Below are 144,179 nucleotides of genomic sequence, written 5' to 3'. Positions count from 1 at the left end.
AACAGTGGAAAGAGCTACCGGTGGGTTCTGCAATGAAATTCTGGGTCTCTTCTAGATGACTTTCTGCTTCTTGCTTTGCAGCCTGGCTTGGACAGGTTGACAGTTTAAAATCTTCTCCCCTTGCAGACGATCTTCCAGACAATGGAATGTTTGATTTGCAGTTATTTAGAGATTTTTTAAATCTCCTTTGCAGACTTGTAATCATCTATAACCTTCTTCTTGAAGGCCTTACTGTGCTCTTTTGATATCTGCATGGTGATAACATACACTCCAAAAACAAACTAAATGTCAAATGTTTAAATCCGGCAGGCTCACACAAAAATCAATGTTCTAATAATCTGTACAAGATTTTAATTTTGGGATTTATTAATGTAGTGGTGCACTTACTCTTTCCACAAGTGAAATTTGCGTTAATAGTTTTTTTAATGTACAGTGCCATGAAACAGGATTTGCGCCTTCCTGATTTCCACTGTTTTTTGCTTATTCATAACACTTCATTATTTCTCCAAACACATTTAATTTAATACAAAAGACAACCTAAACAAACACAATACACCGTTTTTAAATGACCTCCTGGTTTTTGAAGGAAACACGTTCACCAACACCTACATCAGTCATGTGAAGACGTAACTGACCAAACTAATCTTAAAACTTGGTTATGTCACATTTAGCACCAACAGCTACAATCAAACACTTCCAGTAACAGGAGGCCACTCTTTGGCATTGCTGAGGAGACATTTTGTCCCTGACCTCTTGATAGAATTGTTTGAATTCAGCCACATTGTAGGGTTTTTGTCTTTGAACTGCCCATTTACAGTCACACCACAGCATCTCAATGGGGTTCAAGTCAGGACTTTGACCAGGCCACTGCATGTTTTTTTCCTCATCCTTTCAGAGGTTGTCTTGCTCTTTTGGTTAGGATTGTTGTCCTGCTGCATAACACAATTGCACTTGAGCTTCAGATTGCGGACCGATGACCAGACATTCTCCTTCAGTACTTCCTGGTAGATGGCTGAATCTGTACTCCCTTCAATTACAAAAAGTCACTCAGATCCTTAAGCGGCAAAATATCACCACAGCATCCTTCTACCACCACCATGTTTGACAGTGACCATGAAGTTCTTATTGTAGAAAACTGTGTCAGCTTTATGGCACATGTAAGTGGAGCCTATCCAAGATAGCATAGGGAACAAGGAAGGAACAAGACACTGGACTGGGCACCAATCCAACATAGGGGAAAACATACACACAGACTAGTTTAGCACTGCCAGTCCACCTGACCTGCATGTCTTTGGATTGTGTGAGGAAAACCCATGTAGACTCCACAACGCAAAATCTGATCTCCTTACTGTGTGGCAGCACCACAACTACTGTGCCACCATGTCACCTCCTTATTAAGACATACCCAGTAAAATTGTCATCCATATATTTGAATTCCGGCACTTTTTTTTTAATTAAAATCACACAACAAAATCCATACAAATAAATAAATTTTTACAAACATAAGATCGAAAGCAAATCAACCCCCACTCCTGAGAAAGAGAGCTAAGCCAGCAGAGTAAAACTTAAAGCTAATAAAAATAAGTAGATGAATTAATAAGTGAATAAAGATAAATGGAGAAGAAAATCCTCAGTGCTTTAAAAGCTTATTCTAAAATGTTGTTATTAATCAGATCCTTTCATGTTTTGAAAAAGTTCTGCACAGATCCTCTAAGTGTGAATTTGATTTGTTCCAGTTTCTAATAATATAAAACATCAGTTACTCACTGACTTAACAGAGGAGAGTTAGGATTCTTCCAGTTGAGCGAGATAAGTCTACGTGCCAATAGTGTAGTAAAGGCAGACTACAGTTTGTTTGTTCTTCTCCACTTTAAACCCCTCTGTGAGCCCACCAAGCACAGCCGTTAGTGGATTAGGAGGGATTGTGACACCAAGGCTGTCTGAGAGGCACTTAAAGATTTTGGTCCAGAATGATGTTAATTTGGTGCAGGCCCAGAACATGTGACCCAGTGAGGCTGGGACTTGATTGCAGCATTCACAGTGTGGATCCTGCCCTGGAAACATTTTGGACAGTTTCAGACGAGACAGATGTGCTCGATATATAATTTTGAGTTGAATAATTGTATGCTTTGTGCATACGGAGCTCGAGTGAATTCTTTGCATTGCCACCTTCCACTCCTTTTCTGAAATTGATTGAGAGATTCTTTTTCCATTGTCCTCTTGGATCTTTGAAAGGGAGGGACTGTAAAATGATTTTATGTATTGCAGAAATGCAGTCTGAGTCCTCAAGACTGATCAATATTTTTTTCGGCATAGAGGAAGGTGGGAGATGAGGACAATTTGGCAGGTTCTGTTTAACAAAGTTTCTAATTTGAAGGTAGTGAAAGAAATGTGTTGCTGGAAAGTTACATTTGAAATGTACTTGTTCGTAGGATGTGAAGTTGTCTATATAAAGATCTCTAAGTGATTTAATCCCAAATGTTTTTCAGATGTTAAAAACTGCATATGTTTGAGAGGGTGGAAAAAGGTGGTTCTCATGCAGAGGTGCCACAGCTTAAAGCTTCTCCATCTTAAAATACTTACTACATTGGTTCCATATTCTGAGTGAGTGAAGGTGACGATGTGGGTTCAGCTCCATGCTCCCATCCTTTGTTCGGGAGCCCTTGAACCCAACACCATCGATAATGTCACCGAGATGAGCTAGACAGTGGAGGCAACAACATAGCAAGGGGATGGTTCAAAAAGTGCAAAGTGCTTTTATTTAAAATATCGAAACAAAAACAGTGTTCCAAGTAAAGTGCAGTGCATCAAAACTGTTCAATAAATAATCCATAAAAGAAACGTGGAGATAAAAACAATAGAAACAAAAACAATCCTTAAAACCAGAGGTTAAAACGCTCCTTAGGAAGCAGTCTTTAAAAATCAGCAACAAGCCCGGTGCTGCTTCTCTGTTTGCGTCAGCGTCTCACCTCTTCTCCCATATGGGCCCTACAACAGGCGAGACGCTCTTTGCAGCTGCCCTTTTCCATTCACTAACACAGGTCTGGAGAGCTCCCGATCCAGGCTTCGGTCTGGCACTCATCCCAGACCTGAGACTTGGACTCCTTGGTCTCCAGGACGACCACACCAAGGACTGCAACTCCAAGCCTCGCAACTCCCGCTGCCTTTCCGGTCTTCTACAGCCAGTCGCCCTTCACTGGTCACTCCCACTACCTGATTGCTCAGCGGGAGCGACTTCAACTCCAACTCCTGGGCGTCGGCCTAACACCCAGGCATCCTCTCAGCTGCCCACGAGCGCTCCTTCGCTCGCTCGCCCACTCGCTCCGTGTGTCTCTCTCTCTCTCTCTCTTGCACCGACTTGCTCCCTCGCTCTCTGTAACCTCCATCCTTTACTTTTCTTTTTTTTCTATCTGATCTTCTCCCAACCGACTCACGCTTCTTTTATATTGCGAGGGGCCATAGCAGCTGCAGCACATTAGCCACAGGAACAATCATGGATGTGGGCAGTCCCTCACCTGTGCACTAGGTGAGAAACGCCCACACCGCAGATTGCCCCGTGGCTTGCTATGGCCACCATGCCCCTCACTAAGCTGCCGCGAGTGCGGTGATTATTTATTTAAAAAAACGGCCTTTGCTCAGCGAGCTGTGGACCCATAACACCACAGAAGCACAATTGGATTGTTAGTATATTCCTGATAACTTGCATTTATTGAGGGATTCCATCACTTTTTTATATAGTTGCTGGAGATTTTGTGTGTGAAAAGTGCAATGCATGTGATGCTGTAGCAAGAAAAGAGGAAAAACAGGTTTAGGAGAAAAGCGATTCACACCGGGCTGATGGTGTTTGTCAAATCTCAACAGAATGGACAAAGGATAAAAGAAAGGGGGTTACATTAAAGCTCACCATTTTTAGTAGACATTTGTACAGGTACCGGTGCTGTCAAACCGTACGTTGCTTGGCTCTTGAAATGTGGTAAGCTTGTGATACTTTTGGAAATGTGAAATTGTGCTAAACATTTGACATTAAATTATGCAATTCACTATTTTTTGTAATTCCTAGTTTTTTTTTTGGTTTTAGTCGCTATCACTGCAGAAAATCCCACTTCACAAAGATAGGTTGTTGGAAAAGGAAGGAAGGCATTCAGTGCTTTTTTGGCGATCTCTGGAAATTCTGCCTTGATCTTAATCCAGAACGCCGGCAGAGTTGTTGTTTGAAACATACTTTTAAGGCCACTGTCGTTTGCAATCTCTAGCAGTTGATTTTCTTCTTGCACGGACAGGCTCAATTCATCTGGTTTGTTCACAAATGGGTCACGTACCCATTCTTTCGAAGTTCGGGGGTCTTTTGTGGTTGGAAAGGACCACTCGAACTCTTTTAAAAGCAGAGACAGGTGGTCGTGCATGAGCAGTGATAATTTTGAATCGGGCTCAGTTTCTTCCAAAACCCCTGCTAATGTTTGAAACGTGTCAAATATCTCTGTTCACTCGGCGTCCTCACAATTCAAGTTTGGCTTTGAATGCTGCTATTTTGCCTGCCAACTTGAAGACAGTTGTCATTTTCCCCGGAAGTGACAGATTGAGTTCATTAAGCAGATTGAATATGTTGCACAAGTAAGCGAGTTTTGTGAACCAGTTCATGTCACCGAAATGTTCTGCCAGCAGTGGCTTTTTTTCTGAAAGAAATCTCCGCAGTGGCTCTTGTAACTCAAAAACCTCATCCATTCAGAGGTTGTCTTGCTCTTTTGGTTAGGATTGTTGTCCTGCTGCATAACACAATTGCACTTGAGCTTCAGATTGCGGAGCGATGACCAGACATTCTCCTTCCGTACTTCCTGGTAGATGGTTGAATGTGTGCTCCCTCCAATTACAAAAAGTCACTCAGATCCTTAAGCGGCAAAATATCACCACAGCATCCTTCTACCACTACCATGTTTGACTGTGACCATGAAGTTCCTATTGTAGAAAACTGTGTTAGCTTTATGGCACATGTAAGTGGAGCCTTTCCAAGATAGCATAGGGCACAAGGAAGGAACAAGACACTGGACTGGGCACCAATCAAACGTAGGGAAAAACATACACACAGACTAGTTTAGCACTGCCAGTCCACCTGACCTGCAAGTGTTTGGATTGTGAGAGGAAAACCCATGTAGACTCCACAACGCAAAATCTGATCTCCTTACTGTGTGGCAGCACCACAACTACTGTGCCACCATGTCACCCCTTATTAAGACATACCCAGTAAAATCGTCATCCATATATTTGAATTCCGTCACTTTTTTTTTATTAAAATCACACAACAAAATCCATACAAATAAATAAATTTTTACAAACATAAGATCAAAAAGCAAATCAAACCCCACTCCTGAGAAAGAGAGCTAAGCCAGCAGAGTAAAACTTAAAGGTAATAAAAATAAGTAGATGAATTAATAAGTGAATAAAGATAAATGGAGAAGAAGATCCTCAACTGGCCAACGATTTCCCTTTAGATAGCCATCTTACTTCTGTTTGTAAGAGAAGGTGTTTGTGCTCTGTATCCATCTCATCACAAAGCTGCTCGAACAGACGCAAGTTTAGGGCATTTGCTTTGATGTAGTTAATGACTTTAATGGCATTGTTCAGTGCACTGTTAAGTTCAGGTAACATTTTTCGGTAAGCCAACATTTCCCTGTGAATGACACAGTGCGTAGACTCACATTCAGGTGCAACCTCCTTAACCCGAGCAATTAAACCAGAAATCCGTCCAGTCATGGCAGCAGCTCCGTCCGTGCATATGCTGACACAAAAGGACCAATCCAGCTTTCCTGATATTCCTTTGAATAGTTCTGCACCAGCGGTGGTGCTTGGCAGTGGCAGTGCACATAACATGTCCTCATGTACATCCTCCTGATATATATATATATATATATATATATATATATATATATCTCACACATAAACAAGTAGTATTGCCTTGTTGTCAATATCAGTAGACTCATCAACCTGAATTGCATACCAAGGTGACTTATTAATCCTCTCCAACAACTGTGTCTCAATGTCCTCTGCTATATCCTCAATTCGCCTAGTGACAGTGCTTGCCGAAAGAGGAACCTGTGCTATCTTTTTAACAGCAGCCTCTCCTAGCAGTTCACGGCAAATGTCCTTAGCAGCGGGCAGGATCAATTCCTCACCTATAGTAAAAGGTTTCTTCAACTTAGCAATGCAGTTAGCCACTAGGTATGAAGCTCTCAGTGCACTCGCATTTGTTGAGGTGGTGGCCATTAGCAGTTGCCTCTGTCCATCTTGTTCATGTTTTCTCCTTTCAAAAAATTGCAAAGGCTTGTCTTTTAATGCAGGGTGCTTGGCCTCTAGGTGGCGAAGCAGTTTTGAAGGCTTCATAGCCTCATTTGCTAGCATGTCGCCACATATTATGCAGAGTGGGCTTGGTGCGTTAGAATCACCTGTAGCGATAAACCCGTATTTTAAGTAGGAATCCTGATATTGTCTATTAAATGCAGCTTTCTTTTTCTTGGAAGTCGAAGGCTCTTCTTCTATCTCCTCATTGGGCCTTTTTCCTTTTCCAAAGAAGCTCTCCAAAGACATTTGTTTTTTATGCATTTTTGCTAGCTTGTCAGTTAAAATTACCCCAACCTTTTTGTGACCTAGGACCCTTTTAATTTGGGTAATTTTTTCCGCGGAGCGGGTTGGGGGATGGTGCCAAGGCGTGTAACAAAAAATAATGAAGTGCACTATATATAAATTATTCACCAAGTGCGTTGCCTTATCTGCATCTATGAGCCACAGATGGAAGTTTTACCCAAAATAAAACAGCCTCCTTATCCATTTGGCACGGACCAGTCTGTGGCCCGGTGGTTGGGGACCCCTGCTTTAAACCAATGAGATCAGCAATTGCAGTCATTATATTTGAAATTCCCTACAGCTAGAAATCTTGTAACTTGTCCCTGACCTCATGGTCATAGCCTGCGATTTCTAGTCATGTAATTGAACATCATCAAGGCCGTATGATCAGTAATTGCAGTGACTACTTTTATTTAGTGTTTAGCTTTGTACCTCTTCATGCCAACATTGCTTCGACTTCTACCCCATGAAGTTGACTTTTCTCGATATTTAGCCTTCAACTCCTTGATGTCGATTCTTCTTGATGTTTATTTTTCTACCCATTAAAGATGACTTTTTTTGACACCCATCTTGAAAAATGTTACTGCTTTCCAACTTTTGTTTTCTTTGCCAGTTACAAAACCAAGCATATCAACGCATTAGGGTGAGATAAGGTAATGTGTTATGTATAACATGAAAGTATTGTTGTTAGTTGGTTGTGTTATAATTTGGACAAGCTGATCCACAGTAAATGGCTACACTTGTCAGTTCTTTCTGTCACTTATGCTTGTCCTTTTCTGTGCCTTTCTGCAGATACACAGGAGAGTCCCAGCTTTTCCCCAGCTTCACCGGTTCAGACTTTACTTAATGACAAACAAGAACAGACACTGCATCATGAAAATATGAAGAAATCGACCTCTGAGCCACAAACTTTGTCACTAGCCTATTTGCAGTTTATTTCTCAGCCTGTTGTGAAGCTAACAAAAATAGACGCAATTGATACCCAAAAACGGGAACAAAATTCAAATTCAGGATCCTTGTATGTATGCAAAGAGCAAAGAAAAAGTCTTCAAAGGAAATCCAAATACGTAGGAAGTCAGTTGAATCTTGCAGGGCGACAGCCATATTGCTGTTCTGAATGCGGAAAACAGTTTTCTAAAAAGAAACACCTTGAGACCCACCAAAGAATTCATGCTGCGAAGAAGCCATTTAGCTGTTCAGATTGTGGAAAACCATTCATTTACAGGAGCAGCCTCCACATCCACATGAGAACTCACACTGAAGAGAAGCCATATTGGTGTTCTGAATGTGGTAAGAGATTTCTGAAAAGCAGCCATCTTCAGACGCACACCAGAATTCACACTGGTGAGAAGCCATATTGCTGTCCTGAATGTGGGGAAAGATTTCGTGTCAAGAGCAGTCTTAACAGCCACGTGAATTCTCACAATGGAAGAAAGCCGTATTGCTGTTCTGACTGTGGAATACAATTTGCGCAAAGCAGCCATTTGGAAAACCACAAGAGAGTTCACTCAGGAGAGAAACCCTATTGCTGTTCTGAGTGTGGAAAACAATTTGCTCAAAAGGGTACTCTCCAGACTCACACAAGAATTCATACTGGAGAAAAGCCATTTTGCTGCTCTGAATGTGGCAAACGATTCTCCGACAAGAGCGGTCTTAACTTTCATATGAGAAATCACACAGGAGAAAAGCCATATTGCTGTTCTGAATGTGGAAAGCGATGTTCACAAGCGAGCAATCTTCAGACCCACAAAAAAATTCATACTTCAGAGAAGCTGTTTAGCTGTTGTGAATGTGGCAAACAGTTCTCTTACAGGGGCAGTCTTACCACTCATATGAGAATTCATACAGGAGAGAAGCCATATTGCTGTTCTGAATGTGGGAAACGATTTTCGCAAGTGAGCAATCTACATAGACACAAGAAACTTCACACCGGAGAGAAGCCCTTTTGCTGTTTGGAATGTGGCAGACAGTTCTCACGACTGAGCCATCTTCAGAAGCACACGAGAATTCACAACACAAAGAAGCCACATTCTGACTGTACTGAACGAAAACAAGCAATTCTGAGAAACACAAAAGAGTCTGTCAAAGAGAGAAGCAAAAATATCAAAAGAAAATAAAAACTAAGCAGCAAGTTATGTTCACATTTTGAAAATTAACAAATGCTGCGAGCTGCAAATGAAATTACCTGAGGTCAATTCAGTTTTATAGCTAGTTTCCGGGATAACCCTGGCTGGCTGTTTTACTTCAAATCCCTGTTCTTCATCAACTGCTCTCATGCAAGTCGGCACCTGTAAGTTTCATTTTCTTCATATCGCTTCTTACCTCATCAATCCATTTTTCTAGCCTACTTACAATCCATCAATAGATCAAGAGTTTTACTTCACCCAGTCATCATCATCCTTTGACATCATGTCATCTTACCACCTAAAGTAGCGCCTTCACCAGTTGACACTTATATTTTCAGCATTTGCTTTGCTGTGTAGATTTACATTTTTCAGGCTGTCTTTCAGGGGCACATCACATGTCCATCTTATCATACACATCTCAGTTATCTCTAACTTCGTCTGGTTTTCAAATTTTAATGCTCGTGTCTCATTACCATACCCTTTTGTTTTAATGAAGTTTCCCTTGGACTTTAGTGATGGTAATATTTCTCAAAACTTTTGCCAACTGCACATCAATCTGTCGGGCACTGCTAAATCTGCCCCAACTATAGATGGTATGATATCACCAAAATACAAAATTAGAGTGGGTAGCTAAGTTTTGTTATCACCTTCAGTCACTAAGTCTGACATCTTGCTGACTGTCTGTGTGATTTCATGCCACATCTTCTGCACAGGAAGGAGATGCTGATCTTTGTCGTACTATTGCACCCATTTCTCACATTCCACACACTTGGTAGAAGTCGACTCCACACCTCTACCACATGCATTGAATGGCCACCTTCCAGATTATTCTGTAGTTCCCTATTTTGCACCTACCTTCATCTCCTAGGTTAATGGCCAATCTCCTCTCACCCAATATGTTTCTCCATTTAAGAAACTTTTCTGTTAATTCATCCTCCCTGCCATCAATTATAACCAAATCATCTGCATAAAGAAGTTACATTGGTGGTCCTTCTCTTATTTCTCTATATGCTGCTTCAATTACTATGGTCTGAACCTTGATGTACTTCCACTTTCATGCTAAGACTCTTGCTGTCTCCATACACTTTTATAAGCTATTCCTCCACTCCCATAGGCCAATCTCGTGTCTTTTCTTGGAAAACAGTTAAGTGTTTTTTCTAAATCTACAAAAGTGAAAAATGTCAGTTTACACTTGTCTACATACATTTCCTGAACCTGTTTCACAATAAAAATTGCATGGAAGGTCCTCACATGAAACCAAACTGCATTTCATGTTTATCATTCCTCTGATTCTTTGCTCGGCAGCCCATTTGACAAACTTCATTCCATATTCTAAGAGCTTTATCACACTATATGAGGCTCAGCTCATTGGATCCCTCCTTTTCTTGTACAGTAGTAGTAATATACTCATCCAGTCCTCTGGCACGTTACCTTCTTTTATGATAACATTACAGAGATCAGTCAGACATGCCCTTCCTACTCCATCAGTATCATTCATCAATTCAGCAACCATGACCGTCGGACCACTAGACAGGTCTGCTTACACTAAAATTTTTAGTGATGCCAAGATCAACAGGGCTGATCAAACAAAACCTTTATAACCATGTAGATGATCTACCAATTACTAGCACTTCTTGTGAACTACAAAAGGAGTCATTACCTCATGGTAATACAACATGTCTTGACTAACAAGTGAGGATCACATCTGGCTTAAAAGTACACAAGGAGACCTTTATGGAAAAATAAACTCCTGAGAGATGCTATATTGCAGTTGTGAATGTGGAAGAATTCTTTGTCAGAAGCCATCTTCAAAGATACTCTACACTTCACATAGTAGAGGAAGTGTATTACTGTTCTGAATGTGACACAAGACTTTCATAAACGGCTTGACTTCAGATCAACACAAGGGACAGACATTTTATTGTTCTGAAACTGGCAAACAATTTACTAGATGGATCTGTTTTTGGCAGCAATAGGATTTTCACTGATGATGATGATAAAACCTAGAAGGAGGCTGGAATGGAATTTTTGGTATCACAATAGAATATGTACTGGTCAGGGTGATGAAACTCAGGAGGAGGCTGGGATTGATGGAGACAAAGAAGTAACAATTTTTGTCAGATTCAACCTCAGTAATCCTTCTAACCTTCCCTACCAGATCTTATCTGAATATATTCACAGTGCTAAAGAGGACCAAAAAAAAAACTTTCATAATAAAAAGGTTCTGCTGCAGTTTGAGGCTCTTCTTTGGAAATGCTTTTTCATTACACACCTGGTCATAGTTTTGTCTAAGAACGGGAAAGCAACAGGAAATACCGGTGGAAGTCAGAAAGAGTTTAGGGAAAGGTGAGGTTGTGGGATCTAATACTGAAGATATGGACAAAATGCCAGGGAAATGGAGGAACAGTGTGATTGTATTAATTGTTATATGAGGAAGAGGAGATATTTAGGATTGTGAAAACCTATAAATTTTGGGAAAGGGTTCTAACTGAGCAGGCTTAAGGAAGAGACCATAACATGAGCAGTTTGGTTTTGCACCAAGGAGAGGAATAGTTGATACAGTCCTTGCATTGAGAGTGAAAAAGAAATAGAAAGGTTTGCCTGTGGTGATTATTGATTTGGAGAAGTCTTGGAGTAAGTTTTCATGTGAAGAAGTCTGGAGGTGCATGAGGAAGAAATGAGTAGCATAGAAGTATACAAAGATTGTCCAGGAATATGTTTGAGGGAGGGAGAACCATGTATCTATGTTAAGTACTCACCTCTTTAATCTGTCTAAGGATGTGTTGATGCCTGCGATAAAAGATCAATTTCTATGGTGCAGACTTTGGATGAAAACATTGTGTTGTGTGGCACCAGAAAAGAGAAAGTTGGATGAGTGAAGAGGGTCTTTGGAGGAGAGAGGATTGAAGATAAATAGGAAAAAAGACCCAATATTTTAGGTTTAATGGTGATCAGGTTTTGGGAATTAGCCTTCAAGGAGAGAGCTATTGAAAGGAGTGAATAAGTTTAAATATCTAAGATCAATCGTAGCCCAAGATGGATAACTGCATGCAGAGATAACACACCTAGTGGATGGGACAATTGGAAGAATTTGTCAGGAGTAAATTGTAATCGAAAAATTAAGGTGAAGGTTACAGGTAAGGTATTTGATTCCATGTTAGATGTCTATAATGTGTGAAGCTGAGACATGGGCAGTAAAGGGAGCTGTGGAGAAGAAGATATGTGTTGGGAATGAGAAAGTTGAGATGAGATGTTACCAAAAAGGACAGAATAAAAAATGAGATGATCAGAAGGACAAAAAAAATCTGAGAAATATCTAAGAAAGTACAAGAATGAAGGTTGAAATGGTATGGACATGTGATTAGGAGAGATAATGAATATGTGGGAAAAGGAATGATGGGAATGGAAATACATGGGAAGATAATAAAGCAAGGGAGGCAAAAAAGTGAAGGTGGATGGGTCATGTAAAAGGAAAAAGGGTCTGTCTGGGGAGGAGGTGCAGGACCAAGTTGTATGGAGAAAACTGATCAGTTATATGGACCACAAACAGAATTGGGGAAAGATGAAGAGGGCAATAGGTTTGTGTATCTTTGGGAAGGCATACACAATTTTAGCCTAACTTGGGATCTCCAGACTAACTTCAAATCAGTTCAAAAATCATGTCAAAGCTGTTGGAGCTCATAAAGTCACTATGCACAACTTTTGAAATTTTCTAGCCTAATATGAGTGACTAATTGGCTCTTGATTGTTCTTTTCTTAATTGGGGATAGGGAAAAGTGTTAAAACAAGCCATACAGCTGTTACCTGTTACAGAAAGAGAAAGAAAAGGGGTAGGAGCTGCTGCAGAACCTGGCAGAACTAGTTTGGATGCTGCAGTATCTTCTGGCAGGTGGAAGTTGGACAGTGCTATTGGCTTTGTGAATGCAATGTTTTTAAAGCCGTCTTTAATGGAGGGTGGAGAGGTCCCAATGATATTTTCTGCTGTGTACACTGTCTATTGTAGGGAATCATGGTTAGTGACACTGCAGTTACAAAACCGGACAATGATGCAGCTAATCAGAATACTCTCTATGGTGCCCCCTGTAGAATATGGTGAGAATGGGGGGAGGTCTTGTTTTCTTCAGCCAACAAAGGAAGTGAAGATGCTGCTGCGCCTCTTTGGCTATGGAGATGGTGTTGTTTGACCGAGTAAAGTTAGAAAGGCAACTAATTTGCTGCTCTTGACCAATTCCACCATAGAGCCCTCAATATGCAGTGGACAGCATGAGTATTCCTGAATTCAATACTTGTCTCTTTTGTCTTGTTCACGTTACAAGATGGATTATTGCACTTGCACCGGTCCGCGAATCATCCCCAGTACTGATGTGACTCACTACCATTGTGTCATCCACAAACTTAAACTTATGTGTCCAAATGGGTCAGGCCCAGGTGCTGAGTAGATGATGTGAAATCTTCAGTGGAACAGTATAAGTGATTGGCAAATGGGAAAGTGTAGTTTGATATGGGAAGTCTGGATTTCAAGTGGCCTAAGACAAGCCTCTGATTCACTTCATGACAACAGGTGTGAGTGCTATAGGGCAACAGTCATTGAGGCAAGAGACAGAAGTCATCTTTGAAATGGATAAGATGGTGGTGATTTTGAAGCACTTGAGGATGACTGCCTTCTTCAGAGAAATAGTGAAGATCTCTGTGAAGGTATCCGTCACCTGGCTTGTACATTTCCTAAGCTTTTGGCCAGGTATCTTTTCTGGTCCAGCAGCATTCATGGGTTTACATTCAACAAAGTTGTTCTTACACCAGCACTGGATAAAAAACAGTACCTGTTCCTCCCAAGGAGAGATGGACTTCCTTGCAAGTGTGTCATTCAGGGAATCAAACTACACATAGAAGTTAGCTAGAACATCTGGAAAGGAGACATCACCTCTGCAGAAAGGTGGTGTGGTCTTACAGTTTGTGTTGGCTTGGATTCCCTACAACATGTGTCTCTATGGCCTGAAAGTGGTTTTGGACCTTCCTACCAATACTCTCATTTAGCTGCTTTGATGCCCCATGATAGGTTTACCCTTGCTGTCCTAAGGGCTACCTTATCACCTGATCTAAAGACAGCATTACAGGCTTTTAGCAGTTCACTTATCCTCAGTGTCACCCACAGTTTATGATTTGCACAAGTTCTGAAGGTCTTTGACACAGTCACGTTATCTTTGCACTTGTTAATGTAGCCAGAGACTGATGATGATAACTAGAAAATATATACTGTATATATGTATATATATATATATATATATATATATATATATATATATATGCCCCCTGCTCACTTTGCTTGCCAAATCCCCAAGACCAATGGCCTGCACTATGTGTCATCAACTTTTCATCTCTGCCGCTCGTGTATGTGGATTTCACTTTCACCAAACAACAAATATTTTAATTCACGCAGATAGGCCTCTTCATTGGGAAGAAACACTACTCTTCCCGGCAACACGAATTAGACGATCTACAGGTCTCTGACTTAAAGTTTTGAGCCAAATAATATCTACATACTTCTGCTATATCGCCTATGTCCATATATTCGATCTCTTTTCGCTGTTCCGTTATTTCACCAAATAATAATTTATGTTTGTTAGCGCTAATGCAAACTTTACTATCATTTTTTTGAGACTTTCGAATTTTAGTACTTTCATAATCTCTAACCTGATCTGCATGCGTATCGTGCTAACGTTTTTGAACCTCTTTACAACGTTACACTTTGTCTTCTACTCTTTGTCTTTTATTTCCGACCCGGCTTGGCACTAAGAGAGCAGGAACTGTGTCTGACAATAGCATTCAAATGAATGAGAGGCGATTATTATCTCTCGTGGGAGTTGAAATTATCTCCAAGAAAGTCTCATCCTAGGATTTCCTTTTATAATAGAGCGATATATAATTGACAGCTAAAAATGTGTTTTGTGAAAAATGTTACAGGATGTGAAAAATTGGCTTCAATTTTTAATTCAGCTCCCAAAATCAAGAATCATATGAACAAGCGCAGCTGAGGTTATTTATTAACTGAGCTTACCAGCTCAACTCCTGAATGACAGAACAACAAAGTGCAATTAAACAGGCAGGCTGTTGTCAAGTTGATCCTGCAGGTCGCAAAAAAAGAAAAGAAAGGACGAGTTACAACACATCATTAAAACTTGCTACTTCCTTATTTGTATGTTCAGAATAACATGATTAAAAGTTAACAAACAGGTAAGGAAATATGAATACTTTCAAAATAGTTTAAGAGAAATCTACATTTTACTGTATGTACCTCTGCTCTGTGAACTGAGGAGAAGCAGGGCTGGCAGCTGCCAGGCACGAGGCGGGATATTTGAGGGCCAGGATGGCACTGGTCCAGCCAGACAAAGTGGAGCAGATTTTACATACCAATGAACAAGAGATGAATTTTGAAGAGTGCCTTTCAGCAGCGTGTGTCGTTGAACTGATGTGTAATACTCTGATATGATTTGTTAGGCTACTGGCACAGCCCACCACATTGTTTCTCCTTCCCAGTGGCATATTTTGGTATGGGCAACATAGGCAGCTGACCAGGGTTGGCAAGAGGCGTCGCACCAAAATCTTTGGAGCAGGCAACCCAGGCAGCATGGGGTCCTGGCGTGAAGTGCGAAAGGAAGCCCAGTCGACTCAGGGTTGGAAGTGTGATTACTTGTAGCGACTGTCATTCTGATAAAAATTGACAAACATTCATAACTTTGTAATTGTTCAGATGGTCATTGAAATGTTAAGATCACAGCATTTACAGAGTGTGGGCAGCATGGCATTACGCCACCTCATTCACTATACATGGTTTAAAATTCTGGCTCTTTAATGGCATTTAATAGTTCTTTATTGGGTTAAATGGTTCATGGTGGAACTTTTGCGTGACAAAGCAACATTTATTTCTGGGAAGTTTTTTTTTTTTGTATTAAGTTGAGTCTTTGTGCTTTGAAAAACATCCTAATATCTGGGAAAAAATAAACTTTTTAATGTATGGCAGGCTACCTAGCAAAACACTAACAGAATAAAACATACCTGAACTAGGCCTGTGTTACTGTAAGTATGCAGCGAGAGTCTTTTAAAGATTAAAATCAAGGACCCATTGGTGTTTCACAAATCGTCTACCTTCTATTGCCTGGTTATTTACAGTAGCCTGTTGCAGATCTAAAGAAATGAAGGCTCTTTCTGGAACTCTCCTGTGGATGGATCTTTTGAGACCCTAACATGGGTTCCCCTATGGCATCACTCTGAAGAACAACTCTGGCCCTTTTTATTTTTCAAGCACACTGCCTAGCTATGTCAATGCCGTATTCTGTTATAAGTGCTGAGATGAACACATCACTGCTTCTGGTCTGCTTCAGGGTCTCAGAAGTACGAGATAAGGAGAAGGGCGGCTCGGGGGTAGGCTGATCTCGGGTTCTCCCCAGCCAGAGGTTGTAGGAGCGGAAGAATCCATCAAATACCGCAGCTCCATCGTTGAATATCACAAAGGCAACTAGTAAATCAGCCGTAGTACAAAATTGACACCTGCGGGAGCAGCACGGTGGCGCAGTGGTAGCGCTGCCGCCTCGCAGTAAAGCAGCGGTTCTCAAACTTTCGTATTTCGCATCACCCCCTCCCCCTATCTGGAATAATTCTGCGCCTCCTGCATAATATAAGATAGACGAGAATAACACACGAAACAACTAACAAAGGTACAATACTCGTGCTATCCTATCATTTTTACTTCCACAAGATTTGCATGTGTTCGGCTAACATCGATGAAATATTTGCAATTTATTTTTTTAAGTGCAGCTTTAATAACTGTTAAAATGCCTTGTGTGGTTTTTGGTAGTAATTCTAATCCCAAAAACAAAGAATAAGTTATTTATTCTTAATTTATTATGTTTTATGTAAAGAAACGATTACATATGTTTTAATTTTTAAAAATCTCGTGAACGAGGACACCGATGAAGTCAATCTGCGCGAGACGAACGAATTTTTGTTCGACAAAAATTATACCGCTGTTAGTTGTATCATGAAAATAACTCAATAAGCAGTAAAGTATTTAAGTCAATTTGGCAATATTGGCTACGCTGCCAGTGTGGTGCAGACGCGCCGCATTATCACCTGATCTACTGTTACCCGAATGTTGGCGACGTCTCGAACTTTCTGGATTGAAAATACGCGACTATAAAAGCAGCAGCAGCAGCGGCGCCGCTCGTCATAGAAACGAACTTCAAATAGAAAAGGAGCTCAGAGTGTCCGTCTGGAAAATCAAACCAATCCTGGACAGGCTGCGTACTTTAATGCAGGCACATATTAGATCTATGCCTTAGAAATGTTTTATTTTAATTTTAGTTATAATGCATTCATGGTGATTATGTGCTTGCAAATTTAAATTTGAAATAAAAATGTAAAAAAAATAATTTAGATGTCTTGTTCATTTATTCGACGTCCCTTTCTTTTTGTCTCTTTCTGATTTCGAAGCACGTATTCGCTCTATATACCTAACAGATAATTGATCCCCTCCACTACTCTAACATGCTTGACTCGCACCCATAACATTTTTAACTTTATTAAACAGGTCGCGAGACTGACATGTCTAAGATGCTGCAAACACCATTTCTGTGTGCCAAGTGATTTGTGTTTAGGTGTTTGATAGAAAATTGATTGGGCTGTGGTGAAGTATTCTAGTAGATGGCTGCAAAAGTCTAGACGTTTCCCCATCATATTTTCGTACGAATAAATTGTAAGTAATGCCGTTTTTATAAAAATATAATTATTTTGCTTTATAATTTGCTATATACTTTCTTTAAAATCATTTTTAATGCGGAAAACTCATTTTTTCTTACAAAAACTAATGACGGATTTAGATTTTAAAGAACACGAGACGGCGTTATCATTTTCGGAGACTTATGTGTTTTTTTTTTCTTAAAATACTATTATTTTAAATATTTTTTAAACATTTCTTTCCATTTGCCATTGTATTTTGGCAAACAGGAGGGGGCGCGAAATCTTCAGCTGTCCCCGGGCGCTGAAAACCCTAACTACGCCTCTGTCCACGTTTCTCTATCGCCGCCCGCGTCTCCAGTTCCTTCCGCTCCCTCGGTCCTCCCCTCCTTTCCTCCCCTCGCGGGTCTTTTTTCTTCATTCCGGTGGTCTCCTCCCCGTTCTACGCGCCCCACTCCTAATCCGCAAATCCCAGCGCACCTCCAACCTAACTGCTTCGGTTTGATCGGAGGCGCCACGCAGCTCAGGCTCTGCGGTGTCTTCAACACGCCGCACCAGTCCAGCCCATACAATCGCTGATTTTAAGCTGAGAGGCTGCTAGATCTGCCATTCTGTCTCTCGTTTTAAAGCTGCTATTCACTTTCATTTCTCTGTCCCGTACTCTTGTAAACTGTGCTGTACTGTAAGTCTGCTCTGTTAAGCGCTGTGTTATTGTAACGACCCGGAGAGACAGAGGAATGGAGTCAGCCTCTTAACGCCGTTTGCTGCTGAGTAGCCCTAAAGAGAGCCGTTGGTATCTTCAGTCATCTCCCTTCACTGCTGTTTCTACCAGCCTGTCAGATCGTCAGCGGCACCATTGACGCGCTCCTAAGTGCTTGTCGCCTTGTCCCTTCATAATAATGAATCCCAAGTGGCTTTGTTTTGTTCGTGATTTTCTTGATCTTCCAAATAAAGCAGAACAGCATTTAAAAACATAAAACGAGGATCTGGAAGGAATAGTTAGTTTTTTTTTTTTCTCTCCAAATTAAGCAGATAAATATTTTTTGCAGTGATTGTGAAAATATGATTCCATTTTAAACCAGGGTTTTGAGTTTTAAATTAATTTATTTTCCACGGTTTCTTCTACTATGTCAAAAAGAACCATTAAAATTGTGAAAAAAGTGTAAGGGGACATCGTATTGTGGCCCAATGCAGCACTGTGTGGAGTCCTCCTAACCTAATGAATTGTTACTCCTTTAATTGCTCTGTTAGTGTAAACTCCACTGGGCCGGTCAGGTCATTCTGTTTTTGTCATGAAAATAACGAGAGCGACGTTAGCTCCTTATTTGCACAGCTTATGCAAAACTGTAATTTCTTCTAAATGAAAAAGAGGACATTTCCTACAACAACACATATACATTAATTTGTGACATTAAAACCAATTCATGATTTAAGAAAAAAGCATATATTGTCAATGAGTGGACGCTAGATGGCACTGTTGCCCACCTTTTCCAATCAGACAGACGCAGGGCAGGTTAAAAGACCAAGAAGTTGTTAAATATCTTCTTTTAAAAGAAGCCCTTCACACACTACAGCCACCAATAAACAGGCAAGAAGTACCAATAATAATAAATCCATCCATCCATCTATTATCCAACCCGCTATATCCCAACATAGGGTCACGGGGGTCCGCTGGAGCCAATCCCAGTCAACACAGGGAGCAAGGCAGGAACAAATGCCAGGCAGGGCACACACACACACACCCACACACCAAGCACAATTTAGGCTCGCCAATGCACCTAACCTGCATGTCTTTGGTCTGTGGGAGGGAACCGGAGCACTAACAATAAATCAATAATTATAAACAGCAATCTCTCCTCCACATCAACCAGCGAGCTCTGTCACACTCCGCCCGACTCCGGCTCGCTTGCTGGGTCTCCAGCAGTCCTTAAAATAGTCCATGACCTGTAAGTGCTTCATCCCACGTAACTTGCCAGTACTTCCAGGAGAATCCCAATTCTTTAATCAGCCCGAAATACTTTGGGGCTTCCATCCTCATGACTTCCTACTGCTGCAAGGAAAGTGTGAGTCCCCAGGTCCTTTCACAGCTCCTCATGACGGCACCCAACAGGGCTGAGAAACCAAACTCCAAGTCTCGGGATGCCTGGCAGAAATCTGGGGCACTGCCATCTAGCATTTTGGGGGAGGTAGTGTCCTGGAAAGACTGCCTTCCCCCATCCTCCATTTCATGGGCATCTTAGCCGTCTGCCACAATATATATTCATATTTTGGACCTGCATGGATAATAATAAGTTACCTCAAGTGCAATTTTTTAAGTTTTGTGACAAGACAGATTCCTTTATTAAATGACAGTTGAGTTTTGCCCTGTACAACATGGGTACCTGGTTTAAATTCACTGGCAAACTTGGCCCACTCCTGTAACACCCAGAGCACATGTAGAATTTCCAAGGTCGTTCAGGTCTTGATTTACTTTCCTCATTTTCAGTGGATAGTAAAGCTGCTTATTGATTCAGGACAAATCAGCATTTTGTGTGGTCTTATTTCTTCTTGCCAAACTAATAATAAATAACACATATAAGACTAACAACTCCTTAGTGAATCGTAGAGCGTATGAGAACATGAGGGCCACCATTAAGAAGGATATCAGGGAGGCTAAAAGGCAGTTGGAGAGAATTATAGCAGATAAGGCGAAAGACGACCCTAAGAGATTCTTTCAGTGTTTCAGTCAAGGAGGAGGTGAAGTGCATCAGGAATAGTAAAGGGGGATTAAAAAATACAGGCAGTGAAGGAGCAGATGCCCTAAACTCGTATCAGTCCTTCACATGTCAGGAAGTCGATAGACTCCCAGTGATAAAAGAGAATACTAAGGAGATACTGAGAGATTTATGATTAGAAGATCAAGAGTCCACCTTATGAGAAGATCTTAGCAATTGTAGTGGACTTGACACTATCAACTGCCAGACAGTGTTCAGAAGCCATTCAGAAGGCTAACAGCATGTCAGGTTATATAGCGCCTTTATTTGTGGAGTACAAGTCCCAGGAGGTTCTGCTCAACCTTCACTGGTGAGGCTTCATCTGGAGTCCTGTGTGCAGTTTTGTTCTCCGGGCTACAAAAAAGGACATAGCAGCGCTAGAGAAGGTCCAGAGAAGAGCGACTAGGCTGATTCAAGGCTACAGGGGATGAGCTATGAGGAAAGATTAAAAGAGCTGAGCCTTTACAGAGATGAAGAGGAGACCTGACTGAAGTGTGATGAAGCAAATTAGTCCAGTGGATCGAGACGGTGACTTGAAAATTAGTTCATTAAGAACACGGGGACACCGTTGGAAACTTGTGAAGGGTAAATGTCACAGAAACATTTTTCTTCACACAGACAAACACAGAAACATGGAGTAAGTGACCAAGTAGAGTGGTAGACAGAAGGAGTTTAGAGACTTTCAAACTCGACGTCATGTTTTTTCTTTAGAAGAATTAAGTGGATAGGAGTGGTAAGCTCTGTTGGGCTGAATGGCCTCCTCTTTTCTAGATTTTTCTAATGTTCTAATGTTAATATCCTGGACAGTCATGTTACCATGGATCTGTACTTTTAGGAAAAAAATTACTTTACTTACACCCCAAGGTTGTTCCTCTCATTAACTTTAAAACTCTTTTATCCATCCATTTTCCAACCCGTTTTTTTCATCAATAATGCCATTTACATGCTTGTTCCATATTTGAAGATATTAATTTATCATCAAACTATGTTACATATCACTTTCCTTATTACCTCTGGTAGGCAATACGGGGGCACCTGTATAGTAACAACGGGTGGAGTGACAGTCTTGTGTTCTTCAAATGTTGTCCGGCCAGGCGTTGCCGAGAAGATGTCCGAGTTCCTCTCGATCAGCGATAGCAATTCTGCTTTCTGGGTGTCAGTCAAATCAACCCCAATGGTGACTTCAGTCTGAGGAACCACTGTGGCCGTGACCAGGACTTTGTGACAGTCGTCCCACTCCTTTAAAAGATAAACATGTAAAATTTATAGGGACTTCTTCTGCCCAGGAATTCTGACTTCATAATTCACTGGGGACATATGTTTTTCTATCACTGCTGGCCCTTGCCTTTTCGGCCCAAAATTTATGTAGATCGGATGAGATCAGCACGCGATCCCCCTCTTAAACTTGTGGAGTTTACTTGTTTTGTCATAATGACATTTACTTGCGCTGCTGATGCTACACCACAATAGAGGACAATCTGGCAATCTGATCTTACAGCGAAACGACTCAGTCAACAAACCTCCTTCAGGGGGCATCTCGTGATTCCCCGTCCATTCATCCCGAAAAATATCCAACACCCCGCGTGGTCACCGGCCCAATAGTAGTTTGGAAGGACTAATTAAGATTGAAGCTTGCAGGGCCTTCTGGACAGCAAAGAGGAGGAAAGGTGCAACTGTATCCCAGGAAGACAGATTGTCATGGGCTACCTGCCGAATCATCTGTTTTAGGGTGAAATTAAATCGATGGAGTGTAACTGCTTAATTCTGAAACTTTCGCACAGCTGCTTCATGATGCGAGACATAAAGGGTGTGCCCTGATCAGTGAGAATCTCGCAAGGGATATCAATACGTGAGAACATATCTGAGAATGCTTTAACAATAGTTCAGGCATCCACCCATTGCAACACTGCTACTTCTGGGTATCTTGTGGCGTAATCGATTAACATGAACATATACTGAAAGCCACTTTTACTCTTGGGAAGTGGGTCAACAATATCTAATCCTGCCCTCTCAAAGGGGACATCTAAAATAGGCATCGGTACAAGGGGTGCCCTGGCGGGTCTGTGAGCAGAAACTATTTGATAGTCTGGACCGGCCTTTCAGAATTGCTCCACATCCCGACCCATATTCACCTAATAAAAGTGTTGAAATGCGTTCCTTCATCTTTTTCCGCTGAGGTGGCCCCCAAAACATGACTGTGAGTAATTTTTAAAACCTTCTCCTTATACTCACTTGGCACTACCAACTACTCGATACGTCCATCACCCATGCAAACAGAAATCACCTGATACAGAAAGCCATCCTTAAGTAAAAAATAAGGTGCTTTAAAATTCAAGTCCTTCCTCTTCAGATAATAAGAGTCATTTGTGATGTGGGCTCATCTGCATGCAAAATCCAAGTTGTTATCGGCTCATTGCAGGACAGCAAACTCTGCCTGGATGGCAGTATCTGCTTCCTCTGTGTTTAATGCAGCATTGCACTCACTTCCCACTGCTATTTAGTTTTCATCTGGGTCCATATTGAGTGTCCAGTCTGTGGAGGCTGTTGATGCAGAAAAGCTTGCCAGCTGTCCCAGGTTTTCACTTGAGGATTCGTCCCCCAGCTCGCTGAACAACACTGGTTCAAATTCAAACCCGTTTCCTTGACTGGCATTGTCTGTGGTGAGCCCCTCTCTATCCACTATGGGGGTAGTTCTGCAGTTGGCCAAGACTTGTGGGAAGAGGGCATTCCTTTTTCCTATTAGGAGTGGCCAAGGTGAGGTGTCAGATATGGTAGTCCAAACCTTAAAGTTATTCCCTTTTAATTTCAGAGGGAGTAATATTGTCTCTTTTGTTTTAATGTCCCCATGGACACAGCAGATGTTCACTTGGATGTCTGTGGTCTTATAAGAGGTCTGCAAGTCACGCCAGAACTATGCACAGGTTGCTACCAGAGTCCAACAGTGCTGAGCATTCCTGTCTGACCAACATAATAGAGAACTTAAAATTATCCTCTTTAACATCTCGGGGGAAACTTGGAGGTGCATACCAATGTTTGATCAGGTGGGAGGTGACACTCCTGAGTCAGATGTCCCAGATGATCTCAGCGAAAGCAGCTGCATTTAGTCTGCACTTTGGTGTTCACACTCTTGCATCTTCTACCCGTGGCGCTGACGACCCTGAAGGTCTGTGCTGGCTCAGTCAACATCAGGGTGAAGCCTGGGTAGCCCCGTTGTTTCCAGGTGGCTTGTTCCTCCTCTAGTCAGTGGATCAGATCCAGCTGCGAGTGAACGTCATTCCGTAGCATTTCATCACAAAAGCTCTCGTCAGGACTGCATCGATAGCGAGTTTCTCCACAATGTGAATAAGGTCCACTAATTCCTAGATCTGTTCTCATACAGAGGCGATCCTGATCAATATGCCACAGCTGAAACTGGAGCCCCTTGACCACCGGACTTGAAGCCGAGCAGAGTTTAATCTGTTGCTTTGTGTAGTCATAATCATCAAGACTTTCCGGAGGGAGATTCCATACAGCTTGGAGGGCCTCTCCGGTTAAAAACTGGTCCAAAAGAGCTGCCCAGGCTCCCCTGTCCCAGCACATCAATGTTGCCATATGTTCAAAGCAGAAGAGGAAACACACATGGTCATCTGAGGGAGCCATCTTCAGGTGCACATCTTGTGGCCGTGCCAAGGCAGGGGCAGCCATTGGAGCCTCACCTTGCTCTGGGTTTTGTTGTACTACTTTGGGATCCATTGTGTTAATGCGCACTTTAATATTCAAAGTCCTCGGGCTCCCCTTTATGTTTTATCCTAACTCTCAGCTCACCTGAATCAGCTGTTCAATATTATTACTGATTGCTTGGCTCTGTTGTAGAGGGGATTTTGAACAGAGCAAAAAGTTAGAGTGTTTGGGGGGGACTCGGGGCTGGGATGAAAATCCTTATTCAAAGAGATACAGTACTTGGAGTACAGTACACTGAGTATACATGCATTTACTGTAAACATGTTAAACACTTTAATTGCTTTTTGTTAAAAAAATTCCAACACATCACTGAAAAAGTATAACACTGATGATGTTCATTCAATGTAAAATTTCTCTTTCAAGCAACTTAAGATTAGTCATTTAGTGTTATAGCTTGAAATATTTGATTTCAGATCTCAATCAAAGTAAAAAAAAAATGTTTTTACCAAAGTAAGTTATGGTGGAGGGAATAAACATAAAAATCCTGTTTCAGTTAACCTAATATTTTAGGTTGTTCGTGTGCTGTGTTTGAGTTACCATTTGTATTTTCTTCCAGCGTGCTGGCTTTCCAAGCAAAAAAAAAGAACACTTTCCCGAGTGGAGTGGACGTGGCTATACAGGTCTGGTCAATTTCAGCAGCTGACTTTTATAACGGAGGATTTCTGGTAAGTAACCGTGTTTCTCAACTGTTAATTTTAAGTATAAGAACTCGCAATAAAACATACTTTCAAGATAGCTGTAGAAACATTTAATAATTTTTTATTGTATACTTAAGATTTACACTGCAAAATGCTTGTGTATTTTCACTAGATTTTTAAATAAATGTAAAAAGTACAGCATTGGAATGTGTTATGTTCATAATAGACAGACCTATAAATACCTGGGAGTGCAGCTGGATGATAAATTGGACCAATACTGATTCTCTGTGTAAGAAAGGTTATAGCCGACTATACTTCCTTAGAAGGTTGGCGTCCTTCAACATCTGAAATAAGATGCTGCAGATGTTCTATCAGATGGTTGTGGCGAGCGCCCTCTTCTACGGGGTGGTGTGCTGGGGAGACAGCATAAAGAAGACGCCTCATGCCTAGACAAACTGGTGAGGAAGGCAGGTTCTATTGTAGAAATGAAGCTGGACAGTTTGACATCCGTGGCAGAGCGACGGGCGCTGAGCAGACTCCTGTCAATCATGGAGAATCCACTGCATCCACTGAACAGGATCATCTCCAGACAGAGGAGCAGCTTCAGTAACAGACTGCTGTCACCGTCCTGCTCCACTGACAGACTGAGGAGATCGTTCCTCACCCACACTATGCGACTCTTCAATTCCACCCAGGGCAGTAAATGCTAACATTATTCAAAGTTATTGTCTGTTTTTACCTGCATTTTTATTACTCTTTAATTTAATATTGTTTTTTTTTTGTATCAGTATACTGCTGCTGGATTATGTGAATTTCCCCTTGGGATTAATAAAGTATCTATCTATCTATCTATCTATCTATCTATCTATCTATCTATCTATCTATCTATCTATCTATCTATCTATCTATCTATCTATCTATCTATCTACTATTTCAAATAGCATTAAAACAGGTTACAACCAATAAACCATTTTAAATTGTAACAACTTAAAAAATAGATTTACTTCAGTATAAAACAAGTGAATTGCACCCAATCACTCTAAATGATTTGCTTCAACTTAAAAATTGTGGGTTCAATAAGATAAAATGAATTAAATTGTTTCAGATTGAAAATATTAAGTGTGAATCATTACCTTAATTATTTTAAGTTGAATGGAGGTTATACTTTTTTCAGTGTAAAATCAATGTATGTCTTAGATCCATTTTCTAAAAACAAAAAGGTAAGTTTATATATACTATTTTACAAAAGATGCATCAGGTTAGAACGGCATCGACTATGCTAACTAACCGTGGCAGCAGCTCCCCTACTTGGTGTGTAACGATACGTGACAAGATGCTGGATTTGGGTCACATTGCAATCGAGTGAATAAAAATAAACTTTAACCAAGTGTAACATTTCTGAAGTATTCCAGCTTCAAAGTAATACATTCAGGGAGAAACTATTGATCATACAATCAAGATGTATTTGATATATTTGTTATTTTATTTCTTTTGAAGTTGATAGCTGTTCTGCACTACACACACGCGTTTCCATCCTTGTCCTGAATTCCTCCTCCTCACCCCCAATGTTGGCCGCACATACCCTGACTGAACTGAATAGCGTAATTTAGCAAGTGATTCTTGTGAAATGCTGAAGTTCATCAAGTGACTTACCTTTATCTTGCTGTTTTATCCCATCTTCTATATATTTTCTTCTTGTTTCTTTTCTCTTCTCCAGAAGGATATGTCCTTTTCTGTGACATATCTTTATTTGCAGCTTTTTGATGCAGAGAAGACCGTAACCTGATGTTAGTCATCTTTTACAATGCGTGTTCACGCACACGATTCGTGACACCAGCTTAACATAACATTGTGTTTTGTGTGATTACTGTAGACATAATATATCTCAAAATATTAAGATGTTCCCTTAAGGTTATAAAGTTCAATTATGGAAAATAAAAAGTCATGCATTAGCACAAGTAGATGTAAAGTTAATATGAACGTTTATGAGAATTAAACTTGTAAACTTTTACACAAATCAGGTATGCTAAGCAATTAAAGCATAAGCCATATTTCTTTTTTAGTGAGATCAGAAAGGAGCTACCAATATCTCAAAGCCCATGGATAAGGGGGAGAAAGATGAATGGAGTTAGCCAAAGGTCAGTAAAGAGGGAAAGCATACCGGTTGGGAGCTGGCCAAGAAATAAGGGTGGCAAGGAATGGCACTGAATGACAAGATACAAGAAATATTGGTGGCTACAAGGTCGGCCTGAAAGAGGCCATGCTAGAGAAGAGAATCGGGGTAAGCAGCGAATGAGATGCCGCTAGCGAAGTCAGGGTGATAAGAAATGGTTGTATATGATGTAAGTTTTGGCTCGATCGAGGCTCAGCTTGACTGGGTTGAGTCCATCTTATTGTTTATTGCAATAAAACTAGTTATTCTGTTTGCCTATCCTTCGACAACTTAGAGCCTTCTTTCAAGTTGAGAATCTCCGCTACCTTTTACGCTCCAACAGTACCAACACATGCAAGCAGCTGTTTAATGGATCTTGAAAGGACCCCGAGAAACGCCGCTCATCCCCTTTGTCTTTAAGGGGGAACGATGTCCTCATGAGTCTTCACACCGCCATCTTTCCTTTATTGATGCGCTCATCGCACCTCTTTTTAAACTTGAGGCGTTTGATGGCCAAGATGTGGTTTCCTTTGCGAACATATACGAAACGGACACAGGAGACACGAGTGAACAAGAATTGACCTAAGGCACTGGTTCCTGATATGCTGAGACTGTTCTTTTTCCTTAGTAAATAGAGAAAGTACGCATTTACATGTAATAATAAAGAATACATTGATATCTGTAACTTAACTGTTTCTCTTAGCTTTTAGATACATATTAGATATGTACAGTACCCTCGGCTGGTAGAGCAATTGGTTTTGTTTAGAATACATGTGGTGGGTTAGGGCAGAAAAAAAGAAGACACTAGTTATGGACATAACGATCGGACGCTGTTAGATAAGACGTTGGTTACCTGTACGTTACTGCCATCGGATATATAATAGTGATTACTACGCAAGTAGCTCAGGTCCACGTGGCTAATTTGCATATGAAATTAGAAATGTGCTGCAACCACAATACACAACAAGCGTTTGTTGGAGCGATAACACCCATCAGGAACACAGCACAAGCTACGAAATAATAAAAGTGAAAGATGTATCACTACAATTATAAGGCTTTCCTTTCTTCTTGGTGAAAAAAGAAAGCGCGAAGCATCCGCACAGATACCAGCAAAACAAAAAAGACCTGCCCGCTGAGCCGGAGCCATCACTTCAAACTTTGGAATGGGCCAGCCCAACGCCGCTGCTTCAGCCAATGTGTGCACCAACAGTGGAGCTCAGTGAGCGCAATGATCTGTATTTTATTCGCTTATTGTCACATTTATATTGCGCTATTCTAACTACTCAAAGTGCTTTACACATACGGGTTGGACTTCAACTACTGCTAATGATGTGACAGTGGTCATTCTTGCACCAGCATTCTCACCACCCATTAGCTATTAAGGTGGTGAAGGGGTGAGAGAAATTGTTAGCCAGTTAGAGACAGGGGATTATTAGGGGGCCAGAACGAACATGGTCATGGTGGAAAATGTAGCCAGAACAGTGAGGCACACTCTATTCTTTTCTAAATATTCCCAATGACTTTTATGATCACAGAGGGTCAGAATGTCAGTTTTACATCTCATCCAAAGGATGGTGCCAATGTTTACAACACAGTGTCACCATTACTACACAGGCAATTGGGAGCCACACACAGAGCACAGGGTAAGCACCCCTTGCTGGACTCATCAGCATATCTTCTAGTACCACCACAAGCTTCTTCCTAGTTAGTCTCCCGTCCAAGTACTGGCAGGGCCCAAACAAGCCTAACTTTATGTGGATTACGCAGTCTGAAGTTCAGGTGGGATGGTGGCACCAAACTTTTTCAATATAAAATGTGTGGGGTACAGCCCGCACACAGACAGGTAGACGTGACTTTATATCACCACACACGTTTATTTGCAAGTCCTATTTAGAATAAACACACACAACCCAGTGCCGCAGCACCAATCACCCACAAGTCCAGGCCCTCAACACAATGCCTTTCTCTCTCTTCAAGCCGCCTCCACTCCTCTCCACCAAGACTTCGTCTTCTTCCACCCGACTCCAGCTATCGCATGGAGGGAGGCGGCCCCTTTCATACACACCCAGATGTGCTCCAAGTGTCTTCCGATGAGCTTCCACCGGCACTCCCCAGTGTGGCGGAAGTACCAGCTCCGCACCTGGAAGCACTCCGGGTGTCCCAGCTCCTCTTCCCCCCAGCACTTCCGGGTGTGGTGGAAGTGCTGAGGTCCAGGGCTCCAAAGGCATTGGGGCGACCCCTAGTGGTGACCACGGGCCCCTATAGGGCTGAGCTTCAAAGCTCTGTACCCGTGGTCCCCAAAGCCACCAGGGCGGTCGCCCCTTCATGGTCTGGAGGAGGCGCAAGCCCTCCTCCGGTCCTCCTGGGCATCCCGGCTGGGTACCACCCCCAGCTGCGTGCCACAAATGTGACAAGTGCTCAACACCAATCAGTAATAAGCACCCTTTTGTGAACCTGTAGTATACCTGATGTTCCACTGTCTATGCTGCACCGGAACTATGAGTTTGAAAGGCAGCAGCCACCTGGGCAAGCAGACTGTGGATGAAATCCTTTTGACTGTAAAATGAATAGGATGGCCATTTTAGCAGTATACTCTGAAAGAGATGAACATGTTGACTGTAGGCTGTGGGTGGATGTCTGAAACCTTGGACGCAAACCATGAAAGAAGAGAGGTAGTCGCCTATGGGCAGAACAGGTACCCCAGTTGTAGGTGACCACAGGGAATACATAGACAGGACAGAGCAGACCCCAAGAGACAATGGACAAGAAGTCCTAGGAGAGAATCTGTTGCACTCCTCAAGGAGCCAAGCAGTTCAATAGTGGCGTGGCTCACAACCACACACCTGCATCTTTTACTCCACATATCCAAATCCAGCTGAGTCCATGCATTAATTATTATTAATAATAATAATAATAATAATAATAATAACTTGAGTAGGATTGATTTTTATTATTATTATTATTATTATTATTATTATTATTATTATTATTCATAAAGAAGGAAATAAAGTCCAGTATGCTTAAAAAAAAAACTCCTGCAAACACAAAGCTTCCATCACTTACTCCATGCACAAAAAAACATGCACACACATTAAAATCACCTGAAAATTTCAGTACGGCTAAAAAACCATAACTTCATTGAGAACAGCATTTATTGGCGTTGTCTTCATTTTCAGAGTGCCATACTTCAGTCTGTCCTCAGTGTTAAACAGTGTGTGCATCGAACTGGTGTGTATGTGGTACCAAATCCTAATCTGGTGTAAGACGGATGAAGCAGACCAGAGTTTCAGTAAAATTACTTAATTAACTGCTGAACGTTTCAAATAAGGATTCGTTGCAATGGCCTTGTAAAGCGGAATATCAATTTATTTGCAGACGTGTGTGTGGTTTCTGAAGCAGAAAAAATACTTCCATCCATCCATTATCCAACCCGCAATCTCCTAACAGAGGGTCACGGGGGTCTGCAATATTACATTAAATAGTTATCACAAAAATAAATGCCTTCAGTTTACTACAGACAGGCAACATCAAAAAAGGCCAGTAGATGGCGGTAGAAATGAACAGAGCGTGCCGTCGTTGGCAAAGACACTGAAAAGAAATGGCTAAACACGTTAAAGCTGTTCAGACATGGGGGACTTCACATAAACAGCGATTACCTGGTCTGTTTTCTAGAAGCACATATAAATGAATAAAGAAACAACATTTCTTGATGTACTGTATACAGTTTTAAACATTAAACTAAACACACTTCGACATAAAAGGTTCCCTGGTTACGTTAGTAAACGATCGTTAACGAACGATTACTGACAGAATCAAATGTGTTATATTTCTAATGGAACTAACAACAAAACATGTAACCTGCATAAAAAAATAGACGCACACAATATTAACGACTAATCAAATGCATGCTGCAATGTGAAGACTCGTATCGGGCACAAAGCTAACACCAGCAAATACCCACGCAAAACCAAAGTGCGTGATGACGCAACCAGGTAGCCGCCCCTAATTTTTAGGTCACGTAACTCACAGAGAGCTGAGACTTTTGCACACTCAGCATTAAACGACTTCACCGGAAGATAAAAACATTTCATTTCTGTTTGCATGCCATTTAAGGAAAGAAAAGAAGCAATTCAGATGAATGACGAAGAAATTCAGGGAAACAAATCTTTAAAAACCCATGTCTATTAAAAAGAAAGTAAAAGGAGTTAATTAGCAGCAAAAACAGGTCACTGATTAAGAAAAAAGGGTTAGATATAAAACCTGCAGCCACTGTGGCCCTCCAGGACCGGAGTTTAAGAACCCTGCCCTGTGGCATATAGGACGACTCTGGCATCTCTATACATATTATCCCCAACCCCATAGCACCAACCCTGCACTCTTAAAAGCCTGGTTCTTTAATGTCATGCTCGTTACTGGGTTGTGTAGTTCTTCGTAGTACTATAGCTGGAAAAAGCACCATTCCATTCTGGGAAGTGTTCTTTGCCTATGACGTTGGTTCTTTGTGCTTTGAAAAACTTCCTAATACGCGTAAAAAATTAAATTTTTAGTGTATGGTAGACTATAACAAAAACAGAGTAAAAACACCAGGATGTATAGTGTAAAGACAGCAGCAGTTAGTGACAGGAAAGTATGGCACCTGTCACAGTTCTTCATAACGCAGCCTGAGGTAAGGCACATTGTTAATGCCCGGTCAGCAACAAAATTAAGCTTATCAGCTCAGTCATAACAAACGCTTAATTCTCTCTCCCCAACTCTCTCTCTCTCACACATACACACACACAAACACACATACATATAGAAAACGTAAAAAAAACCAAAAAAACTTTAAAATACACAAACTATTTTTTTAAACATGTATAATACGAAATTAATTTTAAAAAAAGAATCTCAGCCCTATCATGCCTCCTGCGCTCTGGTCTTGGCGGTTTCAAACTAAATTACAAACCAAAAGACGCCTGCCATTTGAACTAAACGCGCGAGATTTGAAGGTAAGAGACTTTCAACAGACTTTGTGACCGACACCTTCAACAGATTCCAGAAATTAACAGTTTTACAGATTGACCACATCAGTACTGTACCGCGTCCCTCCTGGTCGTTACAATGCAACGCGATGTATATGAGAACCGAGCAGTCATATAAATAAAGCGAGCAAAAGGACGTCAAAAACAACAATCATGTCTCCTTATAGACACGGGTGTGCAAAGTAAAATTAAATGATAAATGCACGATCAGAATTTGAAATGTATCTTTGAGTAAAATTCTAAAGATTTTGTTGTAAGTACAGTATATGAGCATCTCTCAACTGGGCTTACATTTGAACATTTGGTAAAACATTCGCATATTTCTGTTGTCCAACATCACATTCGTTGCATTTTTACCATCACGACTTTTCTCTAGCAGAGATCACGTAGTTATCACGGTTTTCAAAGGCGGTATAAGCATAAAGCATTGGATGTGCGTGTAACTCTCAGGTTCACACTTTACTTTATTGGTTTAAAATGTCCTAAAGGTGAAGAAAAGTTACGTGATAATGTCGCCTTTACCAAAGTGCTGCCTACAATCTACATGCACGAGACGAATCACTGTTTGCTTAATTAAAATTAATTCCTCGATAAACTTATTTCAATTCCTCATAGGGTAATATTAATACCGCCTTTAAACTTGTATTGGCCATTTGGTATTTCAAGTTATTTTTAATTGCTAATTATTGAATACGACTCTATTGAGTATACTTTCAAAACTGGTATATTTAAGAAAACTGAACACCGATTAGTCACAGACCTTCCAGCACTAACACACATCGCTCGATGCCGGTTTTACATCCCTTCAATTTCAGTCTGCTGTGCATGAAAGCAGCAAGTTCATTACAAAGCCACCACCAGCTTCTTGTAAAGTGTTGTTAAAAAGCTCGGGTTTCATGGAATCTACTAACACGTGGAACTAAATTATGTCAAAGTTATTACTTTGAATCAAAACTGTGGTAAGTGGCTCTTGGATGAAGTAAATAAATTTTGAAATACTCCAGTTGTCAAATTAACCGAATCCTGAAAGTTTCGACATTATCTAAAGACAACCTGGCTGTTCTTGTTTGCTGTTTTTTGTCTTGTTATTTCACATTCTTGTTTGTTGCATCAGTTAATAAAGGAAACTCAGCGGCACTCCGTTGTGATCTTTCATTCAGCACACTGCGCTGAGCCGTGGCCACGCCCCCTTGGGCTCCACCTGCTCTTACGTCACTCAGAATTCTTAACTGAGTCACTGCCGGTGCCAAGCGAGATTAACTATCTAAATTAACACATTCAACTTTGATTTATTACTCAATCCCCGATGTCGATCGATCGCTGTCCATGCATCAGAGAAGAGCTACGAACGTATCTTGGGCTATCTTCGTGAACTCCAGCTGACAGGTGTTATCATTTTCAACTTACGACTTCATTCCATTTTTCAGGGCGACCACTTCCTATCAAAACTGAAAGGATCGTTTTGAAGTTCGGGGAAAACCATTTACCCTCATTTCAACCTAGTTCTCTAACTATTTTTTGTGAGATCTGCTCTCGACTCTTTACGTTTTCAGAATAATCGACAGCTCAAGGTAAAAACACTTTTTATTCTCTTTGTCGATGTGGTGTAATGCAGTCCCGCCTAAAATCGAATCGAATTCAAACAGGACCGTCCGTTATATTCCGCGCATTCTGACACACCGCGCCCTCCTCAGTCTGGTTTTCGTTCTTCTATGAGTATCAGGAGCTCAACGAGACCTATAGGAGTATGCAACGTATTAAAAGGTGTATTGTGTGTACCGAGTTATGTCAGTGAAAGTATTGTTTAATTCGAAACTGCAATATGTTGCGCTTTTTATTGAAGGTGAGATTCGAGCCACCGCGGACACACTCGTCAGACTTGCACTACCAGCACATATTCACTATGGCCGTTGGTTTGTCCTGATCAGAATCGCTGATGGCACAATACAACTGGAAATACACTTCAGGGTCATTTAAAACCGACTTGCCTAATGATATGAAATGGTTTGTGGTATACAATCATCGGAGACATGCAGTCAATCCATTAGGCAACATAAGCGACGGCCTCGGGTGCTGTCATCTGTGGGTCGCCATCTAAAATAATTTATTGAACCCGCGCTCCCGACACCGGGGCACCCGACCACCCGGGCTGTAGAAGTGTGATGATAAGGTGTGTGGTCAAGAGCAGATCTGCTATGAAACGTATAAAAGGTTTAAGCTTCAGGGCTCCTCATCCTGGAGGAGCCTCAGAAGCAACTTTAGTACACATTGCTTACAACTTTTGCGTGTCTACTGTATGAAATGGGGCTCATAAAAATAATCATGATAGTATAATACAGCAATTTTAATCAAAATCTTAAACGTAGTGGTTTAGAAATATGGTGATCTGTCATGGAAAAACCCCATTGAAGAAGATAACAGTAGTCACCCACACCTCGTTATTAGTTGTGAAATTGGCTCTCATAACAGTTCAAGCTTCAGGGCCCAAAGATGTAGGTCTGCACTGTCCGCGGCCTGTACTGAAAGGGACATATAGTTTGCATTTCTGAAGTGTCTTTCACCCCGGACAGCGCAGTGGCGTAGCTAGGGGAGGGTGGAGTGGGGGAGAGTCCGCCCCGGGCGGCACATTTTTGAGGGCGGCATTATTGGCCAGAAGGCTCAGTACAATTCGTGTGTAAGCAGCAGGATTCGGAAAAATATCACTCGTGAAAGATAAAAGTAAAACTCTCTGATTTATTTTCCACAAATACTTCAAGAATAATTTTCAGACTGTCCTTCTGTGACGGCATCAGACACAGCAGTTGAAATTTATGAAGCAATAACAAAAATAAACATAAACATTACACTGATAATAATAGGAAGATAAACAACTACTTTACAATTTATAATTTCGTTTCGTTATCAATCCGAATGCGTTCTTGCTCTGCGCAGAAAACATCCACACCTATCACTTGTACACTACACTGGTTCTGGTTTTCGCAGCTTACACTAATAATCAGAACACGGCTTATCAGTGCGTCTATACAATATGCTTATAGATAATTATATGTGAAAAATGATTGCTGCTTCTCTATAGATGAATAACAAAATTTATCTTAATTTTTAAGTCAATTTAATTTTCTATTTAAAAGGTTAACATATTCAGATATGCTGGAGGGGCAAATTGAAGCCCCGCCCAGCCCCGCGCAAAGCGAAGGGAATTCCAGGAGCAGGTCCCCACCGCTGCCGATGATACTGAGTGGGCACAGTTCCCAAAAAGTACAGGTTATGAAAGCAATACTGTGCACGAGCTGTACTGTCTGTATTATATACACAAAGGGAGCCACTTGTGCTATTTAAGGGTCACATGCTTCACCAGTGCCGGACTGACGTTTACAATCAGCGGGAGCTTTCCCGGTGGCCTGCTGCCTGCCTGGCATTCAGAACAACCAGTGAAATCAACTAATGATGAATTTATACACTAATGTTATTATAATGGAAAACGAGCAGGCGTTATTACTCTGTAGTGGGCACACATCCTTTCGGTTTAACGTTGGAAGGTTTCTTGTTCATGTTTTGACATCGTGTGAGTCTCGCGCTCTGACAGTTAAGTAGGAGCGCTGTTTTGAGATGTGCGTACGTCTGGTGCTTGTGGTTAAAGTTATGAATATTGTTGAAAAGTTTATAACAGCATTTCTCAACCTTTAAATATTTGCGACCCAAGTTTTCATGACAGTTTTAATCTCGCCCCCCCCCCAACATTTTTTGAAATGTAGATGCATATTTTATTATACCTAACTTTTACCGACATTTATCTAACTCTATATTTATTGTTCTAGTATCAGAATGTAGTTTAAGTTAATTTGTTTTGGTTTCAATAGATGTATTTTTCATATTTTCGATTCTTGTTTTCTTTTTTTACATCTTCGCGCCCCCCTTTTTGTTACTTCGTGCTCCGCTAGGGGGGCCTGCCCCACAGGTTGAGAACCGCTGGTTTATAATATATTTTGAATTATATTTGGATATTGTATAGGTTTTGGTATTTGTTACTGTGCGTTTAGGTTGTTTTATTTTTGTTTCACATTTTAATGGTCACTTTTTTAATGGGTTACTTTCCACGTTTCCCTCAGAGTGACTGAATAGGCTACACGAAATGTTTTATTTTGTTATTAATGAAACATGTATGCGAGTGGAATGATTTGTGTTTTAAATATAGTTGTTGTTCTTTATTTCATGATAAGTTTTTAATGAACGTGTGTTATTTTTTACTTTATTTTAATATTTTTAAAGTGCGTGAGTGAACTGGCTACACGAAATATTTCATAGTTTTTTGTTTACTAAGTGCATTCTTTAATAAATGCTTGACAAAATTCTGCGGCACTGCGACATTTTTGAGCCTTTTGTCTAAATGTAATGAATTATTATTATTGAAGAAATTCAAAGTGCTCTTTTTTGACCAACCCTTCGAACTTTGTGGACGAGTATTCAGCGTTACCATCCAGACACGTGCTGCGGCTCGGCGGTGGAGATTCCAGACTCGCAGCTGAAACTGCAAACATAATCGATGCATTGCGGATTCCACTGACAACTACTTTTTGTTCAGTGCTTTTTGCACATTTGCTTTGATATAAATATTATAGTACTACATGGTTTATTAAGTGTTTACATTTATGAAGTGTTGTCACTTTATCAGAAGTTGTCTTGAGATTAATATTTAAGAGTGAAATGTGTGTGTAAAAGCTGAGTCTACTGTCCCCTCATTTATAAAAAAATTGTGTGGCCTGGCCTGACTTAGACTTGGGATTCCCAGCCTGAATAAGCTTCCCAGTTCAGCCCTGCTTCAGACACTGAGGTAGACCTCTCCACAGTAAAGGTCATCAGACTCAAATTATACTAACTGACCACTATGGACAGTGCAGGATTTACGTATAAGCTACACAAGCTATAGCTTAGGGCCCCCACCTTCTTGGGGGCCTCCAAAACAAATTGTCCGAGTGAGCAATTGTCATATATACTTAAATATACTACAACATTATTTGTCCCAATGCCGCACGTCCGGGACGTCCAATATTCTTCACCCAATTTTTTTTGCGCGTCTTTTTGAAGAACAGAGCGCTATTGTGCCTAGGGTTTGCATTACTGATAACCGGTTAACCAATATTACCGGTAATTATGACTACCGAAATTACTGATTTCAACAGTAAATGCCGGTAATTTCGGTAATTTGTGACAAACTACGCAGTTTATCATTTGATGATATCATCAGTGACTTTGCTCTGGCAAGGGCAAGAAAGAAAATATTTTAGTTTAATATAATTCCTTAATCCTTATACCATGTTTCAAGATATTAGATAATAAACCTTTGTACATTGTGCCTTTTAAAAGAACTTTTGTTTCTTTTTACCAGAGTTTGCATTTTTAAGTTTATTATGAATAAAAATTATTTTAAATTAAGCATTTATTATTTCACTATCTATATACTTCTTAATTGTATTTCAGTTTAAACCTCTAGGTATCGGAAAATCATATTTGGCACTTACATAGAATATCTGGACTTATAAAGGGCCCCATGTCTCAAATAGCTTAGGGCTTTATCAAGTCTAAATCCGGCCCTGACTATGGACATTGATGGATGACATCAGTCAGCATAGCCTAAGGTTCCAAAATGGATTTGACCAGCACTGACGGTCACTGTCTAATAATGAGCCTGAGCAGAATGGCAATGAACATGCCAGACTTGTTTGTGGGAGCTCCTTCTGCAAGCATATTAGACCGTAAAATATTTACAGTTGTGGAAAATTTGAATGGGTGTCGACTCACCATAAGCATAGGGTTTAGAGTACAAATGATTATAGGTTACAACACAGGTGTCAAACTCCAGGGGCCTCATGTATAAACGGTGCGTACGCACAGAAATGTTACATAAGAACTTTTCCACGTTCAAATCGCGATGTATAAAACCTTCACTTGGCGTAAAGCCACACACTTTTCCACGGTACCTCATACCTTGTCATACACAAGTTCTCTGCTTGGTTTTGCAGACTGGCGGCACCCAGTGTCAAAGCAATGGTACTGTTCTTGTGTGATTACTCATTATTTTCATGACGCGGCTTTATAAATATACAGCAACTAACCGCATATTGTTTATTAGTGTAATGCATCTGATTGTATTTAACTCGTAACAAATTTAATGGTCCAGGGAACAGCCATAGTATTCCAAGTACCATAACTGCTTTAGCGTTGTTACTCTCACTTCTTCTCCTTCTTCTTCTTCTTCTTCTTCTTTCAGCTGCTCCCGTTAGGAGTTGCCACAGCAGATCAATTTTTTCCATATTACTCTCACTGCACGACTCAGAGTATTTATATCACTGTATCTGAGTGTGAATCACAGCAGCAGCTGATCGGAAAGAGAATTATCGGTATACGGCATTAAGCACACGCTGTCTCAGCCACTGCAAAACGTTTCAAAGCCTTTCCTGTACAGACCTTGCGGTTCAAAACAGTTTCATCCCAAGAACTTTAAATGCAGCCAATCAATTGCTCCTTGTAGAACTGTTTGTACTTATAAGTACAATCACCACACTGTAAACTTGCACTACAGTTATAATATCGCACAACCTGAGCCACTTTATAAAGCGTATTTACATATGATGACAATATCATTTTTAAGGTGAAATGCAGCAAAATATGTTTGTTAAATTATACACATTAAACTTTAACTTCATTTAAATAATCTATATTCTCACTGGGAGTGTCGTGAAGGATAGAATAATTAAACATGTACTACGAAGATATTTCAATGTTCCTTAAACGTTTTGAAGAATCGGCTAAGCTTACAGATGGCTTAACGTCTATTACAGAGCTGATTGTGTGGCGATCGGTTACTTGGGGAAAGAAAAGCACTGACTGCAGTGACGGCTACGCCAATATATATTGAATATAAAACAGAAAGAGAAAATAACAACACGGCTAAAAACACAGCGACAAATTTCGGCAAAAGTTAAATGCTTGTCATGAGCACGAGGCGGCTATGCAGTGTCTGCAACAGACGTAGCCATCCACCGTGCATAAGCTACCTTACTGACGGGCGGAAGGAGCCACCGATTCTTCCTCTGCCCAGTGCCACCACAAGTCTAGAGCCGCCCCTGAGTACTGCTGCAATAAATTATTTCATCGAAGTGAAACACATGTTTAATAACGTGCTTTAACTCCTATCATCATGAAAATGACATCACGTATACATCTCAGTATTTTAGTTATTCAGAGAGCTATAATATCACGAATGTAATGGACTCTGTGTCCAGTTGGAGGAAGAGAGCCGGTTTAAGAAGCAAGTAGTGATTCACACACATAGAGCACATAGAAGATCAAATACAAAACAAAGCATTTAACGTGCTACTTTAATTACGATGTGATTTGAGAAACTGGTTAATTGAACGATTTTAAGATGAAGTTTATGATGTTCTACTTTAATGACAAAATAAACTACGTGATTAAAGTGGAAATGTCAAGATTGAAGTTGACATTTCGTGCTTTTTCCCCACCGTGTGCCTTTTTTCTCTGTACCCTAATAAGCTTTCATATGACACTCAGACAGTGGGCTACAACTCGGCTTCTCATGGAGACTTTGATATGTGACTTCTTTTTTATTTCCGGCACTGTGCGATTTTGTGAACGTGAGCTTTCAAGTTTCTCCAACACGCTATGCCACTCGATCAACTTCCTTTTGTTGATTATACCACGGTTTATTTGAACAAATAGTATGTTTTTCCTTTGCCTCCACTTGGTATTCGCTGAAATTCTTATATTTTCCCCCATGCTTTTCCCATTGTCTTTTCACAGAAGGCTAAGTTTAAGGGCGATTTTTTTTTTTTTTTTATTTATTTATTAATTTTATTACAATCAATACATAGCAATCAAGTTTTACAAAAAAAAAAGAATTATGCTAAGAACAGATCGATCCCCACCCTTGAGAGAGAGTGCAAGCCAAACGGTGTAAAATTTAAGGCTTTTAAAAATACCTAAATCAACAAATTCTCTGTGCTTTATAAAATCATTTCAAAATATTACTGATTAGATCCTGCCATGTTTTGAAAAAGTCTGCACAGATCCTCTAACTGAGTATTTGATTTTTCCAATTTTAAATAATATAACACATCAGTTTCCCACTGACTTAAAGAGGAGAGTTTGGGTTCTTCCAGTTTATCAGAATAAGTCTGCGTGCCAACAGTGTAGTGAATGCAATCACAATTTGTTTGTCTTTCTCCACTTTAAGACCCTCTGGAAGAACCCCAAACACAGCTGTTAATGGGTTAGGAGGGATTGTGAGTCCAAGACTGTCTGAGAGGTAATTAAAATTTTTGTCCAGAATAATGTTAATTTGGAGCAGGCCCAGAACATGTGACCTAGTGAGGCTGGGGCTTTTGCAGCGTTCACAGGTTGGATCATGCCCTGGAAACATTTTGGAGAGTTTTAGTGAGACAGATGTGCTCGATATATAATTTTGAGTTGTATAATTGTATGCTTTGCATATGGAGCTTGAGTGAATTCTCTGCATTGCTACTTTCCACTCCTTTTCTGATATATTAATTGAGAGGTCATTTTCCCAGTGTCCTCTTGGATCTTTGAAAGGAAGGGATTGTAAAAGGATTTTATATATTGTAGAGATGGAGTCTAACTCCTTGAAATTGAGCAATAATTTTTCCAGCGTGGATGAGGGTGCAAGATGAGGAAAATCTGGAAGGTTCTGTTTAACAAAGTTCCTGATTTGAAGATAGTGAAAGAAATTTGTAGCTGGAATGTTAAATTTGGAATGTAATTGTTCATAGGATGCAAAGGCGTTGTCTATATAAAGATCTCTAAGCAAGTTAATTCCAAATTTTTCCAGATATTAAAACTGCATATGTTTGTGAGGGTTGAAAGAGGTGGTTCTTTTGCAGGGTGCCACAGAAAGAAGCTTCTCCGTCTTAAAATGCTTTCTACATTGGTTCCAGATTCTAAGTGAGTGGAGCACAATTGGGTTATTAGTGTATTGCCGATAGCGTGTGTTTATTGGAGCACAAAGCAAGGAATACAAAGAAGTACTGCAGGATTTTACTTCTATTGCGGTCCATGCCTGTGTATGTTCTTCTATTTGTGTCCAGGTTCTTATCGACTGTATATTTGCGCCCAGTAATAAAACTGGAAGTTAGGTAGAGCCATGCCACCTTCTGCCTTTTGTCTTTGTAGGGTCGCTCTTTTGATGCGTGGATGTTTAGAATTCCAAATAAATGAGGTTATTGTTGAATCTAATTGCTTAAAGAACGATTTATTAATGTATATTGGTATGTTTTGAAATAAAAAGGAGCTTAGGAAGAATATTCATCTTAACAGTGTTAATTCTTCCAGCTAGTGTGAGATGAAGGGTTGACCATCTATGCAAGTCTTGTTTAATTTTTTCCATACAGACGACGAAATTTTGTTGATAAAGAGCTTTATGTTTACTTGTGATGTTTACCCCGAGGTATTTAAACTGTTCTGCAATGATAAAAGGAAGGGTGTCTAATCTAATATTATATGCTTGAGAATTCACGGAAAGAGTACACTTTTATTCAGATTAATTCTGAGACCAGAGAGCTTTTGAAATTCTGTGAGTGCTGCTAAGACTGCAGGCACAGAATTTTCTGGGTCCGATATATACAGTACCATGTCATCTGCATATAATGAGATTTTCTGTTCCAGTCCTTCTCTGCTAATCCCCTTTATCTGATCAGTATTTCGACAATGTATTGCCAGTGGTTCAATGGCAATTGCAAACAGCAGTGGTGACAAAGGGCATCCTTGTCTTGTGCCACGTTCTAGTTTAAAGTAGTCTGAGCAAATGTTATTGATGCAAACTGAAGCTTCTGGGTTAGTATACAGTAATTTAATCCATGCACAAATGTTGGGCCAAACCCAAACTTCTCCAAAATAGTAAAAGGTATTTCCATTCAATCATGTCGAATGCTTTTCTGCATCCAATGATAATAATATTTCTGGGGTGTTTGATTTAGTTGGTGAGTATATTACATTAAACAGGCGTCGAAGATTTGAAGATAAGTGTCGGCCCCTAATAAATCCAGTTTGGTCTTGTGATATTACTGAGGGAGCACTTTCTCCATCCTTCTAGCTATGATTTTAGAGAGTATTTTAACGTCGTTATTCAGAAGTGAAATTGGTCTGTATGATGCACATTGTAATAAGTCCTTATTTTGTTTTGGAAAGACAGTGATTAGTGCTTGGCGAAAGGTTTGTGGAAGAGATTGGTTATCTCTGGCTTCTGTAAATGTTGCTAATAGGAGGGGAGCTAGCTGAGCGGAGAATTTCTTGTAAAACTCTGCAGGGTAGCCGTCAGGGCCTGCTGCTTTTCCACCTTGGGTGACTTTATAGCATCCAGTAATTCTGATAATGACAGAGGTTTATCGAGCTCCTCCACACTAATAGCGTCAATTTGTGGTATCTGTAATTTATCCAGAAATGCATTAGATTGTATATTGTCTTCTTTAAACTCAGTAGTATATAGGGATTTATAGTAGTCTCTAAAAGTGTACATTATATTTTTGTGTTCGATGATTTTATCTCCGTTAGTGTTAGTAATTACGAGATTGCGTTGCGTACATCTTGCTTGTGAATTTGTTGCTAAAAGCTTATTAGCTTTCTCTCCATGTTCATAATAATGATGTCTGGATTTGTAAATTAGTTGTTCGGTTTCTTTAGTTGTCAAGAGGTTTAATTCTGAATGTAGAGCCTGCCTCCTCTTATGTAGAGTCTCGCTTGGTAGTCTGGCATGTTCTTCATCTATTTTAGTAATTTCGCTTTTATCTCTGCTACTTTCTTCGCTTCGGATTTATTTCTGTGGGAAAGATATGAGATAATCTGTCCTCTTAAGAAGGCCTTAAGAGTTTCCCAGAGTATTCCTGCAGAGATCTCAGGGGATGTATTTGTCTCTAGAAAGAATTCGATTTGTTTGGATATAAATTCAGTACAATTCTCGTCAGCTAATAGAAGCGGATTGAGGCGCCATCTGCGGGGTGAGTGTATGGGGCTTAGTAATTTCAGCTCCAAGATCATCGGAGCATGGTCTGAAATAACAATAGCATCGTATTTACAAGATTTAATCTTAGGCAAGAAGTTATTATCTATAAAGAAGTAATCAATCCTTGAGTAGCAATGATGTACTGGTGAGTAGAAAGAATATGTTCTTGAATTTGGGTTTAAAACCTCCAGGGATCTGATAAGTTGTGATCAGTTATAAACTTTGTAATTATCTTTGCGGTGTTAGTTGCGTTCCCCTGTGGAGGAAGTCTTATCTAAAAGTGGATTTAGAACACAATTAAAGTCCCCAGCCATTATAAGTTTATGAGTGTTCAGATTGGGAATGGATGCAAATAAATTTTGTATAAATTCCTTATCATCAACATTAGGTGCATAAACATTTATCAAAATCATTTTACAGTTAGATAAGTCTCCCATGACCATCACATATCTCCCTTCAGGATCCAATACTACATCTGATGCTACAAATGGTACTGTTCTATGTATGAGAATTCCCACCCCTCTAGTTTTCTTTGTAAAACTAGAATGGAACATTTGGCCAGTCCAGTCTTTTGCAGCGGAACTGATCCTTACTTAGTAAGTGGGTTTCCTGTAAAAATACTATTTTAGCATTTAGACCTGTTAGGTGAGAAAGTACTTTCTTTCTCTTTAATTCGTGATTCAGGCCTTTAACATTCCAGCTTACGAAGTTAACTGTCCCATCATGGAGACACTGATTCTGAGTTTTTGGTGTCATATTATAGTCTTAACTGGAAGTGAAATAGTTTAGGTCTTAATTTCCTATTCCCCCAAGAGTTGTTGCCATGCAGCTTATTATTACGTTGATAGTTATAATTATAAAGATTGAGATGATAGATTAGATATAGATCAAGCCTGCTCTCTTTCTCTTCCCCTTAACCCCCACCCTCCCTTTTTGCCTCCCCAGGTGAGGCTAAAACCCACTTCATGCAGTCCCAGTCCTCTGACATACCCAGAGACAGAGCACGTCCAAAGCACATCAAGCCCCCATGCAGTGGCGCTTTAAGGTTAAAAGATAGAGATATCTGTTACCAATATAGTCTTTAAAAGAGGAAAAAAAAAAGAAAGAATTTTGCACTTAATATATATATATATATATATATATATATATATATATACACATATATATATATATATATATATATATATATATATATATATATACATATAATCTTCATCAATTTTAGTGCATTAAGATGATATCCCCAGATAATAAACCCAGGTGATGGTGTTAAAGATGTGTCCAAAACAACCATAACAAGTCTTAATGCAGTAATTAAGGGCGATTTATATTGATTTGCATATTCAAAGAGGCATAATTCTGGGAGGAGTTGGGGCGTTACATAATGCGCGTGCATGAGCGTTAGTTTTCACGCTGATCTGGATTTATGTAGCAGAAGAACGTGGAAGTTGGAGTACGCACAGATTCCTGCATCTGGATTTTTCTGTGCGTAAGCACATTTTGGCTTTTTGCTTACGCCATGTTATAGTGCGAGTTCTACGCACGGCGTTATACATGAGGCCCCAGGCCTGGGGGGCCGTAGTGAGTGCAGGTTTTCTATCTAACCATTTTCCTAATCAGTGTCCAGTTTTCACTGCTAATAAACTTCTTTTTCCTCTATTTTAATAGCCCTATTTTTAAGGATTAAGTCTTCTGAATTGATTCTTTTCTTCATTAAATGACAGCCAAACAGAAATGAAGCATGAAACGAGCCAACAGATGACCAGCTAAATTGGGGCTTCAAACTCCAACCAGTTCCTTAATGAGAAGCTGATTCTTGCTGTTAATTAAACCCGTTATTCAATTCCATGGCTTGTTGCTGCTCTCTTTTTGCCACAGCAGACATTTCCAAAACTGTTGATATTCTGTTTTTTTCTAAGAACTCCTAAAATGTTTTGGTAATCTGAGGGATCAACCTTACTGAGCCCTTCATCTTTATTTTCAGATTTTGTTTGATGGGTACAGGTGAGCTGGTCATGTCCTACTTGTTTTATGTCTCATTACTGTCCGGCTACTAATTAAGGAAAAAACTAAGGGGCCTGAGTCAGGCTAATTAAAGCTAAGGCTAAAGAAGTTAATTAGCATCAAAAACTGGTTACTAATTAAGAAGATGGTTAGAATGAAAACCTGCAGCCACTGTGGCCCTCCAGGACTGGAGTTTGACACCCCTGGGTTACAATGTAGAAAATAATCTAGCAACAACAGTAATGATAGTTAATGATCACAACTGAGTCATTGAGAATTGTATTCTGAGTATAGCCTCAGTAGGCTGTAGCAGCACAAAGACTCTGGCGGGGCTGTTACTGACTTCCAGCTCAGTTTTACCATCACCACTTTCATAGATATAGCATTTGGGACACAATTGCAGCACCCACAAGTATGGACATTCTTGGAGTCCCTAGACAACACATTTTCTGCATTCTCCCTTTTTGCACCCCTTGGCCTGGCAGTAAAGATTTCCACACTGATATGGCCAGATTTATGAACTGACCACCCTGGGCTGCAGCCCACTGCCCTGTCTGCCACAGGGACCCAAAATTACCAAGTAAATATCTCTGCAGCCTTGAACCTCCACCCTGGACCTCCAAATAGGTGGAATGGACCCCAATAGGTGGCAATATAGTCTAGCTGTAGATATCCAGAGTTCTGCCTGGCTACACAATGATTAAGATTAAGGTTGGGGAGGGTTATCTGACTCAAATAAGGACAACTCTCCATTAAGTCAACTACACATACATGGAGCTTGTTTGCATTTCAAATAAATATTCCTGTTTTTTAATCAAGTCCTCTGTAACTCCTTCCTTGGTGTCTGTGAAATAATCCAATGCCAGCGACACACACCCTGTGGTATATCAAACTGTAATTGAAGCCTGACGCTGAAATGTATAGTTCAGTAAAACGGTTACTCGAAATGCCTTATGGGAAGCAGATCAGCAGGTGTAAACATGTCAAGTTACTTCTCAGGGGTTTGCATTTTATTATTATTGCCTGACGGGAAACCTCTAAGGCTGAAGACTCTTCATTAGATAAACAGGTTTTTCCTAGCAGATGGCTTTCGTCATCTACAATTTTACATCCAAGAGTTACATTATATTGCTTTATTGCTTTACAACATGTCCCAGCTCGTCCATGATTCATTCTGCGTAGAAATATTTATTTTTTATATCACACACTCCAATTTACAAACTCACAAATGTCACAAAATCACACTTATATTTAAAAAATGTAAATCAGATGTCATGCATTTTTATAAAGAAACCTCTTCAAACTTGAGATACTGTAAACGCTGGACCTGTTGGGACAGATGCAGTGGTGTAGCTAGGGGTGGGTGGAGGAGGTGGTCCGCCCCGGGCGGCATATTTTTGGGGACGGCATTATTGGCCAAAAGGCTCAGTACAACTCATGTGTAAGCAGCAGGGTTTGGAAAAATATCACACATGAATGAAAAAAGTACAATTCTCTGATTTTTATTCACAAATGCTTCCAAAATAATTTTCAGACTGTCCTTCTGTGACGGCATCAGACACAGCAGTTGAAATTTATGAGGCAATAATAAAAATAAACAAAAACATTACACTGATAATAATTTCTAGGAAGGTAAACAATTTATAATTTCATTTCGTTATCAACCCGAATGCGTTCTTGCTCTGCATTTATGCAAAAATTATCTTATTTTTTCTCTATTCATCATTTTAATTTTCTATTTAAATAGTTTAACATATTCAGATATGTTGGAAGGGCTGCAAGTTGAAGCACCGGGGCACCCTGAACGACACAAACTTGAGCTACGCTACTGGACAGATGGATCACTTCAGGGTCTGAGGGACTACAGTTGACCACTCGCAGTAATAGAAATAGAGTTTGATTTACCTGAGGTATTTGAAGATGACCACACTATGTGATCACACTGTGGAATGCAAGCGTGGTCCGTCTCAAACCACCTACACCAGAACACCAGCAAAACCAAGGAGCTGGTGGTGGATTTTTGGAGGCCTAGGCCCCTCATGGACCCCGTGGTCATCAGAGGTGACTGTGCAGAGGGTGCAGACCTATAAATACCTGGGAGTGCAGCTGGAGGATAAATTGGACTGGACTGCCAATACTGATGCTCTGTGTAAGAAAGGACAGAGCCGACTATACTTCCTTAGATGGCTGGTGTCCTTCAACATCTGCAATAAGATGCTGCAGATGTTCTACCAGACGGTTGTGGTGAGCACCCTCTTCTACGTGATGGTGTGCTGGGGAGGCAGCATAAAGAAGAGGGGCGCCTCACACCTGGACAAACTGGTGAGGAAGGCAGGCTCTATTGTAGGCACAGAGCTGGACAGTTTGACATCTGTGGCAGAGTGATGGGCGCTGAGCAGACTCCTGTCAATCATGGAGAATCCACTGCATCCACTGAACAGGATCATCTCCAGACAGAGGAGCAGCTTCAGCGAAAGACTGCTGTCACCATCCTGCTCCGCTGACAGACTGAGGAGACCCCACACTATGCGACTCTTCAGTTCCACCTGGGGAGTTAACATTATACAAAGTTATTGTCTTTATGCACTGCTTTTTTATTGCTCTTTAATTAATATTGTTTTTATGAGTATACTGCTGCTGGAGTATGTGAATTTCCCCTTGGGGAGCACTAAAGTATCTATCTATCTATCTATCTATCTATCTATCTATCTATCTATCTATCTATCTATCTATCTATCTATCTATCTATCTATCTATCTATCTATCTATCATTAATTAGCTTTGTAAAATAAAGCTTCATGTGCCGAAAGCAAAAATTTTATAAAATAAATAAGTGCACACCAGTGTTGTGATTTCAGCAATGCAGTTTTTTTGTCTTTATTATTTGTTCTGGTACTCATTCTTGCTGCTTGTGTTGAATTGCCTATAAGCAAACAATTTGACCAACATGTTCTGCAGATGTTGAGATCAGAATGTGGATTGACAGAATAAATATGAATCAAGAATCAAAATGAGCCAAAAAGATTAAAGGAGCAGATCAGCAAAGCCAAGACGAATTTGTCAAGAAGTCATGCAACAGTCTTAATACCCTAAAAGTGCTCAGAAAGCCCATTCATGTGAGACTTTGTATTGAACGTGTCCAGAAACTTGGACCCTCAACATGAAGCATTGCAGTTTTAAATAGTATCAACAGGTTGGTGCCACCCAATTGAACCTTATGGGAATGTAGTGTGGCAACAGTGCCATTGATGATATTAAACAGTTGTGGACGATGGCCGGCAGCTTATCCTGGCCAATACCCCCAAGCCGCCAGGCGGAGTCCTCCTTGCAACGTGGAGATGCCCCGGGTTCCAGCAGAGCATCATGGAACTTGGAGTTTCCCTTCACAGCCCTGCTGGATACCATGGGGACCGCCAGGGGACGCTGCAGGGAGGCACAAGGACTTCTATTTGCCTTATAACCTGGAATTACTTCCCAGTCGAGGGGACAGAAGCAATGTTGTACTTCCAGGTTGAAGAAAAGGAGTTTTCACCTGACCCTGAAGTGTTAAGAGTCACATGGACTGAGGGACAGAAACACTTCTGGGTCTAGAAGTATAAAGGGACTATGGGTAACCCCAGCAGCCCAAGCCGGAGTTGGGAGGAAGTGCGACAGAGCTGCTGGGAGGAGTGGAGGATTGATTGTTTATTGTGTTATTGTATTGTAGTGTTTATTGGAGTAGTGTGGAATAGTGGTGCTTGTGCACAGTATTATAATAAAAGTTAAAATATTGGACTTATACCATGTGTCTGACATGTCATCAGAGGGTTTAAGAGGCACCTATATAGCGCCTTTATTACACAGTTCACAAAGTCTCATCATGTAAACACAACAAAATAAAATTAAAGAAATTACACACAATAGCAAACATCAAGTCTAATGCAGTAAACAGTTCAGAATAATAAGGACAGTATTCCAAAAGCAATAAAAAGAATAACATGTCTGCACTCGGCTAATTTCTTATTGCTGTCAGGAACCTTTTTTCAGACTTGCATATCACAATTGATTTCTCACTGAGTCTCCGGATTTAAAAAAAAATGTGTTTTATCAATGCGTTATTATTCATTCCAGTCCCTTGGTATCGACGTTTCTTTAGCATCAGAACATCTTGTCACACATTTTTATAAAGGGGTCACCATGTCAGCCTCCAGTGCCTGGGCACTTGACTGTACTCTTTTTTCATGCCTTCTTCATTTGTTAACCAGTGCAGCTTCTCCAAGTCCAATGTTGTCATCTTTTCCAAACTGATCTCATCCACTACTTTGCCTTATTAAACCATCAAAATGGGGCCTGTGAGGAGATCATATCCACTGGGATGAGGAGTTCTTCAAAGTGCTTGTTCACATCTTAAAGATCTGCCCAGTGCTTTAACACAACCTCCTGTATTCTTGTTTACATCTTTGTCTGACAGTATGGAGTGTTTATAACGTTTCCAACTGGATGTCCTCCATCAGTTCAGACTTCCCTTTGTGACCCCAGTCCCACCAGAGGCTTCTGTCAAAGTCTCATCTGCAGTGTTGGTTTTTCAGTTACTTGTTGTGTCGAGCAGCAGAATTCACCAAAGTGTTTTTTTCTGTGAATACTCTGTGCTTGTCTGTGATCCTGTTTGGTGAATATTTTCCTGGAAATTCACTGTGCATCCATCTTAGACAGACATTTTTGTCCTACTGATATGTTCTTTTGAGGGGGACCATAATGACAATAATATGAAATACTGTACTCTGTTCTTCTGAGCAGAGTCACTGTCGCTTGTGTCTTCACTCCTGCATTCAGCATCTTATGCTCCTTGCTATGTAGTGCAGATCAGGTACTGACAGAGACAGTCCTGAGTATATAATGCCTAATCCCCCAAACCACAGCCTCTGCTGGTAAGCTGAAACTCAAATGTAGAAGTGCTAGTATGAAGTAGTGCAGCATTGAAAAGTGATCTTCAATCCCCGACCCAACCCCACCCGCCCTCCCCATAAACTGTATCTATATAAGGGAAGCAGTCTCATGCCAAATACATAAGCAATTAGCCACAGGGCATGTCAAAACAATCCTAAAAAGAGTCTGAAAACTCATAAGACTTTTAAAATAATAATTAGAATAATGAAAGTTTGATTACTATTTATGAGGTGTTCTGTATTCTTGAATAGGAGAAAAGTGTAACACATCTGCTTAGATAGATTGGAAACGACAAAGAAGTGCCATTTCAAGCCCCTGCTTTGAGGTATGACCAGTCTGTGCCTCTAAGTTTACAGCTCTGTGAGTACAATGATGTAGATGGTTTTTTTTTTTTCATTATTTTTAGTTTGTGGATATTTTTTGCATTTTGTTTGTGGCTATCATTTCATCTGTGTCTTTTGTTGTTTGAGATAAGATGAAGCAGTTGTTAGCACTTCTGCCTCAAGGCTCAGACCACATTTGTGGCCAAAATAATCAGTCCAGCATTGTTGGCAGATGCATCCCCAGCCCTTTGAGATAATTAAAAGACAACTGAACCATTATAACCACATCAAAACTGTCTTCCTATTGACTTCAATGGATTTCACTGAGTTTGGAGAAGTTCCCAAACATTTCTACAATTTCACAAAACCTGTGGCAAAGTGAATTGCGCTGTGTTGGCTCATCACTACCTCCTTGACATTTTCCTTATACTTTTATCAAGAAATATCTCTAGTATAGACTTTTGTTTCCCAACTCTTACTGAGACCACCCTGGTTGATCACTACAATTATTTCACTTCGTGTCTCAGCGGTCTTCTTATATAACATACCAACATCTAACAATTAGACTTCAATGCTGCTAGCAGATTTAAGACACCAAAGGTAATGAACACATCATCCTTCACCTGACTGGCCTACATTGGCTCCATGTTCCAAGTGTCCTATCGATGTTCCAGACACCTCAGATCCTCCAACATCAACCATAAAAGTACTCCAAAGTGGCTGTCCTATGAAATATGGTCATGCCAATGATGACAACCTCCTATTACTTTGCCCTTACAGGTTACCATACCCACAGTATAAGACTTGTAAACAGAGGACACAGACATTGAAGTCACACATCCCAAAGGAGACACATCTCTAGACCTCACTCTGGGGCCTTGATCAAATTTCAAATAGCTCACTCAGAGGTTCACCTTGACTACTGGAGGCTGTAAAAGCATGGACATTTATGAATTTGTATGTGATTATCATGCCCTTTCAGCATGTCCTGTACAAATGAATGACAGACCTGAGTGTGTTGTCCGTTGCTGCTCAACTCTTGTAATTTTATTTTTTAGTGTAATGTATTTTGTGTCTTGGTTTTACAGTCCCAGCCTGTTTAAAGATCACAAACTTTGGTGAAAGGAGAACTTGAAGGAGACCAACTGCCCATCTAATCACAAAATCTAAAGATGAGTGAAGACGGCTTGTGTAAGAAGTTTGTGTCAATGATCTCCAGGAAAAGAAGATCTGATGAAGACATTGATGCTCTCTCTGGTGAGAAAATTCTTTATTAATTAAAATAAAAACATCTTCATTTAAATCTGTTTTAAAACCACAAACATTTTGCATAATACAGAAGGTAATGGTAGTGACAGTGACAATTGAAAGTAATCATTTATAAGTCTCAAATTAATATCATTATTTATAATTCTTGAATATTTGAAGGAATAATTTAAAAAGGAACACTTTTTGGTTAAAGTGAATTTGTGCTCAGAATATGGAGAAAGGGAGAGGGCTTGTGGCTTCATCACAATGATAAACGAATCGACAGTGTAAAGGAGTCGCAAGTTCATTGTTAATTCTGAGCAGGTGCCATCTGTGTAAAGTAGCAAAGGACTTTTGAGATGAGTGAATGTGTCTGTTTGAACAAGAAAAGTCCAAGAAGGATAAAATCTGTACAAGGTTAAAGGTGACATAAACTCAACTGATAATTAAAATAAATGCTTGGCCAGAGGGTCATTTAGTTTAGTCAGATTAGTTGAGTTGGTCTATCCTCTGCAAGGGCATGTAAGAGAACAATTGGCCACTGAGTGCCAGCATCATTTAAATGCTTTAAAAGTAAATGTTTAGTTTATGAGTGGTTCTCTGCAGGTCTTGGAGGCAACTGAGGAAGCCACAGAAAAAGCACCTAAGGGGGCGGAAACAGGCAAAGTCTAGTAGAGGGCTGAGGGTTGTTGATAAATTAAATCAGCAGTAGATAAACAGTTGTGGAAGGTAATGTTTCACTACAACTGTACACTTGATAATCCATAACAGTACATGGTGTGGCCTTTGGGGGGCACCACTAAGCCCCAAAACTCCACACACACAAGTCTGGATTCAAAACAGGTATTTATTTTGCAGTGCACATTCTAACAGGCTTCACCATATGGGATGTTGCCACCCAGTGTATGGGGGAACAATCTGCATATGAGAGGCAGTCTGTCATTGTCCTGTACATGTGTTCTTCCAAACGGGATAAAATCAATTCGTTATCTTGTTCGAGATACTCCATCCATTTTGTGCTTTGGCATCCCAGCAGGGGTGTATATTGTATATACTAGCAGAATACCAGCGCTTCGCAGCGGAGAAGTAGTGTGTTAAAGAAGTTATGAAAAAGAAAAGCAAACATTTTAAAAATAACGTAAGATGATTGTTAATGTAATTGTTTTGTCATTGATATGAGTGTTGTTGTCATATCTATCTATTTATATTATATATATATATATAGCAAAATACCTGCGATTGGCAGCGGAGAAGTAAAAAGAAAAGGAAACATTTTAATAATAGCGTAACATGATTGACAATGTAATTGTTTTGTCATTGTCATGAGTGTTGCTGGCATATATATATATATATATATATATATATATATATATACATATAAACATATATATAAATATATATATATATACACATATATATATATATATATATATACACATCTATACACATATATATATACAGTTATATATATACATATACACACATACATATATATACATATACATATATATACACATACTGTATATATACACACACATATATACAAACTGTATATACAACATATACATATCTACGTATATACTGTATATACACATATATATACAAATCTACATATATATATCTACATATATATATATTAGGGGTGGGACTCGATTAAAAAATTAATCCAATTAATTAGAGGCTGTGTAAGAATTAATCTTGATTAATCGTATGTAATCGCACGTAAATTTGCCCCAAATCGCAAATGTTTTTTTTTTTATTTAAAACGGTTTTAGTGAGCGACAGAATCAAATAATGGACATGGACATGAATATTGTAAACTGAAGCTGTTTTAATTTCTGCAAAAAAAGCTTTTAAACTGCATTTGAATTCAAAACAGAAACAAAAATATCATCCCTGGCTAAAATTGGGCAGACTTAAAAATAAAGTGGTAGTTTAAGTACTTTAAGTACATTTGCAGAATAGTATTGTCTTTAAATAATAATAACCAAAATTTCAACATAAAGTACAGTTTTTCTTCTTAAAAAAATAAGTCAGAAACATAAAAGGTAATTTGACCAACTTAATCTTTAAACTCTGAGTAACCTTAGCCAAAATTATTTTGTACATTAGACTAAAACAGTGTGATCATTGAACATTTTGTAATTAGATGTATTTAGAATTACTAACGGTCACGGAAGTCCAATCATCCTCAGTAAGAGCCACAAAGTCCGCTTTCTGTAATGCATCTAATTTTGCTTGCTTTTCAGTGTGCACAAAACCACACTTTTATCAAGGCTTACGGGAAGTCGAAATGATCAGTCGTAGGAGCGCTTTATTCCGACTCTAACATTTTTGTAGCTGTGATGTGTGCATCAGTGTAATGGATGTACCAGGAAATCATGCATTGACAAAAGTTCCCGTTTGCTTGGAATTGAAAGTGTGATTAAATGCGTTATTTTTTAACGCGTTATGGAGTACATGCATCGAAGCTTCTCAGCTGTGCTTGTGCTAAGAAAGGGAAAATTTTAAAAATAACGTAACATGATTCTGCGTTAACCTAATATTTTTTCATACGTCCCAAACAAAGGAGATGCGAAGGTAAAATGAATCGGGTAGCGTGCGTACATAGTCAGTACACCCCCTCTCGGGAATCGAACCTCAAATGTCGGCGTTAGAGACGAAGATTCTACAATTGCGCCACAGCTTGTGGCTTGTCTATGCTAAAGTATGTATTGTAGATCGGGGTATATATATACATTTATATATATACCCGCGTATCGCAGTGGAGAAGTAGAAGTTATGAAAAAGAAAAGGGAACATTTTAAAAATAACGTAACATGATTGTCAATATACAGTATTTGTTTTGTGAGTGTTATTGAATGTTGCTGTCATCAAGGATTTGATTATCATTATTTCTTTCAATCAGGCTCGTATTTGTAGGATGTGTTCAAGTTACATTCCGTGTTTGTCAATCGTTGTAAAGATAAGAGGTTTCATTCATCGATTAGTTCCTTACTGCATCAATAAACAGCTCGTCTTCCTTTTTATCTGTGATGTGACAAACTGCATGCACGGGTTTTTTACACTGTCTTCCTTTAGCAGGACATTCACTTTTTCCACCATGTGCTTTGTTTCCGCAGTAGCTGCATTTATGAATATGATTGTATGTATAAGACGCTTCATATTTTTTTGCTGCCTTCTCAATTGTGTAATTCGGTTTATGTTCAGCACTCTTTGGAACTGTTGCTTTTTGTCTGCGCATTGCGTCAGTTCACGTGAGCCGAAGGTTCCCAGCTGTACTGGTGCCATCTCGTGTAATGTCAGCTAAGACCCGGCACTTAAAAGTTTCTCTCGCAGTTTCAATGAGTTTGTGCCAAACACCACCCTGACCATCTCATCTTCCTCTGCATAAGCACAGTCCTTCACACGTGAATATTTACCGGCAGTGTTTGTATTGGATTGCCGCTGATGGACGGCCTTATATGGGCAGGCACTAAATTACAAACGCTAGTGGCAGCCTGTCTATGAACTTAATCTATACTAATAAAAGGCAAAGCCCTCACTCACTCACTCACTCACTCACTCACTCACTCACTCACTCACTCACTCACTGACTCATCACTAATTCTCCAACTTCCCGTGTGGGTGGAAGGCTGAAATTTGGCAGGTTCATTCCTTATAGCTTCCTTACAAAAGCTGGGCAGGTTTTATATCGAAATTCTACGCGTAATGGTCATAACTGGAAGCAGTTTTTCTCCATTTACTGTAATGGAGATGAGCTTCAACGCCTTGGGGGCGGAGTTTCGTGTAACATCATCACGCCTCCCACGTAATCACGCAGTACATAGAAAACCAGGAAGACCTCAAAAAAGCGCTCAAGAAAACATGCATTATATAATTGAGAAGGCAGCGAAACAATAGGAAGCGAGCGAGTGACATATACGGAAACAAAGCACGATGTAAACCTACACTTTAAATTAAGTTCATAGACAGGCTGCCACTGGCGTTTGTAATTTAGTGCCTGCCCATATAAGGCCGTCCGTCAGCGGCAATCCAATAGCAAACTGCCACGGGTAAATATTCACGGGTGAAGGACTGTGCTTATGGAGAGGAAGATGAGATGGTCAGGGTGGTGTTTGACACAAACTCAGCCAAACTGCGAGAGAAAGTTTTAAGTGCCAGGACTAAGGTAACATTAAATACAGCCATGGACATAGCAGGAGATGGCACCAGCACAGCTGGGAACCTTCGATGCATGTACACCGAGTGGCTCACGTGAACTGATGCAGTGCACAGATAAAAAGCAACAGTTCCAAAGAGCGCTGAACAAAAACCGAATCACACAATTGAAAAGGCAGCAAAAAATATGAAGCGTCTGATAAGCATATTCATAAATGCAGCTACTGTGGAAACAAAGCACACGGTGGAAAAAGTCAATGTCCCGCTAAAGGAAGACAGTGTAAAAACCCGTGCATGCAGTGTGTCAGGTCTCAGATAAAGAAGAAGACGAGCTGTTTATTGATGCAGTAAGAAACGAATCGATGAATGAAACCTGTCATCTTTACACGATTGACAAACACGGAATGTAACTTGAACACAACACATCCTACAAATACGAACCTGATTGAAAGAAATAATGATAATCAAATCCTTGATGACAGCAACACTCAGTAACACTCACAAAACAAATACTGTATATTGACAGTCATGTTACATTATTTTTAAAATGTTCCCTTTTCTTTTCTACCTTTTTAACACACTACTTCTCGCTGCGATACGGGTATATATATATGTATATATATATATATCCCGCTCTACATACTCGAATAATGGATACTTTATTCGCCATCAATGATTGTTTTGGTAAAGCCATACTCAGTGTATTCATTAGATGAACGGTAAAAAAGTAAGGGCGAGGGGAGGATGACTAATTGAGGCATGCAGGCTGTAGTGCGCGTCAACTCTATCTGAATTGCGCGATCACATTTGAAAAATATATCTTTTCAAGTTCTATTTAGTCCATATGTGTCAAACTCAAGGGCGGGCCACATCCGCCCGCGTGTAATTATATCCGCCCCGAGATCATTTTATATACTGTATTATTGTTATTAAAGCCCGGGTATATGAAGAGCTGGTAACACAATAAACTACAGATCCCATAATGCAGCGCTTCAGCTGCCTTGCCGAACACTTACCACGTTAATCAAGTCTACCTTATGATGCTGCAAGTTATTGCGAAGCTAGAGTTATTGCGCACTGAGTTTGCACGGCGCTTTGGTGACTTTGAAGAACAAAAAAAGTCCGTCTACATGCGGCTCGAACCTTGTGCATGTTTGGTAGCACATATCTGTGTGAGAAGCTCTTCTCAGTGATAAAGACTAACAAAACAGCACACAGGAGTCGCCTCACTGATGAGCACCTGCAATCCATCCTGAGAATCTCCACAACACAGAACCTCACAGCAAACAGAAACGAACTTGTGGCCAAAAAGATGCCAGGTGTCCAGCTCTAAAATGACATATGAGCAAAGACAACTGAATGATTTGATTTGTTATTGCACGTAAGAGCGGGAGTCAACCGTTTTAACAAACAGCGTATTGCACTGATCTGAAATAGCTGTGTGTGTATATATGTAGATATGTATGTATATGTATATATATGTTTATATATGTGTGTGTGTATGTATGTATATATATATATGTATTTGTGTGTATATATGTGTGTGTATATATGTAGATATATATGTATGTATATATGTGTATATGTATAGATATGTATATATATATATGTTTATGTGTGTGTGTGTAAATATATATATATATATATATGACAACAACACTCATCACTCACAACAGTGACAAAACAATTACATTGACAATCAGGTTACGTTATTTTCAAAATGTTTCCTTTTCTTTTCATTGCTTCTTTAACACACTACTTCTCCGCTGCGAAGCGCGGGTATTTTGCTAGTTTAATATAAACTTACGGTTCACGCCGTGCTTTGTTTCCGCATACGCATCATTTGCTTCATAATGTTTTTCTGCCTTCTCAATTGTGAAATGGCGTTTTGTGCTTGGAGTTCTTCCTTGTTCTCTACGTACTTACGTAGGAGGCGTGATGATGTCACACGAAACTCCGCCCCCCACGGCCATCTCCAACTCAAGACTCCATTACATTATATGGGGAAAAATAGCTTCCAGTTATGACCCTTATGCGTAGAATTTCGAAATGAAACCTGCCCAACTTTTGTAAGTAAGCTGTAAGGAATAAGCCTGCCAAATTTCAGCCTTCTACCTACACGGCAAGTTGGAGAATTAGTGATGAGTGAGTGAGTGAGTGAGTCAGTGAGTGAGTGAGGGCTTTGCCTTTTATTAGTATAGATTTAACAACTCTGACACATGTGGAGTGGTGGCTCTAAGGATAGCGATTTGTAATTGGAAGGTTGCTGGTTCGAATTCCATAAATGCCAAAAGTGACTCTACTTCTTTGGGCACTTGAGCAAGTCCCTTAACCTGCACTTGCTCTGTCATGGGTATGATGTTAATCTGCACCCAGCCCTACATGTAGGCCCTGCAGGGGAAAAACCTGGAGTTTGGTGGCAGAACTGGCACTCCAGACACCATAAAAAACCTCCCACGGGTCCATTCCATCTGAACTAGTGTGGTGCTGAGGTGTCACCTGTCGCATGGCTGTACTCGGGTCCTAATCTGGGATCACTGTGTAGTCCAGGGTGTTGTTGGTGAAGATATGGAGAATAACTTTCAAACATCTACTGTATAAAGAGGTTCTGGCACACCACTTGATAACTCATTGTGTGTATCTGGGACACCTAAAAGGGTGGAACCACTGAACAAAAACCATTTGAGAAGCTGGGTTGGTCCAGGTCTGTTTCTACGGTCAGAGTGGTGATCAAAAGCACAGCAGTGGCAAGACTGGAAATACTGGAAGCACTAGATTTTGTGATGGTGTTTAAGTAAATATGCCTTACTAATAAACCATGGAAATTTGGGATAATGACTCAAGACTGGTAGACTGGCATGTTTAGAAACAGAAGATTTTGTAACACTACAGAAGAGCGGTGTTACAGACAGAAGTGATAAATTATTCTGCCATAGGGATTTATGAGAATGAAATGAAAGACTAGAATGTGTACATCAAACAAATGGTTTATCTAAATAAACTTTAATTGCTGCTATTCCATCATATTTACTGTAAGCACAGCCGGCAGTTAAGATTGAGACCAGCAGTCATGTCAGACTGACCTGGGATCACCGAGTCTCCTTTGTTACTGCAACTCTTCAATTTTGTCTGTTTTTATTTTTAATTCAGGTTTAACACAGAGGTTTCCTAAAGTAATAAAAACATTCTCTCATGAGGATCTCCTCAAGATCACTGAGTTCTACAAGCCCAACCTGGCTTATGTGATTGAATACGACATCACGAGTATCCTGCAGAACCTGGCCACCAAGAACATCCTCACCAACGATGAGGCCAAGGTAGGCAGGTCTCCCTTTTAGTACCAGGCGCAGCAGAGATGGTGAGCTCAGGGGAATCAACTGAGACCACCTGACCCTCCATAACTGGTCTTTTTGTTATTGTGAGGTCATCAGACCAGATTGACCGCTCTGCTCTGCTCCCCGAGTGGTCATTTCTAAACTAGGCCACTGGTCATTTGCTTGTCTTTCAGAGATTCAAAAATAAAGAAAAGTTTGAGGGTCTAGCAGGTGTGGAGTCCTTCATCAGTGATATAATGAAGATGGACAGACTGGTGAGCCTGTGGGAGGCGCTGGCTGAAGAACTTGAGAGATTTCCGTCACCAAACCTGACATTAATACTGGAGGAGGTGACAGAGTGGGGTGAGTTAATGGAGTCTTACATGGAGGAGAACTCACTGAATGTATGACACGAGGAAGGGAAATGTAGGGAGAGACATGTGGAAAACAAAACAAGATGTTATTGTCGGTAGGCTGTTCAACATACTTTTCCCAGCTGTGTTATCATGATATTTCCCTCTACTTACCCTTTTACCTGTTTTCTTCAAGCATAAGTATACTCATCAGATTTGTTACCAGGTTGGTCTACTGTCACACCTAAAGAATAACACACACACACACACACACACACACACACAGAGACCCTGACCACAACAATGCCCCATCAATGACACACACACAGTTGACTAACCTTTTGCACTTTAAACCACACAAGTGCCATAGGAATAACACAACTTGTCACTCTCTCAGCACTTCAAGAGACTTACTTGTTATTGGCACGAACAACATATGATGTTTTAAAAATATTTTGGACTTAAATATTACTTTGGTCTCTAGGGATATATTCAAAAATACATGCTCAACATCCTTGGCTATAGGCCATTTATCATCCAAGAATGTCTGTTCCCAACTATTGGGTGGAGCTCACACCCTCAGCCCTTAATAAACCTTAAAGTATGCAGCGTATGGCAAACTTTCAGCTGCACCAGGTGCTCATAAAAATATCTACTTTATTACTTCAATTACTTCAGAGATTAAAACAAAATATAAAACTTTCAAAAGAACTATGGTATTTATTACATGAATAATAATAATACCAAATAGTACAAGGAATAATAGGAAAATAAGATCGATATTAAAGTCTGGATGTATAATCTTAAAGAAAGCACTCGAAGTTTTTCATGAGATGCTTTGCTGACGATCAGATGAAAATGGCAGAACGTTGCCGGTACCCACTCCTGACGCCACTCTCACCCTCTTCTGACATCATTCTGTTCTTTTCTTCTGTTACTCTCTGACAAGGCAAATTTATTATAAAATTCAATGGGAGTTGAAAATACTCTGATTGGCTGGCTGTCAATATGATAAATGAATTCACTCAGAATCTTTACTCTATTTGAATGCATCCATTTTCCCAAGCAATAAAACTTTTGATGTTTTAAGAATCTCCTGTCTTAATCTGTAAACTGGTTTGGTTATTTCTAATCCCACAACATCTCCTTCTCTTCACAGGTTGTTAAGTAATCGGGTACAGCTTGAACCATTGCATTCCTTCTTTTCCCAAGCTGTAAACCAATTTAGTCCTCATGCCTTATCCTTCATAGGTGATAAAATCATCAATACAGCCTGGAGTGTCCCAGGAATTAATGCTCAGATCAAACAAATAGTACTGTTATTTAGGACAATGGACTGCCTTTGAGGTTAACTGTTGTGACAAATAGGGGGCGCTGTCGTCCCCTTGAACCCTCAGATCAGATGCCAGACACCAGGTAAAAGTCCAATAATTGACTTTATTTAAACTACACAGTGCACAAAACACTCTCCTCTCCACAATACTCATTAAACAATACAATTCTCAATAATACAATTCCTCCTACTCCCAGACGCATTGCCACCCTGCCACCCAGCTCAGCTCACTCGTCTGGGATCTCCCATAGTCTTTTATATTCCCTGACCCGGAAGGGTCCGTACCCTCAGTCCATGTGATGTCCTATCACTTCTGGGTCAGATCAAAAGTCTTCTTCTTCATCCCGGAAGTACATCAATCCTCCTGTCGCTGTGACTAAGACGTACTTCCAGGTTATAGGGGACGTACGAGTCTCTGGGCCTCCCTGCAGCGTCCTCTGTTGGCCCCCAAGGTGTCCAGCAGGGCTGTAAAGAAAAACTCCACTGTACATGATTCCCTACTGGTATTCAGGGCACCTCCATACTGCAGGGAGAACTCCGCCTGGGGGTTTTGGCCAGGATGATTGGCAGGCCATATTCCACACTGTCCATGCATGTGTCCTGTATTTAAGTTCATCTGTTGTTTTGTCTTGAGCAAAATATAATGGAAATTTAGACAAAAATTTACAGATTTTGCACACCACAACACCAGCTTACACTGAGATAGCCTCTTCATTTCTCTGAACACCAACAATTTCCCAATTGATCCAATTTTCTCTTTAAAGATTTCATAAATACACAAAAGGGGTCAGCCATCATACAATATTAATTCAGGAGTTGATGTGCTACTGTCACTCAAATGTCACCCATCATGACTGCATGTTTGACTTTCATGTCTCCCCTTCTGCCCTTTAAAACCAACAGCCCACCTGGGAGTTCAATAATATTTTTTCCCTCCTTTAACAGGGAGTCACAGGTTTTATTGTTTTTCACCAATCCTGATATTAAAGCCCCCTTCCGGTTTGTGTATGTACACATTTGCTTTGTTCATTTTATTTTCACCATTCTAAATCATTCAATAATTGAATTAACAACCCCCACCTAGGTGCACAGTCATCATGTTTTTACAAAAGTTTCATCATCAAATACATGTTAAGATCGTAGTGTAGAGTTTCCATTTCCTCAAGTTACATACCTTCTGCTATTTTCAGCACAATACGCTGCTGTCCAGTGGATCCTTTCTTAATGGTTAATCAAAGGCCTCACAACATGGACACACATTATTGGTCTGCTTGCTGTCTTCAGGCTTTAACCATTTATTGTGGCCAAACAAAGTTCTCATTAGCAGCATTCTGTTTTTGGCGTTGTCTATCTGATGGTCCACCTTGCTGTATAATTCTACGTACTTATGTTAATATTCCCCCTCACTTCTCTGATTTTCACCTCTTTCTCTATTTTTGTCACTCCAGGACAAAAACTTTTGGTGGATATTCAGGCCAGTCTCCAGCCCCCAACCATTAAGGCTCATATTAAAGGTAACCCCCTGATATTCTGTCTCTAGTTAGCTGCTTGTCCATTCTTTTGCTCCTCAGTTTCCTTACTTGTTTTCTTTGTGACATTCAGGCCTCTATGAAACCCACAAAGGTGGTGTGTCTGAATCCACAAGAAGTCTGGAGGATCAGGCTTCTCTTGATGACCCAAACATGAGAGCTGTGGACTTTGAGACTCGATACACAGAGCTTATGGTCATCAAACACTACAAAAGAACATACAGTGAGAGGCACCATGAACTGGTGAAGATGGGGAAGACTCATGCAAAGCTGGTAGAGGAGCAGACAAAAAGCAAATGTGAGCGAATCTGGACTGAACATCTTTTCAGAAGGAGTCCAGGAAATGAGACTGCACCCCGTATTGTATTTGTCAGTGGAGTGGCTGGAATGGGGAAGACCACCATAGTCCAGAAGATCATGTTTGACTGGGCCAGAGGCACTCAGTATCAGAGGTTTGCTTTTGTGTTCCTGTTTAAATTCAAGGAGCTCAACCTACTAGACACAGAGGAAGAACCACAGATGCCTCTGACCAGGCTGATTGTAAGACACTATAAATATCTCAATGACCCGAGACTGAAAGAAATCCTTCAGGAACCCGAATCTCTCCTCTTTATATTTGATGGACTGGATGAGTACAAACACACACTGGACTTCACAGAGCAGCGACTCTGCTCAAACCCAGATGACTACATTCCTGTTCACACCCTGGTCACCAGCCTGGTTAGAAGGACATTACTGAAGGGCTGTACAGTTTTGATCACAAGCAGACCAACAGCCCTGGAGGCCCTAGACATGAAGAATGTTGATCGATTTACAGAAATCCTGGGGTTCTTCCCTAAACAAAGACTGATGTACTTTCAGAAGTTCTTTGGTGATGCTGATCGAGGCTCAGAGGCATTTCAGTATGTGGAGGAGAACGCCATCCTGTACACCATGTGCTTCAACCCCTCATACTGCTGGACTATCTGCTCTGTGCTGAAGAGTCACTTCATGACACCTGAAGCAGAGCGAGGAGCTGCACCCAGAACTGTCACTGAGCTCTTTGTGATGTTCCTTCACAACATCCTCACTAATCACAAGCGACAAGCCAAGGATCAGCGGGGGATTCTGATCAAACTAGGAAAAATGGCTTATTATGGAGTGGTCAACAGAATTCTTGTGTTTTATGACAAGTTTGAGATGTTCACCTTTGGTCTCCAGCCAGTCTTGTCCTCTCCATTCCTTTCAGGGTTCCTCAAAGAAATCCTTCAGAGAGAAAGCACTCTGGAGCACACGACATACACATTCTACCACCTCACCCTGCAGGAGTTCATGGCAGCCTTATCATATTATCTTGGTCCATCAGGGGGTATCAAAGAGCTGCTTGAGAAGTTGGAGTCAAGTCAAGATGGCCAGTTTGAGATTCTCACTCGATTTTTGGCAGGACTGGCCACTCCTTCTGTGTTTAAAACACTGGGGGGAGTCATGGGGGACTTTGAGAGGAAGACAGCAAAGCAGGTACTGGACTGGGTGAAGCAGAAAGCTGAACAGGCACTATGGGGCCAAGATAAACATGAAGCTCTGCGAGTGTGTCAGTGGCTCTATGAGACTCAGAATAAGAGGTTAATCAGAGATGCCATTGGGCAGGATTTAAAAATGGACTTTAGTGGGATGACTTTATCTCCTCTGGACTGTGCTGTGCTGGGCTCTGTCATCAGCTGCTGTGGAGAATTTGAGGAGCTCAACCTGAAAGAGACAAACCTCACTCCAGAGTGCATCAGGAGATTGGAGCCGGGGCTCATCTGCTGCAGACATGTCAAGTGAGTAATAAAACCTTCATGAGTTTAGTTTGACTGTCTGTGGACATAGAGGTGTGACATTAGTGTGTCCATCAGGGGGTGTCTGGCCTAAAAATACTGAAGGTCCATGTCAGAACATACACTGCTGTGTGTCACAGTGGCACCTAAAAGCCAAAACAGCAGCTCAAATCTACTGAGAATGAAACTCTTATATAATGAAGTCATCATAAAACACAGTGTGGTTTCTCAAATAGTTTGAGCACCAGTATGCCAAAGTGCTGCCATTGTGCAAGTGTTCTCCATAGAACAGTCGTCTTTTGTCATTAACGTGTTGAGTGTGGTAGAATGCAGAGTTATTATTCATGAGTGTACAGTGATTTAATGTGTACTGTAGTTATGTGTATATTTTTAAAGTAATAAATACTATAATCCCAATATGTCATGAAAACATAAAGCAATTTCTTTGTAAACTGAAATGCAGATTAAAAACAGGGTAGAGTCAGGGTGACACCATGTAGCAACATAATTGGGGTTAACAGTTGGGAATGAAAGGGTGTGTGCAGAGCATGGAGGAGACATCACAGATAGAGAGCATGGACTGGCAAGTACATCAGGATGCTAAAGTTCATTAGTCTATGTGCATGGCCGCCAGTGGGTACACTGAAAAATGCAGGGATGGATTCTCTCACAGACTTGAGAAAAGTGAGGCAGATGGTGTCAGCTCCAGAGGTAGGTAGAGTAGCCAAAAATTGTACTCAAGTAAGAGTAGCGTTACTTCAAAATAATATTACTCAAGTAGAAGTAAAAAGTAGTCATCCAAAAAATGACTGCAGTAAGAGTAAAAAAGTACTTGGTGATAAGACTACTCAAGTACTGAGTAACTGCTTGATCATAATAAATGATTTATTTTTTAGAAATGTTGTAATAAGACAGACAAAAATATAAAATGATGTGCAAATTCTGCTATTTCCAAATAATAAAATAAAAAAGAGTTAAAATAAATAACATCTTTACAAAATAAAGATGCACAAATAACACAAAGTTCCAAATCTCAGTTTTTCATAACAAAGCTTTTGAAGCCGATACCTACAGTAGGTAACGTATGTTTGAACAGTGCAAACTACTTACAGTTACAAGATATACTGTACATCAGGGGTGCCCAATACGTCGATTGCGATCGACCGGTAGATCAGAAATGTAGTGCAGGTAGATCGCGTTGCATTCAAAAAAATTTTTTTGTAAATTTTAGTCTATCATATGTCCTCCCTATGGCATTTGCCACTTGATTGACATACAGGGTGGCCAGTCTGAGATCTCTTTTCTTCTAACACACTGGTCATCCCGCACGCACGATCAAACGCGCGAGCTACTGCAAAACTCCAACTATCTAAGTGATCTAGTTAGCCTTCCAATTTATATCGACTAAAGAAGGAATTAAAAAAAAAATGTGTTGGTTATGGGCTGGATGTGGAATTGGAAGAGGATTTTTGTCAATCTGTCATTGCTATTCCAAAGAAGGAAAATGTGGAAAGGGACTTTCAAACTGTTCATAAAAACTACGAAACTGACTTCCTTCCGAAAAGTGATCTGAGAAAGAGAAAGGAAAGGGAACTAAAATCACAGTTAATCGGACAGCCGTCATTTTTCACTCAGCTGAATTCAAAAGCAAAGGCAGACACACAGATTCTCTCTGGCAGAAATATAGCATACTATATACTAATATGCGGACAATATAGATGATCTGCTGTGGAAACCCCTAATGGGAGCAGCCGAAAGAAGAAGAAGAAGACTATATCTAATGGAAAAAAAGTAATGATTCGAGTGTTGCCCAATGTAGCGGACTAAGAGTAGCATTTCTTCTTCACAAATGTACTCAAGTGAAAGTATGGTGCAGTAAAACAACTCATAGAAGTACAATTCTTTTTAAAAGTTACTCAAGTAAATGTAACAGAGTAAATATAACTTGTTACTACCCACCTCTGGTCACCTTCGAGTCCCAGTGATGTATCATATACAGCCAACAGAGTGAATGAGGCAGAGGAGAACACATGTAGTTGTGTGGAAAGAGCTGTTGGTGGCCAGGCACATCGATAACAGAGTTCAGCAAAGGAAAGAGACAGTGATGGGAATGATCCCAATGACCACCTGGGTCATTATAATACATATTCACTTGCCTTTTGTGTTAAATCTAACTCTCAAAGTAAAAATTTTTATAATGAAGTAAAATCCTGGAATACATCTACTTTGTTACCTGAGGTATTGACTGTATTAAATGACATGACAGTGGCACACTTTATAAATATAGATGTGAGATATTGCTGTGGGCTGCACCCTCAGTTCTGAGACTGTGAAATTGACCATCAGCTGACATACACATAAGGAGCAGATGTAGAAACTGACCCAATAATCACAAAAGATGTCATCAATCCACATAAGAAAACACAGCTTGTCTGTTGTGCAATCTGGAAGTCTTCATTTTACAACTTCACCCATCTAATTCTTCTGGCTCTGCTCTCCACCACTGTCTTCATGCTGTTCATTTAGTAAAGAGCTGGATGGGGTGGATGCTTCATGAGGCAGTTTCTCCTGTACAACTTTTCTCTCTTATTTCTTTTTCTATTATTGTGTATCTGTTTAATTAGACATCTCAGTTGGTGGGGTGATAGGTGTTGGTGTTTTGTTTTTGTTCTTATGTAGGCAAAATTCAGTTATTTTTGATCATTTCAATTTACTGTATTCCTTTTTTATTTAACCAACAAATATTTGATCATTCCGAAAGAAAAAAAAATACAGTGGAGACCCACTGCAGTGAATGGCAGCTTCACTGGAAAAGATGTGTAATGGTGCACATGCCATGTGTAGAAATGTGGACAGCAGAGACAACTTCAGGGGCTTCAGTTCTGTAAATGAAAATACACTGCTAAGAGAGCTGCTGTGTCCGTATGTCTGTATCTCTCAGTGTCTTAATTTTCCTTGTCTTTATTTCCACAGTCTGGCTTCATGCCGAAATTTCACTGAACTTTGCTCAGCTTTCTCCTCGGCTCTCACTGCTGAGCACTCACGACTGACTGAGTTGGACCTGAGCTGGGGTTTTCTGGGAGATGCAGGAGTGTCTGAGCTGTGTAAGGACCTGAGGGACCCAAACTGTAAATTAGAGAAACTGAGGTGAGAACACAAGGAGTGTGCGTGTTGATTTTCAGTCTTTTTCAGATCTCAATATTAAGGAGATATGGAGTGAAAGGCCAAATTTAAATGTTCACTACAGTGCCACCTAACTTATCAGATCTGCTGAATTGTTTTTATTTCCTCCTTTATTATATAAAAATGAGAACTGTTAATTATCACTAACAGTAACCTTGTCTTCTGTTCTACTCTTTTTACCTCTACAGACTGTTCTCATGTCGTCTCACTTCCAGATGTTGCTCAGCGCTCTCCTCAGCAGTCTCATTTCCACAGTCCCAACTGACTAAACTGGAACTGAATGACAATAATCTGTGTGATTCAGGAGTCAAGAGGCTCTGTAAGGGGCTGAGGAGTGAAAACTGTAAATTAAAGACACTGAGGTGAGGAAATGAGAAGGATTTGTGTGTGCAATTTTTGAAATTCTTCAAATCAGCAACTTCACTGATTCTAAATAATAAACTGAAACAAAGAAAAGAAAATAAGGACAATGTCTAAACTTTACAGTGGGTATAGAAAAGAATCCCCCTCTTTGAAATATTCCCATTTTTTTGCTTTACAGCCTTAAATAAAAATACACAAACTAATATTTTTTCCAGCTTTACTTACTCAATGCAATCTATAACATCCAAGTGAAAGAAATCACAGCTGCAGTTCAGAAGATTTAAAAAAAAAATCAAAAACAAGAAATGCTGAGATTAATAAAGGATGACCCCCTCCTAAACTCAATCAGGTGTAAGTGCCCACCATTCCCATCGCAGACCATAGTTACTGGCTTCCATCCACCTGTGATCAGTTGTAATCCATATGATTAGTGAAGCTGTTCCTGGAGCTTTCATTCCCTTGCTTGGTAGAGCAACTGACAGCAAACAATTGACTATGGGTGGCCAGCCACTTTGAAAAGATCTCAGGGACAGAGTTGTGGACGGACATAAGGCAGGAGATGGAGACAAAACAATCTCAAAGGTTTAATCAATCCCAAGTAGCCCAGTAAAGTCCATCATAAAGAAGTGGCAAGTGTTTGGTACTACTAGGACCCTCCCTGGATCTGGCCATCTCTCCAAACTGGATGGAAGAGCAAGGAGGAAACTGGTAAGAGAGGCTACCAAGAGGCCAATGGCCACTTTGAAGGAGTTATAGGATTTGATGACAAAGAGTGGTCATTGTGTGCATATGACAACAATTTCACAAGCGCTCCACCATTGTGGCTTGTTCGGGAGGGTCACACTTCTCAAGAAAGGCCACATTAAGGCTTGGTTGAGCTTTGCCAGAGCGCACATTGAAGATTCTGATGCCAAGCAGAAAAAGGTATTATGGTCAGATGAGACCAAAATCAAACTACTTAGCCTCAACACCAAACGGTCCACCAATGCGGCTCACCATCCACAACACACCATACCTACAGTAAAGCATGGAGGGGGCAGCATCCTGTTGTGGGGGGCCTGGGGCTCTCATTAGGGTAGAAGGAAAAATGGATGGGGCAAAATACCATCAGATTCTTGAGGAAAACCTGCTGCCCTCTGCTAGAAATTTGAAGATGGGCAGAATGTTCACCTTTCAACATGACAACGACCCGAAGCACAGAAAAATGGAGCACACAGTGGCTGAAGGAGAAATAAGTGAATGTCCTGGTGTGGCCAGTCAGAGCCCAGACCTAAATCACACTGAAAATCTGTGGAAAGATCTGAAGATAGCAGACCACCAACGCTCACCATCCTATATGACCGAACTTGAACAGTTAAACTGTAAAGAAGAGTGGGGGGGCAAATATTGAGTGGCCTCAATCGAGATGTGCAAAGCTGATAGAGAAGAATCAACAGACTCAAGGCTGTCATTAAAGCAAAAGGGGGTTCAACAAAATGACATTGACATTGGGGGGTCCTTTATTAATCTCAGTAGGTCTTGTTTTTGATTTTTTATAATTTTTCTGAACTGTAGCTGTTATATCTTTCGCTTGGATGTTAGAGGTGGCATTGAGTAAGTAACGCTTGGAAGAAATATTTTTGTATGTGTAAACCAAAAAAAAGGGAATATTTCTTTTCTATACCCACTGTAAATAACAACTCCAGACAAGGCTGCACTGTCACCTGAGTTGTCAGATTTCAAAGTTGGTTTTTTTCCTGTTTTTTTACCCAAAGACTTCAGAGTTTTGGTTATCACTCACTTGGTCACTCACTTTCTGTTAATTTCCTCTCTTTTTATCTCCACAGGTTGTCTGAATGTTCTCTCACCTCTGAATGTTGCTCAGCTCTCTACTCTGCTCTTTCCGATGAACACTCAAGGCTGACTGAGCTGGAGCTGCACAGCAATAAACTGAGGGATTCAGGAGTGACTGAGCTGTGTGTGGGGCTGAGGAGTGAAAACTGTAAAATAAAAAGGCTGAGGTGAGGAGACAAGGAGGATTTGTGTGTGAATTTTTGAAATTTTAAAAAATTTGTGGATTGGTAATAAATGAAAAGAAAAGGAATTAAGGGCAATGTTTACACTATGAATGATAACTTCAGACAAGACTGTAGTATCAATTCAGCTGTCATATTTACTTTTTTTTTTTTTTCTTCACCAAAGACTTCAGTATTTTTACCATCTATCACACTTAGTCTCCCACCCTCACTTCACCTCCTCTCTGTTTATCTCTACAGCCTGACTAAATGTGGTCTCACTTCTGGATGTTGCTCCATTCTCTCTGCGTCTCTCTCTGCTCCACATTCACGACTGACTGAGCTGCAGTTGGATGAAAATAAACTGAAGGATTCAGGAGTGACTGATCTGTGTGAGGGGCTGAGGAACACAAACTGCAAATTAGAGTCACTGAGGTGAGGAGACAAGAGATACATGTTTGGACTGTTATCATTCTAGCATCATCAAGAATTATGAGTAATAAAGAGATAGAAATGGAATTAAGGGACATGTTTACACTACAAATGGTAACTCCAGGCAAGGCTGTAGTATCAATTGAGTTGTCAGATTTCAGAATTTTTTCTATTCCTGACTCTCAGTCACTCACCCTGTCTTCACAGCCTCTCTCTTTTATCTCTACAGGCTGGACTCATGTCACCTCACTTCTGGATGTTGCTCAGCTCTCTCCTCGGCTCTCTCTGCTCCACACTCACGACTGACTGATCTGAACCTCAGTGACAATAAACTCGAGAATTCAGGAGTAACTGAGCTGTGTGGGGGGCTCTGGAACAAAAATTGTAAAATAGAGATATTGAGGTGAGGGAACAACAAATGTATGTATGTGTGTGTGTGTGTGTGTTGGTTTTATAAATGTGATTATAACCAATTTATAAATGTCAGTATTAAAGGGGGAAAAAACAAAAGGAAATGTTTAAATGTGTCAACTCCAGGAAAAACTAAAATGATGCCTTACTTGTCAGATTTGCTGAACTGTTTTTATTTTCTGTTTTTTTTATACAAATATCAGAATTGTTTCTAAGACTCACTCAGTTACTCATTGTGTCTTCAACTCACTCTTTATCCCCACAGCCTGTCTCATTGTCATCTCACCTCCAGATGTTGCTCAGCTCTCTCCTCTGCTTTTTCTGCTCCACACTCACGACTGACTAAGTTGGAGCTGAATGACAATAAACTGGGGGATTCAGGAGTGGATCAGCTGTGTGAGGGCCTGAAAAGTGAAAACTGTAAACTAAAGATACTGTGGTGAGGAAATGAGAAGGATGTGGGTGTGGGATTTCTGGAATTCTTAACTGTAATCAGAGAAACTGAAGTTAGTGTAAAAGTGGAGTGAGTGTGTATTTAGAATTTTATTCTAGTAGCCTTATAGATGTCAATATAAATAATATTGACTTCATGGCAGGCTGCAGTGTCACCTGAGTTGACATGTTTACTAAGTTGAGTTTTATTTGCTTTTTATAGCATGATGAATTGTTACTGTCGCTCATTCATTGTGTCTTCGCCTCCTCTCTCTTTATCTCCACAGCCTTTCTAAATGTCACCTCACCTCTGGATGTTGCTCAGCTCTCTCATTGGTTCTCTCTGCTCCACACTCACCACTGACTGAGCTGGACCTCAGCATCAATCAACTGGGTGATTCAGGAGTGACTGTGCTGTGCAAAGGGCTAAGGAGTGAAAACTGTAAACTAAAGACACTGAGGTGAGAAGAGAAGGAGTGAGTGAGTGTTTAAACTGCACGCTATGATTCCAGGCCAGGCTGCTGCATCAGCTAGGTTAACACATTAGGTGAATTGAATTATTATTTTTTCATTTTTATATTCTCACATTCTGAGTTACACAAATAAAACTTTTAAAAGAACAGCTCATTCTTGAACTTGCAGGATAAGTTTCTGTTGTCTTTTAGTAACAATTAAAAGAGAACAGTACAGAAAACTAATATTCAGTAAAACAGTACTCAATTTCTCTCTTCTTCAAATGAACCAAACTCAAAAGCGTATTTTTCAGAGCTGCTTTGCTGAACAGGGTGAGGCACCATAGGCAGGATAGGGCTGATTGTATTAGTGAGACAAGCACTTTTAAAAGCTTTGCTTAAACTGAAATATGCAAGTAGTGTATTTAGACCATTAACACACAGCTGATCAATATTCCTATCACCAGGTTTTTTGAAAATGTGTTTTCTTTAAAGCTCACCCATGTCTATAATGCCCCAGTGCAATGTTTCTGATCCATGTCACAACAAGCTATCTCAGTCACTCACCTTCTGTCTTCATCTCTCTTCATCCCCACAGCCTGGCCTCATGTCATCTCACCTCCAGATGCTGCTCCGCTCTCTCCTCAGCTCTTTCTGCTCCACACTCACAGCTGACTGAGCTGAATTTGGGTGTGGTTGACTTAAAAGATTCAGGACTGACTGAGCTGTGTGAGGGGCTGAGGAGCACAAACTGCAAATTAGAGAAATTGCGGTGAGTAAAACCCTGTGTATGTGTAACAGCCTGAGCCTACCATTGCACATGTAGAAGTGGGGCCTACCATATTATAGAAGCCTTTTCACCACTGAGTGAGAGACACTTGACCTTTAGCTCATCTCGATGAAATGATTGCTTAGTAATCCAAAGGTCTCAGGTTTGTGGCTGATGGTCTGCATTAAGCTGGCAACACCACAAAATCAATTCCTTAGTTGAGACAAATATTTCCATATCTGAATTTCTGAAAGGGTGTGACAAGCGTGTCACCAGTCCAAGTGTGAAATAAAGCAGGGGGCTAAGAGAGAACAGCCTGATGTCACACATACCGAGGTGTGCTGGTGCAGTTTAGAAGCTTCTCCTTCATCGCTCATAGTGATGTGAAAGCTCCTTTGTAACCCAAAGGTGGCTGATTTATCGCTTTTGAGGAACACTTAGAAGTAGATTCTTCAGCAAAGTTTCTGTTGGTGTGTGTATGTATTTTAATTTGATTAATTTAATTCTAGCAAATTCATGGATGAGTGCTGGTACTTCTGGGATACTAGTCAGCCACACAAACCTTTAAACATTGGTGTTGCTTTGGTCAGATTCACACTTGCTGCCTTCTAATGCCTTGAGGAAGTGAAAGCATGTTCATAAGATTTCTCCTGTTTGAAGTTAAGATCTTGTATGTCCTGACTTTTTGATGGCAGTGCTCCCTTTTGATCACATTCAGTGTTGCTACTCCTGATTACCTCACATTAGATTGATCAGATCTGCATTGGCTACAATAAGGTGATCAGTGATCTCAAAGAATAATGTTCACACTCCAGTGCACTCCAGATTGAAGTCGGATTCTGGAGGGTAAGCACAGCTAACATGGTGACAGGTGGCTCATATTCAGCAACAGAGTGAGAAGGAGAGCTGAAATCAGATAGGACAGCAGAAGTGACCAGAGTGATAGTGGACAAACAGAGGAGGATATCTGGGACTGAAAGGCCAGCTGGGTGACGACAAAGATAAAAACCAGCTATATAAGCAGTCAGTCCTAAAGGCTCAGTAAATTTAGTATGAAGATCTGTATGTCCTGACTTTTTATGCACTGCTCTTTTGATCAATCATGAGAATGTACAGTTACCTACATTCATATCAGAGGATTGGATCGATCAGAGGTGATCATGACTCAGTAATTTAACTCAGTGACCACTGATTGACTCAGTTCTGGAGGCCTGCAGCTGAATTTACAGTGCTGCTATTGCAAGCCATTGAGAGCTTCAAATTGTTTGTAGCAAAGTTTGACTAGAATATTGTGCCCGGAGGAATGGATTCTGCAGAGCTAAACCAATGGTGACAAAAATAATAGGCAGATAAAGCATAACCGGATCCCAATACAGGGGTTCAGACAATGGATCAACAACATACCAAACAAAAGTAGGATATTGCCATTTTGAAGAGGCTGGGGAAGAGCTATTCTCTAACAGTGATGAAATCAAGAAACTAATTTGTAACTAGGTGGTAAAGATCACAATATATATAAAAGTTGATTTAAAATTTATTTTGATTACTACTTGAGCATCGAGGTTTCTGAGGAGCTTACATGTTTACCTAAAAGAAAGAAGTGAGTAGTGGTTAAAGCATATTTCGTTACAATTAATCAAAAAAGTAAGAAAGGTTAAATAAAAGGATACAAACATATGAACTACAAATGTGAAGGTAATAAATCAAATTGAAGTAGAACTTTAAGCTCATGAAGCTTGCCTAGTGAATAAAGGGTCCTTTTGACCCCTCAGTAGAAAACTTGATTTAGTAGTGAGAAATGTGACTAAAATTATTAGAAGTTCACAGATGAGTGGAAGTGCTCTTGCAGTGTCTTCACAGGTGTCTTTTTGAGAACAATGGTTAGATTTAAAACAATCAATACTGCAGAGAAGTTGTTCAGATTCACATTATAGACACAGTCAATTGAAGCCGAGGGTAAACTCCGTACCTTATGGTTTCCCCTCTTCATGCTTCCACTTGGCTTATGAAATTTCCATTTGACTTTCCCAATTTCTTTAAGTTGACAAGAACTTTTGTCCTTCTGAGGAAATAGAGTTTCTGAGCTGTTTAATTAATATAAGTAATTAGAAGGAGAGAGAATGACTCTGTCTTTAAAGGCCTAACAAGAGGATTTTGAAAATTCCAAATCAGATTATTCAACAATATTTTAGTGTTCTGTAATCACGTTAATCATATTGAAAGTGCAATGGAACAGAAATGCTAGGTTATTTTGATTCTGAGCAGTCTTTAAAAATATAGTTTTATTTAAATTCATGTTTTTGCCATCTTAACAGTGGAAAGTTACTTTTATAAATAAACAGTATTTGAACTAAACAGGTGATATCTAGTGAAGATTGATACGCAAGCAAGTCGTCATAATGTTATACAAGTATTATACAGTTCAAGTTAATCAAGATTGCTTGTCAGAAATTATTAAGATATAAGAAAATTGAATGAACACCCCAGTCTCACCTTACACTTTCCTAGTAGTAAGGAGATTCAAAACTTCGTCTTTTAGTAAAAGCATTAAATGTTAAAGTCGCTACTGTTGAACTTATATAATTACAAAGGGTTCCTAGTATTGGACAGTATCTCTGAGGTGGCGGATAGAATCCAAGGATTACTGATTTAGTTATTTACTCGATTCAGTTACAGGCCTAAATGAGAAAGTCTCCATCATTTACACGAAGTAATAGCCTTCGCTCAGCTTTTAAACCCGTAAGACTGACCTTACGTTTACACATCCTTCCACTGGGATCCTCATTGGAACTATGTGACTGCATCTCTGTTTAGATGACAACATTATAAGTTTTTATAATAGTAAGTTAACTCACTGTTTCTTTTTAGGTTTACTAAAAGTGGATGGATGAGACCACTTGCTTAACACAGTTAATGTGTTAAGGTTAAGAAATCTGCGATCAGAATGCATTGATCGGATTTAAAGGTCTTATCAGATTTCTGATCAGCACTGCAAAGGAGTATCTTTGATTCTGATGGCTATCACGGATTCAAAAAATCCAAATCATATTATGTGATATCATCTACTGTTAAATTCTGCTCTATACTTGTAATTTGTTTTAATTTTATACTGTATTGAGGATTTGTTCTGTGTATTGTATTGACCCCCTTCTTTTTGACACTCACTGCACGCCCATCCTACCTGGAAAGGGTCTCTCTTTGAACTGCCTTTCCCAAGGTTTCTTCCATTATTTCCCTACAAGGGTTTTTTTGGGAGTTTTTCCATTGTCTTCTTAGAGAGTCAAGGCTGGGGGCTGTCAAGAGGCAGGACCTGTTAACGCCCATTGCGGCACTTCCTGTGTGATTTTGGGGTATACAAAAATAAACTGTATTGTATTGTAAAAGTGAATAAGTAAATAGTAGCAGATTTATTAGTAAGAAGGATGTAATTTAAAAAATAATACTTGTTAGAACAGTTATTAGTGGTCGTTAAAGTTAGTGACATTAACATGGTGACAGTGCAGGTGTTGATTAGTAAGAAAGAGTATACAGTAAGTGGAATTGTGAAGAAGTACTATAATCAATCAATCAATCAACATTTATTTATATAGCACATTTTCATGCAACAAAAATGTAGCTCAAAGTGCTTTACAAAATGAATAGAAAAATAGAAGACACATTGTGAGTCAAACAGTCCTCTTTGTATTTAGGGTTTTCATGGAAGGACCTGATGATGATGGTCACGTAGACTTCTGGCTTTTAGTCCATCATTGTTTGAGCATCATGAAGCTTTGAGTAGGTGGTGGAGGCGCAGGCCGCCACCACAAAGAAACCGGAAAAAGAAACAGAAGAGAGAGTTGGGGTCAGTACAGATTTTAGAGCCACCATGAATAGTTATTATGAGAAGATTGAACATATAGAGTATCAGGATTAAGTTAAATTACAATTAAAATGAAGTTATAAAAAGGCCATGTTAAAGTAATGTGTTTTCAGCAGTGTTTTAAAGTGCTCTACCGTATCAGCCTGATGAATTCCTATTGGCAGGCTATTCCAGATTTTAGGTGCATAACAGCAGAAGGCCGCCTCACCACTTCTTTTAAGTTTAGCTTTTGGAATTATAAGGAGACACTCATTTGAGGATCTGAGGTTACGATTTGGAATATAAGGTGTCAGACATTCCGATATATAAGATGGGGTGAGATTATTTAAGGCTTTATAAACCATAAGCAGAATTTTAAAGTCAATCCTGAATGACACAGGCAACCAGTGTAGTGACATCAGAACTGGAGAAATGTGCTCGGATTTTCTTTTCCTAGTTAGGATTCTAACAGCTCCATTCTGCACCAGTTGCTAACAATTTATGTCTTTTTTGGGTAGTCCTGAGAGGAGTGCGTTACAGTAATCTAGTCGACTGAACACAAAAGCGTGAATTAATTTCTCAGCATCTTTCAATGATATAAGAGGTCTAACTTTTGCTATGTTTCTTAAGTGAAAAAATGCTGTCCTAGTGGTCTGATTAATATGCGATTTAAAATTCAGATTACAGTCAACAGTTACCCCTATATTTTTTACTTCCGTCTTAACTTTTGATCCTAATGCATCAAGTTTATTTCTGATAACCTCATTGAATCCATTATTGCCAATTAATAAAATTTCAGTTTTCTCTTTATTTAGTTTGAGAAAGTTACTATTCATCCATTCAGAAATACCAGTAAGACATTGTCTTAGTGAATCGAGAGAATCGGGGTCATCAGGTGCTATTGATAAGTACAGCTGTGTGTCATCAGCATAGCTGTGGTAGCTCACGTTGTAACCTGAGATAATCTGACCTAACGGAAGCATGTAGATTGAGAAGAGCAGCGGACCCAGGATAGAGCCTTGTGGAACACCATATCAGATATCGTGTGTCTTTGAGATGTGATTACCACAACTCACAAAGAATTTTCTACCTGCCAGGTAGGATTCAAACCAGTTTAAGACCCTGCCAGAGAGGCCCACCCATTGACTAAGGCGATTTCTAAGAATATTATGATCGATGGTGTCAAATGCGGCACTCAGATCTAAGAGGATGAGAACAGATATTTGAAGAGCAACTTTGCTTCATAGTTAGAGAGCCTCGCACAGTGTGTTGTCTTCCTGGAGGTGGGGTACTTCTCTGGAACGGTGTATGGGCTCTCACCCAGAATGAGTATGGATCCAGTTGTCATTTTCCATGCTGGAAACAATCGCATACACAATGGTAAGCTGTCAGTTCTGCACTTCAAATTTAAAACAGTTAAGTGCCAGGCTGAAGACAGAACTGACAAGATAGTCTTCTGTGCAGTTCTGCCATGTGCCTATCCTGACTAGACTGAGCAGATTTGAAGGCTAAAATCTTGGTGTAGGATAGAAGGGTAAAGGTTTATAAGGCACTGAGGATCTGTTTGGAACAAATAGGACCTGTATGTCAGAGATAAGCTACATTTAAACCGAAGGGGCACCATATGTTTTAGGGCGGTGTATAAGGAGGTTAATCAAAAATTAAGGTGCAGGGAGTTTAGGACAGACCAGGTTTTGAATTGTATATTAAAGATCTAACAATAGTATAAAAACAAATATGCATAGTGACGTAAATTCTAACACAAAGTTTAAGTGCAAAAGTAAAAAAGGTAACACATTTAAAATAGCTTGAGTTTCAAAAATTAAACAAGTGAGTTAGAGATGCGTATAGCTGAGCAAAATGATAATACAGCAAAAACAGAAATCTGGGTAAATAAAAGAGAAGGGGATGAGTATAACATGGAAAAGAAAAGGGAACAGGATTTCTTTTATTTAGATCAGAATTTAAATGCAACTGTTCTTCAGTTGTACAATAAGCCACATCTTAGTAAGGATGTTTGGATTCATCTGGTACGCATTAGGGGAAGAGGCCTTTTAGGAGTATGATATAGTCCCCCAATACAGACAGTAGTTTCAAAGTAAGTTCAATATTTTTAATAATATTAAAAAGCAAATTTACAGGGGGAGGTTACAGTCATGGGGGACTTTAACTACCTGAATATTAACTGGGTTGACTTTGCTGCTTCTTCTTCTTCTTCTTTTGGCTGCTCCTGTTACAGGTTGCCACAAAAGATCACCTTCTTCCATATCTTCCTGTCCTCTACATCTTGCTCTGTTACACCCATCACCTGCATGTCCTCTCTCACCCCATCCATAAACCTTCTCTTAGGCCTTCCTCTTTTCCTCTTGGATGGCAGCTCTATCCTTAGCATCCTTCTCCCATTATACCAAGCATCTCTCCTCTGCACATGTCCAAACCTACACAATTTCTCCTCTCTGACTTTTGTCTCCCAACCGTCCAACCTGAGCTGACCCTCTAATGTACTAATTTCTAATCCTGTCCATCCTCGTTACATCCATTACAAATCTTAACATTTTTAACATGCCACTTTCAGATCTGTCTCCTGCTTTCTGGTCAGCGCCACTGTCTCCAACTCATATAACATAGCTGGTCTCACTACTATCCTGTAGATCTTCCCTTTGATACCCGTCAGTCACAAATCACTTCTGACACTCTTCTCCACCCATTCCACCCTGCCTGCACTCTCTTCTTCACCTCTCTTCCACAATCCCGCATTACTCTGTACTGTTGATCTCAGTATTTAAACTCATCTACCCTCACCAGCTCTACTCCCTGCATCCTCACAATTCCACTGACCTCCCTCTCATTCACACACATGTATTCTGTCTTGTTCCTACTGACTTTCATTCCTCTCCTCACTAGAGCATATTAGTGGATAAGCGAGGAGGAGGAGTCAAAAATATTCATTAAGGATCATGTTCTTGGACAAACTTGTTAAGAAGGTAGGCTCTATTGTAGGAATAAAGCTGGACATTTTAACATCTGTGGCAGAGCGACGGGCACTAAGCAAACTCCTGTCAATCATGAATAATCCACTGCATCCACTTAACAGTGTCATCTCCAGGCAGAGGAGTAGCTTCAGTGACAGACTTTTGTCACTGTCTTGCTCCACTGACAGACTGAGGAGATCGTTCCTCCCCTACACTATGCGACTCTTCAGTTCCACCGGGGGAGTAAATGCTAACATTATTCAAAGTTATTGTCTGTTTTTACATGCATTTTTATTACTCTTTAATTTAATATTGTTTTTTGTATCAGTATGCTGCTGCTGGATTATGTGAATTTCCCCTTGGGATTAATAAAGTATCTATCTATCTATCTATCTATCTATCTATCTATCTATCTATCTATCTATCTATCTATCTATCTATCTATCTATCTATCTATCTATCTATCTATCTATGTTGATTTGCTCTGGCAAGTATTATGGGATACACCAGTAAAGGGTAGACATTTATATGGAATCCAGAAAATGGTTAAAGCAATTTAGAAGGGAGAAAGTCATAACTCGGATCAGACTTGGGCACACCAATTTAAAAATATTTATATAAAATGACAAAATATGTTTCAGGAAAATGTAGACGGTGCCAACTTCCATAGACAGCTGGCTTGAAAGGCATATGAAAGGGAGAGGAAGCAGATTGTATGAGACAGACGTGTCACATTGGCTAATCTGGTGGAATAAGGAGAATCATATAGTTGTGCTTGCAGGGTAACCTGGCATTGCCTGAGATGGGGCTCCAGCTAAATTTAGTAACAAAATATAACCTGTGGTCTTCTCCTCTACAAAGCAATGAATAAAATAGAAAATAAAACAGAGTTGTGTGTTTTTATGGGGCTGGGGAGGTAGATATTAGGTTTACTACCCTGACACTTCTTCACATTCATGTTCAGTAGGTGGCAGTAATGCACCTTTTTAGTTGGTTTGCCAGCCACCAATAAGAAGAACAAGAAAAACAAACTTTTTTGATTTTAGGCAAGGATTGATAAATTTCCTGAAACTCTCCAAGATTTTGTTTTGCTTGTTGTCCAGATGATACAAACATCCATCCATTCTCCAAACTTACTTGTCAAGAGCTGGGCCCAAGGCAGGAACAACACTTGGACAGGAAATTGTTCCATCACAAGGACAATACACACACAAACACACATATACATGGGCCAATGTAGCTACGCTAAACCACCTAACCTGCATGTCTTTGGACTGTGGGAGGAAACCCATAAAGACATGAGGAAGACATGCAATCTCCATGCAGGGATCACCCAGGATGTGAACCCTGGTCTAACTGTTTTGATGCCTACAGCACTACCTCTGTACCCCCCCACAATCACACACACATGTCCACATGTTCTTAAATATATTTGTTCTTAAACAATTGTTTAAAATGTTTAATATCTAAGGAGATTTTGGAATAGAATAAGTAAAAAGATTAATTACTCTGGCGTTCTTTGGAGTTACACATAGAGCGTCAATTACACCCCCTTCTCCCCTCATGCCCGGTCCTCTTTTTTGACAACCCAAAATAGTCACCCTAATGATACAGAGTATGTGTCTTGAGCAGCAGCCTGTTAAAAATAAGACTGTTTGGCTGCCACAGGCATGTGTGTGGTTGGCTAGGGATGTGGTGTTGTATGCGTCTGTCTGTGTGTTTCCTGTCTGAGCTTCTACAACCACAGCATGCATGTGTAACTGTTGACGACTTCATGGCTGTCTCTGTTTTTCTGTATGCTATCACCGGTAGGATGCGAGCTGTCTGGCTGGAAACATTTATGTTGTATGCTGTGTATAATTTTTATTCAGTTAGTTTCTTGTGTTGTTTCTATCAACTGTTTCCAGGAGCCATGCAAGTAAGAATTTTGTTGTCCTTTGAACATGACAGTAAACTTGACTCGGTATATTTACTTGTTGCTGTGGGTTGGTTTCCTGACATATGACTGACGACTGTAGTTGCTGGTGTGTGAATGTGAGTGGCTTCAGAACCTAGTTAGGACAAGCGCCTTGGGAAACTTAAAATCAGCTAACATGGGACTGACTAGGGGTCCGGTATTTGATCGGTCAGGATCCCTCAAGGTCATTAAAGCAAATGAAGTAGAGGGTGTCTGTGGTGCCAACAGAGGCAGGAGCAGGTGAACTGATTTACAAGCTGGTGACCCATCAATTAGGAAGGTACAACAGTGACAAGCTAGGGCTGATTTATTTATTTATTTATTTCATGCCCATCAGCACAGAGTTTGACATTTTTTTACACCTTGATAATAAAAACATTTCTAAGAATTTTCTTACCAAAGTCCACTTTCCAATTTAACACATTTGTTTTGCACAGTGACAGCTCTTTGAATTTTGCAACTACACCTTGTGTGTTTACCTCCATTACTATTCTGCCAGCCCTTGGTCTCATTTTCTACTACAAAGGTTGAAGACACTTGGGCATGGTATTCTTTGCTGCACTTTTAGGTGTCATCTTTTTCTTTACAGGCTGCTTGGCTCTTCCTCTTTAATGGCTGCCCACTCAGTCTTACGACACCAGAGGGAACCATCAATTCAGTTGCAAGTCAGTTTATTTTGCTATAGTGCTCTTCACTGAGTCCAGGCTCAGACTGTTATAATACATTTACAGATAAAATACAGCCTACACAATGTCCAATATATACAACAAAACGCTTGGTAAGACACACAGTAAAAAGCCAACTGAATCATATAAAAGCATTCTGACAATATACAGGATTCTCCTGTGGTGCCAGATCCTCATTTTTTTTTTTTAATGAAAGATGTATATATTTTTATTTAATATTTTTCTCAAATAAACAAAATGAATTTAATTGACAGAGAACTCACAGGAGCATTTTACATCAAAGCATCTTCTCTTCCTGAGTTGTACCAGTAATCAATCACCTTAAAACAACCGTGTAAAAAGACTAGGAAGTACTTTAGAAACAGATGGATGCCGTAGGACTAGGAATTACCAAATTAGTTTACATCTTGTGACAGGAAGGAGTACAGAGGTACTAAAAAGATCAAAAACTTTAAGCGAATTCATCCACCATACAGACAGACAGCCAATCAAATGTGTGTAATATCACACATCCCAAAGCCCCACATGGAATTTTGACATAAATATGGCTTATCCGATGGAGTTTTAACAGAGACAATAGCGAAGACAAAAAGGACAACAGAAGAGGGTGAAGGTACCTCAGAGGAGGAGATTGAGGCATGTGTGACCGTTTCATCAGATTGTTCACAAAAGCATCTTACAAATAACACTGATCGCTAGATCAAAAGCTGCCCCACGTCATCTTCCAATCCTTGACACTTTCTATAAGCTTTTTCTAAAGACTTCATGCAGACTTGTACAATCAATCTTAATTTCTATTATATCTTGTTCTATTTGGTATTATTATCTATACTAATAAAAGGCAAAGCCCTCACTCACTCACTCACTCACTCACTCATCACTAATTCTCCAACTTCCTGTGTAGGTAGAAGGCTGAAATTTGGCAGGCTCATTCCTTACAGCTTCCTTACAAAAGTTGGGCAGGTTTCATTTCGAAATTCTATGCGTAATGGTCATAACTGGAACCTATTTTTCTCAATATACCGTAGTGGACGTTAGCTCGACAGCCGTGGGGCACGGAGCTGCGTGTGACATCATCACGCCTCCCAGGTAATCATGTGAACTGACTGTGACTGCAGTACGTAGAAAAGAAGGAAGAGCTTCGTGATGAGAAGTAATAAGTCTCAGGTAATGAACCCACAAAAGGTTGCCATTAATTTCAGGCAAGATTGCTTTTCTCCTGGAAAACTATACGTTGCATTCTCAAGAGTGAGCTAGTGTAGCTTCATATTACAACCAGAGTGCTGAACTGACAACGTGATATATAAAGAGAACTATAATAATCGTAATAAACGAACAATAAAACAGTGGAGAACCCGTGGATTAAATAAAAAGGCAGCATCCTTGGTAAAGCAAGGAAAAAGGATGGCCTTATATGTCGCTCATTTATAAAACAGCGGAGAAGCTGTGTAAAAGCTGCTTCACAAAAACCAGCGGGCTTATATGGGCAGGCAGTCAGCTAAAGAAGGGAATCGATAAATATCTATAATCATGATAAACGAACAAAAATAGCATACAAGCCGCGGATTAAATAAAGGAGATGGTTACCTGAACAGTAAAGTAAGTCTCGAATAGCTACACAATAACTATAACAATCGTAATAAACGAACAATAAAACAGTATAGATCCATGAGGCAAGGAGAAACGACGGCCTTATATGGCGTTCGTTTATAAAGCAGCAGAGAAGCTGTGTGAAGGCGACTACACAAAAAAACAGCAGAGCGCCACACTCTGAATGTATTCCTCACATCACCGTTATACCCTCTGATCTCCCATTTCAATTCAAATGCCTCAAATTTCCAGTAAGGCTCTGCTTCGCGATGACAATTTTCTGGCAAGCCCAGCAACAGCTGCTCGCATCCCAAGGAGATATATATATAGATGTAGATCGATATAGATAGATATATAGATAGATGTAGATATATAGATTATATAGATAGATATATAGATATAGATATAGGTTCTTCGTCATAAGCTGGGATTTTGCTATATACAGTATATATATATGTAGATATATATATATGTATGTATGTATATATATATATGTAGATATGTATATATGTGTATATATATGGATATGTATACTGTATATATGTGTGTATATATGTAGATGTGTATATATGTAGATATGTATGTATATGTATATACAGTCATGTGAAAACATTAGGACACCCTTTGAAAGCATGTGGTTTTTTGTAACATTTTTAATAAATGGTTATTTCATCTCCGTTTCAACAATACAGAGATTAAAGTAATCCAACTAAACAAAGAAAACTGAAGAAAAGTCTTTTCAAGATCTTCTGTAAATGTCATTCTACAAAATGCCTATTCTAACTGAGGAAAAGATAGGACACCCTCACATGTATTCCCTCTTAAATTGGCTCAGATCTCACACAGGTATATCACACCAGGTGCACATAATTAGTAGATCGTTACTCTGCATGTTGAATGAGGCTTGCCCTATTTAAACCTCAGACATTTAGTTTGGTGTGCTCCTGACTGTTGAAGTGAGAGTGAGCACCATGGTGAGAACAAAAGAGCTGTCAGAGGACTTCAGAAAAGATTGTAGCAGCCTATGAGTCTGGGAAGGGATTTAAAAAGATCTCAAAGATTTTGAAATCAGCCATTCCACTGTCCGGAAGATAGTCTACAAGTGGAGGGCTTTCAAAACAACTGCCAACATGCCCAGGACTGGTCGCCCCAGCAAGTTCACCCCAAGAGCAGACCGCAAGATGCTAAAAGAGGTCTCCAAAACCCTAAAGTGTCATCTCGAGAACTACACCAGGCTCTGGCTACTGTTGATGTAGAAGTACATGCCTCTACAATCAGAAAGAGACTGTACAAGTTTAACTTGCATGGGAGGTGTGCAAGGAGGAAACCTTTGCTTTCCAAGAGAAACATCGAGGCCAGACTGACATTTGCCAGAGATAAAGTTGACAAAGACCAGGACTTCTGGAATAATGTTCTTTGGACAGATGAGTCCAAAATTGAATTATTTGGACACAACAGCAGAGGACATGTTTGGCGTAAACCAAACACAGCATTCAAGAAAAGAACCTCATACCAACTGTGAAGCATGGAGGTGGAAGTGTCATGGTTTGGGGCTGCTTTGCTGCAGCAGGACCTGGTCAGCTCACCATCATAGAATCCACGATGAATTCTACTGTGTATCAGAAGGTGCTTGAAGAACATGTGAGACCATCAGTTAGAAAATTAAAGCTGAAGCGGAACTGGACCATGCAACATGACAATGACCCAAAACATACTAGTAAATCAACCAAAGATTGGCTGAAAAGAAGAAATGGAGAGTCCTGGAATGGCCAAGTCAAAGTCCAGATTTGAATCCCATTGAGATGCTGTGGGTGACTTGAAAAGGGCTGTACGTGCAAGAAACCCCTCAAACATCTCACAGCTGAAAAAGTTCTGCATTGAGGAGTGGGGTAAAATTTCCTCAGACCGATGTCGAAGACTGGTAGATGGCTACAAGAACCGTCTCACTGCAGTTATTTCAGCCAAAGGAGGTAACACTCGCTATTAGGGGCAAGGGTGTCCTATCTTTTCCTCAGTTAGAATAGGCATTTTTGTAGAATGACATTTACAGAAGATCTTGAAAAGACTTTTCCTCAGTTTTCTTTGTTTAGTTGGATTACTTTAATCTCTCTGTATTGTTGAAACGGAGATGAAATAACCATTTATTAAAAATGTTACAAAAACCACATGCTTTCAAAGGGTGTCCTAATGTTTTCACATGACTGTATATGTGTCTGTGTGTATATATATATATATATATATATATGCGTGTATGTATGTATGTATGTATGTATGTGTATATATATACAGTACAGGCCAAAAGTTTGGACACACCTTCTCATTCAATGTGTTTTCTTTATTTTCATGACCATTTACATTGGTAGATTCTCACTGAAGGCATCAAAACTATGAATGAACACATGTGGAGTTATGTACTTAACAAAAAGGTGAAATAACTGAAAACATGTTTTATATTCTAGTTTCTTCAAAATAGCAGAGTGAAGGCAAAAGGGCCAACAAGTGCTAAACACCTCTGGGAACTCCTTCAAGACTTGGAAAACCATTTCAGGTGACTTCCTGTTGAAGCTCATTGAGAGAATGCCAAGAGTGTGCAAAGCAGTAATCAGAGCAAAGGGTGGCTATTTTGAAGAAACTAGAATATAAAACATGTTTTCAGTTATTTCACCTTTTTTTGTTAAGTACATAACTCCACATGTGTTCATTCATAGTTTTGATGCCTTCAGTGAGAATCTACCATGAAAATAAAGAAAACACATTGAATGAGAAGGTGTGTCCAAACTTTTGGCCTGTACTGTATGTATGTGTGTTTATATATGTATATTTATCTGTTTGTATGTATATATGTATATGTGTGTGTGAATGTATGTATGTACAGTATATGTATGTGTATATATATGTTGATATGTGTATATATATATATATATATATATGTAGATGTGTATATGTGTATATATATATATAGATATGTGTATGTGTACATATGTGTATATGTTGATATGTTTATATGTATATATGTTTAAATGTGTGTGTGTGCGTGTGTGTGTGTGTGTGTGTGTGTATATATATATATTGTGGCATCCGGCTGAGGGTGGAGCCTAGCCGGAACACCCAGGACGACCGGAGGAGGATATGTTGGGGCGACCGCCCTAGATATGTTGGGGGCCACGGGTAGAGGGCTTGGAAGTCCAACCCTGTAGGGCCCGTGGCCACCGCCAGGCGGCGCCCGTGCCTGTAGAAACTTGAGCCTAGCACTTCCGCCACACCAGGAAGTACTGGGGAAGAAAGAAGATACAACTACGGGAAGACCAGGGCATATTGTTTGGTTGGTAAGTGGCACAAGCAAAATAGTTGCACTTTGAATTGTGTCATGATGACACCTGTATGTTTGTCAGTGCTGATGATTATAAGTTCTTAAGTAAAGAATCCTATAGAATATTGTGAGACGTATTAAGACTCCATTGTCTGATTAAGAATATCTATGTGTGAATGTTCTAAGTAGAATAATGCAGGATGACTGAACATTATGCTTTCTCCTGAGATTTTGCCTACAGGATACCTATATGTATGTGTATCTTAATCTTAAGGTCGAAGAGTAGATCAACCTAGTAACAGACTTGGCAAGTCATACAAAATCCATGATAATACAATGATATTTATCAACATTGACACCCAAATCAGACCAGTTGCCAATTGAGCAAAACAAAAGCTCCGTTCAACAGGATTACTAGTAATAATGAAGTTCTGGGGGTCCACAGTCACTTACTGTATAACAGGCAAAGACAGAGCCAGTTTTGATTTTTTAGGGCAGATCATAGGCTAGTTGGAGATTCCTGACTACATGACTGTTGAACATAGCTCCATGGCACAAGTGAGAGGCTGAGTGTGCTGTCTGTAGAGCGGATGAGTAAATGACGGCTCTAATAAACTTAAGTGCATGGTCATTCTGTAAACCACAAAACTGCTACTTAAGGTAGAGAGAAAGTGGAAGGGCCATTAGTCTGCCATCCAAATGAAGAAGAAGAAGAGAGTTGGTGTACCATAGCTGCTAAGATTATTTAAATGAAGCCAGACAAATCATGTAATATGACAGGCCTTAAGGGCAACTGAGTCCTTTAACTGTTGGATTCATACTTGGACTTCAAGGCTAACATGCATTTCTGGTGCCTTTTCCGTGGACAGGAAGGCAGCTTGGAAGTAAATCAGTGGAATCAAGTGCCACAGAAGGACACCAAGAAGAGGAAAGGAAAAGAGACAAGATAATAAGAAATGAACAGGCAGTGGATATTCACTAAGCAGGTTTTTCTACATTTAACAATTCTTAGAGGTCAGGAAAGCATAGCAGTTAAGAGGGCAACAGTAGAAGAGTCCATTAATATGAAGGAGTACAAATAGTGAGAGTGAAGGGTTTTTAAGTTAGTAATAATAGGAGCACCAAGTTAGGCGAAGACCAGAAGTTGTAAAATAACTGTATCAGTTCTTTAATATAATTTCTTGGGCTTAATTTTCTTAGTTCTACCACTTAAGTTAAGTCATTTAATTTTAATAAAATAAAATTCTTAAAAAGTTCAGGCAGTTTTAGTAATCCTAACTCAAATTTTAATAATGAGGTCAGTACAATGCTATTCCTGTTGGATATTGACCTTTGTAGAAGACGGCTTGGAGGAGCCAGCAGTCTTCCATTATGGCTAAATCTGCAGTTAATGCCAGCTGATCCAGCACCTTCAGCTCAGGGTCACTGAACTGGAGGAGGAGTTTGCTGGCTTGAGTTGTAGTAGACAATTAGTGGTCCTGGCCCAAGTGTTCTTAAGAGAGATAATGTGTAGCCCCCAAGGTGGCATGGGAGGAGACTCTAGATCACACAGGTAGAAATATGTGGGTCCCGGTCACAAGGCATAAGGTAAAGGGTGCACACTGTCCAGGGGCATCAACCCCAGTCTAAGGAGGATAGACTGGGATAAGCTTTTAAGTGTTCAGACAGTTGAGCAGTGGCACAGGTTTAAAAACATTTTACATATAATGCAGGACAGGTAAACACCTACATTTGGATTTAGTAGGATTTTATTTTTAAGTCTGCAGTGGGCAAATAAAGAGTTAAAAATGAAGCTGCAAAGGAAAAAAACAAACGAATAAGGTGTATAAGACTAATGACTGCAAAGTGAATCGTAGAGCATATGAGAATATGAGAGCAACCATTAAGAAGGATATTAGGGAGGCTAAAAAGCTGTTAGAGAGAAATATAGCAGATTAGGTGAAAGACGACCCTAAGAGATTCTTTTAGTATTTTAGTAGTAAAAGATACAGACAGTAAAATAGCAGATTCTCTCAACCAAGGTTATTACAGTTATGCCTTTTTATATTAGTTTTTTATTTCTACATTTTTTCTAACCTTACTTGGAAATTCAGTTTAGTTTTAGTTTTTCTTCATTGTATATTTTTAGTTTTAATTTAGCTTTTATTACACAAAGACATTTCTATTTTTATCTTTATATTTGTTAGTTTCAGTTTTAGTTTTAGTAATTATGGTCTGGTTAAAGAGCTTATATGGAGTTTAGTTTTTGTATCACAATGAGACAGAACTGTATACTTAACGGGTTTGAATACAATATGAGTTTAATGTTAGTGGAAGCTTACTACACTATTTGGTTTACTATCTGGTTTTGTTTTTGTCTAAAAACAAACATAATCAAATCCGGAGACTGAATTTTATACAATTTTATAGTTTTTTAAATATTTTCTGTGTCATTTTTACTAAACAAATGTGTGCTGACTGATGACACTTTTCATCTTTTCCTTTTATTGCCCAAAATGGGCCAATTTGTAATGAAATTTAGGTGAATTTTAAGGTTTGTGGGTTTTTACTCTAAATGTCTACAGCACACAACATATCCTGCTCCAAGACAATGTGCTTACAATTAATGTCTTAATATTACATTAAAAAATCTCCCATACTGGGCTTTATTTTCTACCAGCCATATTGATCTCTGATTCCATCTCAGGTACATACAATTTATAGACAGAGCTTTTCCACCTGCAGGCCGGAAAAGATATAAAAAACAGAAAACAGATTCTACTCTGTTCTGACAGGTGTGATCATGAAATCAAAAAAATCAATACATCCTGTCCAAATGATCGATAGACCTGAGTCTGCTCTTTCTTGCTGCTCAAGTCTTGTTATTTTTCTTATTTTATTTTTTTATTTATTTTAATGTTGTCTGTTTCTTGTTCCCAGCCTGCAAACTTTAATGAAAGGAGACCTCGAAGACGACCAGCTGCCTCTGTAATAACAAAATCTAAACATGAGTGAGGACAGCTTGTGTAAAAAGCTTGTGTCAATGATCTCCAGGAAAAGAAGATCTGATAAAGACATTGATGATCTGTCTGGCAAGACAATTATTTTTTTAATTTAAATAAAACATCTTTTAAATCTGTTTTAAAACCACAAACAATTTATGTAAAACAGAATGTCTCATTTATTTACTTTGACATACTATTTGTGTAAGAGCCATTTTCCTAGTTCTATAAAATGTATGAATATTTATTAGATGATATTGCATAGAATATGGGAGGTTCCTATAACCCCCGTGAATAGAATTGAGTTGGTATTTTCCTGTCATTTCTTAACAGTTTTTGAGTTAACAATGTTCTTCAGTTAGTGATTAGCCTCGCCTTGTGTAAGGTACAGAGGCATACGGTTTTTTAACCGTGTCCTTGTTTGTGCTCGCGTTCGTGCTTATGCACGTGACCTTGCTTAGGCGCATGTCTATGTGCCAACGGCCTACGGGCCTTTTGAGTGTGAAGTAACACGTAAATAAAAGATTTAAATGTTGAACCGCATGTTTAGGCATACAGAAGAAGAAATTAAGAAACTTTAAGTATAGAAAGAAAGAACCTTTAAGTACAGAATAACCAAAGCTTTTCAAGAAAAGCTAAGTTTATAGAAGATATATTTTTCCTTTTTTTGCCTGTATTCTATGTGTGTAACTATTTTTCTTTTTATTCTTGTATTGATTATTTGCTTTTAACTTTCACTAAATATTTTAAAAACAAACATTTGGACTGTGAGATTTCTTTGACACGCGTTCTTACCCGTGCCTGACTTCGCCTTATGCAAAGGCGGCTACAATTTGCTTTGTGGATGTTCACTAAATGACCCGCTTGCCTGTATCATTGACTGTAATGTAAGAAGTTTGTTGTGTCTGTTGATGTTTTAATGACCAAATTGGTCATTGAAGTGGGTGTGTGGGGTGTCAACTGGGACTCGGGTCAGTCGTTTAGTGAGTTCTGAGTCAAAGGTTCATTGTTAATTCCTCACAGATGCCATCTGTTTAAAGTAGCTTGGGACATCTGAAGTGAGTGAAAGTGTCTATTTACACGAGGAAAGTCAGAGAAGGATAAAATCTGTAAAAGTTTAAAGGTAACGTAAATTGAACTGATTATTGACATAAATGCCTGGCCAGGAGGTCATTTAGTTTAGTTAGATTAGAAGGTCAGTCCTCAGCAAGTGCATGTAAGAAAACAAGTGGCCATAGAATTCCAGTGTCATTTAAATGCTTTAAAAGAAAATGTTTAGTTTGTGAGCAGTTTTCTGAGGATCCTGAAGACAACTAAGGAAGCCACAAAAAAGCACAAGAGGGAAGAAGCAGGCAAAGTCAAGTAGAGGGCTGAGGATGGTTGATAAATTTGATAAGCAGTAGATAAACAGTTGTGGAAGGAAACGTTTCACTACAACTGTACACTTGATAATCCATAACAGTACATGATGCAGCCAGTAGGGGGCGTCACTGAGCCTCAAAACCTCAGAACACAACATCCACAGACACAAGTCCCCGGGTTTAAGTATTTATTGAACTGTGTACCCACTTTCACACTGCACAATCCATTTTTCTTCTTCTCCCTTCCACTTCTCCCATTGTGAGTGTTGTCCATCTCCTCTCCTCTTTCGACTCCAACGGTGAAGTGGAGGGCTTCCTTTACAACAACAACAACATTTATTTATATAGCACATTTTCATACAAAAAAATGTAGCTCAAAGTGCTTTACAAAATGAAGAATAGAAAAATAAAAGACACAGTAAAAAATAAAATAAGTCAACATTAATTAACATAGAATAAGTAAGGTCCGATGGCCAGGGTGGACAGAAAAACAAAAAACTCCAGACGGCTGGAGAAAAAAATAAAATCTGTAGGGATTCCAGACCATGAGACCGCCCAGTCCCCTCTGGGCATTCTACCTAACATAAATGAAACAGTCCTCTTTGGATTTAGGGTTCTCATGGAAGGACTTTGATGATGATGGTCACGTAGACTTCTGGCTTTCAGTCCATCAATGTTGGAGCATCATGATGCTTTGAGTAGGTGGTGGTTGCGCAGGCCGCCACCACAAAGAAACCGGAAAAAGAAACAGAAGAGAGAGTAGGAGTTAGTACGGATTTTAGAGCCACCATGAATAGTTATTATGATGAATTGAACATACAGAGTATCAGGATTAAGTTAAAGTGAAGTTATGAGAAGGCCATGTTAAAGTAATGTGTTTTCAGCAGTGTTTTAAAGTGCTCTACTGTATCAGCCTGGCGAATTCCTATTGGCAGGCTATTCCAGATTTTAGGTGCATAACAGCAGAAGGCCGCCTCACCACTTCTTTTAAGTTTAGCTTTTGGAATTCTAAGGAGACACTCATTTGAGGATCTAAGGTTACGATTTGGAATATAACGTGTCAGACATTCCGATATATAAGATGGAGCAGATTATTTAAGGCTTTATAAACCATAAGCAGAATTTTAAAGTCAATCCTGAATGACACAGGTAACCAGTGTAGTGACATCAAAACTGGAGAAATGTGTTCGGATTTTCTTTTCCTAGTTAGAATTCTAGCAGCTGCATTCTGCACTCGTTGCAAGTGATTTATGTCTTTTTTGGGTAGTCCTGAGAGGAGTGCGTTACAGTAATCTAGTCTACTGAAAACAAAAGCGTGAATTAATTTCTCAGCATCTTTCAATGATATAAGAGGTCCAACTTTTGCTATGTTTCTTAAGTGAAAAATGCTGTCCTAGTGGTCTGATGAATATGCGATTTAAAATTCAGGTTACAGTCAACAGTTACCCCTAAGTTTTTTACTTCCGTCTTGACTTTTAATCCTAATGCATCAAGTTTATTTCTGATAACCTCATTGAATCCATTATTGCCAATCACTAAAATTTCAGTTTTCTCTTTATTTAGTTTGAGAAAATTACTATTCATCCATTCAGAAATACCAGTAAGACATTGTGTTATTGAATCAAGAGAGTCGGTGTCATCAGGTGCTATAGATAAGTACAGCTGTGTGTCATCAGCATAGCTGTGGTAGCTCACGTTGTAACCTGAGATAATCTGACCTAACGGAAGCATGTAGATTGAGAAGAACAGCGGACCCAGGATAGAGCCTTGTGGAACACCATATTGGATATCATGTGTCTTGAGTTGTAATTACCACAACTAACAAAGAATTTTCTCCCTGCCAGGTAGGATTCAAACCAATTTAAGACACTGCCAGAGAGGCCCACCCATTGACTAAGGCGATTTCTAAGAATATTGTGATCAATGGTGTCAAATGCAGCACTCAGATCTAAGAGGATGAGAACAGATAAATGGCCTCTGTCTGCATTCACCTGCAAATCATTTTCTACTTTAACAAGTGCAGTTTCTGTGCTGTGATTTGTTCTGAAACCCGACTGAAATTTATCAAGAATAGCAGGTTTATTGAGGTGGTCATTTAATTGCAAAATGACTGCCTTCTCTAGAATTTTACTTAAGAAGGGCAGGTTAGAGATGGGTCTAAAATTTTCAAAAGCAGAGGGGTCAAGATTATTTTAAGGCCCAAGGCAGAAGTACTTTCAGTCCAACTGCTTGTCTCAGAAAGCACTTCTGCTCCAGGTGGAATCTGAGTCTCTACTTCTTACCAGCTCCCTGGGCATCCCGCATTGAACCCAACAGGGGAGGTTTATTGGACCACAACTCCCATGGTGCCCTGCAGGCATCCATATCAGGGTTTGCCATAAGGGATGCTGCCACCCAGTGTATTGGGGAACAATCTGCATATTATAGGCCATCTACCATTGTCCCATATATATATTATCCCAACCATGAAAAAGTCCATTACTTATCCCAGTCCGGATGTTTCATCCATTTTCTCCTTTGTCATCTCAGCTGGGTATGGGATTCTCATTGTTTGCTGCTGTAATGCTGGTGCATTATGTTGGCCTAGGTAAGGGAAGGTAGTCCTCATTGGCTGGGACACTGGTCAATCTGTTACAGTGGGTAAGTGTATTTGGGTCAGAAATTGCTTTATGTGTTATGTGGTCATTTGACTTACAAAAATTAACGTGTGTGATATGCTGATATCAATTATTGGATTAATTAGAGAAGAAAATGTCTTTAAAAGGAATATAGTAGCACATATGAGAAAGCTAAGAAAGCTGACATGACTGGGATCAGTAAAATGTTTTCCAATGATAAAGCAGTTTTAGGGCTGATGAGATGTACCTAAATAGGCTGATGAATAAACTAGTGACATATAAGCAAACTAAGCATGCTGCTATGGGGGACAGAAGATAAGGACATTTTCAGTTAGTCAATCTTTTTATTAGCTAATTTAGTGACATTTAATGTGAGTAGTGTGACCATGGATAAGATATCAGTGGTCCAAGTATTTTTATAATACAACTACTGCTTTTTTCTATAATTCTTACATGACCAGCCACCAAGACAATGTATAAAAATGAGAGTGTGAGATTATTCTGGGGTTCTTTAGAGTGTCTCTTTTTGGCTGTTTGGCTCTTCTGAAAGGCAGCTTGCTGTGTAATCCTCCTGAGGAGTCTTCAGGGTCTCGCTCCTTCTGAAATGTACCACCTGTAAAGGCTCATCTGGCTTTTGTCACCTGCACCATTTACTGACTCTGTAACTGATTAAATGTGAACTTATTGATATGAATACTCATTGTTTGGCTATCATTGGGATTATTCAGGTGGTAGGATTTCATTCCCTTTAAAACTAAATGTTTGTTATGTATGCTTTATCTAAAAATAAATTTACACAGATTAAAAAGAAATTGGTTATTACCTCAGTGAAACCATCCTGTATTTATTGACACTAGCAATCACTGAGGGGTTAGCGGTGGTCCTGTCTAATCAGATCCTGCATGAAACCGGAAAGCAATCTTTTGTGGTCCTCCTAGTGGTGGTCATTTGTGAGCAGATCATGAGCTGTGACCCCAGTGGTGTTCAGCCTGCAGGTGTTAAGGTTTCCCAAGGTGAGTATTGCGAGGTGTCCATGTCAAACAAGTTGAATACAATTCAGTACCACAATATGACTTATTTTTGATGTAGCGCTCCTCACTGATTGCAGACACGGAGCTCTATGAGCAACTCTCAGTCAAAATACAAGTATAAATTTATATTAATTACTAAATACAAAATAGGTATACACATAAAACACACAAAGAACAATAAGGTAGAACTGATTAAATAAAATATCTGTCCATTAATTAATCGATGATCTATGGCTAGTCATCAACAGTCGAGATGAAAATCATACAAGAGGAGGTAAAAACCAAAGATACATTCCTGGATACCTCGGCCAACTGGCTGCCCACCCTCTTTCTTGTTATTCTTTAGTGGAGTCTGTGCTGGCCCTCCAATCTGATGAGAGAATCTTTCTGTCCAATGATTCCAATGCTCCTTTATCCAAGATGACTTTTCCATATGCAAGAGATCAGCCTTGCAGTAGAGCATTGGCAACAAGTACCACATCAGGATACCAAGAAGAGAAACAGACTAGAGGAGGGTTAGTAACGGTTTGTAAATACTGTGATACTTATAGCTCTGATCAAATGACTGATAAACAGAAATGCAGCATGCGCAGCTAATCAGTAGCTCTAGTCAGGGTGTGCCATATGAAAATCTTCAGCCTGATTTAAAAGCTGAGACTGAAGGGGCATCTTTTATATTAGCAGGATGGTCAGTCCACAGCTTCGGGGCCTTACAACTAAAAGTTTGACCTCTCAGTGCTATTTTATTAATCCTTGGAATCCTAATCTAAAACAGCCAAGGTACAGTTTAGGGACATCTTTATTTTATTCATAAAATAAAAATAATAAAACAAAAATGATAGAAATGGTCCACAAAATGACAGATGGTCTAAGTCGCAGTAGTCAGTCATTCAGAAACTTTAGTTTACATTCAGATCATTCTAAACAAAAACAGTTTCACTGAAATAAATGATATAAATGAGGGCAGTAACAAACGTTTGGTTTGATAGATTGAGGTTTCAGGAACTACACATTGGAGAGAGATGACAATTTACCCAGCACACCAAGTTAATGTTTGCTGAACTTTTGAGGACACTGATCGCCTGTGTTAAAATAGAGACCTGCCTAGATGTCCTTCAGAAAGACACTACGCTATTATAGTGGACTCCTTTATATTTCTTGCTTTGACCCTTTTCTCACATTTTGAGATCTAGCACCTTTTTTGTGCTGCATATTATAATCTGTTACAGCTTTTCTACTTGAAACTTACTTCTTTCTCTTATTTATGATTTCTCTGCTTACTTTAAAATATGTCTATTAATTAGATGTTTTGGCAGCCATGTTTCTTTTGCTGTCTTTGACATTTTGGGATTCCATTGTTAGAGGTGTGTCCTTAGATGTTGTGACCTTTGTTTCACGAGGCCGTGAATTAATAGGACAGCCAAGAGTACACTTCTTTATCTGAGCTGATAACAAACAGTTTTTTGAAAGCACTTGCTATGATTTCTGATTGATTTTGAATGTTCTTCTTGCTTTGACTTCTGCTCTTGCTTCCTCTGACTACAACCCCAGTTTCTTGTTTTGATTTTGGTGCATGTATTATTGATGTCCCAGTTATGACCCTTTCAAATTTCCAAATGAAATTTAATCTGCCTCTTTGTGTATTTATTCAGGACATTTTGGGCCACTGATGACAACTTGATTTCTTCTCTTCTACTTCTCTCAAAGGTCATAAGAATAACATCTGTGTTGTCATCAGGGTCAGGTCTTTGGATCAAATTGTGGGTGAAGGTGTGATGCTGCGTGAAGTTAGGTTGGGGTTTCAAAATGTTTTTTGGGTTCACAGCTTCTAGACTGTCGGGGACAGAGACTTCACATCACATCCTAGTAGCAACTGCAAGTCCTTCTATGTTTCATTGATTTTATTGCTGTTTGATTGGTCACTTTACTAAAGATGAGAAAATGCAACAAATAGTTAAGCAGAGGACCAGGAGTTTACAGGATGTCATTAGAGAGAGTTTTAACCTGGGATGTGACAACACAAACAGGAGGATAAACAAACCTAACTGAATGTTTTGTAATAATCATCATGGAATTCAGCACTGATTCCAACTTCATGGGGGTTTGGTGAAACAGGTGTCCATCACGGTGACAACCCAAAGGTCAAACTGTAGTACACCACTTTTAATGAAAAATGACAAGTAGAAGGAAGAGGCCTGTCATGCAGTCCTAGCAAGGTGGTCTCTGTATTAAAGTAGGAGATGACAGGAGTAGCTGAAGCAGACTATGAATTTCATGGTTTTGTGTAAGCAGAGATTGGTGAAGATGTGGAAAATGGCTTTCAAACATCTATAAAGATATTTGATACACCATCTGATAACTCATTAAGTCTATCTGGGACACCAAAAAATGTGGAACTATTGAGCAAAAACAGTTTGAGAATCTGGTCTGGTCCAGGTCTGAGGCTGATGTCAGAGTGGTGATCAAAAGATCATGTCACACATTTGGGTGAGACATGACTGGAAATGCTGGGAGCACTGGATATTGTCATGGTGTTTTAGTAAAAATACCTTACCAGTAAAACATAAAAAGATGGTGACTCAAGACTGGTAGAATGGCTTGCTTAGAGATGGATGGTTTTGTCACTCCACAGAACAGTGGTGATAAAGACACAAGAGATAACGTCTTTTGTCATACAGTTTTAGGAGAAAGAAATGAAACACTAGAACGTGTACACTGAACAAATAGTTTGTCTCAAACATACTTACTGTAAGCACAGCCATCAGCTAAGATTGAGACCAGCAGTTATGTCAGACTAACCTGTGATCACAGAGTCTCATCTGTTACTGCAGCTCTTCATTTTTGTGTTTTCTATGTCTGCTTTAGGTTTGACACAGAAGTTTCCTAAAGTTATAAAGTCATTTTCTTATGATGATCTCCAGAAGATCACGAAGTACTATAAGTCCTACCTGTCCTATGTGATTGAATACAACATCATGAGTATCCTGCAGAACCTGGTCACCAAGAACATCCTCACCAACAATGAGGCTAAGGTAGGCAGGTCTGCATTTTAGTTCAGCAGAGATGGTGAGCTCAAGGGAATCGGATGAGACTGCCTGACCCTCCATAGTGGGTCTTTCTGTTTTGTGAGGTCATCAAACCAGACTGACCACTCTTTTCTGTTCCCCCAGTGGTCATCTCTAAACTGGCCTTCTGGTCACTTGCTTGTTTTTCAGAGATTCAAAGCAGCAGAAAAGCATAAGGGTAGAGCAGATGTGGAGTCTTTCATCAGTGACATAATGAAGATGGACAGAGGTGTACTGGTGAGCCTATGGGAGGCTCTGGCAGAAGAAGTTGTGAGATTTCCATCGCCAAACATGACAAGAATACTGAAAGAGGTGACAGAGGCAGGTGAGTTAGTGGTGTCTTACATGACAGTGAAAATGTGACACGAGGAAGGGTAACGGAGGGAGAGACATGTGAACACAAAACAAAATGTCACTGCCTGTAAGTTATTCACCATACTTTTCCTAGATTACATTGAGATGCCTTCTTCATATCTCCGAACACCAATAATTTCCCAGTTTCTCAGATGTTCTCTTTACAGACTTTAATAGATACACGAAAGGGGTCAGCGGTCACACCATATTGATTCAGGAGTTGATGTGCTCCTGACACCACAGTGAAACCTATCACGGCTGCATATTTGACTTGCATGTTTCCACTTCTGCCCTTTAAGAGCCAACAGCCCACCTGGGTGTTCAATAATATTTGATTCCCCTTCTTTAACAGGATTCACATGATTTGTTGTTTATCACCAATCCTGACTCTAGCGTCCCCTTCAGGTTGGTGTGTGTAGACTTTTGCTTTGTGCCTTCATTTTCACCTTCCTAAATCATTCAGTAATTGACAGGTTTTTTTTATTTTATTTTACTTTTATATTTTTTTACAAAGGTTTCACCATCAATTATATGTGAAGATCATAGCGTTGAGTTTCCATTTCCTAAAGTTACATACCTTCTGCTATTTTCAGCACAAAATTGTTGCTGTCTAGTTGTTCCTTTCTTGATAGTTAATCACAGACCTCACAACATGGACACCCATTACTGGTCTGTTTGCTGTCTTCAGGCTTTAACCCTTTATTGTGGCCAAACAAAGTTCTCATTAGCTACATTCTGTTTTTGGCGTTGTTTATCTGGTGGTCCACCTTGCTGTATAATTCTACATACTTATGTTAATCTTCCTCCTCAATGCTCTGATTGTCACTTCTTTCTCTATTGTTGTCACTCCAGGACCAAACTTTTTTCAGGCCAGTCTCCAGCCCCCTCCCATTAAGGCTCATATTAAAGGTAACCCCCGATCTCCTGTCTCTAGTCAGCTGCTTGTCCATTCTTCTGCTCCTCAGTTTCTTTACTTGTTTTCATTGTGACATTCAGGCCTCTATAAGAGACACAGAGGTGGTGTGTCTGAATCCACAAGGACTCTGGAGGATCAGCCTTCTCCTGGTGACACAAACATGAGAGCTTTGGGATTGGAGACTTCACACACAGAGCTAATGGTCATTGGTCAGCACAGATGAACATACAGTGAGAGGAACCATGAACTTGAGAAGATGGGAACAACTCATGCACAGCTGATAGAGAAGCAGACAAAAGAGAAATGTGAAATGTGAGCGAATTTGGACTGAGCAGCTCTTTAGAAATTGTTCAGTAAATGAGACAGCTCCCTGCATTGTAGTGGTCAGTGGGGTGGCTGGAATAGGGAAGACCACCATGGTCCAGATGATCATGTTTGACTGGGCCAGAGGCACTTAGTACCAGAGGTTTGCTATTGTGTTTCTTTTTAAATTCAAGGAGCTCAACCTCCTAGACACGGAGAAAGAACCACAGATGCCTCTGACCAGGCTGATTGTAAGGCACTATAAATATCTCAATGACCCAAAGTTGAGAGAAATTCTGCAGAAACCTGAATCTCTCCTCTTTATATTTGATGGGATGGATGAGTACAAACACAAATTGGACTTCACAGAGCAGCGACTCTGCTCAAACCCAGATGACTATTTCACTGTCCACACCCTGGTCATCAGCCTGGTCAGAAGGACATTACTGAAGGGCTGCACAGTCCTGATAACCACCAGACCAACAGCCCTGGAGACCCTGAACATGAAGAGAGTTGATCGATTTGCAGAGATCCTGGGGTTCTTCCTTGAACAAAGGCTGATATACTTTAAGAAGTTCTTTGGTGATGCTGATCAGGGCTCTGAGGCTTTTCTGTATGTGGAGGAGAACGCCATCCTGTACACCATGTGCTTCAACTCCTCATACTGCTGGATTATCTGCTCTGTACTGAAGAGCCACTTCATTATACCTGAAGAAGAGTGAGGAGCTGCCCCCAGAACTGTCACTGAGCTCTTTGTGATGTTCCTTCACAACATCCTTACCAATCACAAGCGAGAAGCCAAAGACCAGCGAGAGATTCTGGTCAAACTAGGAAAGATGGCTTATCATGGGGTGGTTGACAGAATTCTTGTGTTTTATGACAAGTTTGAGATGTCCACCTTTAGTCTCCAGTCAGTTCTGCCTTCTCCATTCCTATCAGGGTTCCTCAAAGAAATCCTTCAGAGAGAAAGCACTCTGGAGCACACGACGTACACATTCTACCACCTCACTCTGCAGGAGTTCATGGCCGCCTGTTCCTTCTACCTCGATCCATCAGGGGGCATTGAGGATCTGCTTGAGAAGATGGACTTGTATAAAGATGGCCGGTTTGAGATTCTTACTCGATTCCTGGCAGGACTGGCCAGACCTTCTGTGTAAAACACTGGGGGGAATCCTGGGGGGGTTTGAGAGGAAAACAGCAAAGCGGATACTGGAGTGGGTGAAGCAGAAAGCTGAAGAAGCGCTATGGAGACAAGATAAAAGTGAAGCTCTGCGAGTGTGTCGGTGGCTCTTTGAGACTCAGAATAAGAGATTAATCAGAGATGCCATTGGGAAGGATTTAAAGATTAACTTTATTTACAAGACTTTATCTCCTCTGGAGTGTGCTGTGCTGGGCTCTATCATCAGCTGCTGTGAGGAACTTGAGGAGCTCAACCTGTCAGAGACCAAGCTCACCTTAGAGTGCATAATGAGACTGATGCCGGGGCTAAAACACTGCAGACAAGTCAGGTGAGTAATAAAACCTTCATGAGTTTAGTTTGACTGTCTGTGGAAACTGAGGGTGACATTAGTGTGTCCATCAGGGGGTGTCAGGCCTACAAATAGATGAGGGTCCATGTCAGAACACTGTGTGTCACAGTGGCACCTAAAAGACACAACAGCAGCTCAATAACAACAGAAATCTCAACACAAACAACAATTTATACTTGGCTTGTAATTAAGATTCTTTCAAAGTAGAAATTAAAAACCAGCCATGTTAAAAATCATTAACAGTAACACCTCTGATTAACAATTCCTCTGAGAATGACACTCTTTTATAATGAAGTCAGCATTAAACGTGTCATAGCTTATCTAATAGTTAACATGCCAGAGTGCTGCCTTGTGCCAGTGCCTGACATTATAAATTCATATTTTTTAAAAGTAACACATGTCATGAAAACATAAATCAATATGGTTGTAAACTCAAATTAATATTAAAAATGAACTGTGGGGGGAGGACACCACGTAGTACAATGATTGGAGTTAACAGCTGGTAATGAAAGGGTCTGTGCAGAGCATGGAGGAGACATCACAGATAGACAGAACAGACTGGCAAGTATGACAGAGATGCTAAAGTCCATTAGTCTGTCTGCATGGCTGCCAGAGAATACATTGAAAGATCCAGGGATGGATTGTCTTACAGAATTGAGGAAAGTGAGGCATTTGGTGTCACCGCTGAGTCCCAGTTAGGGACTAACTCAAAGCAGAAATATTTAGATTGTGTTAACTGTTTCCATGCTTCTCTTACATTTTTATTGTCCAAACTATTCCTAAAATTCTTTTCCATTTCACATATACTCACATCTTTCCCACACCTTCTAATTTTCTTATACTTATTTCAGTTATGCTTCTTAATAACAAGTATCTTATTGTCATCTAGAAATCTCTGTTTTCTTTCTACCAAGTTCTTGTACATTGCAAAAATGAAGCCTAAGCCAAGTGAAAAGAATTTCAATCAAAGCACTTAGCTTATTTTAAGAAATCTTGTCAAGTAAAATGTGTTTATATCCCTTTGGCAGATTTTTTCTAAATACAAGCAAAACAACTCCCTTCTAATTATTTCTTTTTATTGCATCTCATTTTCTTGTACTGTATTCTCTGTCTCATTTTTTCTGATCTTCCATAATCTTTGCAATTTATACTTGTGTTATTTGCACTCCTTCGGCTTTCATATCTCAAACTTCTACACTACCTAACAATGACACTGTCCTGATAAAAATATCTTTGAATGTGCCTTTCTGAAAAACATCCTCAATTACAAAATCCCACTCACAATCGTTACACTGCTAAATCACTTTACTGTATCTCTCGTTTTCCACGACTTGGGTCCGGAGCTCATTCACACTCAGGCTCGTGTCCGGTCCTGTGGCTTATTTTACTACAACTGAAGGACAGCAGAGCTCATGCAGTCAGTCACACAATTCCTTTTTCCAGGATGGGGCATTTAAAAAATATACTATATATATATATATATATATATATATATATATATATATATATATATATATATATATATATATATATATATATATATATACTGTATATATATATATATATATATATATATATATATATATATATTGGATGTTAGGTGGCACTGTTGCCCCTTTAAACCCAACAGACAGACAGACACTCAGGACACTAGGTAAAAGCACCAAGAAGAGTTTTAATTCTTTTTCTTCTCAAACACTGCCTTTCAAGCACCACAGCCACAATAAACAGAATTACGTAAATCAATAATAATACTGTTTCTCCTCCACACCTCACAGCAAGCATTCTCCAAATCCTTCTGACTCAGGCTCACTTAATTGGTCTTCAGAAGTCCTTTATATAGTTCAGAAGAAGACAAAGAATTCAGGTTTTTAATCAGCCCAGAAGTACTTCGGGCCTTCTGTTGTCGTAATCCATTAGTATTTCTAGGCTAGGTGAGAATCGAACCCCCACCCCCACACCCCACCATCTTCCTACAGCATCCCCTGGCGGCATCCACGGTACCCAGCAGGGCTGTGTTGCTGAACTCCATGTCCCATTGTGCCCTGCTTGGAATCTGGGGCACCGCTGCAGCATGCGGAAGATGCCATCTAGCATTTTGGGGGAGGCAGCATCCTTGGAAAGCTGCCTTACCCCATCCTTCCTTCTCATCCAGCTCTTACTATATATATATATATATATATATATATATATATATATATATATATATATATATATATATATATATATATATATATATATATATATATATATATATATATATATATATATAGTCCCCGGCCAGGACGCCCAGTAGGACCAGAGGAGGGCTTGTGCCTCCTCCAGACCGCGAGGGGGCGTCCGTCCTGGTTATGTTATCAGTGTCTGCTCCTAACCTTTCTCTCCTCTCTTATTGTGTTTCTGTTTAATTAGCCATCTCAGGTGGGGTGCGGTTGTTTTTGATCTTAAATAACCAAATATCAGTTATTATTGTTGGTTACCATTTACTGTATTCCTTTTTCATCTGAACACAAAAAAAAAAATACAGCTGAACACCTCTACGGTAGATGGTGACCAGCAAGGTGCCATATTGGACTTATAATTAGAATATAGTGGCTTCAATGGGTAATTCACATGTGTAAGGTGACACTTGCCATGTGTGCAAATGTTGACAGCAGAGACAACTTCAGGGGCTTCACTTCTGAAGATGAAAATAAAAAGCTAAAATAGCCACTGTGTGTATCTGTGTGTGTGTCTGTCTGTATTTCTCAATGTCTTTATGTACTTTCTCTTTATATCCACAGTCTGATGTCATATCATCTCACCTCTGAATGTTCCTCGGTTCTCTCCTTGGCTCTCTCTGCTGAACACTCGCAACTGATTGAGCTGAACCTGAGTGACAATGCACTGGGGGATTTGGGAGTGTTTGAACTGTGTAAGGACCTGAGAGACCCCAAATGTAAATTACAGAAACTAAGGTGAGGATACAAGCATTTCTCTGTGTGAGTGTGTGTGTTGTGTTTAATTAATTTACAGATCATACTGTGTGTGGTGTGACGTTGGTTTGTCAGATTATCAAAGGCAAACTCAACCAAAGCCACCTTTGACATGTAAACTACCATTATAACCAGTCTTTCTGTAACATTTGAAAAATGGGTGAGAACTGGTACAGTTTCACAATATTTTACACACTAATAGTGGGCCCCTTAATCAAATTAACTAAACTTGTGTAAATAAGGCATTTTATGCCACCAAAAATAACCCAAATGGTTCAGACATTATGAAAATCATTCCATACAGCTTACATGTGATGTTCTCTTCTACATGTTTAAAAATTCTTTAATGGCATTTTATGGTTCTGTACTGGGTTGTGTAGTCCTTCATAGATCTATAGCTTGAAAAAGCTCCATTTCATCCTGGGAAGGGTTCTTTACATATGAAGTTGCTACTTTGAGCTTTGAAAAACTTCCTAATAGGTAGAAAAAAACTAAAATCTTTCCTGTTTGGTTGGCTACTTAGTGGACAGTAACAGATTAAAAAAAAAAACTGCCGGGTTTATTGAATGCAGTGAGAGTTCTTTTAAAATCCTGAGCCATTGGTATTCCATATATCTGTGATCATCTAGTCATAGTTATTTACTTAATGGAGCCTGTTACTCATCTAAAGAAACAGAGATTCTTTCTAGAACCATCATGTAGGTGGGTCTTTTGTGAATGAAAAATGGCATTGCTGTGAAGAATCACTCTGGCATCTTAGGTTTTCAGAGTGTTAGGACAGTCCTTTAATTTCAGAGACCTTAATCTAACTTATATGTTTATGGTTTATGGGATTGCCTTATAAGATTATGGTTATGCTGTCACCATGTAAGATATCTTTTAGGATGATGTTAGTTAAACGGGGAACTAGCTCAGTCCTTCTTTAAAAATAAAAGCACCTTTATGATTAAGTGTGTACTCTCACTGAAAAATATGACAAGAATGTCACAAGAGGCCTCAAGTATTAAACCAGCGTTTCTCAATCTTTAAGTATTTGTGACCCGAGTTTTCATAACAGTTTTAATCGCGCCCCCCTAAGGATTTTTTGAAAGGAGCCCACTAAAACCAATTTGTACTTTTTAAATTAATGATATATCATAGATGCATATTTTATTATACCTACTTAACTTTTATCGACATTTCTCTAACTCTATATTTATTTTTCTAGTATCAGAATGTAGTTCAAGTTAATTTGTTTTGGTTTCAATAGATGTCTTTTTCATATTTTTGATTCTTGTTCTCTTTTTTTCACCTCTTCGCGCCCCACTTTTTGTTACCTCGGTGCACCCGCCCCACAGTTTGAGAACCACTGTATTAAACGTTGCTCAGATTCTATACTAAAATATTGCTTAGGCTGGAAAAACAGAAATGGAGTAAACACCAAAAAAAAAACATTTTTAAAACCCAAGTTCTTTTATAAATCTCAAATCAACTTAAGGCTATCTGCTCATTCCCCCACTTTTCGTCACTCCCTATCACCTCCCTCCAGTAACCACATCTGGCAGTTTTTAATATTCATAATCTAATCACCAATTAAATCTGGCCATGTTACTGATTAATGTTTTACTTTCAAACTAATGGAAAGCACAGAAAATGGAACTTAAGTAAAAATGAACTTGGGGTATCATTGATATTTGAAGGAGTTTGAAGAGTGTTCAGGGAGTCTGCTCCCCCAAGGATGCACTATTTTACTAAAGTAAGTCTAAATAAAGGATAGCTTTATTTATTTATTTATTTATTTATTTATTTATTTATTTATTTATTTATTTATATTCACAGGTCCTTTTCTCCCTCCTTAGTGTCCATCCTCTCATACAACTCATCAAACGCCTTTTCTTTAGTCTTCGCCACCTCTCTCTTCACCTTGCGCCTTATCTCCATGCACTCTTATCTACTTTCTGCATCTCTCTGACTATAAACTAACTAATAAATCTCTCTGACGAATAAACTAACTATTTTACTAACATAAAATAATTTTTTGTACCTAAGCATTCGCCAGCCTGCCAGGTGTCATCATCTAGAGAAAAAGGATTGGACACTCAGGAATCAAAGGCAATATACAGCAAGTCAGAAGGAAAGACCCACCATCTCTGATTTACACACATACAAGTTCCATCAAATACACATTTAACTGAGAACTGGGAAGAACATTCAAATAAAATAAAGTCTGTATGACCAACATCTTTTGAACCCCACCTTATTAATCCACCCCCCTTATAACCTCCACCCAATATATGTAAACCATATGTGAATTTCCCATTGTGATTAATAAAGTATCTATCTATCTATCTATCTATCTATCTATCTATCTATCTATCTATCTATCTATCTATCTATCTATCTATCTATCTATCTATGTATCATATATCTATCTATCTATCTATCTATCTATCTATCTATCTATCTATCTATCTATCTATCTATCTATCTATGTATCATATAGTGCCTTTCATATCTATCTATCTATCTATCTATCTATCTATCTATCTATCTATCTATCTATCTATATTTTTTTTAGAATTTGTTTAGGGGATAAACAAGTCTGGATGTGGTTGGAGAGCCCTCAAAAGCACATAGCGCCAGCCCTGCTTTTATTAAAGTTGTTTTAAATGTTTTTAGGTCCAATGCATTGTTAATCTGACTTCTTTTGTTAAATTTTTAAAATCGTTGTACTGTAGATCAGATTAAGTACGGCTTAGGTGGCCTGTTGTTTTTTAAATAACTTTAACTGGGCTTTTCTTCTGTGACTCTTTCTTCCATTTTTCCATATTCTGCGAGTGCGCCAGTTGACGACAGCCTGGCTCTATTTCTTTAATTTTTGTCCTGTTATTCAGCAGTCAAGTTCGTTAACTCAGTTAATGAATAAAACGAGGCGGCGCTCTGCTGTGATCGCTCATTAAAGTCACGGCCTCGTAAGAAAACCTAACTGTGTTATCGACGGTCAGTGTCCAGCGAGATGAACTGCATTAATCATTTCAGATAACTCGCTGAAGAAGACGAGAGAGAAGCGCTGCACATCATCGTGAGGTGACACTGCGAACGCCACCCGGCAGATGTAATCACACCGCTGACTTTCAGTGCAAAACTTCTGCTCTTTTTTGTGAGGGCGACAACTTCCTTTAAGAAACTGAAGGGTCTTCTTAAGGTCACAGATAAACAAGTTTAGCCTCATTGAATCGCATGTGTCGGATTTATGAAGTTTCCTTATTTTTGTTTATTGAGTTTTTAATATATTTTTCATGTTGATATCCACTCCACTGTCGTCCCCAGAAGTTCTTCTGAATAATCGAGAGCTCGAGGTAGGAGACTTTCCTTTCTTTGTCGATGTGGTGCCTTGTGGTTCCTTGTTCAGAGGCCTTAAAGCGGATTCAAGCAGTCAAGTCCGTTATCTTCCGCATTTCGACAAAGCGATCCCCTCGTTCTGCTTAAGTTATTCTAAGGACTACACGAGACCCCCGTGAGTAGACGATGAAGGTGTTGAAAGGTGTGATTTGTGTACTGAGTTGTATCGGTGAAAATATTACTTAATTTAAAATTGCAATGAATTCCGTATTTTATGCAAGGTGAGATTCTGCCCAACGCGGAATTCCTTGTCAAACGCAACACACGCATTCACAGCGACTGAAAATACACAACAGTGCCACTTAAAATGGGCCTACCTGATGATAAGGCACGTGCCATTGTGTAATGGGTCTGGCCATGTGCGGAAACTAATGGAGAGATTTACGGTTTATATCATTTAAGTTACTTGAATGGAACCTGATCGTATTTGCTGGCATTACTGGTTTGTCATAATATCACATTAACACAATTTATTAAAGTTGAAACAAAGCCATCAGATTATTTTCTTTTAACTTCAGACAGCACAACTCATTTTTATTTATTTATGTATTTGTTTTTTTGCTTGTTATTTCATAAAGTGATGGAGCAAATGATACGACAGTTTTAAAATGGTGAATTATTAATCATTTAAGCTTTGAATGAATAGAATAGTTATTAGTGTTTAATAATTTCCTAATGGATGTGCCAGGTTAATATAAATGACGGTGCATCTAGGATGGCAGGAACATCACACACACCAAACACTGAGCTTTGTCGTCAGGTTTCTTTCCTAACAAGCGGGATTTCCCGTCATAATTCTGTAGTGGGCTGCCATGTCGCTTACTGGTGTCGGTTACCGAGTGACACACGCATTAATCTGGACACAGCTGGCCACACTAGCGGCGACCTCGAGATTTAAAGTCCTGTGCCTTAGTTGCTAAGCTCGCTGCCAGCCGTCACTCTTTTGGTGAAAGCCCAACTGCACTCATCATTCCTCCGCGTGTCAGCCCATTTGCCCTGCGGATTAACTTCATTTCCGCCGCTTGCACTCGGTGTCTTGATGAGGTATTTTTGGAATATCATAAGGATTGAGCTGCTCTGTGCACGTCCCCATTGGTGGAGACCCAATGGCACATTCAGGACATTGCAGGAAGAATGATGTATCACACTGGCTTTTGAGCGTCTGTAAAATCTCCAGCAAGAGCCGATATGTGTAGCTGGGGAGGTTGGGGTTTGCTGAGGAGTCAGGGCTGATCTGCTTGTTCTGCTGCCAACCTCACCGGGAATAGCGGTTTGAGATGATGGGATGAGGACGTGTCAGTCAATTTGGATTTACAACAGCGACTGTCTGTGCCGCCGTAGAGATATTGGAGTAGAGCCGCACAAGCAGACCTCGCGAACGCTAGATGGCGGTGTTTAGCTTTACACGCCTGATCTGCCGCATTCCATTTAGGGTAGAAACTTCCTATGAAACCGAAAGTATCTTAAACTGAAGAAAGAGACCGCTGCCATTTGTCGCAGTCTCTTTGGCTAACGGATTTATAAAGTTTCCGTACTTCTGCATGTATTTATTTTTTTCCATTTTGAGATCCGCTGGCGTCTCCTGCAATCTTTTAAGTAATTGACAGCTCGAGGTAAAAGACTTTCTCTCTTTTTTGTCGACGTGACGAGGTGCTGACCCGTTATGAAAAGACCTTAAAGCGGAGTCAGACCGACAGGCCTGGAGATTCCGTTACTTTGTTACTTTTATTATTATATTTTTTTCGCGGTCTTTTTATAGTTCTACATTTACATTTCCTTATTTATCTGACACCTCTGTTAGATTGGTTTAGATCAATTTAGTAATCCCATTACGAACTGGTTACTTTGTTTAACCGTTTTGGAGCAGAGACAGGCGACACGACTTGACAAGGTCCTCCAGTGTCAGTAAATGCATTTGAATCCGCGGCCTCTTGCATTTTATTCCTAAGCCGTCACCAGCAAAGTATCTATCTATCTATCTATCTATCTATCTATCTATCTATCTATCTATCTATCTATCTATCTATCTATCTATCTATCTATCTATCTATCTATCTATCTATCTATCTATCTATCTATCTATGTCTGCTCCTTTTCTTTTCAGGTCCGCGGTTGTGCCTGTGAAGTGTTATGCTGTGTTGTACACTTCGACATCGCCGTGCGCTCCTTCTATTCTGGGTGGACTCGTCACACTGGGCACCCTAACCCGTACGCAGCCCCGCACTGGACGAACTGCGGTGGTCAGCGGGAATCTGACGGGAGAAATTCCACAATCACCTTTGAAGTTCGTTTACTAAGAGTTATTCGAAATTGTGCCGCGGACTTGTCCAGCCAAAGTGAATAATATCCGTTAATCCAAAGCAAACCAAATAAAACTGTAACCGTCATTATTACATGTACTGATGCTTCGATTTCTTTTAACATTCTCAGGCTATTCAAGCTCGTGTCAAGTGTGCCCTGTCTTTTTAAAACGCAAACCCACAAGGGGCACAAGCTTTAATATTCACTGACCATCTCTAACGAACATATTAACCGAGTGATCCTGTCTGACTCCACGTAAGCCAGAAGGTCAACACCAACACAAGCACAGCCATCAGTCCTGTTACTGGTCAGTCCAGCTGGAGACATCCAGGAGTAGAAGCCCTAAGCAGCCTCAGGATACTCTCTGATGTTGGTGTGTCATCAGGAGGCAGCTGACCAGGAACAAACTCCATAGCATAGGACAGTTGTAGGTCATCTAGTGAGAGGAGACACAATGAGTTAGCAGAATAAACAGAATGGATGCTTACAGGAGGGACAAGTGGAGAATCTACAGCCTGGAGATATGAAGGAGTGAGGGGGCAGAGCCATTGTGGGACCTGTAAGACCAGGCAGACAATGGATGAGAGGAGAGCACACTGAGACAGTTTCATGAACAGAGACATCCAGATGAAGTTCTCACTTGTCCTTTGTGTGCCCCTAAGTCACCGGTCCAAGTTCTTTCAGCTGTCCACTCATTTCCTAAAACACTTTGTTTTTATGCCTCACAATTTCTCCATGCAAGTGCCCCAATCTTTTATGTTTTTAAATCCCCAAACTTTTACAACCTTTTTGAGTTAAATAGCAGATATTGGTAAGGTGAGGTGTTACATTCAGTAAAGTAACGGCACTTTGTTTTAGTTAATATTACTGTTAGTCATTTTGCAATGAATGACCCACAGATCACTCGAGCATCAATCAATACGACACACCACACACGTCAGTGTCTGTCAACACCACACCACTTTTACACTGAAAACTTTTAAAACTGAAAAACAATGAAATAGCATCAGGTTTACAAATTAATTTTACTTCACAGAGCGCATTTCACAGTGAACAACATCCATGAGGGTTTCTACAGAGGTAACCTTATGTTTTTTTTTTTTTTCTTTTTCTTCTTCTGCTTGGGGCTGCTGAGCTTCTTCTTGGTTCACCTTCTCTGGACCAGGCCATGGTGTGATTTGGTCAGAGAAACATTATCTCCATAACATCTCAGATCTTGATCTGTTTCACCTTTTTATGGGGTATGTAAGCTGTCCTGAACCTGAAGTCACCAGTGAGGCCATTTCCAAAGCTTTATCTGTGACAGGGTCACTGTGTTTTCCATCAAGGTACTCCAGTGTATTTTATTTTAATTAGTTTTGTAAGCTGACTATCTCACTCCTCATGTTGTTGTATACTGTTTGTGAATAGACGAAGCACCAGATTGAGGTAGGAGACACTAACACAAGCCCCCCAGACAGGGCATCAGAGGAGTCTCTGGGTGATTTCACAGTTTTATTCACTGACTTCAATACGTCTAAGTCCTGCCATGTTGGCTTAAGGTGCCTGCTTTTCTTCTCTGACCCCAGGACCAGGCAATGGTCCTGTTGCTGAACTCGCTCAATCATCCTGTGTCTTGAACCCCACTTAGATTGGGACTCTGTGATAAGCTGGTGAGTGGGGGCCTGGTGCTCAGCTTGTACCACAGCCATCTCTCTCCTGCTTTTCAAAATGAAGGTAAAGAGTGACAACGACCTTTAAACAAACTCCTGTGGCACAGTCAGCCCTGGGGTCCTTCACACCATTATGAGTATAGAAGGAGAGAAGAAACGACCCGCAGTGTAACCGCACAGCGCTAGACAATGATATCTACAAATGATTTTATAAAACCAAAATATTTCATCCTTTAACATTATATTGATGTATGGAAAACATTCTCTTTATTAATGACAGACAGACACACGCGTGTGCAGGTGGACATACGCCAAGTGTCTTCACTGTGTGTCTGCTACGTGTGACTCATGTGGGCAGTTTGGTGAAATATCCATCCATTTTCCAACCCGCTGAATCCGAGCACAGGGTCACGGGGTTCTGCTGGAGCCAATCCCAGCCATCACAGGACACAAGGCAGGAATCCAATCCCGGGCAGGGTGCCAACCCACCGCAGGACACACACAAACCCACCCACACACCAATCACACACTAGGGCCAATTTAGAATCGCCAATTCACCTAACCAGCATGTCTTTGGATTGTGGGAGGTAGAGCAAAATTAAATGAAATAAAAATAAGTGGTTGGTGTAATTTGAAATGTTGATTGCTTCATTTACTCAATCAAGATAAATAAATGCAATTTATAATTAATTCATTATTAAAAAATCAATCATAAAAACATCATTTTATTTCCAAAGCACTGCAGGTGCGTCCCCTCCTTCACTTTTAGAGCTTTGATCAGGTTGCTGCTGCTGTCCATAGTCATAGTGGTAGAGTTTTGGGAGGTCAATGCACCTTTCAGCACCCTGGAGGATTACTCTGCTGGTGGGGTCACTGAGGAAGTGAGATGTTTGGTGGTAGACACTTTGAAGAGTCCACTCATTGGTCTCAACATGTGCTGTCAAACTTGTGTTAAACTGCATGGCTCAAGTGGGCTATAAGTCTGTCTTTGATGGGTAACACAACACCTTCCCCATCTGCTTTCTGTTTTATTGTGTGCTGTTGTTGTCACAGGGCTACTGCAGCACAAGACTTTCATCTTGGTAGCTCAACTCTGCGGTCGATTTGTTCCACAAGTGGATGACCCCAGGCTTTTTCATATTATATTTGGTCACCGTATCAATGATAATGTCAAACATCACCACATCTCATCATTTCTTTCCACGGGATCCCTTTTATCATATGAGCTGCAATGGGACAATGACGCCACTACTGTTACCAGCTTTTTAGCAGACTTTTCATGGCTGCTGTCATCCTGAACATCTCACAGAGCTACACTCTTGTCTTATTCAGCTGTGAGCCTCTAACGGAGATGCTGCAATAAGTGCTGCTTCCTTTAGTTGCCTCAGTGGCTTTACAATGGACGGTGGTCTGTTTGACGTCACACTTCACATAAATGAACCACTTTGAAATGACTGAGGGGACACTGCCAGCTGTAGACTCAAGCTTTTCACTTGTTAACGTCTGCTGCCATCTTGTTTGTGAGGAGGCAGGCAGATTGATGGCGAGTTGGCTGGAATTACCCAGGAAAGGGAATCAAGATTTAACTTTTTATATATCACCTTAAATCAAAAACTCTAATTAATCAATAAAATTGATTTATCGCACAGCTCTGACAACAAGACTTAAGTGCTAAAAGCAGATTTGTCATATTGTTATTAAACGTAATAATCATTTTGTCAATGAGAGGTGTCAGTGATTTACAAATCTTATTTTTATAAACAATGTTGTTAGCCTCATATCCATTTGTCAGATGCCTGAGATACAAGAAATATTCAGTGAGAACATGATGGCATCATATGCCATGAGCATGACAGCCTCCTCGTCTTGCAGGTTTCATATCCACAAAAGAACCTTAAGGGCTCTACAGACGTCTCCACAAGAGGACACAGCCATTGAATTCATGTGTCCCAAAGGTGTCTCAGCTCGTTATTGAATTCTGAGGCCTCATTTATATTGTGGATCACATCCTCAAAGGTTCACATCCATCCATCCATTTTCACTTCCAGAATTTGTTGTAAACTTGCATCCCCTGTCAGAAATCTCCTGTCAAAATAGTGATAGACCCGAGTCTGCCTTCCCTCTGCTCAGCTCTTGTCATTTATTTTTAATTTCATGTCCTCTTTGTCTTATTTCCGTAGCCCCGTTCTTCTGAGAGGTCACATTAAGTTTGGCAAAAGGAGCCCCCAAAGAAGACAAACTGCCATTCAGATCACAAAATCAAAAGATGAGTGAAGACAACTTGTGTAAGAAATTTGTGTCAATGACCTCCAGGAAAAGGAGATGTGATGAAGACATGGACGCTCTGTCTGGTGAGAAAAGCCTGGTGGTGTTTCTTTTCGAATTAAAAAAAAAACTGTCTTTATGCCTCGCACTTTGTAAAAAAAAATTATTTGCGAGCTATTTATTTTGTAGATGGACTGCTTTGTAATGTAACTCAGTATAATGATTTTTTAAATGCTTTTAATATTGAAACTTTTTATTTGCTCCTGAAATTCAAAGTGTGTTGAGCCTTTATAACAACAATATTTGAATCCACATTGTCATGGGGTAGAAAGTTCATTTGTTAATTCCAATCAGTTTTCAGTGGTTTGACGTTTTTAAGGACACTTAAAGTGAGTGGAAACTTCTGTTTACAGGAGAAAAGTCAGAGAAGGTTGAAATCTGAAAAAGTTTAAAGGAGAAATAAACTGAAGTGATAAGTGAGTCAGGTAACTGAGCTGAACTGATGACTGTGCGTACCTTGATGAGCTGAGAGTGTCAGACCTCAACAAAGGCGTGTAGGACAACAAGACGTCAAAGAAGACCTTAAATATTTGATTAGTTTAAAAGTTAATTTCAACAAGCGCTGCTGCCTCGCAGTTAGAGAGACCCGGGTTCAAACAATCCAAAGACATGCAGGTTAGGTGGATTGGCCTAAATTGGCCCTAACCCTGCCCAGGATTGGTTCCTGCCCTGTGTTGGTTGGGATTGGCTGATGTATTCGTTCAGCGGGTTAGAAAATGGATGGATGGATGGTTAATTTCACTTTGTGAACAGTTATCTGAAGTTCTAAAAATTGATCAAGAAATCCACAAAAGGCACCTAAAGGCCATGTCACATTAGATGACTTTCAGCGAGTTTCAGTCGTAGCTTTCATTTAAATAATATTAGCCTGTAAGAGGTAGTTGGCCATGCGCTTCCATGAAAATGATCATCTAAAGTGACAAACTCAACGACTAAGACCAACAGTCTGTGATTAACTAGAATAAAATCAAACATTTGTGATGTTCGGTTTGGTTAGAGGTGAAGACACTGAGTGTGAGAGCTGTGAAGCTGTGAACGTTCAGCCGGCAGTGCAAGACATAGAATGTAGTGATGAGGAATAAGGAACACATATTTTAGAAACCTCACAAATAGAAGAGAAGCTTGTCTGTTTGATTTGTCACGTTTTATGTACTAAGCCAGAGTAGAAAAAAGAAGAAAAGGGCTGAGACCACAGCTAAACGCACCATAGCTATTAACCCTTTATACATTGCCAGCTCCATCAGGATGCCAGATAAAGGGGTGAGCATAGCTGTGCAGGAAGATGGACTTCTGTGTTCAGTTGTGTAATTTGAAATAACGTAGCAATGAGATTAGCAAATTAGCAAATCTAACAGACCCCACAAGCAAAAATCATGTAATGTGACATTGCATTAAAGGGAAGGAGTCAGGCAAAATGTAGAAGAGAGCTGAAAGCAGTTGATGAATGCAATCAGCTCTGGAAAAACAGTTGGTCATCTATGATTGATAGATAGATTATAACAAATACATATATTCACACTGGAAAGAGTATAAAGCAAGAAAATTAAAAAGAAACAGTATTTCTGACTTGGCAATCCCAGTCCCAGTGAGGCGCTATACAGGTGTATTGCTGTCGGTATAATGGACTTCCAGTCACGTTTCTTGACCCACTTCTGCTGATGGATTCATTGCCTGAAAATCCTCAGTGTTGGTGTGTCACTGAGAGGATGTGCAACATTGTTCATAATGGCACTCAGTTTTGTGTTCATTATCTCCTTTGCTACAACCTTCAGGGGTCCAGAGTGTGTCCTATAACTTAAACTGCCCTTTTAATTGGCCTGTTGATTTGGTGGTCCTATGCATTCTGATTTCAATAACTACACCAGCAAACTGTTATACTGGCAATGGCAAATTCCTTCTTGCATGCAACTGATATTTATGTGCCTATAGTAATTAATCACATGGTATGGTTTACGTGTGGTTGCACATGGTTACATTTTGTTGATGGGAATATCAGCATTTTCTTCATTTAAAACTCGATCTTCCAATCAGACTGCTGATTTGATAATCATCATACTTCAGAATTGCAATTTGTAAATGAATCAATTTTTTCTGCCATTCCTCCTCCAAACCTAACCTTTGCCAGTCATTGAGAGTCTTCTCAATCATCATGTTGATTTTGTGGTCCTCTCTTGAAGTGATGTCACCAGCCAAGCACACCACACTGGCCATCACAGAGTTGTAGAAGATGTGAAGGATGTCACTTCCCACATTAAAGGAATACAGTCACCTAAAGAAAAACAGTTTGCTCTGCCCTTTCTTCTATAGTTTCTTTGTGTTCCAAGACCAGTCCAACCTGTCAGTAATGTGAACCCCCAAGTACTCGTATAAGTGGACCACCTCTACACCCACTCATTGAGTAGTGAGATTGAGGCTTTTTGGTGAGGTGAACGTCAGTCATCAGTTCCTTGCTTTTGCTGATGTTACAGTTCAGACAATTCTCTTTGCACCAAGAAACAAACTTCTCTCCCGACTCCTCTCTTCTGTCTCATTCCTGTTATCAATACAACCCATAAGTGCAGAATCATCTGAGAATTTCTGCAGTTGACTTGACTTGCTGTTTTATTTCTAGTCTGAGGTGTACAGAGTAAAGAGCAAAGCAGACCGGCCTGTTCCTTGTGGTGCTCCAGTGTTCCTCTCACAGTCCTCGAGTCTCACAAACTGCGGTCTGCCCCAACAGATAGTCCATCATCAGGACACCACAGGCTCATCCACCTGCATATCTCTGAGTTCACCCCTTAATATGGATGGCTGGATGGTACTGAAGAAGTTGAAAAAATAAAAAAAACGTCCTTGATACAGTGCTGCCAGCTTTGTCTATGTGACAATAAGCCTTGTAGTGCAGATAGATAATTGTATCCTCCACTCCAATCTTTGTCCAATTGGCAAACTGAAGTGGGTCCAGGTGGTCTGGAGTAAGTGTTTTAATTCAGATTTAACTTCATTGTATATTTGGAGACTGTTGTATCAGAGAAGAGGTGTTGTCATGGAATATCACACCTTGACTCAAGAGCATAAATCATGTTTCAGAATTGTGCATCTTCTACTGCTATGTGTCGATGAAGGTCTTTGCAAATAAAATATCTAGTAGACATTGTCATCCATTTTGCCTTATTACAAGTACTGGGGATTTTGTTTAAAGCTGTGCCCAGTGTGTGTTGCTCTCTTGTCATTACCACCAGCTTGGCTCCATCAGAATTTATCTCTGGCTGGTGTTGAGCAAGATGCTCAGAAATATTAGTAGTATTACCACAGTACTTGACTTTGCCGTGGCAAATTTTGCATATGGCAATAAACATCTCATGTTCTCCATTTACGTTGTGAATCCCAAAGTAAGTCCAGGCTTTAGATTTAAACTGCAATGATGCTGCAAAAATCTGACGACAACCTTGATCAGTCATGTTCTCATTTTGAGCTGTGATATGGCCATGTGCAGCAGCCACGTATGGTCATTATTGCAGCAGGAAAAGTTAATGTAAGTCCTATGCATACTGATTTCGATAACTACACCAGAAAACTGTTATCATGGCAATGGCAAATTCCTTCTTGCATGCAACTGATATTTATGTGCCTATAGTAATTAATCACATGGTATGGTTTACGTGTGGTTGCACATGGTTACATTTTGTTGATGGGAATATCAGCATTTTCTTCATTTAAAACTCGATCTTCTAATCAGACTGCTGATTTGATCATCATCATACTTCAGAACTGCAATTTGTAAATGAATCAATTTTTTCTTCCATTCCTCCTCCAAACCTAAGCTTTTTGCCAGTCATTGAGTGTCTTCTCAATCATCATGTTGATTTGGTGAGCCTATCTTGAAGTGATGTTACTGAGCGAGCACACCACACTGGCCATCACAGAGTTGTAGAACATGTAAAGGATGTCACTACCCACAAGGGTTAAAGGAACACAGTCTCCTCAAAATAACGACCTGCTCTGTCCTTTCTAATATACAGCCACTCCTCTGTGTTTTGTGATCAGTCCAGTCTGTCGTTGATGCCATTCCTTCATATGTACTGTGTGAATAGATGAGGCCAGTAGTTAGGATTGAGATAAGTGGTCATGTCAGACTGAGTTCTGATCCCTAAGCCTCCAACACACCTGTATCTGTTAATCTTCATGTTGTCTCTTTCTATTTTCCACAGGTTTAACACAGAAGTTTCCTAAAGTAATAAAAAAATTCTCTCATGAGGATCTCCTCAAGATCACCGAGTTCTACAAGCCCCACCTGGCTTATGTGATTGAATACGACATTACGAGTATCCTGCAGAACCTGGTCACCAAGAACATCCTCACCAACAATGAGGCCAAGGTAAGCAGGTCTGCCTGTCAGTACGAGGCACAGAGAGCTGAGCAGAGATGGTGAGCTCAGAAGAATCATCTGAGACTGATCGACCCTCCATAGCAGGTCTTTCTGTTATTGTGAGGTCATCAGACCTATACTGACTACTCTGCTCTGCTCCCCCAGTGTTCTTTATTAAAGTAGCCCTCTGATCACTTGTTTTCATTCAGAGATTCAAAGCCAAAGAAGAGTGTGAGGGGCAAGCAGGTGTGGAGTCCTTCATCAGTGACCTAATGAAGATGGACAATGTGGTACTGGTGAGCCTGTGGGAAGCACTGGCTGAAGAGCTTGCGAGATTTCCGTCGCCAAACATGACAAGAATACTGAAGGAGGTGACAGAGGGCGGTGAGTTAATGGGGTCTTGTGTGACAGGGAAACACTGAATGTGTGCAAATCACAAAGAGAAACAGAGTGAGAGACCCAGGAACAGAAAACACAACATTACTGTCTGTAGGCCACTGGACACACAACTGTCAGGTCTGTCACTTACACTGAGATGCTTGGTTGATGGCCTTCAATGTCAACACTTCCTCCAGTTCCTCTGATTTTTTATTTTATGCCATTATTAAAGTATTTAAAGGGGTCAGTGGTCCCACTGTATTATTTAGTAGCTGGTGTGCTACTGTCACCTATGTGTGACCTGTCATAACTGCATATTTGACTTGCATGTAAGCCCTTCTGCACTCTATAAGCCTACACCTGCAGCCCCCTGGATGTTCAGTGATATTTTTTTTCTTTCATTAATAAGAAGTCATAGCACATCCCCCAGGTCAGTGTGTAAATATTAGCTTTAGATGCCCCCAGATGCTCACACTCATGCTCATCCATGTTTGTTTCTCAGACGTCTCACCCTCAAATGCACATCAACCTTGTTGTTAACCTGAGGCCTCAGTAAAGAGTTGCCTCCTACTGTCCTCAGCATGATAAACACACATATGTCTGCTGCTCCTAATACTTTCCAGTGTGTCATTTCCTGGGTCTTCTTTCCTGGACATTTAATTTTAGACTCCCAATATAGATACACATTGATGGTTTGCTCTTTGCTTTCAGATGTTAACTCTTCATTGTGGCCAAACAAAGTCCACATTAGCAGCAGTCTGTTAGCTTTTAATATTTTTCTGGTTGTATACCTCACTGTACTCATTTTATATTATTGTTAATCTGCGCCTTTACTGCTGTAATTGTCTCTTCTGTCTCTATTGTTGTCTCACCAGGACCAGACCTCTTGAAGGACATTCAGGCCAGTCTCCAGCCCGCTCTCATTGATGCTCGTAATAAAGGTAAGCCACTGGTCTTGTGTCTCTGGTCATCAACTCCTCCAGGGCTCTGCTCCTCAGTTAGAACATCAGAACAATTGTGACAAGATCAGGCCATTCATCTCAATAAGCTCACTAATCCTATTCTCCTTATCTTTTCCAAAATAACATTGTTAAATTTTAGAGGGTCCTAAAGTCCTTCTCTCCACAATGCTACTTAGTCCCTGTTTCCATTTGTCTGTTGTTCTCTTTAAGGAGAAAAATGTTAACATTTGTGTGACATTGATTCTTTTCAAGTTTCCATCTAATGTAATAAATTGCATCCATCATACAAATTACTTTTGTTACTTTAAAAACTTAATTTATGTCATCTTTGTCTGCATCTGTTTAAGATGAAAAGGTGCAGCTCCCTTAGTCTCTCCTCATAGTGCAGACCTCTCAGTCCTGAATCAGCCTTTTTACTCTTTTCTGGACTTTTTGTAGTGCTATAACATACTTTTTGTAGCCCAAAGATCAACATTGTACTCAACACTCCATATGAGGCAGTGTGTTATAAAGCTTTAGAATAACCATAAGGTGACTTGTACTCCACATGGGGCTGCTATATAACTCAACATCCTGCTAGACTTATTCATGGCTTCTGTCCACTGTCTTGATGTAAGTGGTGACCATTTCACTTTAAATTCCCAGGCCTTTTTTGTAAAGGGATACTTTCAAATTTCAAACCTCCCACTGTGTATTCAAACCTAACATTTTTACTTTCTACATGTAACATTTTACAGTTATTTACATTAAATTCTATCAGTCACATATCTGCCCAAGCCTGTATGATGTCCAGATCCCCCTGTGATAAATCAATTGATTCTACGTTATCTACAACAGAAGCAGAAACATAAATATCACGGATATGGACACATAGCACAAATAATAAAATCAGATAGATATTAGCACAAATAATAAAAATAGATAGATAGATAGATAGATAGATAGATAGATAGATAGATAGATAGATAGATAGATAGATAGATAGATAGATAGATAGATAGATAGATAGATAGATAGATAGATAGTTAGTTTGCAACATCAGGTAGAAGCACTGAATTGCCTGATAGCAGCGGGCAGGAAAGACCATCAGAGGCCCTTCTTAGCACACTGTGGTGGAACTGAACCTGTTGCTAAAAGTACCCCAAGACAGCACCTCCTGGAGGGGTTGGAGAGGAACTTTCATTCAGCCTCCATTTTGTCTCCATTCTCTTTTCCACAACAGGTTCTAGAGTGTCTAGGGTTAGTCTTGGCTTCCTAATTTGCAGGTATTTTGTGTCTTTAAAACTGAAGTTGCTTATTCATGGGACCATAGAGCAGAACACAACACTGGATACTTTGGACTGGTAGATCATTTCCAGATGATTACTGCCAACATCTAAATACCTGCGTCTCCTGAGGATGTACAGACTGCTGCCAAACACCACTGTGTTGTCACACCAGTCCAGATTGCCATTTATGTGAATCTCCAGGTACTTGTAACTCCAGTTACTCCATAGATATCTATCTATCTATCAGCATAACTTACCCCCCAACCTGTCTTGTACTAAACCTGCAGGATAAGTCCAACCTAAATATTAATTTGCCTTTATGATCAGGAGACCTCGATTTCCTTGAATATAAATTTTGCCCTCCTTTCCTTCAGCCCTTAATATTTCTCAGTTACTTTCTGATTAAACTGAGTCATTTCACTTAACCTGCCAAAGCAATTTTGCCTCATTTTTTTGTCTATATCAGTGTTTCCCAATCTTTTTTTCTATTGCGTAACACTTTTTGTAAGATTTTTTTGTAAGACACGCCACAATCTTAAAAACCACAAACACATATACGGTATTTCTCATACACCTGTTCAACTGTCTGAAGGGGCAGGACCACCAGATAAGCTGGTTAAAAGGAGCTCCAAGATCAACATTAGCAGACATAGCAGTTAGTGAGCACTTTGATTTGCCCCTTTGCCCACTCATCTTATATGCTCACTATCCACCAGCCTTGTGAGGCTCATTAGCAACCATGTATCCAGGGCAGATGGACTCTAGCAGCCAGAAGACATGTCTGAAGTGGTCTAACAGGGCGATTACTGGGCTGTTTTTATGCCAGTTTCTCCAGGAAGTCCTGTCCTCCTCAGACAGGTCTCGACCAGATTGCAGAGTTTGTCCCCATTAGGTTCAGACCAAAGTGCGCTACACTATTATTTCCATGTCACACCTGGGTGTCTATCATGGTGCACCACTTTGCCGTGGCACGCTGGTTGAAAATCACTGGTCTAGATGCTCTAACCTCAGAAAAATGTTTAGGTCTCGTACCCCTGTTGTTGTCCACAATGCTTTGGTACCAACACTTTGAAACAGCAAACAGGGAAAGCAGAAAAGGCATTACTTTCTCCAGTTAGCCAATTCGGTTTGCCATAACAAGAGCAAGAAGAAGTCCATGTGTAAGGTCCTCCTCAATCACTTGCCTGCTGCTGCGATTCCAAGCTCCTTTATCTTCTTTTTCCTCAAGTGAACGATTTGTGAAGGGGTGTTTCATTAAAGAAATAAGCTGATTTTCTTTGATTTCTGAAGTTTCACTTGAAGTTACCATCTATCAAAAGTTGCTCTCGCTCATCTGTAGTTACATTAATGGTGGGTGTGAACTGTGATCCATTGACGTGAACATGAAATAGCACGTTGATGATTGTCCAATCACATTAGATTAAAAAAACATAAAACAATGCTAATTTGCTGCCAATAAATGTGGGAGTGTCTGTGACACAGAGAAAAACAGCCAATTATAGGGCGACCTCAGGTCATCTGCTTGCCAAAATATCAAGGACTTACATAGACTGTCATTTGGCCGGCACCCTTCACTCTAGAAATATACTGTAGGTATACACACACAGAAATGAAACAAATACAAATCGGGTCCAGTTTTTAATGGACGTTGACATTTGTTGACCCCTAGCAAATTGTGCAAATGAACAAATTTATTTCATGATAATTTCACATTACCTAATTAAATAGATTTTTTTAAATATTTGAATATTTAGTATGGGTACTGGCATACCAGCACCCTTCATTACAAACTGCCATTGTGTACCTCTGAAGCACCTCCATGTCCTCCCCCTGAGTGGTGACTGGTTTCAGACGGTTGTTGCCATGTCTGATGTCCACCACCAACAACTCTTTTGTCTTTTTGATTTCGAGCTTCAGGCAGATAAGATAAGGCAGAATGTTGTTAAAGGTACTGGAAAAATCAAACAACATTGCCCTGATGAGTGGAACCAGTTTTGTCCAAGTGAGAGTAGGCTTTGTGTAGATCACATCATCCTCCACACTTATACGTGCCTGATAGGCAAAATACAGAGCATCAAGATGTTGTGAAACCAGGGGTCACTGCTGTTTTAGGACCTACCTTCTTGATGGATGAAGCTAAGAGCAACTATTCTGAAGTTCTTGGAATCACAGGAATTATTGTTTGGCACTAGGACAGCATAGGATTTTTTCTTACAGCTGGAGAACCATTTGCAAACTCAGGGAAATGGTGCTGGAGGACCCCACGAAGCTGATTAGAACATGTTTAGAGCACCTTGGGGCTGACTCCATCTGGCCAGTAGATTTAGCATAAATTGCCAGTAAACAGTCAGCGTGGGTTTAGATGAGGAGATCGTGTCTCACTAGTAAAGTGAAGTTGTATGAGGAAGCAACAAAAGCAGAGGACTAGAAAGGTGTTAAAGAAGTCTGTAGTTGAGTATAAAATTGATTTAAACATAAGAGGAAAAGGGACATGGGGAGAGGAACCTTATCAGAATTAGATCATGTTGACAGTGGTGTACCTCAGGAGACAGTATTGTGGTGATGCTCTTTTTAACCTTTGGAAACCTGTTCTCTCCAGCACCATGACACTATAATCCTAGCCTCCCCAGCAATTTTCAACTATTTTGAAAACCAAATATTTTGATTTATAAATAGAAAAGTTTATTATCTAATGATATTACTTGGCCGGAGAAGAAAAGGGGGAGATGCATCTGGAGTTAAAAGGAGAGGAGGAAGGTAAAGAAAGTGGAATTGAAGTTAGGAACTTTGAATGTTGGCAGTATGACTGGTAAGGGGAGAGAGTTAGTTGATATGATGGAGAGAAGGAAGGTTGATATATTGTGTGTGCAAGAGACTAAATGGAAGGGGAGTAAAGCCGAAGGATCGGAGGTGAATTCAAATTGTTCTATCATTGTGTGGATAGGAGAGAAATGGAGTAGAAGTTATTCTGAAGGAACAGCATGTCAGGAGTGTTTTGGAGGTGAAAAGAGTGTCAGGCAGAGTAATGATTATGAAGCTGAAAATTGGAGGTGTGATGATGAATGTTATTAGTGCATATGCCCCGCAAGTTTGGTGTGTGATGGATGAGAAAGAAGATTTTTGGAGTGAGTTGGATGAAGTGATGAACAAAGTACCCAAGGGACAGAAAGTGGTGTTTGGAGTGAATTTCAATGGACATGTTGGTGAAGGGAACAGTGAAGACGAGGAGGTGATGGGTAGGTATGGTATCAAGGAGAGGAATGAAGATGGTCAGAGGATAGTGGATTTTGCCAAAAGGATGGACATGGCTGCAGTGAATACATATTTTAAGAAGAGGGAGGAACATAGGGTTACGTACAAGAGTGATGGAAGATGCACACAAGTAGATTACATCCTATGCAGAAGAGCTGATCTAAAGAACACTGAAGACTGCAAAGTGGTGGCAGGGGAAAGTGTAGTTAGACAGCATAGAATGATGTTTTGTAGGATGATGTTGGAGATCTAGAAGCAGATGAGAGTGAGGACAGAGCCAAGGATCAAATGGTGGAAGTTGAAAAAGGAAGACTGCAAGGTTGAGTTTAGGGGGCAGGCGAGACAGGCAGGTACTGGGTGGCAGTGAAGAGTTACCAGACAGCTGGGAAACTACAGCAGATGTAGTAAGGGTGACAGCAAGAAGGGTGCCTGGCGTGACATCTGGATAGCGGAACGAGGAAAAGGAAACCTGGTGTTGGAACGGGGAAGTACAGGAGAGTATACAGAGGAAGAGGATGGCGTGGAAGAAGTGGGATAGTCAGAGAGATGCAGAAAGTAGACAAGAGTACAAAGAGATAAGGTGCAAGATGAAGAGAGAGGTGGCGAAGGCTTAAGAAAAGGCGTATGATGAGTTGTATGAGAGGATGGACACTAAGGAGGGAGAAAAGGACCGGTGGGCTAGAGAGAGGGGCAGAGCTGGGAAAGATGTACAGCAGGTTAGGGTGATAAAGGATAAAGATGGAAACATACTCACAAGTGAGGAGAGTGTGTTGAGCAGATGCAAAGAGTACTTTGAGAGGCTGATGAATGAAGAGAAAAAAGAGAGAAGGTTGGATGATGTGGAGATAGTGAATCAGGAAGTGCAACGGATTAGCAAGGAGGAAGTAAGGACAGCTATGAAGAGGATCAAAAAAGGAAAGTCTGATGGTCCAGATGACATAGCTGTGGAAGCATGGAAGTGTTTAGGAGAGATGGCAGTGGAGTTTTTAACAAGGTTGTTTAAAGGAATCTTGGAAAGTGAGAGGAGTGGAGTAGAAGTGTACTGGTGCCAATATTTAAGAATAAAGGGGATGTGCAGGACTGCAGTAACTACAGGGGAATAAAATTGATGAGCTACAGCATGACGTAATGGGAAAGAGTAGTGGAAGCTAGGTTAAGAAGTGAGGTGGTGATTAGTGAGCAGCAGGATGGTTTCATGCCAAGAAAGAGCACCACAGATGTGATGTTTGCTCTGAGGATGTTGATGGAGAAGTATAGAGAAGGCCAGAAGGAGTTGCATTGCGTCATTGTGGACCTGGAGAAAGCATATGAAAGGGTGACAAGAGAGGAGTTGTGGTATTATATGAGGAAGTCAGGAGTGGCAGAGAAGTACATAAGAGTTGTACAGGATATGTACGAGGGAAGTGTGACAGTGATGAGGTCTGCGGTAGGAGTGACAGAGGTGGGATTACATCAGGTATCGCCTCTGAGCCCTTTCTTATTTGCAATGGTGATGAACAGGTTGACAGATGAGATTAGACAGGAATCCCCGTGGCCTGTGATGTTTGCTGATGACATTGTGATCTGTAGCAATAGTAGGGAGCAGGTTGAGGAGACCCAGGAGAGGTAGAGATATGCTCTAGAGAGGAGAGGAATGAAGGTCAGTAGGAACAAAACAGAATACATGTGTGTGAATGAGAGGGAGGTCAGTGGAATGGTGAGGATGCAGGGAATAGCATTAGCGAAGATGGACGAGTTTAAATACTTGGGATCAACAGTACAGAGTAATGGGGCTTGTGGAAGAGAAGTGAAAAAGAGAGTGCAGGCAGGGTGGAGTGGGTGGAGAAGAGTGTCAGGAGTGATTTGTGACAGACGGGTATCGGCAAGAGTGAAAGGGAAGTTCAACAGCAGTGTTTCCCAAACTCGGTCCTGTGAACTGTAACTGCAGGTTTTTGTTCCAACCCGCTTCCTAATCAGTGACAACACCTGATAGCACTCATCTCATTTAATTAGCCGGTAATTTTTTTTCTCCTTTATTCGACATTCTGAAAAGCATAGTAGAATGATTTTTACATTCATAAGACATTTAGAAATATTTCTGAGTTTGCTATACATTTAAATGCTTAACTCTTTTTCGTTGATTTCATTATATTTCGCCCTTTCTCTGTGCAGTTTTTCCCCTTCATTGTATCTTATTAATGACAATTTAAAATGAGCAGAGTAGACATGGTGGCAAACAACACTCAACAATCAAAGGCTGCAACTACTTTAGCGTCAGACCCACTAATTAGTAAATAATGGATTAATTAAATAATTAGAACACCTTGAAAAGTAGAATGAAAATCAAAATGGAAATACAGTTAAAAAGAAAAAAATACATTATTCCAATATAACTGCTTGGTACATTTTAATATTTTTTTTAGCAAACTTGCTTTTCTAATTTCTATATTGTTCCATAAACACAGAACTTAGGAAATAACAGCTCACTTAATTAGCCCAGGAGATCAATTAAAAACAGAAGCTGGTTGGAACAAAACCCTGCAGCCACAGGGGGTCCCCAGGACCGAGTTTGGAAAACACTGGTCTACAGGACGGTAGTGAGACCAGCTATGTTATACGGGTTGAAGACGGTGGCACTGACCAGAAAGCAGGAGACAGAGCTGGAGGTGGCAGAGTTAGGGATGCTAAGATTTGCATTGGGTGTGACGAGGATGGACAGGATTAGAAATGAGGACATTCAAGGGTCAGCTGAAGTTGGACGAGTGAGAGACAAAGTCAGAGAGGTGAGATTGCGTTAGTGTGGACATGTGCAAAGGAGGAATGCTGGGTATATTGGGAGAAGGATGTTAAGGATAGAGCTGCTAGAGAAGAGGAGAAGAGGAAGGCCCAAGAGAAGGTTTATGGATGTGGTGAGAGAGGACATGCAGGTGATGGGTGTAACAGAACAAGATGTAGAGAACAGAAAGATATGGAAGAAGATGATCTGCTCTGACAACCCCTAAATGGAGCAGCCGAAAGAAGAAGAAGAAGAAGATTATCTAATGATATGATGATAAGCAACAACAGCTTGATACTATAGAACAAGCTGTATGACTTTCACAGTTTTCAGCATTTTCTATCACCCATTATAAGAACGTAACGCCAAAACTGCAGTTTTATGCTTCAAAACAGTTTTTAGTTCCAGAAGCAATGCACAAGAACACTTCATACGATTTTTTATCACTTTGCAGTCAATAGTCTCGTGTGTCCCCTTCCTTCCGTGTCCCTTCTGGTATTATACGCTCAAACTTCCTTAGGTGGGATGCAAACCACTGTGGAAACAGTGGCAGGTGGTGAGTTTGACTGGGGCGCTATGCCTGTTACACCGTAATGCAGATGTCCTAAGGAGAGCTCAGCTAGGAAAGAAATCTTTTGTGGAGCAGAAAAGCAAAAGCATTCTTTGCATGCTCTTACTTCTTTATGCTGACTTTACATCTGTAGTTTTGAGTTGTTTCCATGCTAAAGTACATCCAAAATCCTTTCCGTTTTTTTCCTTGAAACATACAAAAAATAAAATGAAAACTGACAAAACAGTAGCATTACTTGTGTAAGTAGCATAACAGCGGAACTAGACAGCGGTATATTATGTGCATAGTCTGTTATAATGAAGGACTGTATTCCAGCCAGTCAGGTTATGATAACAGAAAGATGTAACGGCCTTTCAGGGATACGTTTGTACAGCAGCCGACTGCAAGATTTAAAAAGTTGAGTAGTGTAACAGTAACATAACATAACAGATATGCTTAGACCGTTAATCAGGCCAGCAGGGATGTGATGATAAGTAGGTGGGTTGTTAGGCTGTCCTTTCAGATATCTACTGCTATGGTGTGGCCCAAGAAATAGCCTACTAGGTTTAAAGGGTTAAATAATTATTATTTGGTCCTAGTGATTTGTTTGAATTCAGCCGTTTTAATCTGAGCACCACTTCTCCCTCTACAATTTCCATCTCCCTCACACTCTCCATAATAGTCCCTGTTACTGCTGGCTGTTATCTACTTCCTCACGTGTGAATACTTCCAGAAAATGGCAATTTAATTCACCGTTACAATTCCTGATACCCTTCACCTCCTCCTTGACTGTTCTCTTACTACTAAAATACTAAGGAGTCTCTTTGGCTCGTCTTTCTCTTTTTTCTTAATTCTTTCTATCTGCCCTTTATCTTCCCTGATGTTCTTTTTAAACATTGCTCATGCACCTTACAGTTAGTACTGGAATTGTTTGCCTCATAGGTCTTATAGGATTGTGTTTTTCTTTAGAAGTTCTTGCTCAGGTTCTTATTTATCTACCATGGTGTTTTCCTTAATTTCTGACTGCTTTTAAATTTCAGGATAAATTTGTCCTGCATTGTGCGTAAAACCTTTTTAAAGTTGCCCTACATCTTTAAAGTTTTCATTTCACTTAATCTATTCAAATTTATCTTTTCAAAATGTTTCTCATTTGCCAAAGTAATGTGAATTGTATTACATTGGGGTCATTTGACCAAAGTGGTTCAATCACATCTGTCCATTCAATTCCATCCTGATTATTAGAAAATACTAAATGCAAACAGGCTTCCTACCATGTTGGTGATTTAACATGCTGAGTTCTAAACAGTCACTCATTAAGTTAAAAAAAACTCCTGTTCTTGTACTCCATTATTTATCAGGTTTGCTTGCTGAAAGTTCATGTAATTAAAATCCTCCTTGACTATAAAATCCCCCTCTAACCTTGTCTTTTTAATATTATCAAAGGATATAAATTGAAACTACGGTTGGAATTATTGGGTCTGCAACCCACTCCAAATATGGGGCCTTGATCCCTAATGCTGTCTCGCCACACCAAACATCCTCACTAAGTTGTGGCTCACCATCTAACTGAAGAATCTTTGCATTCAAATCAAGTTTTGCATGCATGGCGACTCCCCCACCCTTTAAATTTGCCCATCCTTCCTCAATAACGTGTACTCATCTATGTTCTACTCCATCCCACCACTTTTATTTAGCACGGTTTCTGTTACTGCTATAATATTATAAATACAGCACTTTTAGGATGTATTTTGACCCCTTCACTTTCTGCACACTTTGTTATGTTGTAGATTTACATTTAAATGAAGACATGTTCTATTTTTTCCCATCAAACTCCACTAAACAAATCCAAAAAGTGGCCAAATATTTTCAAAAAGGTGTCCAAATTTGTGAAAAATCAAACACTGAAATCTCTCATTCCTAGAATTATTCAGAACTTTTTCTGTGACAATCCAATGTATGTTCTGGTGTATCCTGTTTGCCTTAATTCTCCTTGAAATGTGTTGAGAACCTGATTCAGTCCACCTGCAGCCAACTGAATTGATTGGACATCCTTTGGAAAGGCACATGTGTACCTGTGTAAAGAAGGTCCTACAATTCACACTGCATGTCAGGACCAAAACAAAACCATGAAGTCCAAGGAAATCTCTTAGATCACATTGTGGTTTTGCATAAATTAAAACAAAGAAATAAAACCTTTTCTATTATCTTGGGTGTTCCTACAAGCAAAGTGGACACAATAATTGTGAAAGAAGTTTGGAAACACTAGGACTCCTCCCAGAGTTGTCCATCCAGCTAGACTGGGTAACTTAGCAAGAAGGATCTTGGTCTGTGAGGTGACCAAGAACGCAATGATCACCCTTGGAGCTTCAGGAGTCCTCTGATGAGATGGAAGAACATCTCAGGAGGATGGAAATCTCACCCCCATTCCATAAGTCAGGCGTTTATGATACAGTGGCTAGATGGAAGCCCCTTTTGAATAAAAGGCATACAAGAGTATAAAGAAACATGAGAGCATGAGGAAAAAAATTCTCTTGTCTGATGAGTCAAAAACTGAACCCTTTGGGAAGAATTCCAAGTCTGGTAAAGTCAAGACAGTGCTCATCAGCTGCCTAATGCCATCATCAGCGAAGCTTGGTGGTGACAGCATCTTCCTATGGAGGTGCAGGAACAGGGAGACTGGTCAGAATTGTGGGGATAAATTCAAAGAGGCCCATGAAGAAAACCTGCTTCAATGTGCATGCCACTTCAGACTGGGTCAACTGTTCAGTGGCCAGAAGCATACAGCCAAGACAACAATGGAGTAGCTTCTGGACAAGTCCTTGAATGGTTCGGCCAAAGCCCAGACTTGAATCCCTTACAAAATGTGTGGAGAGACCTGAAGATGTAATTTCACAGACACTTCCCATTCAATCTAATGGAGCTTGAGAGGATCTGCCATGAAAAATGGGATAAACTGTCCAAATCCAGATGTGCAAAGCCTGAAGAGACTTAACAAAGAAGACTTGAAGTTGGAAATGCTGCCAGAAGGGCTTCTTAATAGCAATGAGTTAAGAGCCTGAATAATAGTAGGAATGAGAGATGTTAGTATTTGATTTTTAATAAACCTGCAAACTTTTCTGATAATATGTTTTCACTTTTTCATTATGGGATATTGAATGTAGAGCGGTTGGGCAAAAATGGGAAATGTATTTTATCTCTACAAAGTGAAATGTGCCAAAAACAATCTGCTGCGTGTTCAGTTACACAGGACTACTCGTACAGTTTACTTGTTTTTTTATTTAAGGCCAGTAATTTCAATATATTACTCAATTACCTTTGATGCTTTATTTTTGAGCAAAAAAAATCTTAATTATGTTTTGTATTTGTTATTACACTATTGTTCATCCATTTATATGAAGTTCTAAACTTGGCTTGTCTTAACCTTCCTAACCCCCAACCTTTTAGTTATGCCCACTCCTCCCATCCATACATTGGTGTCCCTCTGGTTCAAATGCAACTCATAAAGGCATCCCAATGCCCCGTAAACCTATGGACATCAATCCAACCCCAAGATATGAGCCATGCATTAAGTCTTTCAATCTCCTCAGCCATACCTGAACTGAGTGTGGCACAGTCAGAACTTAGGAGAACACCACATTGTCAGTTCTGCTCCTTAACCTGGCACTTAAATCTTGGATTGTTGAACTGGAAGTCTGCCCATACATTGGTCTTCTGTTCCAAAATGACAATTGAGAACTAAATTTTCACCTACTCTGGCCATGAGCCTGTTCATCCTTCCAAGGAGGTGTCCCTAATGTCCATCAGGTAGGCAGCACACCTTACAAGAGTCTAACCACACAATAAGACAAACGCAAATCTCAATTCCTTTAGTAATCAAGTCCTGCACTATCATTATTTTTCTCCTTCTGCTGGACTGATTTTCAGGGGACCCATTGGGGCTCCTCCACCCTACCTACCACCTCAGAGTTGTCAGAGTCACCGTTAGGCCCCACAAGATCCTGAAATTGTTTGGCCACTTAAAAGCTCTGAGTTTCGGCACTTGCACAATGTGCACCTGTAGCCTTTAGTGTTCTAGTCATGAAATACCTGTTTCTACCTATCTGCTTGAAATCTTCTCCCTAGTGCACATTATCCCCGTAAAAGACACGTGGGCAAGATCTGACAGTTTCCTACTCCAACACAGGTTAGCCACCTCCTCCATACGTTCAGTGACCCTAACTGCAAGGTGTTGGATGAGTTGGCCTCTTCCGCACATGTAGACACCTTGGAAGCAGGCCTCATCAAAGTCAACATCCAGGACGTTCCACTATTATTATTATTATTTTTTTTTTCAAAAGTTCTCTTTATCACTTTCAGGCCTCCATGAGACACACAGAGATGGTGTGTTTGAATCTACAAGAACTTTGGAGGATCAGGCATCTCCTGGTGATCCACGTACCAGGTCTGTGGGCTTTGAGACTCGATACACAGAGCTGATGGTCATCAAACAGTTCAAAAGATCTTACAGTGAGAGACACCATGAACTTGTGAAGATGGGGAGAACTCATGCAAAGCTAATAGAGGAGCGGACAAAAGAGAAATGTGAGCGAATCTGGACTGAGCAGCTTTTTAGTAGGAGTCCTGGAAGTGAGACTGCCCCTCACATTGTAGTGGTCAGTGGGGTGGCTGGAATTGGGAAGACCACCATGGTCCAGAAGATTATGTTTGACTGGGCCAGAGGCACTCAGTATCAGAGATTTGCATTTGTGCTCCTGTTTAAATTCAGGGAGCTCAACCTACAGCCACAGATGTCTCTGACTAAGCTGATTGAAAGCCACTATAAATATCTCAATGACCTGAGACTGAAGGAACTCCTGCAGAAACCTGAACAGAAACCTGAATCTCTCCTCTTTATATTTGATGGTCTGGATGAGTACAAACACAAACTGGACTTCACACAAAGGCAGCTCTGCTCAAACCCAGATGACTTCTTTCCTGTCCACATTTTGGTCTCCAGCCTGGTCAGAAGGACATTACTGAAGGGCTGTACAGTCCTGATAACAACCAGACCAACAGCCCTGGAGTCCCTGGACATGGAGAGAGTTGATCGATTTGCAGAGATCCTGGGGTTCTTCCCTGAACAAAGGCTGATGTACTTTAAGAAGTTCTTTGGTGATGCTGATCAGGGCTCTGAGGCTTTTCAGTATGTGGAGGAGAACGCCATCCTGTACACCATGTGTTTCAACCCCTCGTACTGCTGGATTATCTGCTCTGTGCTGAAGAGCCACTTCATGACACCTGAAGAAGAGCAAGGAGCTGCCCCCAGAACTGTCACTGAGCTCTTTGTGATGTTCCTTCACAACATCCTCACCAATCACAAGCGAGAAGACAAAGACCAGCGAGAGATTCTGGTCAAACTAGGAAAGATGGCTTATTATGGGGTGGTGAACAGAACTCTTGTGTTTTATGACAAGTTTGAGATGTCCACCTTTGGTCTCCAGCCAGTTCTGTCCTCTCCATTCCTCTCAGGTTTCCTCAAAGAAATCCTTCAGAGTGAAAGCACTCTGGAGCACACGACATACACATTCTACCACCTCACCCTACAGGAGTTCATTGCTGCCTGCTCCTTCTACCTCGATCCATCAGGGGGTGTGGAGGAGCTGCTTGAGAAGCTGGAGTCATGTAAAGATGGCCGGTTTGAGATTCTTACTCAATTTTTAGCAGGACTGGCCAGGGATTCTGTGTTTAAAACACTGGGGGGAGTCCTGGGGAAGTTTGAGAAGAAAACAGCAAAGCAGATACTGGAGTGGGTGAAAAAGAAAGCTGAACAGGCACTACGGGAACGAGATAAAAGTGAAGCTCTGCGAGTGTGTCAGTGGCTCTTTGAGACTCAGAATAAGACATTAATCACAGATGCCATTGGGAAGGATTTAAAAATGGACTTTAGTAAGATGACTTTATCTCCTCTGGACTGTGCTGTGCTGGGCTCTGTCATCAGCTCCTGTGGAGAACTTGAGGAGCTCAACCTGACATACACACACCTTACTCCAGAGTGCATCATGAGACTGGCGCCGGGGCTCATCTGCTGCAGACGTGTCAAGTGAGTAATACAACCTTCATGAGTTTAGTTTCACTGTCTGTGGACACTGAGGGTGACATTAGTGTGTCCATCAGGGGGTATCAGGTCTACAAATAGATGAGGGTCCACGTCAGAACATACACTGCTGTGTGTCACAGTGTCACCTAAAAGCCAACAAAGCAGCTAAATAACAACAGAAATCTCAACACAAATAATATTTTATGCTTGGCTTGTATTTAAGATTCTTTCAACGTAGAAATTAACAGCCAGCCATGTTGGAAGTCAATTGTAACTTTCTAAATGAGTTTTACAAAATTAATTTTGATATCATTATTCGACAAGTATGTACAATTTAAATCTTTTTTTTTTTTGCAATTTATGTGGTGGATTAATTTTAAAACATTTTTTAATATCTGTGGGAACAAGTGACTGTAACAGCCACAATAAATAAGTAATACATTTTTGTTAAATGTTCAGTTTTGTCCAAAGAAACTATAACAGGACACTTCTTTTAACATAGAGAATGATAAAGATCAAAAACACCCCAATGTCTGTAGAGCAGTGACAAGTGACAAGGACACAACCTGTGTGTGGTCATCAGTAAACAGAAACCGGTGTGTAACTAGACATTGAAACATCATTATCAAAATTCAGTGTTTTTATTGGAAACAGAGGAACAGAAACACCTCCGGCTAACAGTTCTTCTGAGATTGAAACTCTTTTTTAATGAAGTCGATATGAAACATGCCTTGGCTCATTCAATAGTTCACATGCCAGTGTGCCAGAGTGCTGCCATTGTGCCTGTGCTCCTCACAGAACAGTCGTCTTCTGTCACTGACATGGTGTGTGCTATAGAATGCAAAGTTATTATACGTGAGTGCTCAGCTATTTCAAGTGTACTGTATATTTATGTGCATATTTTTTTAAAAAAGTGATAGATATAATATGCCTAGTTTGTCATGAAAATGTAAAGCAATATCTTTGTAAACTGAAATGTGGATTTAAAACAGTAGAGTTGGGGGGGCAACACGTAGCAGAATTATTGTGGTTAAGAGCTGGTAATTGAAGGGTCCATGTAGATCATGGAGGAGACGTCACATTTGGGGAGAATGGACTGGCAAGTACATCACAGATGCTAATGTCCATTAGTCTGTCTGTATGGCCACCAGTGCATATACTGAAAGATCCAGGGATGGATTGTCTTACAGAATTGAGGACAGTAAAGCAGATGGTGTCACCTCTGAGCCCCAGTGACGTGTGATGTGGAGCTGACAGTGTGAATGTTGATGCAGTGAATGATGCAGATGAAAACACGTGGCGATGTGTAGGAGATGTCAGTGGGCATGCATGGCAGTAACAGAGTGCAGCAAAGGAAGGAGACAGCAGACGGCACAAGCCATATGACCACCTGGCTCATTACAATACATATCTATGGGCCTTCTATGTTAAATATTCATCCAGAAATAAAGATTTTTCTAATGAAGTAAAATCCTGGAATATATCTACTTTGTTACCCGAGGTGTTTACTGTATTAGAGAAACATAACAGTGGCACACTTTATAAATAAAGGGGGGCTGTTGCTGTGGGCTGTACCCTCAGCTCTGCTTTATCTTGTATACAGTATTTGGACCCTTACCACAGGATAGGAAATATTTTTGTATGGGGCTGTTATACTGACTGAACTCCAAGGGTATTTTATTAAAAGAAAAAGGAGGGTCATTAAGCAAAATCTGACAAATATCACTTTACCTTCTATTTTTTTTTCTCCTATTGTGTCTCGGTTTAATTATCTGCCTCAGGTGGGGTGCGGTGTGTGTGTGTGGGAGTTTAGTTTTGTTCTTACATAATCAAAAATCAGTTATTGTTGTTGGTTTCCATTTACTGTATTCCTTTTTCATTTTGTCAAAAAACAAAAAAAAGAATACAGCTGAGAGCCCCTGCAGTAGATGACACGATGCTGGACTTACTGTATAATGGGAATATAGCAGCTTCACTGGGACAGATGTGTAACGTGGCACTTGTCATGTGAGGAAATGTTGACAACAGAGACAAATTTAGTGTCTTCGGGTCTGAAAATGAAAATAAATTGTTAAAAGCGACTCTGTCTCTCTGTCTTTATCTCTCAATGTCTTCATGTCCTTTCTCTTCATCTCCACAGCCTGATGTCATGTCATCTCACCACTGAATGTTGCACAACTCTCTCCTCAGTTCTTACTGCTGGACACTCACGACTGACTGAGCTGGACCTGAGTGGAAACGACCTGGGGGATTCAGGGGTGTCTGAGCTGTGTAAGGACCTGAGGGACCCAAACTGTAAATTAAAGAAAGTGAGGTGAGGAGACAAGGAGTGTGTGTGTGTGTTGATTTTATAAATGTAATAAACTATTCACCAACATTCAGTCACATTGACTTCTCTTCCTCTCTCTTTATCTCCACAGCCTGGAGTCATGTCATCTCACCTCTGGATGTTGCTCAGCTCTCTCCTCAGCTCTCTCTGCTCCACACTCACTACTGACTGAGTTGTACGTGAAAGACAATGAACTGAAGGATTCAGGAGCGATTGAGTTGTGTGAGGGGCTGAGGAGCAAACACTGTAAATTAGAAAAACTGAGGTGAGGAAATGAGAAAGATATGTGTGTGTGTTGGATTTTTGGAATTCTAGCAACTACACAGATTGTGAGTGATGAAATGAAAGAAATGGAAATAAGGACCATGTTTAAAAATTGAATGAAAACTCCTGACAAGGCTGCAGTGTCATCTGAGCCATCAGGTTTCCAAGTGTTACTTTTGTTGTTTTCTACCTGAAGATGTAAGAGTTTTTGCTGTCACTCACATTCGGTCACTCAGCTTCTGTTAATCTCCTCTCTCTTTATCCCCACAGCCTGGCCTCATGTCATCTCACCTCTGGATGTTGCTCAGCTCTCTCCTCGGCTCTCTCTGATGAACACTCACAGCTGACTGAACTGGAACTGAATCAGAATGAACTGGGGGATTCAGGAGTGACTGAGTTGTGTGAGGGGCTGAAGAACAAAAACTGTAAAATAAAGAAACTTAAGTGAGTGAAAAAGGGAGTGAGTCAGTGTGTGTGCTGGTATTAAGAATTTTATCCCAGTAGCCTTATAAATGTCATTATTAATGTTGTTGACTTCATGCCAATCTGCAGTGTCACCTGAGTTGTCAGATTTACTGAGATTAGTTGACTTGCTAACATGATGAACTGTTCCCATTCATTGTGTCTTCTCTTCCTCTCCCTTTATCTCTACAGCCTGTGGTCATGTTCTCTGACCTCCAGATGCTGCTCAGCTCTATCCTCAGCTCTTTCTTCTCCACACTCACCACTGTTTGAGCTGGACCTGGGTATCAATCAACTGGGGGATTTAGGAATGACTGAGCTGTGTGAGGGCCTGAGGAGTGAAAACTGCAAATTAGAGAAACTGAGGTGAGGAAATGAGAAAGATGTGTGTGTTGGATTTTTGGAATTCTAGCAACTGCACAGATTGTGAATGATGAAATGAAAGAAATGGAAATAAGGACCATGTTTAAAAATTAAATGAAAACTCCTGACAAGGAAGCCATCAGGTTTTCAAGTGTTACTTTTGTTGTTTTCTACCTGAAGATGTCAGCATTTTTGCTATCACTCACATTCGGTCACTCAGCTCTGTTAATCTCCTCTCTCTTTCTCACTACAGCCTGTGGTCATGTCATCTCACCTCTGGATGTTGCTCAGCTCTCTCCTCGGCACTCTCTGATGAACACTCACAGCTGACTGAACTTGAACTGAATCAGAATGAACTGGGGGATTCAGGAGTGACTGAGCTGTGTGAGGGGCTGAAGAACAAAAACTGTAAATTAGAGAAACTGAGGTGAGTGGAAAAGTGAGTGTTTGTTGGTATTAAGAATTTTATCCCAGTAGCCTTACAGATGTCAATATTAATCGTGTTGACTTCATGGCAGGCTGCAGGGTCACCTGAGTTGTCAGATGTTTTATTTTTAATATGATGAATTATTACTATCACTCACTCGCCTCCTCTCTCTTTATCTCCACAGTCTGTGGTCATGTCATCTCATCTCCGGATGTTGCTCAGCTCTCTCGTCTGCTCTTTCTGCTCCACATTCACCACTGCTTGACCTGAACCTGATGGGCAATAATCTAGGGGATTCCGGAGTGACTGAGCTGTGTGAGGGGCTGAGGAGTGAAAACTGTAAATTAGAGAGACTGAGGTGAGAAGAAGAGAGTTGAGAAGTGAGAGTTTAAACTACACATAGTTATGCTAGGCCAGACAGCAACCTCACCTAACTTATCACATTAGTCAAGCTGACTTACTATTTTTCATTGTTACATTGTCACATTCTGAATCACACAAATAATTTTTTGGATGCACAGCTCATTCTTGAACTTTTAGGCAAAGATTTGGAATCTTTTAGTAAAGAGTAAAGAAAAACGTAAAAGACAAAAGTGCAGAAAATAAATATTCAATCAAACTTGACTCAATTTCTGTCTTCCTAAAATTAATAAAACTGAAATGCGACTTCTTCGGTGCTCCTGTGCAGGACGTGGTGAAACTCCACAACCGGGTAAAGGCTGTTTGTGTTAGCGAGACGAGCACTTTAAAGACTTTTAGTAAAGAAGATATGAGACTTGAGTGCTAAGACACCTAACACACAGCTGATCCTGGATCTCTCTGACCAGGTTTGTTTGAAGGTGTGTTTTCTTTGAAGCTAACCCCGGTCTAGAAACCCATAATGCAGTGTGTCTGCTCCATACGTCACAACGTCAACATCAGAATTGTCACTGGCACTCTCAGTCACTCACCTTCTGTCCTCATCTCTCTTTATCTTTACAGCCTGTCTAAATGTGGTCTCACCTCTGGATGTTGCTCCGCTCTCTCGTCGGCTCTCTCTGCTCCGCATTCACCACTTACCGAGCTGAGCCTGATTGAGATTCACTTGGAAGATTCAGGAGTGGCTGAGCTGTGTGAGGGGCTGAGGAGCACAAACTGCAAATTACGGAAATTGTGGTGAGTAAAACCCTGTGTATGTGTAACAGCCTGAGCCTGCCATTGCACATGTAGAAGTGTGGCCTACCATATTAGGAGCCTTTTCACCAGTGAGTGAGAGACACTTGACCTTTTGCTCATCTCGATGAAATGACTGCTTAGTAATCCAAAGGTCTCAGGTTTGTGACTGATGGTCTGCATTCAGCTGGTGACACCACAAAATCATTTCCTTAGCAGAGACAAATATTGCCATGTCTAAATTTCTGAAGGGAGGTGGCAAGTGTGCCACCAGTTCGAGTGTGCATTGAAGAAGGAGGCTGAGTGAGAGTCAACCTGATGTCACACATACCGAGGTGTGCTGGTGCAGCTTAGAAGATGTCCCATTTGTAGAGTGGGAAGTTCTCCTTCGTGGCTCATAGTGATGTGAGAGCTTCTTTGTAATCCAATGGTCGTTGGTTTATGGCAGGTAGATGTCAATTTTTAAACAATCATAGTGTGTGTGTGTGTGTGTTTTGGTTTTATTAATTTAATTCTAGCAAATGGATGAGAGTTGGTACTTCTAGGATGCTAGAAGGCCACAGAAACATTTTAACATTAGTGTTGTACTCGTCACATCCACACTTGCTGCCTTCTAGTACCTGAGGAAGTGGAAGCACATTCATAATACGATTTTTCCTGTGTGTAGTTGAGGTCTTGTATGTCCTGACTTTGTGATGGCAGTCCTCCCTGCTGGTCACTTTCAGTGTTGCTATTCCTGATTCCTTCACATTAGATTGATCAGATCTGCATTGGCTCAGATAAGGTGATTGGTGACCTCAGTGAAAGTGTTCACATTCCAGTGCACTCCAGACTGAGGTCAGATTCTGAAGGGTCAGCACAGCTAACATGGTGACAGGTGGCCCATCCTCAACATCAGAGGCTCTTTTTGTTCTCTGTGTCTTGTCTGTTTTATTTTTCTGATTTGTCATCACACAGTTTAGTTTCTTTATTAAGTAGACATCCTCTCCTAATGCTTTCCACAACTTGTTGTCCTCTCTCTTGGTATCTTCAGTAATGAGAAGGAGAGTTGTAATCAGACAGGGCAGCAGAAATGACCAGAGAGACAATGGGAAAACAGAGGAGGATATGTGGGACTGAAAGAGCAGCTGGGTGATGACAAAGATAAAAACCAACTGGACAAGTTGTCAGTCCTAAAGGCAAGTCAAGGGGGGTGGGGTTAACAGAAACAACGGGAGCAACAGCAGAAACATAAGGCAGCAAGAAGGGCTGATGAAGAGTAGTGACAGTGAACTGAGCTGAGGCGATGAGAGCTCAGTGCTCAACTAGTGAAGGAAAACATGACACCTCAACAGCAACCACAAGTGGTGGAGTGAAGAATCAGACAACAGGGATAAAGGGAATTGAGGGGAAAGAAGCTTAGAAATAAATGGAGCATCACAAGGTCAGAGGAACATGGAGACAAGTGAAGCAAACAAAGAAAAGGAAGACTGGTCAGGAGATGGTTCAGCATCTTTTAGTGTAAAATTAAATCAAGACAAATCAGAGAGGCTTCTCCTGGTGTCAGCAAAGTGTAACAAAAAAATGGAACCTAAAAATGCATGAACTAACAAACTCAAACCTGTTACAGTTAATGAACTGCAGGATTCTGCAGACGCCCTGCTCAGACTTGCTGATCCAAGGACCCTGTTTGACATCCAGTTAAAAAGTGTGGAACTGTGGGGAAGACATGTCAGGGAAAGACTTCTAGGGTATTAAATCAAATTGAAGTGATGTGGGGTTAACTCGTACCTCTGTCTCCTCCACAGGGTGTTCCCTTTAGAGAACACTGAGAATGTGAAAAGAAACCTGATGTCACTACAGGAGGAGCTGATCAGATCAGGACGGCAGATAGACATCAGTGTATGAGAAGAGCAGATTTGTGACCAAACATTGATGGCGCCCCTTGTCAGCTCATTTCCTCTACTGAAGGTTTTGCTTTGGACTTTCTCCAACTTTTATTTTTTCAATTTTGACTTGATTTGTTCCTAAGGGAATTGAATGAATAAATACTTTAATGGATAGATACTCACACACTATGGTCTGAACGCACTCTAGAATGACTAAAAAGCAAGGAAAATTTAAAAAGAAGAAAACCTCTGACTTGACAGTCCCAGTCACAAGTGGTCTTATTCAGGCATATCACTGTTGGTATAAAGAAGCCCCCGCAGCATTTCATGACACACTTTGGCTGAATAATTTGTTGGCTGAAAGTCTTCAGTGTTGGTGTCAGAGAGGGGATGTGCAGCATGGCACTAAGTTTTCTTTAAATTCTCTCCTCCACTATGACCTCCATGGGTCCAGAGTGTGTCCTATAGCTGAGTCTGCCCTTTTAATTAGCCTATTGATTCAGTGGTCCTCTCTTGACATGATGTTACCAGCCCAGCACACCACACTGACCATCACAGAGTTGTTGAAGATGCGAAGGATATCACTTCTCTTATTAAAGTAGTGCTGTCACCTAAGGAAAAAGATCCTACCCTGCCCTTTCTTTATAGTTCCTCTGTGTTCTGAGTCCAGTCCAGCCTCTCATTAATGTGGACTCCCTAGTACTTGTAGGAGTGCACATGTTGACCTTTGACACAAACCACTATTCTTGTCTTAGTGTTTCCATCTCAGTGCCTCAGAGCTCAGTGATTACATGATAACCAATCCAAAGAGAACTGTGACAACAGTGCCACCTTGAGTCTGCCCTCAGCTTTACAGTATTTATTTCACACTGTCAAAATAATGAAAATGGACTTATATGTGTGGAAACGGGACACAGGAGGACAAAGTGATGGGAAGCGGCCATCAGTCAGTAAAACAAGCAGCATAAGTGGAACACCTGAAATGTTCATTTTAACATAACAGAGCATATATAGCTGTATCCAGCAGGAGGCGTTAGCTCCGTGGGAATGAGTCCTTTTGTAATTGTGAAACTATATAGATATGATATAAAAAGGCGATACCCTCCACCCCCCACCCCTTTAGTGATACGGCGGTAAGAAATCACATAGGAGAAATAACTTTGCTTTATTTAATGACGGCTTATGCTGCATAACAGACAAAGGAAGCCAATAGCAAGAACCCAGTTCAGGACTGGGGGCCGGATGTGCAGAGTCTGCCATTTTTGCCATGCAGTGGAAGGATTTTCAGGATCAGATGATATTATCTCCATTCCATCCGTTGGCATCAAAGGTGTGCCGGGCAATGTTCCAAGACTTTATACTTTTTTTCCACGTGTAGGCCCCCACATCGGTGAATCATGCCATTCCAAACAAAGCAAAAGAGGATAAAATTTCATGCTGACTTTGACAGACAAAAATAGTATACAACAGTTCTCAGTCTGACTGCCCATTTCCCAGTTGTGTCTATCTGTCTTGTCTTCTAATGGTTGCCTAGCAGTTCTATATGGTGAACTCCTGTGCTAAATCTGGCTCTGTGTCAACTGTGTATGTGAGTAGAAAAAGGCAGTTTTATAAGATATATTTGCAGTACAGTGACATATTAAGCTTATGCTTATTACAATAGCCCCACTCTACAAGAACACATATTGCAATGTCGAATTGTGACTGTATGAAGTCACAAAGTAGTGAAGAAAATTAATACTTTTAATATAAATCAATACACTTACTGGTGTTGTAATGTAGGCAGCAGTGAAGATTCTGAATTTTCAGCATGTCACTGTGCTCTGTGTATTTAATAAGCTCTGCACTCATATAAATATCCTGCTTATGAAATATTAAGCTTTTATTTATAATAAAAAAATATTTTTATTTCTTAATATTGTCACTATACTCTGTGTATTTAATAAACTTTGTATATACATGCGTACAGTGGGTATAGAAAAGAATCCCCCCTTTGAAATATTCCCATTTTTTTGCTTTACAGCCTTAAATGAAAACACACAAACCACTTTTTTTCCAGTTTTATTTACTCAATGTAATCTTTAACATCCAAGTGAAAAATAACACAGCTACAGTTCAGAAGAATTTTAATTAGTAAAAAACAAGAAATCTGGAGATGAATAAAGGATCACTCCCTCCTAAACTCAATCAGGTGTCCGTGCCCACCATTTCCATTGCGGTTACTGGTGTCCTCCCCCCTGTGCTCAGTTGTAATGAGTGTGATTAGTGAAGCTGTTCCTGCTCCATTCATTCCTTTGCTTGGTAGAGCAACTGACAGCAAACAACTGACTATGGGTGGCAAGTCAACTTTCAAAAGATCTCAGGGACAGAGTTGTGGACAGACATAAGACAGGAGACGGAGACAAAAAACATCTCAAAGGCTTCATCAATCTCAAGGAGCTCAGTAAAGTCCATAATAAAGAAGTGCCAAGTGTTTGGTACTACTAGGACCCTCCCTGGATCCGGCCATCCCTCCAAACTGGATGGAAGAGCCAATCCCAGCCAACACAGAACGCAAGGCAGGAAACAAACCCTGGACAGGGCACCAGCCCACCACAGGGCACACACACCCACACACCAAGCACACATTAGGGACAATTTAGAATCACCAATGCACCTAACCTGCATGTATTTGGACTGTGGGAGGAAACCCACAAAGACACGGGGAGAACATGCAAACTCCACACAGGGAAATGAAGCAGACTGGTCTCCTAACTGCAAGGCACCAGCGCTACCCACTGCGCCACAGTGCCGCCCTTATATATATTATGTACTATATATATATATATATATATATATACATACAATGTCTGTCCACTTTTCATGAGAGAACTACTGAACAGATTTAGATCATGTTTTTTTCTGTAATTTACTTGAACATTATCATAGTGCTCATGCGGTGCTGATTTATTTGCGCGTATCCAAGAGAGAGACTGTGGGCCAAGGGTAGGGGAGCGGGGCCCTCCTCACTCACACGTCAGCCTCCATTTGAGTCACTTTACCTCTCGCCACGTGTTGGAGTGTATCTTGCCTCCACTTAACTAACGATACTTGCTTGTTAAACAGACATCATCTAGATCACAGCTATGTGTGTGTTTTATAGGGTAGCTGCTGATTGGCAGAGATATCATGGCCACATGCTCTTTCACTAATATGTGGGCAGAGCCATGGGTGACAGCTAGTATTAGATATTAGGGTCTGATTTTGTGTCATCACTCTTGAACTGTTCTAAGAATATGATTTTGCTACTTATGTTTCAGCTCTATTATAGAGACTATAAGTTAAAGCAGACAAAAACCCAAAAGTATTATAATGGAAATCATTTCCATTTAATTTTTTATCTTTGCATTTTATTTTTGTGCTTTTTGGATTTTTCTGGTCTCAGAACTTAAGGGTGTGATGTCAACTTAGGGGTTTCAAAGAATAGCTAAGCAGCATTAGGGATGTTAACTACCTGACTGTGAGACATTCGACTTTGTCAGGTGACCACACTTGTTAAAGTGCAGGGTGGACCTAAAGGTCTCTGGGGTCACTATTGCCCCCACATCTCTCACCCCTTAGTCTAGCAAAGAGATATTGATAACTTGGGTATCCCTCCAGATCCGGTCTGTACAAAAGGTAAAAAAAGATTTTTAATTTCCTAAAAATTCCTAACATTCCAGCTACAAATTTCTTTTACTATCTTCAAATCAGGAACTTTGTTAAACAGAACCTTCCAGATTTTCCTCATCTGGCACCCTCATCCACGCTGGAAAATTTATTGCTCAATTTAAAGGAGTTAGACTCCATCTCTACAATATATAAAATCCTTTTACAATCCCTTACTTTCAAAGATCCAAGAGGACACTGGGAAAATGACCTCTCAATTAATATATCAGAAAAGGAGTGGAAAGTAGCAATGCAGAGAATTCACTCAAGCTCCATATGCAAAGCATACAATTATACAACTCAAAATTATATATCGAGCACATCTGTCTCGACTAAAACTCTCCAAAATGTTTCCAGGGCATGATCCAACCTGTGAACGCTGCAACAAGCCCCAGCCTCACTAGGTCACATGTTCTGGGCCTGCACCAAATTAACATTATTCTGGACAAACATTTTTAATTACCTCTCAGACAGTCTTGGACTTACAATCCCTCCTAACCCATTAACAGCTGTGTTTGGGGTTCTTCTAGAGGGGTTTAAAGTGGAGAAAGACAAACAAATTGTGATTGCATTCACTACACTGTTGGCACGCAGACTTATTCTGATAAACTGGAAGAACCCAAACTCTCCTCTTTTAAGTCAGTGGGAAACTGATGTGTTATATTATTTAAAATTGGAAAAAATCAAATACTCAGTTAGAGGATCTGTGCAGACTTTTTTCAAAACATGGCAGGATCTAATCAGTAATATTTTGAAATAAGTTTATAAAGCACAGAGAATTTGTTGATTTAGGTATTTTTAAAAGCCTTAAATTTTACACCGTTTGGCTTGCTCTCTCTCTCAAGGGTGGGGATCGATCTGTGCTTAGCATAATTCTTTTTTTTTTTTTTTTTTTTGTAAAAATGTGATTGCTATGTATTGATTGTAATAAAATTAATAAAATAAAAAAAAATAAAAAAAAAAAATTTCCTAAAAATGAAGTTCAAATTTGACTCCCATTTGTTTGTTTTGTGAAGACGAGTTGGCCCTGTGATCAGAGACTGTGACGTTCTGATGTCATCCTTATGAGTGGAATTGGAAGAA

The 144,179-nt window shown here is 40.1% G+C and overlaps 3 protein-coding genes across 6 annotated transcripts in view; all 3 read left to right on the top strand.

Moving 5' to 3' along the window:
- Window positions 1-10,973, top strand: part of LOC120533508 (gastrula zinc finger protein XlCGF57.1-like) — a 21,944-nt gene extending 10,971 nt beyond the window's left edge. Inside the window, exon 3 of the mRNA XM_039760427.1 lies at window positions 7,408-10,973. Within this exon, the coding sequence (XP_039616361.1) occupies window positions 7,408-8,732 (1,325 nt within the window). The 3' untranslated portion in view covers window positions 8,733-10,973. The remainder of the gene's footprint in view (window positions 1-7,407) is intronic.
- A 22,029-nt stretch (window positions 10,974-33,002) lies between these two features.
- LOC120534734 (NACHT, LRR and PYD domains-containing protein 3-like) lies at window positions 33,003-99,514 on the top strand. Its single transcript, XM_039762318.1, has 20 exons — window positions 33,003-33,326; window positions 51,129-51,297; window positions 58,600-58,766; window positions 58,958-59,126; window positions 61,898-61,963; window positions 62,052-63,777; window positions 66,748-66,921; window positions 67,146-67,319; window positions 69,147-69,320; window positions 69,576-69,749; window positions 69,976-70,149; window positions 70,423-70,596; window positions 70,877-71,050; window positions 71,640-71,813; window positions 93,952-94,136; window positions 97,020-97,186; window positions 97,370-97,544; window positions 98,426-98,482; window positions 98,570-98,691; window positions 98,987-99,514. The coding sequence occupies exons 2-20, from the start codon at window positions 51,213-51,215 to the stop codon at window positions 99,512-99,514; spliced, it is 4,839 nt and encodes a 1,612-aa protein (XP_039618252.1). The 5' UTR covers window positions 33,003-33,326; window positions 51,129-51,212.
- Window positions 99,515-106,475: 6,961 nt separating this feature from the next.
- Window positions 106,476-139,779, top strand: LOC120533499 (NACHT, LRR and PYD domains-containing protein 3-like). 4 transcript variants are annotated; one of them, XM_039760400.1, is made up of 14 exons: window positions 106,476-106,634; window positions 112,811-112,981; window positions 117,146-117,312; window positions 117,513-117,687; window positions 118,557-118,622; window positions 130,825-132,547; window positions 134,685-134,858; window positions 134,965-135,138; window positions 135,408-135,581; window positions 135,792-135,965; window positions 136,216-136,389; window positions 136,574-136,747; window positions 137,371-137,544; window positions 139,329-139,779. In XM_039760400.1, the coding sequence occupies exons 2-14, from the start codon at window positions 112,897-112,899 to the stop codon at window positions 139,426-139,428; spliced, it is 3,534 nt and encodes a 1,177-aa protein (XP_039616334.1). In that variant the 5' UTR covers window positions 106,476-106,634; window positions 112,811-112,896; the 3' UTR covers window positions 139,429-139,779. The 4 variants fall into 4 exon arrangements, with proteins under 4 accessions (XP_039616334.1, XP_039616331.1, XP_039616335.1 ...); XM_039760397.1 differs by lacking the exon at window positions 106,476-106,634 and adding an exon at window positions 108,154-108,290; XM_039760401.1 differs by lacking the exons at window positions 106,476-106,634; window positions 139,329-139,779 and adding exons at window positions 108,154-108,290; window positions 138,575-138,898.
- The last annotated feature ends 4,400 nt before the right edge of the window (window positions 139,780-144,179 follow it).

The sequence above is a fragment of the Polypterus senegalus genome, chromosome 8 (assembly GCF_016835505.1).
Source record: "Polypterus senegalus isolate Bchr_013 chromosome 8, ASM1683550v1, whole genome shotgun sequence".
Classification (NCBI taxonomy): domain Eukaryota; kingdom Metazoa; phylum Chordata; class Cladistia; order Polypteriformes; family Polypteridae; genus Polypterus; species Polypterus senegalus.
The sequence above is the reverse complement of the archived record's forward strand: the minus strand, read 5'-3'. Positions and strand labels throughout refer to the sequence as shown.

Bases quoted from the DNA above. Each gene is read 5' to 3' on its own strand.
- LOC120534734 (XM_039762318.1), top strand. From the start codon at position 51,213: ATGAGTGAAGACGGCTTGTGTAAGAAGTTTGTGTCAATGATCTCCAGG. The intron at 61,964-62,051 runs GTAACCCCCTGA...TGTGACATTCAG, and splicing joins CATTAAGGCTCATATTAAAG to GCCTCTATGAAACCCACAAA. The intron at 71,814-93,951 runs GTGAGTAAAACC...TTATTACCTCAG, and splicing joins TGCAAATTAGAGAAATTGCG to TGAAACCATCCTGTATTTAT.
- LOC120533499 (XM_039760400.1), top strand. From the start codon at position 112,897: ATGAGTGAAGACAACTTGTGTAAGAAATTTGTGTCAATGACCTCCAGG. The intron at 112,982-117,145 runs GTGAGAAAAGCC...TATTTTCCACAG, and splicing joins AGACATGGACGCTCTGTCTG to GTTTAACACAGAAGTTTCCT. The intron at 136,748-137,370 runs GTGAGAAGAAGA...TTATCTTTACAG, and splicing joins TGTAAATTAGAGAGACTGAG to CCTGTCTAAATGTGGTCTCA.